At 37.5% G+C, this 144,179-nt stretch overlaps 3 protein-coding genes across 48 annotated transcripts; 2 read left to right on the forward strand and 1 right to left on the reverse strand.

Moving 5' to 3' along the window:
* The first annotated feature begins 12,600 nt into the window (after window positions 1-12,600).
* Window positions 12,601-20,403, forward strand: caprin1a (cell cycle associated protein 1a). 5 transcript variants are annotated; one of them, XM_078945214.1, is made up of 18 exons: window positions 13,637-13,651; window positions 13,739-13,805; window positions 14,906-15,040; window positions 15,164-15,226; window positions 15,349-15,435; window positions 15,660-15,901; window positions 15,997-16,079; window positions 16,752-16,910; window positions 17,005-17,057; window positions 17,146-17,229; window positions 17,335-17,496; window positions 17,782-17,890; window positions 17,961-18,022; window positions 18,216-18,347; window positions 18,636-18,795; window positions 19,324-19,512; window positions 19,604-19,713; window positions 19,797-20,403. In XM_078945214.1, the coding sequence occupies exons 3-18, from the start codon at window positions 14,906-14,908 to the stop codon at window positions 19,881-19,883; spliced, it is 1,917 nt and encodes a 638-aa protein (XP_078801340.1). In that variant the 5' UTR covers window positions 13,637-13,651; window positions 13,739-13,805; the 3' UTR covers window positions 19,884-20,403. The 5 variants fall into 5 exon arrangements, with proteins under 5 accessions (XP_011487811.1, XP_011487814.1, XP_020569380.1 ...); XM_011489509.4 differs by lacking the exons at window positions 13,637-13,651; window positions 13,739-13,805 and adding an exon at window positions 12,601-12,833; XM_020713721.3 differs by having other exon boundaries at window positions 12,947-13,805.
* Window positions 20,404-20,704: 301 nt separating this feature from the next.
* nucb2a (nucleobindin 2a) lies at window positions 20,705-78,772 on the reverse strand. Of its 2 annotated transcripts, XM_078945217.1 has the most exons (14): window positions 78,766-78,772; window positions 28,821-28,841; window positions 28,338-28,484; window positions 27,150-27,257; window positions 26,865-26,997; window positions 26,615-26,718; window positions 25,568-25,753; window positions 25,310-25,400; window positions 25,158-25,216; window positions 24,988-25,080; window positions 23,908-23,997; window positions 23,640-23,810; window positions 22,531-22,591; window positions 20,705-22,436 (listed from the first exon to the last, which is right to left on the reverse strand). In XM_078945217.1, exons 1-14 carry the CDS (start codon window positions 78,766-78,768, stop codon window positions 22,216-22,218), a joined length of 1,488 nt encoding a protein of 495 aa, XP_078801343.1. In that variant the 5' UTR covers window positions 78,769-78,772; the 3' UTR covers window positions 20,705-22,215. The 2 variants fall into 2 exon arrangements, with proteins under 2 accessions (XP_078801343.1, XP_004067067.1); XM_004067019.4 differs by lacking the exon at window positions 78,766-78,772 and having other exon boundaries at window positions 28,821-29,011.
* Window positions 34,221-100,920, forward strand: plekha7b (pleckstrin homology domain containing, family A member 7b). 41 transcript variants are annotated; one of them, XM_078945174.1, is made up of 29 exons: window positions 34,225-34,398; window positions 34,534-34,610; window positions 34,722-34,779; window positions 61,740-61,823; window positions 65,841-65,952; window positions 66,724-66,828; window positions 67,273-67,345; window positions 67,735-67,835; window positions 70,945-71,123; window positions 73,444-73,872; window positions 74,117-74,657; window positions 76,553-76,636; window positions 76,988-77,122; window positions 77,907-77,960; window positions 80,738-80,806; window positions 81,881-82,006; window positions 83,127-83,276; window positions 83,880-83,981; window positions 85,202-85,313; window positions 85,948-86,138; window positions 86,915-87,106; window positions 87,204-87,321; window positions 87,441-87,532; window positions 89,763-89,978; window positions 93,763-93,990; window positions 96,671-96,804; window positions 96,885-97,033; window positions 98,855-98,998; window positions 100,281-100,920. In XM_078945174.1, the coding sequence occupies exons 1-28, from the start codon at window positions 34,316-34,318 to the stop codon at window positions 98,983-98,985; spliced, it is 4,125 nt and encodes a 1,374-aa protein (XP_078801300.1). In that variant the 5' UTR covers window positions 34,225-34,315; the 3' UTR covers window positions 98,986-98,998; window positions 100,281-100,920. The 41 variants fall into 41 exon arrangements, with proteins under 41 accessions (XP_078801301.1, XP_078801303.1, XP_078801305.1 ...); XM_023953433.2 differs by having other exon boundaries at window positions 34,227-34,398; window positions 81,881-81,961; XM_078945175.1 differs by lacking the exon at window positions 100,281-100,920 and having other exon boundaries at window positions 34,221-34,398; window positions 85,969-86,138; window positions 98,855-99,130.
* Window positions 100,921-144,179: the final 43,259 nt, after the last annotated feature.

Raw genomic sequence — 144,179 nt, forward strand, 5'->3', positions numbered from 1 at the left:
TTCAGTATCTTGAGTTCCTGCTGTTTAAACTAAAATCTTTCAAAAGTTAAGCATTCATCTGTCATTTCACTGCTCTGTTTTATGTCTAACATTCCTTAAGTGTTATCTGACTGGAAAAATGCTTCACGGCAACAATAAATCACCAACTAATTACATTTTACAAAAATATCTCAAAACCCAGCTACTGTGCACTGTTTTTGTTTTCTTCAATTAAAGCAGAAAATCACATTTTTACTAATGCATCAATTACCCTGTGCCTGATAAAGGGGTTGATCATTATCATCAGCCAAAAACCATGGGATGTTTGTACTGCTGATGTGGTGGAGAGCCACTTTCTCTGAGGTATTTCAGGTTGTTGAGGAGTCGTTCCAGCAACAAAGCGCTCTTCATGCGGCGGCAGAGAGGACCAAGTGATTCTAATTAAAGCTGCGTGTGTTGTTTACTGAGGCTGGGGTCATGTAAGCCGAAGCACAAAGGAGTCTCATCTTAGACGTATGTGAGTGAGGAACATGAGTTCACTGTGACCTGAGACGGATCGGATAAACACCACCTGCCAGCTTGTTTGGCTTTGGTGCCATCCTGACACTTTTGTAGTTTTTATTTTGCTTGATTTTTTTTGTTTTGTTTTGTTTTAACCTCACCCCTTAGCAGATAAAGTTACTGACGATAGACCCATCTAAATTTTACGTTATTAAATAGTGAACCAGAATCAATTTAGATGAAGTTTGTGGATTCAAATTGAACACATGAAGGACAAAGCATGACAAATCAATTTGTTTCAGCAGAAAAACTGTCTTTGCTAATTGACACAGAGGAAGACCAGTGTGAGAGGGCAGAGGAAGGAAAGGATAAATGAGGAAGCTGATCTGCCTGAGGGTAATACCACAAGAATGGAACACACTGATTTTCAGACAGAATCTTGTGATGCAAACATTTTATCCTGATTCTTTTGACACTGTGAATGTTTTTGATGGTATTGGGGTTTTCTTTTTTTAAAGTAAGATAAGGGATTGTTTGTGAAGTGACACTATCTAAACTGTTATCATATAAAATTGGAGACCTTTTTATATATGATTTAGTGAGAAAAAAAATTTATGGCAAGAAAGGCTTCATAAGAAAAAAAAATAATTTTTAGGAAAAAGACATTTTTTGTGAGATTACTTTATTATATTTTTTAATTATCCATAAATGCACTTTGTAGGTGATTTTTAATATATATTTTTTCAAGTAATATGTTTATCTTTCCAAAAACATGAAAATTAACTATAAACATAATTTTATATGTATATATATATATATATATATATATATATATATATATATATATATATATATATATATATATATATATATATACATATATATATATCCAGACTCAAAACCTATCTGTTTAAGCTTGCATTTCCGGAACACAGTTTCTCATTTTCTGTCAGCTGATTTTACTAATGAATCCAATTTATTTATTGTTTTTAACTTGTGATTTTATTGTGTTTTACCTCTAACTTTGTACAGTGACCTTGGGTGTTTTGAAAGGCGCTTTTAAATAAAATGTATTATATATTTATATATATATATATATATATATAAAAAAAACACGTGCATATGTTTATATATATACAGTATATATATCCAGAGATATATAAAAAGATTTGTTCATCCTGGTAATCATATTAATACCCTTTCAATTTAAAAAACATGATCTCTCGATAATTCCAAGGATTGTGACTGACGATGTAATTAAAGTCCTTGACATTCCAATGTTAAACATCTATCCTTTTTAAAAAATATATAATTTCAAAGTGCTTTCAACACAAAATGTTTCAAAAACTTTAAGACCTTTTTTAAAAAAGTAATTTGAACACAGATATTTCTAACAAAAACACACTGATGCCAATTTTAGGTAACAACATTTTTAGTTTAACGTATTTTTAAAAACGAAATTAACAACTGATTTAGAAACATAAAATCCAAGAAATGTAAAAGTTACAATAATTGATCAGGATGTTACTCTTTGAGACAAGGAAGTGCACAGACTCTTTGTGTATTCATGCATTCATGGACAGTGGACATGCATTCAACTTAAACATATCTGTATATTCAAAAATAAAAACTTTGTCACCACTTTGTGCAAAAACATCCCCAATTTTTTTTTAGCTTCTCTTTTGTTGCTTATTCAATTGGAGCCATTCACTCAATCAAAATCACATGTATGAACAAGGACACGGACTATTCAAAGACTGAGCGTAAAAAAAAGGAAAAGAAAAATGTTTCTTTCAGAAGAAAGCAATGGATTGTGCCACTAAGCTGTATGCTGTTGTACATATAAATTTCTTCTTTGACATATCTATTTTCCTCCACAGGAAACCACATGACCTCTAATACAGCCACAAACTAAGTGAGTGAGGTAAACTTTGTGATGCAGTTTCGCTTCAGGGAACTCATGCCTGCAATAGAACAAGTGAAGGAAGGAAATAAGGTTTGGCATGTTGACTCAAGACTTAAATCCCAAGAGCCCTAAATGGACAGCTATTAAACTTTATTTTTTCTTTTTGCTCATAAGAAAAGCAGTAAGAATACTGTTGGGATAAATCAGACTAATGCAAAAATGATGCTTCTTTATAGTGGAGGTGCTTGAGTTACACCTGTCAAGAAAGCAGAGAGATACAGTTCCCATGATGTCTCATCATTTATAAGGTTGTTCTATTAAATGTAAATGAAAGTAAAGCATATGAAATCTTTAGACAAAAATTCACGACATAAGAGAACAGATTATCTGAGCTTTGTGTCTCCATTTTTTTTTGAGTACTCTTCATTTTTGACTCTTTTGACTGTGGATTGCAAAGCGCCTGTTTCCCTCAACGTGCAGGCTACCAAGAAGAGCGTATCAAAGGCAAGGAATGGGCTTTTGAGTCAGGGCCTTACGATTGTGTTACATATTGGTTCCAGGTGAGGCAGCTTTGGGAAGTTCAGCCTGAGGAAAATTACCTCTCCATGCAGCACTCGTGAGAGGCACGGAGGTTCCACGGTTGGCATGGCGCTCCGGAATTTCAATACCACTCACGTTTGGTGGGATTTTGGAGGGATAAATGCAGGGCCTCAAAAATTTTGTTGTGGTTGATTGCAGCTACATTAAAAGCTAAACTTTGACAAAAAAAAAACAGAGGGTGTGCAGAGTGTCTGAATGTTTCTGCAAAGTACAGGGAATATCTTGAAGGCCCCACAGCCAACAGACAGTAATTGCCAAAGTTCAAACATCCCTTTGATTCACTCACAAGATAAGCCATGGATTTATTTTTCAAAACAGACATTTTCCAGCTCCACTTTGTAGTCGCCATGATTTTGAAAGTGAGCGGGTCATGTTCTTCTTCTTCACACATGCTGTTAAGACAGGAAACTATCTCAAGGACTCCTGGCAGACATGAAGCATGCACATTTCAGCATGAAAGGCCTCATGGTGGCATTTAGCTGTATCCAAGTATTGCATTTTTCCCATATATTAATAGTCTTGCAGGCCAAGGTGGACTTGTTGTCTTATTTAGAGTTATCAGTCAAGATCTGATTCACAGACCACTCCGCTTCACTCACTTTATTATAACAATTGGCAAGGCCTCTTGTCACATGACCTGTATTGAAGTCACAATCAAATGGTAGATGAATGATGTTCGATCAAACAAACAAGCAAAAGGGACAAAAACTTGTGACCCAATCAAACACATTTATTCAAATTTTAAAAGTTAAAATGTTAAAAACTGTTTTAAATTTCTGTTTTTTCCTAAATCTGCTTGCATTGCTGGTATGCTGGAGTCATTCTGTGCACTGCTGCCTCATCATACATTAATGCTCAAAATCTCAACTTTAGTCTCTCTTAAAAGAGTTGCCTGCCCAAAAGTGTCCACCCTGGACAGATCCCAGCCTATCACAGGGCTGAATAGGATCCTTGCCGCTTAATATGGAATAATAAGAATAAACAGGAGATTTGACATCTAACTATAAACCTTGACTTTAACCTCAACTACCCATTTGAAATGCTCATCACATTCAGTCTTTTACAGCCAGACTCTAGATAGTCTCACGTTTTTATCTACCGTATATTACTTTTTAATTCATTTTCTATCACTAAGTAACTGAGGTTGTGTGTAAACATGAAGAATTGTTAGTTTCCATGTGGCCCTGTGATAACTGGATGTTTCTTTCTTTGCCAATGAAAACTGTATCAACTCTAACCATCCTGTAGACCTGAACATGTCAGAGTAACTTCCTGTATAAAAAATCTGCAGAAGTTTTAATGTAGATAAGAATAAAGATGCATCAATCCAAAATTCTATATCAGTTTTAGACCGATGCTGGGAGAAATGGCTGGATTGAGAAGACTGGATAGCCAAATCTATTGCCTCAGTCCGTCTGAACTAATGTTGCTTCAACAAGTTTTAAAAGTGAAAGACACTTGAGCTCAACCTCCAAAATTATTGATGAAAAAAGATTGGCTGAAATGCTAATCTTCCTTAAGAGGAACCTCCCTTTAACCCTTTCACACGAATTTGCAACATAGGATTTAATCCATGATTACACTTATTTTAGGATTACTTTGAGAAAAAAAAACTAAACAATATTTTTAAATTTAATCACGAATAAATTCAGGCATACTTAAAGGATATTTTTAGCTTGAACATGTGGGATTTTTTTTGGTCAAAATCTGCAATTCAGGCAATTGAATCATTTTGCAGACATTTTTATTTTTCCTGTTAGATAAGTGAAATGATGGTAATGGTACAATCTTGGTTATCAGATATTAAAGATGAATATGTCTGTGTTGAAACGAAACTAAACTATCTTAACTTTAGAGAATGATTCAAGTTTATCATCAAGTTAGGAAACAACATAAAGGAGTCAAAAAGCAGTTGTAAGGCCTAATTTGTCTGTTGCAATATAAAAATATATATGGAAAAATAAGCTTTTATTGGCGTGCAAATCAAATATAAAACGACCTGTTGTTCTGTTATTTGTTTTACAGGGAAATTGTTGAGAAAATACATCAACAAGATTACATTTTGTTACTTGTTAGTCCTAACCCAAGCATCAACTTTCGGATTGTGTTGTGCTTTGAAGCTTTCCTTAAGATTCATAGTCATCCTGAATTTAAGTCGTGGCTTGACTATAAAAAAAATTGGAAATTGAAAATGTTGTTTCTTGAAGCATTTTCAAATGATATTTACTCATAGATGTTTGTCTGTTTTAATTACATCAATCTTCAAATTCGACATCATTCCTTTTATCCAGCTTGTTACATATTCTATCTCACCTCAACCCAAATTGGGAGATCTGTCTTTATTTGTCCAATCTAGAGAAGCTTCAAAATAAGCTAAGGAGTGTTATGCAGAAGTTTACTGAAGAACTTATTCTGTCAGACCAGGTCTGAACTAGTCTATGCGTGGAAACAACAGTTATGCGTCGTTGAGCTGTGCACTGGTGGGCCAGGCTAGAGCGTTCTGCATCACTCACCTGTCTTGCCAAATAAACAGCCACAAGGAAACATATGCACGTGTTTTAAATGGAGTAAAATAGTATGTCCCATTTTGCACGTGTTTTGGATTAGTTCTAGCTTTTTTGTGACTTTTTAAAGAACTTTTTAAAAGGTCAGCATAATAAATGTAGTCATATAAAGATTATTTTGTCTCTAAAATTATAAAAGTATAAAAGCATTTTTTAAACCTTTTTTCTTTCTATTCTAATATTTTACTGTGTAGAGTCCCATGGCAATTCCATTGTTGTTGTTGTTTTCTGAGACTAAAAAAAAGTTTCTGCTCTCACAGATCACTAATCCCTACAACAAAAATGATCCTCCACATGGACCACAACCAGTCATCAGAGGCCACGTAGAGTAAACACCATGTTATTCCACTGTTGTTTGGAAGGATTGTGAGAAGATTTGTTCCTTAATTAAAAGAAAACAGAAATGATGTTCCCATGACGGACATGGTGAGCCAAATTGAGAGTGGCGGCATTGTCTGCTTGAATTTCGCACTTCTGGTCCCACAGTAACCCCACGTTTCAAATGCACTCTGTCTTCCAACATTGACTCACCCTTTCCGAAGAACCTGATCCAGCCTGGAGGCCTGTGCGCTGATGTCCTGTTGAGAATTTGTTGATTTCTCTAATGACTCTCATAGCTCTCATAGCCTTGTTTGTTTTGTTGAATAAGCTGCAAGCACCAGAGATAGTCGTGTGGAACAAATGTGCATTTAAGGCCACAAAAATTAAATGGTGATTTAAACTTTACAAACAATGAATAAACTAAAAATGAGATGAGTCAGTTTTACCAAATAGATAATTTCTTTGTACTTAATTGATAACAATTGTTTAGGATAACCTTTAAATACACTCAAAGTGATTGCTGTGTGTACCTGGATACATTTTGATTTGCAATGTTTATTTTTAGAAGCAGTGATTGACATTAACTTGTATTATAAAAAGACTAAATCTTTCTTCCTCTTTCGGCTTCTCCCATCAGGGGTCGCCACAGCGAACGAGTCGCATGGTAGATATACTATAAAAAGACTAAATACAAAAACAAAAAAATCTTTATGTCTGAATTTATTTCAAATCATGTAAAAAAATGTTCTTCAGTTTTTCCTTTTCATTCAAGGTGATGCTAAATCAAGCAGAGTCCTGGATCAAATATTGTGTCGCAAATGAATGACAAACGGCGTGAAGGGGTCAAGAAAAAAATGGACACAGAATCACCCGTTTGTAGGACAAAATAAATAGAGCCTCAGTTTTAGTTGAGAACCAGTACCATACCTAAACCTGTGATGGTGTTTGGTGTGTTTTGAAGTTGGAAGGAAATTATTGATGGATGGAAGAAAACGCACGTTTCTGTTTTGGTAAATCCTGAAAGTTTGAAATACCCAACATGAAAGATGAATCGAACATAAACGTCTCATCTTTTTTATTCAATACAAGCATCAGTAATGTCTCTTTTTTTGTCCCAGGCAAGAAGCAGGATTTCAATTTAAAAAGGTTCTGGCTAAAAGCTATAACTATGATAAACAATTGTTTACCTATTACCACCCCCTGCTAGTATTATGCTGGCTGGACAAAAGAGTAATTGTTCAAAAAGTTATTTTCTAATACCTGACACGTTGCCTATAAATCTCATGTGTATATCTCTTTATGGAAAAATCACTTTTTTGTTTAAAAGAATGTTTTCCTTCACCGTGTGTCTAGAGGAAGAAAAGCAGTAAAAAAAAACAAGTAAGAAATTCTGATTGAAAAATAATTTAAAAAAAGATGAAACAGATTATTTCAAATTTGCAAATATGTTTAATTACAATGTTTAATGATATGCATAAGATTGCATCAGATAGAGGTAGTTTTTGTGTGTGAGAAAATAGTGAACACTTCTAAATAAAAAAAGTTGTGTGGGCAAAAATCTGACTTTTTCTTTTGGTTTTACAGTATTCCAAAATACAAGACAGTATTTTCATTTGATTAAATTTGATTTGATTTATTTCAAGTGTTGTAGTCAAAGCAATAAAGAATTTACCCATATTTATCAAATTCATTACAGAAAATGCAAATTCTTTGAATTAAATTTAAAAAAGACTTGTTTTTTCTAAGGCCACAACCTTACTGCACAGGTTGCAATAATGACAACACTCTAACTTTCGTTTCTGTTAAAAAATTAAATTCTCCATGTTATTTTCCCCCTTGGCCTAATAAAGTTAAAAAATAAGTTAAAAAAAATAACAATCTGTTTCTAAATCACTAAACAAAATCTGAGCTTTGTAGTTAGGTATTTTCCAATTTCAGACTTTAGGATATTAATTTCTTCTCATGGCAGCCCATTGTACTTCATCTGCTCCAAAAGGGATGGAACTTCAGTTTGCCTGCATTATTTGTTTAAAATTACACTTTCAACTTGTTTCGCCCAGGCTCAAATTAATTTAATAGCCAAGAAGAGGGGTGAGGAGCCAAGCTCAATTTTCTGTGGCCTGTTTTGCTGTTTCTAATGTAACAGGAGGGTGCTTCACAATGAATGCACAGTCACAGCACCGGCACAGAGCTTGATCTGCACTCTAACTACATAATGACATGCTGCTTCTTAGATGTCAGTCACATACTGTCTCCATCTTTAAACTGGTTTTCATCCACTTCAATCATCTCCATCTGTGTATCACTTTCTCAGAATAATTTATGTTTGTCTTGTTTGTTAATCCTTATTAAATGTCATGTTGTAAAAAATACTTTTTCAAAATGTATCTGAAAAGACGTCATCCAATTTCAGAGATAATGAATTCTAGGATCTAAAATACATTGCTTGCAACAAAAAAACATGCATTGAACTATTTTATAAATTGTTATTATAACAAGGATGCAAAATCTTATGAACATTTACAGGCAATCAACTTAGAGACCTTTAAGTGCCTTTCTATTAATTAAAAGATGTTCAGTAAATGTTCTAAATACAAACAATAGCAATAAATGTTCATGTTTATTTTAGATTATGGTAAATAAAAATTTACCAAAAATAAATATGTAATAAATACAAGGCATGCTCTATTGCAACAGCCTCTTTTTATGCTTGCTTAGTGATGTGAGTGTGTTTGTGTTGTCGTCTGGCGTTGCTGCTTTCACTGTACATACCCACATACCATGACATGCCAGGTGTATAATTTCAAAAGGCTGTCCTTACTAAAAGCTCTTCAAGCTCAATCTAGAGTCTGACCAAAGATCATCTGCAGAGCACCCAAAACGTCACCCCTTCATCAACCTCACGATGCCCACTCAGCCACCAGCACCAGATATGATGGACACAGAGTTACACAACGCCGCACACACCACTCCAAAGGCAATAAGACAGCAAGAAAAGGGTGGGAATGACAAACATATAACTTCATCTCATTCCCATCACTTGAAATAGCAATCAGAGCTGATCTAATTAAGTCGGTCTGTATAATTGAGCTCTGTAGGGAAATACTGACAGGGTCCAGATACTCCTTCCTTCTATGTGCACCAGAAGCGCTGGGCTTTCATGACAGAGACTTTTGTGGAGGATGTAAACCAGACGTCAACCGCCTGTGTGTCCTGAAGTTGCATGCTTATCGGAAACAATCATGCATTTATGAAAGCTCGGCGCACCCACTCGAAACAGTCATGCATTTGTCATTGTCCAGGTCTGCAACTGTTTGTTTAAGCACAAACTTGGCACATGAAGCGCGGGTATTGCATTTCTTATTTGGGCACTGTATTTCCAAATGAGTCAGAGAGGCCTTTTCTGCACAGATTCTCCTCAGCTCACTGCTTTAACAACTATTCACTGATCTATTCTTTTAAGCAAAAAAATTAACAAGACTTGGATCATCAGATAATTTTTTTTATGATTGCAAAATGAAATACCTCCGCAACTTAAAAAAAGCCCTTTTTTGTGACAATTCACAGTCAAGCTGCACCATAGCATGTTTTAAGTTTGACCATCTTAAATGAAACATGACTATTGTTTTGAATTTTTGCAAAGGATAGATTTCACCCAAGGTAAGAATAGGAGTCCAAGGTCCTCCAGAATTCAGAAACAAACAGAGCTACGGGTTTCTTTGGCATACAGTTGATATATTATTAGCCAAAAACGAAACCAAAATAGTCCTTCATGTAGCCTTTTTAGTAACAAAATGAAGTATTTCCGTTTTAGTCATCACAGTCATAATTTATTTGATTTTATTTTGTTGAGGATAAAAACATGAGGACTATTTTGACACTGCCAAGCTTATACACTGATGGAAATGTGCCGAGATGTGGTGTTCAGCTCGTTTCTATCTGTCCATTCATTTTCTATACCCACTCATCCCTGTTCAGGGTCGCAGGATTGCTGACGCCAACCCAGCGACTGAAGGGCAAAGGCGGGGTACACCCTGACCAGGGGTCTGCAACCTGAGGTTCCAGAGCCACACGTGGCTCTTTTACCCCTCCATAGTGGCTCTATGGCTGAATACAAATAAAATTATAGTAATTCGTAAAAGTGGGGGTTACTTCGTTAGCTTTTATTTAATTTATATTTGTTCTGTGGTTCTGAGGTGCACAAAGAAGTAGATAACTCTATGCTCATTGTTGCACCAATTCACAAACATCGTTTGGTGAAGGCGGGCTGATGGTGAGGGTGATATGTATAATGAAAAAATTAGGGTTTGTTGTCATTGCTCTCAAAACAGAGAAATATGAAAATGAGATTCCTCTCACCCAGTGTCCCAATGTCTCCACAGTTCGGGACCAAATTGTCTTCAAGGTGACAACTCTCACAAAGTTGGGCTTACCAGAGACAACCTCCAGATTAGGGAGCAGAGTGGATGGAAGGGTCTTTTTGAACACTTTTGTCAACAGCTTGCGCATGCTCTTCAAGCCAGAGGGACAAACATGATGAGAAAAATAATTATTTCTTCCTGACGATAATTAAATCTAGGGTTTTATGACACTAATTTTATGTTCACGTTAAACCCAAAAAACAGTGTATGTATGCATACTATCAGTATGGGTACTTGGTGACATGCATTCAGAAAAGCAAAAAGCAAAGCAAGTTTGAGATTTGGCGTGAAGATATCAGACAGTGACAGGTGAAAACCACAGACCTTGTCTCTGGAGCTGAGAGATGTTTTCTGCTGACTGAGTGCCAGAGAAAGCCACAGTGGATGTGTGCCTGGATCCATCCTAACAGTAAATTATCAGGAGACTTCTGCTTTCGTCCAGCTTCCTTTACATGTTTTTGAAAGACAAACCAGACAATGCTGGCAAAGCAAAAGGTTTGAAGACTCCCAGCAGATTTATACTTTGAAGTACGCACACCACCAAACTGATCTTGTCTTATAAAAGGAACCGCTGGATAATTTTTAAGGATGAATCAGACTGAAACTGACTCCTAAAGGACTGCATTGTAAACAAGAGTGTCTTTGAAACTGGGAAGTTGATGAGTTGTATTTGCATGAGAGTGAATAAAAATCATAGTGATAATCAGAGCCGTTAAGTCAAGATGAGCACTGTGTGTCTTCAACACATGTGGATCATGAATTATTAATGCTGTCTGTACAACTAAAGACAAGCAGAGCGGAGAGAAATCTTTCATCTTTCAAGTCTTGAGACACCCATGAGCCTGAGGTTATCTGTCCTTGTGTTTTTGGAAAATCTGAGACAGAAAAGTGCACATTTTGAATTAGAAGACACGTAGAAATCAGTCTTTTTCACTTTTCCGTTTCTTTTTGTTGTTGTTTTTTGCTGGGGGTGGGAGAGGTGGCTCGTCTGGACAGGACTACAAGTTGTGCAGGGCCAAAGTGTTTGTGGGTCTCTGAAGGTTTTTCAGCCAAAAAATCATCTGCACATACTTAATCCAGTCAGATGTGCAGCAGGAGAGGAGTACTGAAGGATATTTGGATGTGGATCAGCAGCCCACATCAGAGAGAGCTGCGCAGGTTAGGGGACGGACAAGAATCATATAGAAAGCATGGAGTCCTGACAGTATTAAACAAATTAAGTCCTGAATTTTTATTTTTAACTAAATAAATTAACAACAGGCTTTGGAAAAAGTTAACTGAACTGACTTGGCTAACTTCTGACACATTTTAATACCTAACAATTTAGCTGTAAATAGTGTTTTAACAACAATGTTATGGTATACTGTTCTGAAGCATGCACTTAAAATTATGTCTGTTTTATTGTATTAAATCTCATTTCAAATATTTTTATTCTGATATTTCTGCTCCTACACATTAGCCCATATCTATTGCTTTTCTTCTTATTGCAAGAAATAATTTTGTAAAATCTTTATGAATGCAGAGAAGACTAGGTTCCAGTGGTTGAGACACACGCACCATCTACTGGTTATTTAGGGAAAGTACATCTAAACCCAAATGTAAAATCTGAGCCTGTTTTCCTGTTAGGCTTTGTAGATCCAGAAACTTAAAACATTTTGAGTTGTGATATGTCTTGTCCTACAGATACATGTTTGTTCATTTGTTGCTGTGGCCTTAATGTAGTTTTTTTTCCTTGCATTATATGATGGCATTTTTAAAGTGCAAAAAGGATTCCGATAGTCTGATCGTTTTTGTTGTGTGGTTTTTTTTTTCCAAATACAATGGCTGTGTAAAGTCAAATAATTAATTTCTTCTTTATCTAATAAATTCTATATTATTAATGGCCAGAATAAACCAATTTTTTTATCACACCAAATTCCTCTTCTAATTTCTACAAAACAGTTGCCACCATCGAATATGGAATTCTAGTTTACCAGTTACTTTAATGGAAAAACAAGTATATATAACAAAAAACTCGTTTTACATTGTATTTATGGGGCAGTAACATTGGAAGTTAGGGGATTGAAGAAACAAGTAATGTGTATGGAATGATTTGGCAACAATTATTTAATAAATCATCTGACTGTACTGCGATTATGTATTTTTTTGCTTTTTTCCCCCAAAAACATTTGACACGAAAAGAATTACGTCCGATCTGTTTTAGATCACAAACTTCATGTGAAAACATAAAAAACAAAAAGGAAAACAAGGGTTTGAAGCTTTTAAATTATTCCTGAAATGACCTGCAGGTGGCAGCACTCAGGCATAGGTGCTTCTGCACTGCCACAATTTTTTTTCCCATCGAGAAAGAGATTAGCACAATCTCCTTTTAACTGTAATGTGTTAGCTGAGCAACAGCTAGGCAAACGTTGGCCGGTTTGAGCCTGAGCATCCTCCTAGAAAAGCACCACTTATAGTAAAAGATACTAAGTGTTCTGAGCACTGCAGAGCTAACGTGAACCCTAACAGAGAAGAATCTCTTTGAAGACAAAGAGTATAAAGGTATGTCATGCTTGCAACAACAGCCGAAAAATCGTTTGATTTGAATTTGAGTAAAAACTCTTTTGTCATTTGAAAAGAGAGGCGACTGCACAAAAACGAGTTGTCGTCCTGTCCCACTCCCAGCCGTTATTTTGCGTCGTTAAAATCTTGGCGTCCCCGAGCTGCAAAAATAATCCGTTATTTGTTAGATTTTTCTTGTGTTATATATTTCTTACTGAACATCCGGTGAACTTGGGGTATTCTGCGCTTGTCGCTGGAGACATGCTATCAGCTAACAATGGGGCATGAAGATTAGGAGCACGGCGCTAAGAATAAACTGATTTGGTTTAACTAGTTAATGTTACAATTCACTAGTCAATTGCTAACTTATTTAGGGGGTTAACACACAGTCTTGGCAATTATCGGCAAGGTTAGCCGGTTGTTGAACGAGCTAGGCGAAGGATTTCAACTTTGTACAAAAGGCCAACATTTTAATTTAGTTTTACGGTCAGTTTTACTGTGATTTTTTTTTAAATGTATTTCCAAATAAACAAGTAGAAACTCGAGGGTTTTATTTGTAAATATCTAGCTGCTTTTTGCTCCAACAGACGTGTAGGTAGGTAGCCGATGTGGAAACGTTAGTTTTCGGCCTGGTGATGTGCTGGCTTTGCTTTTTGTCGGAGCTTTGCTATCCTTTTGTTAAGAACAGACTTGAAGTTGAAAGGCTTCGCCGTTTGTGTTAACGGTTACCACGAACTCTTCACAAAACGATGAGGAAACTTCCAGATCAGTCATGTTATGGATTCACTTTGGACGGTAGCAGTCCACCAGAAGATGTAGTGAGTTGCAGCATTTAGTATCAACAGAGAGGGATGACGAATCTGTAAATAGGTTTGAGTTCAGAGAGAAAATGTAATATTTCACAGATTTGTGTTTGCGATAGACGTTATTGCTTCAGAAATCAATAATGAGGAGGCAGCACTGCTAAAGAAGGTAATTTGTTTAAAATCTTACACCGCTTAGCTTAAATGATCTGTTTGCAAATGTTAAATGGTAGAGAAACTGCCTTTATATATGAGATGAGTGCAGTTAAGTTGCAGAACATCAATGAGTAAAAAATGCAAGTTTTCATTTGCTAAATAACACGCAGGTCCAAATGTCCTGATGCTAGTTTAAGAAAAAGATTGTTATTTCATTGTGTAATTTGTGGGGCTGTAATGATTCATTTGAACGAAGATTCATGTCATAATTTGTGGTTGATGATACAGTTCATAGTCGATTTTGGTTCATTTTTAACGCTCCGATTCACTGACATAAAATCCATTCAGAACTTCTTTAGCCAAAACTTCAAGAGATAAATATCTTGAGATGATTACATCAAGAGATAAATTCACATTTTAGTTTCATAAAGTTGTGGTTTTTCCACATCAAAATAATACAAACAGAACATTATTATTAGAACATGATACCACATTGTTTGGTCACATGCCTGTCCACACATTGGACTGGATTGACGTTGTTTTTTTTTTTTTTTTTGCTCCCATCACGTGTTCCAAGGCCTGCCCTCTCCTGCATCTGGCCAAGTGGTCCGCTGTAAAAGCAGTCCTTTTTATGTAAAATAAACCTACAGTGCCTCAATCCTAAAGCTATTTCCCAAGATTGAAACAGTCAATTAATTGAATTTTGAAACGATTATGTAATGGTATAGTCAATTCTATTAACAACTTTCCCCACAGATTGATCTGGGTGGATCATAGGAAAAGAAATCGATTCATCCATTAAGTTGATTAATTATTGCACCCCCTACTAATTGGTTGAAAATGTTCATGTTACAAAAACTCTTACATGGTACCAACATTCAAGCTAAATTGTGGACCCACATTTAGAGATGATTTGCTATGTGTACCAGTTGTGTGCAGTTTATAAAGATGAGAGGTTTAATCTTAAGGATGTGGGTGCACTTTGTTGTATTCACTAGTGGAGTTGGCGTCTTAGGCCTCTGCTGGGAACCAAATTTGTTGGTTGGCTTTTTCATTGACTCGGGCACCACACTGTCCATTACCTAATGTGTCTAATGCATTTTCCCTTCTAAGATGCCTTCAGTAACAGTTGGCAACAATGCTGCCCAGTCTGCTGTTCTGGACCTGGGAGGTGGAAATAACTCGGAGGCTATGAAGCAAATTCTGACCATTGTTGACAAGAAGGTCCGCAACATGGAAAAGAAAAAGGTGAGCTTTCTTTTTAATGTACTATTTTTGGGGATGTTTAGATTCTGTTAAGTCTAAGTTAAAATATGAAAGTCTGCTTCTATTGTATTTCTTTCTAAATGTGTTTTTGTGGTTGTTTTACAGTCCAAACTGGATGACTATCAGGCAAAAAAGAACAAGGGAGAAAGACTGAATCAGGATCAGCTCGTGAGAAAATGATTCTTTTGTGATTAGCTCTATTTGCCACAAAGTTATTCTAGGAATTGTTGCAGTGATCTGTGTCAACGAGTTTTTGGTTTTGCTTCAAATGTTGTAATCCGTTCCTTCAGGAGGCCTTGTCGAAGTATCAAGAGATCTCCAACAACCTTGACTTTGCTCGAGAACTGCAGAAGAGCTTCTTGAGTTTGGGTCAAGAGGTGAGTGAAATCAGTGCTGTCAAGCATGTGAACAAGGCTTTTCTTATTTATTTTTTTGCAGAGGGTTTACTAGTTTTGTTTAAAGTAACAACAGATACAACACTTCAATATTTTTTTTAATGGATTCAGAAAAGCAAATGCAAACCTTGTTTTATTTTATTTTACATTGGTATTAACTGATTAAAGTCGTGAAAATGATTGAAGATTTTTGTCTGAATCTTTAGGTCCAAAAAGCTGTAAAGAAATCTGCGCGTCGTGAGCAGTTGCAGCGGGATGAGTTGGAGCAGCGGCGGTTGAAAACGGTGTTGGAAATCCAGTATTTGTTGGACCAGTTGGGGGACGATGCTGTGAGACAGGATCTCAAAAAACCAGACACCTCTGGATCTGCTCTGCTCACTGACGCAGACCTCACTTCACTCGATGAGTTTTACAAATTGGTTGGACCCGAAAGAAACTATGATGTCAGGTAAATTTTTTTGTTCTTCCTTTCTATTGCTCAGAAAGAGTTTTTTAATTTAAAAAAGAGCAACATCATATCCTGTTTTTAATTGTCATTTTCAGGTTGACAGAGCAGTATGAAGAGGCTATGCTACATCTGTGGGATTTGCTTGAGGGCAAAGATAAGGCTGTGGCCGGAACTACATGTTAGTGTTTTTGTCAAATTATACCTCATTTACTGTGGTCATGTGACAAAAACATACATTTTTAAACACACTTGTAAATTGCACTAAAGATAAAAAAAAATTTCAGACTTTTGAAAAGATGTTACTATGAAGTTCAACTCTTATTTGCATATCATTATATTTTTATCTTTTGTAAGCGTTCTCAGTGCTCTTTTCTCTGTGATTATGCTGTTTTTAGGCAAAATCAAAGTCATTTATTGGGTCATAGTTTCTGCAGAGCAGCAGTAGTTTATTAGAAAATCACCTCTGAGTTGTGGGCGGGACGGTTGGCGCAGAGCAAAGCCCCGTTGTTGCCAATAGCTCGGAGCAGGGAGCTTGTGGTCCGCTCGATGTATTTTCTACATAAAAAAAAGCTCATTATTTTTCATCTGCTTCTGATTCACAATTTAAAACAATTTAAATATGTCCACTATCTTCAGAAAAAGACCACAAGTACATGTCAAAAACACGATTTTCATCAGAGAGGGTCTTTAATTATTCAATGTCACTGAGAGTACTGGTAACTTTATTGTTAGGCTAGGTACTAGCTACTAAAGAAGCTCATGTTTATTAGTAAAGTGGTTCTCTCATGCTGATTGGAGAGCTGCAGCAATGTCTCACAACGTCTTTTTTGCTCATTTTTTCTCACTTTAGATAAATCGTTGAAGGACATTCTGGACAAAGTGTTGTCGAGTGGCTACTTTGATAGAGCCCAAACTCATCAGAATGGGGCGTGTGGTGAGGAAGAGACACCAGAGGAGCAGACTGAAGTGGCTGACTCTGCAGCGGTGGGGGAGCAGCCTTTGCAACCTGGTATGCAACAGTGCAGTGACGGATAGAGAGAGAATTATTTGACATGGAAAGAAAATCAGCTTCAAATGAGGTATTTTTTTTCCCTTCATTCTAGAAGGAGTAACAAGCGAAAGCTACGCAGAACCAGTTCAAGTGGAAACCACAGAGGTGATCATTTATCACATATCTTCTGCACAGTGACAAACTCGGTAATTTGCTGATCACATCTTTATCTTCCTCTTTTTTTTGGTCTTAGTTTGTTAATAGACAGTTCATTCCAGAAACTACATACACCAGCACAGAGAAAGACCAAGTGGGGGAGTGGACCGTGGAGGCTCAGGTCAATTCACTAGTACATCACTACAGTCTTTAGCGCTTTCAAACACATTCCTCGTCACTTGCATTTCAGCCTTTTCTAAAGTATGTCTTTGGATGCGTTCAGCAGATGGTGAACTCCCTCCAGCATCAGCCCCCCGCACAGCTGGCTGCGGAGCCAACAGCTGCTGTGAACCAAGGCCCGCCCTCTCCTGCATCTGACCAAGTGGTCAGAAAGCAGGCGGTGCAAGACCTCATGGCCCAGATGCAAGGGACATATAATTTCATGCAAGTGAGGAGGTTCTGCATGTGCTGTTACAGTTTTCTCTTAGCAAAAAAAAAAAAAAATCAGAGCAAGGGTGGAAAAACAACAAGGTTATTCAGTAAAAAAAATAAATGTCTAGATCTAGCTATACTTTTCAATCTGTTTTCAGAAAGGTCATTAAAAGCCAAACCACATCAAATGCGGTTTGAGAAAATATGAATATCTGCAAATATTCTGATTTTTAAGCTCTTGGTTGACACATTCTTCTAAGTCCAATTCCATGATGCACCCCCACATGTTTGGTTTTGACAGGACTCCATGTTGGAATTTGACGGCCAGGCTTTGGACCCGGCCATTGTGTCGGCTCAGCCGATGAAGCTCGTGCAGACAGTTGATCTGCAGCAGTTGAGCGGCCCTTTGAGTAAGGGATTTGTTCTCGATCTGGTGATGACTGTCAGAATGTGTCCTATAAATGTATTCTATTTTTTCAGTCCGTTCAGAGTCGAGACTTTCTCAAACAAGTACCGTGTCTGGACCACGGGAGTCCTCACCGGTAAGTGGAGGATAAGGGCTTGTTTGTCTTGAATCTCCCCCAAGTGAAAACAGAACAAAATGTCAAACCCTAGTTATGCATAGACTAAATTTACTCAATTCTTGTCTTTCGGTGAGATGCCGACCTACCTGCTTGACGTCCTAACTTAGCTTTGCTCATTACCTTCCGAATTCCCTCTTTCCCCCCTACCCAGGCCTCTTTGTCTCTTCCATCTGAACCGTCTCCTGCCTCATGTTCCCTGTCTCCTGCCTTCCCACCTGTCTCCAAACCCACCCTCACCGGAGGCACCAATGTCAATGCAGCACCTTTTCAATCAGTGCAAGCGGTAGGCTTTGAGTCCACGAGCGAGTTTTAATCATTTTAATTTGAAGCTGTTTGACTTGAGGCTTGTGCAAGCTAAGGTTAATTAGGTGTTAGTCAAGTCGGTAGAATTTTTTGAAGGTCAGTTTTTGTGTCTCGGTCACCAAAACCAGGGTTTTCAGTGCTTAACTACGTTAGCTGAAAATGCTACTTTCCCAGATTTCCCCAACTTTTCTTTTCTTTTTACTACATTGAACATGATATTGTTTGACACAGAGCCCAGTGCCCTTATGCTATTCTCTCCCTGTTTTAGGTCTTTAATATGAATGCACCAGTCCCTCCAGCCTCTGAAGGAGTGGAAGACCCTCTGAAGCAGTCCAGCCAGTTTGCTGGTGGCTATCGAGCGGGCTTTCACAGCCAGACGGAGAACGCTTCAGAGCAGCCGGATTTACCAAAGGAAAGGCTACAGTCAGGTCAGTGTTCACTTAAAAACCACATGCATTATTGTCCCATGAAAGCTACAGTGGCTGCAAATTGATGGGGAGGAGTTGCTGGGTTTTGGCTCTCTAAATTTAACCACTGACCTATTTTCCCCACAATTAACCTGTCAAACCAGGATTTAGTCATTTTTATTAAACATTTTTTAGGCAACCATATTTGTTTAATGTCATGCAAGTTTTTATACTGTTGTCTGTAATTCTAGTGCACATTTGACCAAGCATGAATGAATGAATTGAGGCATTAATATCTCTGCAATAGATTTTAGACTCTATTCAACAATTTTCCATAACTAGAACCAAGACATAATATTATGTTTATATTTTAAAGCCAGGATAAAGTAGGAAATATTTAGTGTTTGGACTTTGCCCATAAGTGGCCGGGATAGGCTCCGGCAGCCCTGTGACCCGGAAAAGGATAAACGGAAGAAGATGAATGAATGACTTACCTGGATAAATATGGACCAGAAGGTCACAGACTTCTTTCCTGCCCTCTGCCTTCAGTTGTCGGTGGATTCTCACCCCAGGACCAAGTCATATCCTCACAGGGAGGCCATGAAGACTCCTCTGCAGGTGGAGGCTTTGGCCAGTCTAGCCAGTCTTTTTACAACAGCAGAGCTGCACCCAGAGGTGGACCCAGGAATGCCCGAGGCATGATGAATGGATTTCGGGGCTCCTCAAATGCTTTTAAAGGTACAAGCGTCACTTTACATCAGAACCTGTGGTCACGCTGGCCCGTTCTGAGCTGAAGATGAAGCTTTAATTCATGTCCTCTGTCCATCAGGGGGATTTGAAGGCTATCGTCCTCCTTTCTCAAACACTCCTCCCAGCAGCAGTTATGGCCCAGCCCAGTTTAACACAAATCGGGACTATTCCAGTAGCAGCTACCAGCGGGTAAAACTCTGCGCACCGTAATTACACCACATATACAGCGTTTTATAGGACGCCTAATTGTCTGAAATTGTTCATTTTTAAAGGAGGGATATCAACAAGGCTACAAACGGGGAGTGACCCAAGGACCTCGGGGGGTGTCTCGAGGCAATACCCAAGCGATGCGCTCCTAAAGATTTCCACAGAGACCGCCAAGTTGCGCCACGTTAAGCATTCAGGATTTTTCGAATGTGTTTGCCCCTCCTACCTTTTTTTCTGTTTTGTTTTTTAAACCAAACTGTTTATTTCCAGTCGACAAACTTTCTTGTTCCCCCTCCACAGTTGGCCTATCAGTCAGCCTGCTTCTGTCTGTCTAGCTCCTCTACATGTTCTAACACAAAAGTGCTGAAGTTCCCCCACATGTAAGATTCTCAGCAAGTACGTGTGATGTAAAACTACAAGTAGATATTCCTGTAAACTTGAAAGATGTCATTAATTTATTTTTTTGTACAAAATAAATGCAAAAAAATACCCTGCCACTGTTAATCTGATCCCATGAGAATGGTTTGCTCCCAGCCTGTGCTATCAGACACTTGGGGTTTTTCATTTCCACAAAGGCATTTTAGGTTTTTTTGACTCATTTATCTGTTTTGTCATCACCTATTTGTACATTGTCATTGGTTGAGACTGTTTCAATAAAGTTGTATCCTAAAATTCTGTGTAAATATATTGCCTTCACTTTTTACTTATCATTTCAATGAACTTTGGCAGAGAAGTTGCCATTTTTTTATTTTTTATAAATGAATGACAAGTTAACTGCATAGAGATGCTACCTTGAACTGTCCTTTCAACCTCATTAAGATTTTGGTGAAAAGGTTACAATTTAGCTTACCAATGTGGAAAATAACAGGATTAGAGTTCCATATCCTATTTACATTTACAGTAAAGGAGTTTTTCAAACGCTACAACTGTATGCTGTCAATTTCAAATTGGTTTGCAAATAAGAGGCGACATAAAAGGTAAAAGATTTTTATTGTCTTGAACTTGAGTGTAAAGTTGTGAAATGACTTAGCCAGCAGTTAACAAAAATTGAGCTGTAATTTCTGTACAAATGAAAAGGCTGTGCTGTTCAGAAACGGCTCGTAAACAAAAAACATGACGGCAAAGAGAAAAAAAAGTGTTTTGTAAAAAGCAATACAGACCGTAGTACCATTGGTTCTATTTAAAAAAATGTCTCCACAAATTAAGAGATCTTGTAGTAACTGGGAAATGAGCCACAAACACCCGTTTCTCATGATTGCAACAAGAACAAGCATGCAACTTGGACAGCATAACAAGCAGCCAGCGATCTGGAGGGAAAACAGCTTTTTGTTCCTCCAGACTCTTGAGAACAACATACAACCGCAAAACATGGATCTGGTCTGGATGCATCAACAAAAACAGTTTATACCAAAGGACACACCAGCTAACTATCTGAACACCTTAAAATTTTACATACATTGAACAAATTGAAGATTGGAGACATTTATCAAACCATAAATAAATATGGTACATATACATTTGTGTACAAATGCCTAAATTTCAAATGCATTCTTTCTGACATCCATCCATAACTCAAGTGACAAAGTGTTTGCTTTCATTTATTTCCAGCACAGTTTACACATTAAATTTGGTGGAATTGGCAGTTACTGAGACCTGTTTCTACAAAGCTTTGATTCACTTTTTATACTCGATCACTCAAAGAAAAATGCTGCCATGCACTTTACAACTAAGGAGGTATTTTTAAAATGCTTCTATACTGTTTGAAAGTGGTTGGAAAAAAGAATTCGGACTCCACATAAACCATTGTGAGTAAACATTTGACCAAGTGTGCAGAAAAAAAAAACAATCAGCCTTAATCAAATAGGTTTCATTCAAAACCTACATAAAATTTGAAAATGCTAAATATCCCCATAGTGCACAGTTTGCTCTTTTAAACCTTTATTACAATAGAAAATGTTCAAAATGTACCTCATAATGTCTTGAGTGTATTACTGCATCATAAAACATTTTCCACCATAATGTTCGTATTTACTTTTTCAAAAGACTTTTAGGAAAAAACTTATATCAGACAATAAAAGTAAGGCTAGTATAAAAATTGACTTTTTGTTTTTTAGCTTTTACAGCTCAACAGTCTTTCAGATTAAAACGCTATTCTTGTTTTTGTCTTACAGCCAGTTTTATTGACACTCATTAATGGTTAAACTTTGCTGACATTTCTTTCAAACTTTCTATTCTGGTTTTAGGATACATGCTTAAAATCTTTTAACCTTAAATTGTAAGGCCCTTTTGTAATCCAAGGATTAGCGGTAATGAGGAGAAAAGCTTCCTTATGTGCCTCACTTTTTCATGTCAAGTGTATTGAACTCTCTAACATGGAGCATGCTGGGTAGTCTTCACTGCTTAAGAGGCCCATGCTCAGTGGGAGTGTTTCACTTTTACCAGTTAAGGTGCCACTAAGGTTTTGGTGAGTTTTTCGCAGTAGTTTTAAGGCTGGTGAGGATGTTCTTGTCCGACTTCTGGTTGAACTGCTGGTATTTCCTGATGAGTCTGCTGGGGGATGTTCTGTTGATGTTCCTCATGTTGTACGAGGTGTTCTTGGGGTGAAGCTGGAGGCAGCTGGTCTTGATGTCCTGGAAGCTGAGCCTCTTGTTCAACATGCAACTGGTTGTCAGCGGCTTGCACGTGTGAGATATCATTTCCTTCAACTGTAACAAGGAGTCCATTTTGAGTTATCAAGACATTCAGTGCTTTAAAACAGCTGACAAAAAGGACACACCAAACTGTGAAGTAACTACTCACCGTGCACCTCCGGCAGACCGTCTACCTTCTGCGACTTGAGACGTTCCATATGCTCAACAGCCTGCAACCAGTGAAACTTTCATACATTTGGAAAGAGCTCATTGTATTCAAATAAACCAGAATCACTAGATGCATGAAAAAAATTACATTTTTAAGAAGATATTCCAAAAATGTAAACATTTTTAATTAAACTAAGCTCTTAATTGGTCATTCATTGTCCCATATTTTAGCCTTTCACATTTGCTCAGCTAACATGAGTACTTACACACATGAAATACAACAAATTCTATTTTTTATCACATCTGGTTTCAACAGGTAAAGACCCACTCCAATGAAAATTGTGTTTTTGGTGTTTTTAACATGTTCTTGGAGCAATTTTCTGATGATAAGGGACATATATTAAGAAAATTAAGATTAAAACTGCGTTTCTGAGTATTTCTTTATTGTGACTCAGGAGCAGCAGTAAAAATTGAAAAAGCTTAGAATTGTTACGTACAAACAACAATTGGCAGACTACAAGCTCCCTGCTCCGCTCCACTGATGCATTCACTTGCAGACAAATACTGTAGATCCATTTACGTCTTTGCCTTGTTTAAACTGGCATTTGACTCAAAACTGTATGGCTGGATAGCTCCAATATACCGTAACTTGCAAATGCTGTTGCTCCGTAATGTTAGCTTGGGGTTGGGAGGGGTCGTAAGCTAGCGGGAGAGAGTGTAAACAATGGGATGATGGGAAATGTGCACAGGCTTACTTCCACACCAACAGACCAGCCCACAACTCAGAGGCACATTTTTAATGAACTACTGCCGCTCTGCAGAAACTATATCCCACAAAACGACAGTTTATTATTTTTTTATTATGCCTAAAAACGACATAATCGTAATTAACACACACCATTGGGAACACTTTTACAAAAGGTCAAATGATGATTGGAGAACTTCAACATGTGAAGTCATTTTATTTTAAAACGTCTTTTAAAAGGCTTTTGTTCAGGATGTTTTCCTACTCTCTTTGATTTATATTCTGCCAGCTCCATTTGTCCCAACTAATATATTATTCATCTGCTGTAACAGAGCTTTTTCCTGCTGCACTGTAGCACTCCTTACCTGCTGAAGTTCTATTTTTTGTGCATTGAGCTGTTCCTGCTGTCTCTCCAGCTCAGTTCTCTGCTTCTGAAGGTCAACAGCCCTCTGATTGAGGTCCTGCTCTTGCTGAGCGAGATGCTCTTCAAATTCCCTCATCTCTGCATCTGTGTAAGCCTGATTTTGCTCCAGAGTCTTGGGAACAAAGTAATTTGAGCATCAGTGACCACTAGAATCATAAGAGAACATCTTTAGGATTTAGGGTTTGAGAGCCTTTTATATGGTTTCTCACCTCCCAGCTATCTGGCTCCAGGAATTCCTTTTTCTTTGTAGCAACAAGGAACTCATCCATAGAAACCAACCTGTCTTTATTAGTATCGACCTGCAACAAAAGAAAAACAGCACGGTTGTTAATATATCAAGATCCTCAAGTATCACTAATACTCGAGTATTCTACATAAAACAAGCACAATGACTGTGCGTGGATGTCAAAAATCCAGACCTGTGTATGGTCTGGATTATACAGACAGATACATGTAGAAAATATTTTTACTTTTTGTTTTTCCACATTTTCTACATATAATTATTTTTTAGATATACACTTGCAACACTGATTTTCAGCATTTTACGTTGGGAAATGCTGATTTTTCTAATTTTTATCCTTTCATTTTGTCCGCTTCCTTTCTTTCCGTCTCACATGTTACATTGATGTGCAGTACCATGACAACCCTTCCACATCTCAAAAACTGCTTTTTCATTCTTCTTTCCAGCCTGAAAACACTAGGAAGATGACAAGAACATTTTTTTCCAGTAAACAGCAGATTTTTCTGTAAAGTGACTCTCTTTAAAATATTTTGATTTGAAATGGTTAATTCCAAGCAATCAAAGCAAGAATCATGCACAAAACAGTCCAATCAGCATTCATACATTCGAACAAAGACGTATCAAACTTAGGATAATTAGACATTAAATCAAAGATTGCTTGAAAGGGAGTGGAAGGAAGCGAACTTATATAATCCCACCCCTGTTTTACCGGAACCATTTTTATTACATGATTTATCATTTATCAAATATACAACTACAAGTGTTGTAAATGAAAAAGAAAACTTAAAAGGTTAAAATCCAAGAATGTTTATTCTAAAACACTGAAGCTCTAACAGGTGACTGGCTACTAAGCATCTGTGCCATCACTTTCTCTTTTTTAGTTACATTGTCATTACTGATTTGATTTATTTGTTTGATGTTATGTAAAAGGCGAAAAATTAAAGAATAACGTTGGTTTCAATTACAATTTACATGTTTAACACCTCTGACCTAAAAAAAAACATTCAACAGGATGACAGCTGTGAAAATGTGTCCTGACTACTTGTACCTCATTCATAACATGCTCTCTCATTCGTAGCCGCTCTTCCTCCATTTCCACCATGTCATCCTCTTCATTGGTGGGATCATAAATCTTCTCCAGCTAAAAATCACAGAAAATATCAGCCAGCGCAAAGTCATCCAACATGCTCTAACAGATTTCTGAGACTGTGGCTTTACCTCTTTGGTGAACAACGCTTCCAGCTCCTGTTCATCAAAGAAACCATCTCCATTTGTATCTGAGTTTTAAAGAAGTGCTTCATTAATGAAAAATACCACTCCCCAAATTATGCAGGGCTAAATGAAAACCAAGAGACCGCTGAAGAATTTACCATGAAGATTGAAGAAGGTTTTTGGATCAAAATCTTCTGGGTCCAAACCATCTGCCTCCTCCCACACTTCCTTAAGTTGATTCTCACTACCCTGCAGCAAGAAATGATGCGTTCATTTGAGTTCATATTAAAGTAAGAGTTATTAGAGTTAATAAAATTAAAAAAAAAACATGTCTGTAAAAGGTTAATAAACGGAAAATGCAATAAGTCTTGCATTGGTGCAGAAAACAAACTATAAACAGTCTCTGAATCACTTACAGGATGGTTCACTTTGGGGTGATCAGCATGTTTCTTCCTCATCTCCTCATAGTGTTCCTCCTCTTTCTTCCGCTCTTCGTCATTGAGAGTTTTCAGATGTTCCCGTCTGTCATGCTCTTTCATCATCTCATATCTCTTAAACTCCTCGTGTCTTTCCTTGTCATAGTTCTCCAGATCCTTTGTGGCCTAGACGCAGGTTCAAATAATTGCAGGGGTGAACACGTGATTAGATGAAGTAACTAAACCGCAAAAGCCAGCATGTGTTACAATTTTTGTCTCTTCAACACTTCACCACAACTAACTTATTGTTTACTGCTGTTTCAAACAGTATTTACTGACATTTAGGTATGATTTGTGTTGAACCTGTGTTCCAAGTCTTACTTTGTGATTAAAACAACAACAACTTATAAACAATCAACAAAGAAAACGAAATGAAACAGAATTAGGACTGGGAGACTTTAGAAGATTGGACCTAGACAAAGAACAAGGATTTTGGATTGATTTATTGATGCCAAATAATAAGTTAGTGACCAGACTTTAAATTTCATGAGCAAAAAAGTATTTGTCTATGAGACAAAAATAAAATGTCTTTTGCCTAATCCATTAAAATGTGAAGAGATGTTGGGCTAGACTGAAAAGTTTAGAAACCAAGACAGGCATTTTAAGAAAAAAAAATAGTGTTTATCATACTAATTCTATGACAGACATAAAAAAAGCTGAAGAAAGATTTAGCTAACATGGGGTCATTAATAAACCTGCTCAATGACAATGCACTACCTGATTTACAAAAGAAGATCATTTTTATTAGCAACTTTATGCTTTTTAAAACCATTTTTGCTTGTAGTGCAGAAATAAAAGTCTGGGCCAATTGGGAAAATTCCAACTTCCTTTGCTCAATTTTGGCTTTGGTAGTTCTTAGCTCCATGTTGCCTTTAGTATGAGATGCTCAGTGTGTAAGTGGAAAGATTTTTCAATTTGTGTCGCAGGAACAGCTGTAACACTTCATATTAAATCCATACTGTGAAGGAAGTAACAATAAGGCTTTACCGATTTAATTAGCCGATCCAGGTCTTCCACCTCAAACGTATGTGGATTCATGTGGTTTAGATATTCAAACTGCTTCAGAAGAGCCTGGTGGTCCACTGCTATGTCTTCTCAAACAGAACATGTTGGCAGAGTTAAAAAAAAGTAAAATTAGAAAATATTTCCTAAACCACGATTTAAACAATTTTATTTGTAGTGGACTGTGCCGCAATTTACAGAAAAAAAAACAAACACTTGAAGCAGCAAAGCCTACCGTTCCCGCCCTCTATGTCTTGCTTGGCTTTAATCAGGGTGCGCAGGCGGTTGACCTCTTGCCTTTTCAACTCGTCTAGTTTTGTTCTCACATGGTGGCTGACAAAATCAAGTTCTTTAGCCAGCTTACCCTGCTACAATACAAACAAATGATGGAAAAGTTGTGTTTTAATTGGCTGGTGAGGTGAGCTTGAGCAAAAAAAGAATGAATTAATCATAGCAAAAATCTATGAAAAGTTGCTTCATTGTATGTCACTAATGTTCAAAAATTAAACAACAATCTTACCTTGATGTCTTCCATGTCTGTATTGTGGAGCTTTTCTCGAAAATGCTGATCTTTCTCAAGAAAATCAATAACCTCTCTGAGGTAGCGATCATAGTGGAGTCCAGTATCCTATAAAAATAACCCATTAAAAATGTTTGGATGCATTATTACAATCCTCGGTTTAAAACCAAATGTATGCAACACCATTAAACCAAATTGTGGTGACTCGTTGCATCCCTACTACATACCAGTACGTGTATGTAGAAATGTTTTTTGCTAAATTTAAGGAGTTATTTTTTATCATTTTATTACTTTACACCAGGTTTAGTGTAAGCCTCTGAAAGGTTCTTTGTCCTTGTTACTAAGCAAGTAACAATAACCAAATGTTCGCCTCTTATGTTATTTTTTTAGGATAAATGACTCATTTCGGGTCCAGAAATGAGACAGTTGTATGTGTGTATTTGAAAAATGAATACCATGTAGAACTGTTGTACCAACAAATTGCATGAATTTGTGCAGTAGTTAATGAATTCTTACATTTTGATAAAAAAAATAAAAAAAAATCCCTATGCAATGTGACTGCCTGAAATAAATAAGCAGCAATAGCCTGCATACTGTGTTAAATAACTGAAACTTATCCTGTGGAAAGCATTTTGAGATCATCTCCTAAAAAAATGTAGGCATTGACTAACGCATTGAATAATATAAAGATAAAATATGAGTACTTTTTACAGAGACAACCTAGATGAATGTACACTTTCTTTTGCATTCTTTTATGCAGTTGCAGTATTTTCACAACCTGCTTCACTATACATTTGTGCCTAAACTGTAGCAAAGACACAAACATCTCCAAAACAACACTGAGACACTAGCAGTTCCTTATCAGTGTGGTGTGCGGCTGTGTGAGCTCCATGTCAGCTCTTAATCTATTTCATGTGGTAATAACAAACCTGTGGCTGTCATGTGGTAACAAACCAGTTCATGTGTAAACTTTAAAGAGATCATGGACAAAAAAGGCATTGCCGGCACTAGTTATGACAATCTAAACGAAAAAGCCATGACATTTTAAAAGGACATGGTATTTGTGGGGGAATTCTTTACATTTTCATACTGGTTGTCAAAAGAAAATAAAAAACATTTATAAAAAACTGACAACTTTTCTCTTATATCTGGTGAGATCTCAGGTTGTTGGCCATGACATTTTCTTACCACATTCGCTGGCGGTTCTTCTGGTTGTTGCTCTGGCTCTTTGACTTTCGTCTTGTCGATGCTGATCGGAACTGCATCTAAACACGACTGCAGCATGATCAGCAGGAGAGCGCAGCTGCTGAGAAGAGCTCGACTCCAGCACATCATCTGCACGTGAACACAAATCCAAAACAGTCGCTTAAGAGCGAAGGTCAGCGTAAATAAAATTAGCGAGGTGCTCGGCTGCCCTGAATGTGTCGTCTAGACAGCTCTCCAACCCTATCATGAGGTGCTACCTATTAATAACCAGCGTAGGGTTTTGAGGCTAGCCTTAGCTGAACCACTGACAGTCAGAACTGGCTAAATAAGTTACAAGAAATTAAGGAACGAAGTAAACGTGTAACGGTAACACAGACATTGGGATACAAACCCGTTATCTTACTCTAAACACTACATAAAGTCCTTCGCTAAGGTTAAACGTTGTTGTGTTGTTTGAATACTCACTTTTACGTGATTTCTAAAGCCCATTTGCCGGATTTCCTCCCTTTGCTCTCAGCTGGGGCTGCTAGGTCGTAATTCAGCATGTAAGGCAGAACGCGAGTCACCGCCGACCTAATTGGCCAGCACAACGGTAATAGCACGTTAGGTTGCAGTGTACAGTACGTGGCGAGATGACGTAAGAGAGGTGGGCGGGACTTTGAGAAAGAACAGGAAAATAAGGGAACACGTATGCAAAAAATAAACATGAACTATTTTAATAACTTATCTGTTGATAAAAGTGTTTTTAAAATTGTAATTTAATAATAGTTGCACTAATGTTTCAACAGCTTCTTTCAGTTAAAAACTACACGATGAAAGGATGAAATTCGTTAACACCCTTTAAAGTGCTGATTTTATTTAGCATTTTAAATAAAAAAAAATTGTAAGAAAATCTTAAATTATTTTAGATAAAAATGCATTCTTTACATTTACAGAAAATACAAATTAAAGTTTTCAGGTTAACATTTTTAAATATTTTGAAATGTAAACCCAAACATGGCAATATTTTCTGTCTAATTGCTAGTTGCGCTGGTTTTTATGATGTTTAAAAAAATCCTGAATATTAAAAGTTCTATAAAAAGCCTTTCTAAACCTGCTAAATTCTGTTGAGGTCACAGGGTTGCTGGAGCCTATCCCACCTGTTGTGCAAAGGCTGTAGACACCCTGGGTGGGCAGTCTGTCGCAGGGCCCTAGTCACATTCCACCACTGAGTTATTAAGAAATAAAAAAAAAAAGTAATTTAAGAAATGATATTCAATTTACCATCTTTAACACTATAGTTTGTGTTTTTTATATCATTAAAAGTCTATTTGTATCCTAAAAAAGACATTTTTTAAATATGTAAATCAAGAAAGAGGAGCTTGATTTTTAATAGTTAATTATTTATGAATAGATAAGTTGTTACATAATATTTAATAAGAAGTCTGTAGTGTTCTGACTATTTCTGACAAATTCATTTAGGCTGTAAAAAGCGTATGACAAAATTATTTCAAAAGAATCTCAAATCTTTTTTGAAAGCAGAAGGTGTTGTAAAAATTAGTAGGGATAACGGATTTACAAAAATATGCCTCACCTTTAGATGAAATACAACTGTTCACATTTTTAACAACCTAAAAGATCATATGGCCTTTGTGTGGACATGTGAAAAGCATGTTCTCAATGAAAAGCTCTAGTGGTAAAAACTCCACCTATGTACAGTAGAGATCTCCTTCAGCTTTTATTTGAGTGTTTGAAGGCACCACTCTGAATAATGTTCCTAGATCCATCTCCACCCAGTGGAGCTTAGTTGAATGAAGATGAAATGATCGTACACATCTTGATGCCTTCATTACTGTAAAGTCAAATAATGAAAATTGAGAGGTTGGTCTGATGGGGCTACCTCTTCTTTATTTTCTTTTTTTTTTTTTTAACATAAGGAAGATGATTCACTAAACATGTTTGTGATTTCTATAATGTATGTATATTGTCACAAAAATGCTCTAATTTTTTTTTTGGATTGTAGTTATCTCTAAAATACAATCTAAAACACTTTCTGGATCTTTTCTGAATGGTCCTCTGATCTAAATCATTTGTCCTCTCCAGTAGGGGTCAGCATTGTAATCTGTTGGTTTGGTAAAAAAAAAGACTTTCGTCCATCCATCCTGTCAGTTTAGAATTGTCCTTTAGAAAATAATCTGTTTACAAGTGCAGCTTTGTAAAAATATTTTAATGAATAACTAATTAAAATCAGCTATAAAACAGCATTCTTGTTTATACCCATTGATACTGATACAATTATTTAATTAAGTAACTAACATAACTTTAATAATGGTGTAATTTAACTTTGTTCAAAAGAAAACAGAAAAGTTTTGATTTATCTTGAAATAACCATAAATATTATGTTGACGGGAACAACACAACACCGATATTTTTTCATTATTTTTTAATTTTCTTGTCATTGCAACTATAAAATTTGTAATAAAAATGCAAGAATTAAAAACGAAAATTAAAAATTACATGTTATATATTCACAAATCCTGGCAGGTACAGGCAGACAATAAATCCAGCTTCTCCCTGGATAAGTGAGCTGATCACTAAATATAACATTCCTGCCCTGTAGATGTCGTTGCCATATAGTTCATTGAGCTTAGAGGCAATTAATCACTGTCCTAGAATCATAACGACGTTGGGAAGTAAATGAAAAGCTTCAGCGAATAGAGACAATCAGCAGTTCTGTTTCCATTAACGTCCATTCATGTGTTGATTAAATGGACTTCATATTAAAATATTATTTTCACTTTGAACTGAAAATACATGCTCTTTTAGTTCCAAGTCTAGTGACCAATTTTTAGTGCATATTTGATATTGTTGGCATTATGAGATACTTTAAAGGCAAGTATCTCTGAAACAATAGCATCGATTTCCTATATGAGGTTCTGCCAGGTAGATTAGGATCCAAATAAACTGAGGATCAAGACAAACTCAGAATAATTTAATCCTTACTTCATTTTCTACTCAGCACCTTTCGTGAGGTGTGATTCAGCGGGAGGAGGCTCTCAGAGGAGAAGACAATAACACTGAGTCACCTTGCTGCATTGTGAGCCTCTGGCAGCCAGGAGGAAGGATTCAGCATCCACTGCAGAGCTGCAGTGGCTGGTGTAGCAACTGCAACTGTGTCTATCTGTGTGAGCAGATTAGTATGTATGTATAAATGGATGCTCATATAGTCCAGATGATGATAAATCATACCAAGGACAAACACCATCACTTGACTGCAGCACTGAAATGATTACTCTGCAGTATGGAGAGTGCTTTTGCCCTTCATGTATCAGACATGTTGAGGATGGACATATTTAGAGTACTGATGTGGATCAATTCAAATGAGCTAAATTTAACATAAATGACACAGATTTTCATTAAATAACTTAGCATGCCTTTACACTGGGAGAGCCACACCTGAATGAGCTACTGAAACCCTTTTCTGCAGAGTGTGCTTCTTAAATTGATTCCTATAACTTCACTCTTTAGGGCAGGCATAAATTCAAACACATATTTCACCGATAACCTTTGAAGCTCATTATAATGCATGAGAAAGCTTACACAACTTAGCCCAAGAGCCTAAACTGTAAAACACTGATTTGACAGAGACATTTTCATCAAGTATTTTAATTTAAAAAAAAGTAAAATCTAGAGTTTGCTTTTTGGCAACAGGCAGATATTAGCCATCATTGATGTGCAAGTTACTTCCAACTGTTATACATGAAATACAACTTGTTAATGTTATTCAAAAGCTACTTTTGCTACTAGCTACTATCTACTATAATTTGTTACTGTCTGAGAATTGTAATACTTACTACTTTCAAGTTGATCTTTCTATGAGACCTGCAATAGCAAAATATAGGCTTTTTAGCAAGACATAGATGAAATAAAAGTCTGGGGTTATGAAGCCTAAAAGGAAATTGGGCTCATTAAGTCTAAATGAATTTAAAAAAAAAAAAACTTAGAATGTCTACAAAAGAAAAAAAAAGAAGGAAAAAGGATTTTTATGACATTTTTGTGTTCATGCCACATGGTCATGCTGGTTTAGAGAATTTCATTTTGTGCATTTAGTCTGTTGTTATATCCTCTTGACTTCCAGCAATATAACTTTGCATTCTCTACAGTAGAGGACAAAATTATTTGAGAACATTTCTAAACCTGAATATTTCCCGACCACTTAGTACTTCTGAATTAAAACATTTTGGTACATACAGAGGAAATTTGGGGCTTTTCAATGATAGCAAATGTGAAGGAATGTGTCTCTGGGAACTGGAGTTTTGGGCGGATTTAAAAAAAATAGACAAGTTGTTAAACAAATAGCCTAACATGTGATACTTTGTCCCATCAAAATTAATCTAATAACTTGCTTTTAGTTACTCCCATCAGTGGTCCTAATCCTCATTCACTGCATTATCGTGTTGCCAGAATGGATGAGGGTTGGAGGACCCAGCTTGAGGGGAGAGAAGCTACCTGCCAGACTTAAAGACCTGAACTATTAAAAAAAAACTGAACAAAAGTAACACATGTTAAACAAAATCTGTGACAAAATTATCTTACTGACAAATGAAAATCCAAAGACGATGGATTGAGAGGCAACCAGGTGAAACTGAAAGGTGTTTCAGTGGTATTTCACTGGAATCTGGTGGGACAGAAAACTTGAACACAAAACATAACATGATTACACATAGAAAATAAACAAGGAAGACAAATAAATAAACAATCTTTACATTCAAGTTTTGACCTTAATTATATAAATGAAAGCATTCAGCTTCTTAGATAAATGGTAAATAATTATTTGATTTCACTAATAACCTGACTCTGAATGCTTTCTCTTTTATTGTATTTTTTTCTTTTTGAAATAGTAGCTTTGACTTGATGCCAGCCAATAATTTTAAAGTCCGTCTTAAAAAAAGACAAAAGAACAATAATCATTAGACAGACTATTTATAAAAAATAGAGCCAAGAACCATATATTTTTACCCTCTAACGTTTTAATGATAAGCTCTGATAGCCTGACTGAATTCTTAGGCTACTGGTTCATGTTTCTTAATTTGCACAAACTAAAGTGTGGTGTTTTTTTGTTTTTTTTGTTTCAGTCAAATCTCATATTCAATCATACGTTCTCATACACAGTTTTTGTTACTACTTCCTCATAACTTGATCACTTGTTGCTCAAAAAATAGATAAAGAATATTTGATTTTTTTGATCAGATTGGCCTAATGAAGTGTAACCCTGTTGCTTTCTTTTAATGCCCAGCAAATAATCCTGTCTTAACAATTATGGGACTCTATCTTAACAACCTGGCCTGAAAGGAAATATATAAAATGCATGGAGGCATTTTTTTAAACTTCTATTCAATGTTCATTGTTTGTTTGATAATGCTGATAACGTTTTAATTGATATATATAAATGAAGATGGACAAACAATGACGATATAAATGTAACAAACTCATCACTGGTGAAAAGTCAAGCCAACCTTACTGTTATCAACTTTTCAGGTTTTTATTTTTAATTTTTATCACAGTTCCTTATCCTATGCTTCATGGCCATTTTTTGAAGGGTTGGAAATCTGTCTGAGCCAAATCTTTTCTCCTCAGACATTGTGTTGATAAAACATGTCTATTTGTGTGAATTGTTGACAATAATCCCTAAATATTTGTCAAATGAACATCCTCTTTTGAGTTCAGATTGCACACAAGTCAAATTATTTTGAAACGGTTGAATCCGGTGCTCCTCTCTGGAGTGGATGAAAGAATCATTTTTATTTCAAGTCTTTTGTTCCGATTGTTATTCTTTGGCATTCTTCCCCTTTAACACCCACGTTGCCCGTGAGGTGGCATTATTATCCGGGCTCCCTAGAAAAAGTCTGCGGAGTGTGGAGCCTGGAGGAGGCGCGGGGAGGAGGAGGAGGGGGGACTGGAGTCGTCAGAGACTAGGGATCATGGCGGCACCTCTCGGACGGGACACCCTACCTGACCACTGGTCGTACGGAGTTTGCAGAGATGGACGGGTTTTCTTTACAAAGTGAGCGGTGTTCAATCTTTTGGCGCCACTTTTTGAGGCATTACCGCCGCGCGGCGGGTGTCTGGGTTTCTTTTCTTTTGCCTTTGGTTTGATATTGTTTTATTGCCGTTCAGTAACAGGTGTCTTTTCTTGCAGCGATACATCTCGTAGCACTACTTGGCTTCATCCCCGCACTGGTGAGCCCGTGAACTCCGGACACATGATACGTTCAGGTACCCGACAAAACTACCGCGGTTTTCAGGGTGTCCGGAGGAGGGGGGACGTTGCTGCTGCAGTGTGGGGTTCGTGTTTGTAATAATGGCTCGTTCTTGTTCGTGTTACAGACTTGCCCAGAGGATGGGAAGAGGGTTTCACGGAGGAAGGAGCCAGCTACTTCATCAAGTGAGTGTCCGAAATGGCTCTGTGTTTGGGGCTTCTTTACACTTTGGTATCTTCTGTGTTCGGTTTTATACCAATAAATGTTTTTTTTTAAATAACCCCTTCGGAGTTTAGAGCAGCGGGACAGAGAAATGCGACGTTCAGGGACCCCCACAGGAAAAAGTGAAACCAATGGTCCGCCTTTGCAGTGTGAATGGAGAGTGCCTTGCAGGACAGGAGGGAAGTTATTAAAATTCCCCTCACATCCACCATGCAGGACCTCTACTCTCTCTGTCAGATAGGTGTGCAGCCCAAGTGTGCAGCTTGTGTGGCAGTGAACTGGAAGGCTGTAAAGGTTGCAGCCAGGAGAGGGATGTGTCCATTTGATGACAGAGATGAATGGCGTGATTTCTTTATTGAAGCAGGGAGGACATCATTTTCAAAGTCATGGCTGTGGAGTTTTTGTTTGGGGAAATTTGTGCATCCCTCCTTCTTTTAGAATGAAAGGATTGTTAAAAGAAACTAACAAAATTGACACCATCTGCCGAAACACTCCAGAAAGATTCATGCTCTTGATGTTATCCGATTATAGGCATTTCCACTCTTAATGACCTGGACATTTGCTGACGTGTCAATCATGCAATACGACCTCATGCTGTCAGAATTCAGGGTAAATAAATAGTGGAGAACGGTGATATCCCGAATAGCGATGCAATAGATCTGGATCATTATTAGCTGCAATGTCACCCACAAAGCTTGTTTAAGGTCCATGTCCAGTCATGCCCCTTTTAGTTTGCCCAATTTGCTCCAGACAGAGGGCTTGTATGGTGAGTTTTATGCCCACATAGCTGTAGGCTTTCTGCAGTTGATCGCTACAAATAGGGAGGCATTTTCTTTGTGGTGCTCCGCAGAGTGTCGCTGTGAAATAACAACATGTATTTATTGTGGCAATGCTGGCTTCATAAAATGAAAAAAGAAAGACAAAAATGCTGTTTAAATCAAAACATGTCAGTGTCAAAAGATGAATGTTTGTTTGCTGATCTGCAGAATAAAGAGAATCTTTGTTTTTTCTCAGGAAACAGAAGGATAGAACAATGCAAGTGTGAGGTTTGGTGATATATGGCATCCTAAATGTCAAGTCTTTGAGACAGATCGCCTACTTGATGCCCATTTGGCTTTTTACAATGATTCCTTTCTTTTTTCTTTGTTTTTGTGACAAGCACCAGGGAAACACACTGATCTCTTGTGCTCAGTTGCTTCCTCCAATCACTGCTTGACATCTTGCCGGGTTTCTTTGCCACGTGAAAAGGCAGTACAATTGGTTCTGGCGTGGTGGGTAGATCCGCTTTTGCTTTGTTCTGAGTGTGCTTCCTCTGGACCAGCAGCTTGTCCTCCCGGGTCAATCCTGCAACCTGCCTGACATAGGATAACCACAAACAGTCAGGTGCAGATAACTGATGGTGGATGGTTCGTGCCACTTTCTTATTGTTGAACGCTTCATCACTGTTAGTCTACTTGATTTGTTGCCGACTAAGACAGCCCCAGGTGCCTCTTTCCGTTGAGGAGCTGTAGAAATGTGTAAATCAGGTAACACAAAATCAAGGGTTAATATTGATTTTAACTCAATAATTATTTAAGGTAAAAATCTTTACCTACAATATGAATTTTTAAAAAAAGAAACACATTTGAACTAGAATCTTAACATATTATTTGACTGTTTTGTGACCTTTTCCATAAATCTCCCAAATGACTCAGATTATTGTGTAGAAAAATAGTCTTAAGTAGTTGTTGCAGATGTCTTTATGCCCCACTTAATTGCCTTTCTATTCTGTGTGCAGGAAATAGTGCTGAGTGCATAACCCTGGTGAATTCAATATGTTTCTCTTAAAAAAACAATAGTTAGTTTGACACATTAGAGGTTAAGAAAGCCACCTGTGCTAGAACATTTGAACAACTTTGGTACAAGATGGTAACATGTTTATATTAATGCCAAAATGATCTTAGTTTTTAACCCTTTTACATCAGAACTTTAGCGTCCGGGTTTACATTTTTTTTAGACAGCTGTAACTCTTCAAACGTTAACGTAATTCCTGCAGATTCTTAAGTAGAGAAAAGCAGACTTGCACTTATATGTAACACTGTACAGTAGTAAAGTGTTTATGCAATTGATGTAAATCAGCTGATTCTGTTGCAGAGAAAAGCAACTTTTGTGCATCATGCAAACATTTACTAGAGTGATGTGTTGCATATCAGTGCAAAGCTAATATCTTTTTTAGATGTCACTGGCGACATTCGTGGCGTTAAAGGGTTAGATATTACCTTGAAAAGAAAGGAAAAATGTTGACAAAAGTCACCAAACATTTCCCCTTGAAACTCAACTTTCTTTTGTTTTTTCAAAAATTGGAAATGGACAGATCAAAAAAAAGGGCACCATTTTAGACACACTTCTGCAAACACGCTATACAACAGTTCTACTGACTTATTTGGATTAAGAAGGGATGGTGGGAAAATTCAAGAGAAGCTGGTTGCAGACAACATGGCAATATAATATGCGGAAAATACTCCTTTTTTTTTTTTAATCCAAAACACTAATTTAACTGGTGACCCTAAGAGTTGTGTTTTTTTTTCCAGCTTTAAGCGTTAAAAGTTAACACCGGTGCTGTCTCTGTCAAAGCCTGCTTTACTCTGACCGTAACTCCTTATGCGATCAACATGAATCAGCTGATAGGCAGAGAAAAGCGGCTTTACGCTGGTAAGCAACAATTAAAAGTGGCTTTTCCCCGATGTCCATATAAAGTGTTACATACCATCACAATGCCACTTTTTTTCCGCGACAGAATACGCTGATTCAGTTTGATCTCTTTAAGGGTTGAAAAGTTACGGTCTTGGGATGACATTTTTGTTTAATAAAACATCTGAAATAAAAAAAGTCAATAAGTTGCAACATCTTCTTGTATGGAAGCAGTCTTGTTACTCTTTCCAGAAAGGGAAAAAAGGCACAGAAGAAAAACTGACCGTAGTCCTCTGGGTGTCATGCAATAAATCCTTCTACCTTCTTACCGCACCATGCTGAGTGATAAAACATTTTCAAATGTTTTCATGATTTATTTTTCTCCACAAATACAATATTAGTTGTCTATTTATTGGTATTTGTTTTCTGTACTCTTAGCCTTTATGCCACTTACTGTTTTTAGTTCACTTTTTTCATCCACCAGATTGTCTGCACACCAGAGTTCACCTGCAAGCAAATCAAGACCCTTGTCTTCAGGCAGACTAAAGTTTTTTTGTTTGGTTCCAGTGAGCTTTCTTATCAGCGGAATAAAGCTATCCGAGGAAACGGAAAAAAACCAAACCAAACAAAATAGTGTAAATTCACTCTTTAAGGTGTAACACTTGGAAAAAAAATATTTTTGAAATCTATAAATCATTCAGAAATGTACAAAAAAGAAGAGTGTGAAGAACAGTTTAAACAGTGCTTAGAGTTTAAATAATTGGAACTTTCTGTAAAAGTTTTTTTTTTTTTTTTAGACAGATCTGATAGTCAAAACAAAGCTACCAGTTTGTGTAAAAAAAACTTGGGTCTGCTTCTCTGAGCTATCCCGGAGGTACACAGCAACAAACTGAAACACTGAAGCCCACGTGGTGCTACCTTGACAACAGTTGGTAGATCTATTGGTGTGTTGATGGTGGAATTTAGCTGAGCTGAAGCACAAAGGAAGTATTGTTAAGTCACCGCAGCAGGGGGAAAAAGAAAACTAGGTTCTACCCTGTTGTAGGTCAGCCTGCTGCTTGCAGACCAGAACTTATCAGGTTAATGCTTTCCAAGAATCTTTCCCATAAATATAGGTGCATTATCAAAAAACAAATTATTTCCAAAATTGAAACAGGTGCCGGAAAATCCAATTTAGTTTTTATAAATTAAGAGACTCTGAGTACGAACTAGGAGGCTTAGCTGTAGGAAATAGAGGATGTGTTGCCATGTTTGGCAGCAGATTGAAATAGTGTCTGTCTTAGTTCTGGCAGTTCTCCAAAGAGGTGACCCAGTTGGAGAATCATCTTCTGAAAACCTCACATTTCAATCCCTCTAGATAAGAGTACAGGTGAAAGATGACGGGGCTTGTTGGTTAGTTTGGTCTGTGCATCACCTTAGACATGCTTAGATTAATTTGAGTAAGCAAAAAAGTAAAAAAAATGAACTTTTTATGACTAATATTATGTTTTTGTAAAGTTTATTAAATTACTTAAAGTCTGATTCTCAAGCTAAAGTAGAAAGAGATAAAACTTCTTCATGTTTTAATTGTGCATCTGAGGGTTAGACCCAATAAGGTGTGTTTTTTAGAAATAAATAAAAAGTATTGTTTCAATTAAAGATTTGGCAACATGCAGGATTTGTTTAAGTGTATTATACACCACATTATTCACTTTCAAAGTCAAAAAATGACTCCAGTGGTACAATGGTGTCTTGTTGAGTACACAGTTTGCATTGTTGAGTGGACTTACAATTCCATGAATGGTCCAGAAAGAAGTGTTTGATACCCACACTAATACTTGCACAACAAAAACGGCTTACTCAGCTTTTATCCCTATTTTATGTACCCATTAGAAGCAAGTGCTTTGTCATTATTTTACTGTTTCTCGAGTCTATGTAATGACTTTTTTTTTACCTCCTTTTGTCCCATTGCTTATTATGTATTCAGGTTGTACTTGCAGTTTTCAAATAGCTGACTGTTTTGACCTGGACGGCTTGACTTAGCAATGAGATGTTTTGGGAGTTTTCAAGTAGGGCCTTTTAATGTAGAATAAAAAAATAAAAAAAGGAGAAGTATCCCTCCAGGCTAGTTACCCTAAAGGCTGTCTTAATGAAGCTTTTCCTTTCTGCAAACACATCAGTTTCATACCTCACTGCAGAGGTCAGAAAATGTTTGTCAAATGTGATGTCGGAAACTAGCTTCAAGTATCAAAATGGAAATGATGTCTTTAATCCAAATATATAAAATATATTTGTATTTAATCAATATTTAAATTATAGTTTTATTTATATTTGACATATGGTTATAATTCTGACCGATGCTCAAGAAGCAAAACAAACCAAGAAAAATGTACATGCTTAGCCATAAAATTGCATTTTGAAAAAGAATTTTCTGAATTTCAAAAAGGTCCTGTATCTTTCTGCAGGGCCATTCAAAGAACATGTTTCTTTTTCTTGTTTTAACCGCAGCAGGTTTGAAAGTTTTCGCTTGACAGACATTGCTTTAAAGTGTTCTCCCAAATGGTTCTCCTTGCCTTTTGTGATGAGGCAGGAAACCAGGCTCAGAGTGATTTATTATTTATTTATTTATTTATTTCAAGAAGGAACGGAACAGCAGAAACTCTCGAGTGGCGAAAACCTTTCACCCCTTCAGAAATGAACGCAGCTCAGATTAATGATGATGACTTGCAGGGCTCCAAATGTCACACTGGTGTAGCAGAACAGCCATGAGTGAAGCTCTCCAGTGCCTGGGTAGCTTGGTGTGGATGTGCAGGTTTTTATCTCTGCTTCACTGTTGAAATATTGCTATTTAGTATATTTATATATTAATATCATTTTAAATCTACAAACTGCATTGACTTAATAGTTACATTTAGAATGCATCTGATGTGGTCAATGAGAGACATCCGGCAGGATTTTCTGCATACTTGTGCAGTTTGAAATTAAATGATTGTGAAATCCCATAAATATTACTAAACAAAAAAAGCCAACACAATAGAACTACGGTTATAATATGAATATTAATAATGAAATGAAGACTATCTGCCACATGCAAAAGCACAAGAGAAAAAAAGAAAATTTGTTAACATTTTTTTCTTTTTGCATAAAACAAGTCAAAGAACAAAAAAAATTCCACATGGATGATCTGTTCCTATTTAAGCACTTGTGGAGAAAATGCCACAATGAAATATTTTCTATTGCAGGAAACTGCAATAGACTACATCAGGAGAAAGAGGGCAGTTTAGGTCATTGTGGCAGTTGCTTTTAACTATGGAAGGAAAGTTCGGCACAGAAAATGGGTCTCTATTTAATTTTCTCTTGACTTTATCAACATTTCTTGTCTAAAATTTGCTTATTGGTACAATTTGGTTATATGGTAAAGTCACAATTGTATTTGATGAGGGAAAGGTCACGATCAGTGTTTCCTCACAGAACTATTGTTACATCTGTACAGTCCTTATTCGCTGGTTACCTTGGAGACCTATTAACAACCGTGTTCCTAGATTGGTTTGGCTTGTTCCTGGGCAATCATGAAAGCGTGCCAGACAGAGCAGTGCAGAGTGAAGGTGTCTGAAGAGGTGTCATGTCTGCTGTTTCAGGTTTAAGGGGTCCTTTTCATTTCATGGCTCTAGCTATTCTTTAAAACATTGTAAATCATTTTCTTTCATTCTGCATTTAATGCTGAATATAAACTTTGTGTTAGACATATTTAATATAATATATCTATAAACTCCTTTTAGTGCATGTGCTAATGTTAACATGAATATTTAGATAGCAATAGTTTGTTATTTGAGTATGTAGGTGTCATGGCATAGTTTAGTGCCATGACACAACTTAGTCGAGGGAAAAAGAACATTTCTGAAAAAAATAAATAAAGCCTAATCTAAAAACAAACACCTAACAATTATTACGAACCAAGATTCTACTAAAAGACGATAGTAGAGCAAAACAAAATGGATATACAGAAGAGCTGGCAATAAGCACAGTTGGAAGTAACTCATTACAAAAATAATACATTGCAATAACGTATTGCTTTTTACATGAACAAAGTGTTGAAAATGATTACAATCTATTTCTATAATAATATTTTACCTGTTACATGTTCAGTTACTTACATATTAAAACAGACTAACAGCCCAGATTATAATTGTTCAAAGCTCTAAGATATTGCGATGTTAAAAAAAAAAAATTCCTTTAAATCTTAAAATAGTGAGCCAAATTTCTGGTCAGCCTTTTATATAGCCAAATATTAGCATTGAAATTTTTCCTAATTAGTGTTTAAAACAGAGCCAAAGCCTTTCCTGTTGTTGTAGGTTAGTTCTTTAGTTTAAAAAAATGTGTCTGTTTTCCCTTTGTTCATTGTAGATGGTCTTTATTTTCATTTGAAAGGACTAAACTGATTGAAGCGCAACAGTTGGTCTTCCAGCTTTTGTGCAGGGCTTTTATGTGGCCAAACAAAAACAATATTAGCAGTGAGTTTTACTGACTAAAAAAAAAAATCATATGACAGTTCCGATTTTTGTACTGCTTCTACCACATCTGTAGGGAGACATGTCAATGTGGGATGACCAGCAGAAATCAGTATCTGACTTGCAGACGTGAAATATCTGTCTTATCTTTAGCAAATAAATATTTTACTAACCTTCTGAGTCAAGTTTATATTTCTTCTTTGTGCATTGTGTTATTTGTTACCACTGAGCATACAGTATCTCACAGTATGCAGCTTTTTTCTTTTCTGCAGTGACAGCCCTCACAGTTAGACGATAACATTTAGCTGATTCTTTCTGATTCCGATACATCCGCCAGCTTCTTGTTTTTGTTTTCCCATCCAAAATAGGGCTGAAATATTTTGCATTTCTACAAAGGGAAACACAGGAGAGGTTAATACTGAGGTGGTTTTGACTGATGATCTAATTATACTGTCCTTGTTTACTGATTGACTTGAGAGTGATGACTTCCATGTGGAGAAAGTGTCATCCACATAGGAAGGAAATAATTCAATAAACATGCTCCTTACTGTGTGCTGTAATAGCCTAAACAGATGAGCCAGAGGACGGTTTCTATCCAGTCCAAATGATTTTAAATCACAAACAAAGTCATGAAGCACAAAAGGCCAGGCCACATCACAAAATGAGTAAAGGCAGAAAAATGTTCTTGTTCCAGAAGAAGGTCAAACACTTAAATATAAACAGAATGTAACCAGAAACTTGATAAGGCAGACACACAAAAAGAGGAAAAACAAACTGGAACCAGGGTGAAGAGAAACAGAGACAAATATGGAGGTTTTGAAGCAGACAAGGCCTGTTTTTATTGATTGTGGTGTGGAAAGAAAGAAAAACCAAAAAAAAAGAAAAAAAGAGAAAGAAGTTAAAAAATAGTAACTTTGGTGTTTGAGTTTACTCTGCGCCTTCAACAGTTCTGCCCACAACGCAGAGGCACATTTTTAATGAACTACTGCCGCTCTGCAGAAACAGTCCTAGAAAAGGATACAGTTTTTTTTTTTTTTTTTTTTACATTTTTGGCTAAAAATGGCATTATTATTATTAAAAGACCACTGGGAACACTTTAAAAATAGATGAAAAGATGATTTGAGTGGGAATTTAATGGGACCTGACAAAGCAGAAATCCTAACTGTCCACAAAGACATACAAACTGTCCAACTGAAGATGACATTTTGTTCAGAAGGTTGTATTAATACCTTGAATGCAGTTTTGAACATAGCTATTTCTAAACTGGTTTTAGAAAAGTAATAAATGTACAGCTGATATTGAAAAGAGTTTTTTAAATGTGTTTATTCTTGTTAAAGTCTCAAGCTTTTTTTTAACTTTAACTTTTATTCCTTCATACATGTCAAGCAGTTAGAACTCTCACTTGAGCCCAGAGCAATTCATAAAAAGAACTGCATCATCAATATTGTGTCCAGCATGACTTATGATGCCACTCGCAGTAATTAAACAGTTTAACCATAACAGTTTTGCTGTGCTGTCTCTAGGCCTTCAAAGAGGTTTGTTTGTTGAATCCCAAACACAGGGAGAAAAAACAAAGAGTAGCTTTTGTGTCTGATACAGTGGACATTTGTGCTGCAGAACAGAAGGAAAGCTTTTTATTAGGAAATGTTGAACTCAGGAACCTGCTTTGACTGATTATATACAGTTGCGGGCCCAATTTGCTCTTTGCACAGTGATCCACATTGTCAAGAGTAAGTCCTTTACTGGCCGAGGGCTTCATCAGGTTAGGAAGTCAGAGGTGGAGCTGCAGGAGTCTGAGCAGGAGGGTGGCAGAGGGGAAGCAATGGGGTCCTGCTGCTCCTGTTCTCTGCCTTTTGGCCCGAGGATGGACTTGGATGATCGCAGCACAGAGGTGGCTGTGGAGCCGCAGCTTAAAGAAGGGCAGAAGGAAGAAAGCCAGATTGAGACAAGGTAACCAACAGATTATTATTTTGGTTTGGATTGTAGTGATGGTCAGGGGACAATACTCAGTTGGCATGCAGAGATAGCTTCACATATAAATCCTACTTAATGGTCAATAGTTTAAGCAGTGAATTTTTATTCAGTTTGAAATTTTTCTGCTGCCCTTGAGATGGGAGTAAAGCGTCTAGGCTTCCTCTGACTGAATTTAAATGACAGTTCTTTCTGCTGCATTCTGTCAGTGTGGGTGAGCGTTGACTGCGGAACAAAGTGGGTCCCACTTTAATCTCATCTCACTAAACAAACATAACTACATGTGATTAATTTGCTGCTACATAGGTAAAAATTAACCAAATGAAGACCATCAGAAAGCCTTTTCTTTCTCTAATTTTTTTTTCCAGCAAAGCATCATGTTTGATTCAAAATTCACTTTAACAAAAACATGTTTTCATTAGTTCATGTCTGTCTTTCAATCAACAACTTGTATTGCCAACCTGGATCTTACCTTTCACAGTGTTAAATATGTCTGTGTTAGACCGGTGACTTTAGTTATACCATTACTTTTATCCAAACCTACTAAAAAAAATAACTAAAAAAAAACAACAACCACAGAAGGCTAAATATAATATTTAAAAAAATGTATTTTTGTGTCAATAGTTTCACAGATGTTTATCAAATCTGTTATGCTTGCTTACTGGTTTCTTTCAGCATGATCAAATTATTGTTTTTTCATGTTTAAGTTTTTAAGTGTTTACTTTTTCCAAGATAAATAATCTAGTAAGTGGTGATAAACATTGGTGAGCTGTGGAGAAAATCTTGTTAACTGCACATTAACAGAGAAAAAAAGGTTGCTTCAGTGTTGGGTGTGCTCATGAAGTCTATGAAGGCTTATTTGTCAAAGAGAAATATTACATTATGTGCACAATGTGATGAAACACCCAGCAAACCCTCTGCACATTGTAACAATTTTGAAGGCCTCTTATCGACCAACATTCTCTTCTGCAGACGAGAATCTCTACCTGCAGTCCATAGAGACATGTAACCCTAATGCGACAATTTAAATGTCTCTATCAGGGATTACAGTCATTTGGAATTAATCTTCTCAAAAATGTTTTGGTCTTTAAAAAATGCAAGCTATCAGATAAACATCAGTCTAACTAAATGCTTTTATTAATGAAATAGTTCCAGAGGTGTAAAGCTGGTGCAGCCATGGGGAAGAGACCACTCATTTTGCTTAAAGCCACAGAGCCACTTAACACATTTTTGAAGCCTAATACAAGTGACTGCGTAAAGATTGATGAACCATTTGGTGACATCTCTAAATAGGTTTGTTAAGGACACAGGGGTGCTAGAGCTTTTGATTGCAACAGTGTGCATGAATAAAGTACTGTATAGCTATCAATCCATTTAATTCTTTTTGTTTTGTTTTGTTTTTTAAAGTGTAAATAACTGCAATGTTCTAACACTATGTTTGGCTTATTGCACATGACATTCAAACAATAAATTACGCTAAATAGACCTTTTTAGCAAAGGTTTTGTAGAGGAGAGCCATTTAATCCTTATTATTTATTCATTTAGGGCTGAAACTGCAACACAAGTGGTTTCAATAAGCTTTTGTTCAGCAGTGGATCGTATCCATAGGTTCAGGCAAAAATTGTTCTTCCTGTTGATGCTTCATTGAATACTGCCTCCCTTATAAATAGAGTATTGAGTTTAAATAAGATTAATGAAAACTGGTTTCAGACTGCTGCAAGTGAGAGCACATGAGGTGGTCAAGGCAATTTCACTCTGCAGCATTTATTGAGCACATTGATCGCAAACTATGTTATCGCTAGTAAAACTATCCCGTTAAATTGGCTGTTGAAGCAGAAAACACACAAGCCTCGTCTTATTTTTGTTATTCTAATTCTTGAAAACTGTTTAAAAAACTATGATTACATCTCCCATTTTGCCTTTTGCATATACTGTCAAAATAATTAAAACAAAAGCTCATTTATATATATATTTTTTTCAACAAGTGGTCCTAATAATGGGATTATTATTATTTGTGTTCTGTCTTTGATACAGTTCTTTAGAGCATGTAGGGATATGCACAGAGGTGTTGTCGTGTTTTTCTTTCTGTAGCCACTAGATACCGCTATCTGACTATGCTAAGGGAGATCACATAATTGTTTATTTTGCTCTACAAACTTGTAAGAATTTTTTTTCCCCCTAAAAAAGTCTGTTACCAAAATATTTTTACCGTTCTGATAGATTTTAATCTTAAATGTGAGAACACCCGGGACCAGTTTTGCAGGGGGGGTGTACCCCACACTTGGAGACTCGCCTGTTTGACTGATTTCTGTTTGGCGAGCTGTATTGATTGAGAGGCCTCATGTCGAGTCTGAGAGCGTGCCCTCATGGCTTGCACCTAAAGGATAGTTGTTAATAAATCAAGGTGTGTGAAGTGCAAGAAGGATCACTTTGGCTGTTGACTCAGTTGACCTACACCTCACTCGTCCAGCTCTCTGCTCTTATCTGTAGTCTGTCTTTTGGAATATTGAGCTGAGCCTGCAGCAGCCACTCAGTCCTGCTCGCCGTCCGTCATTCGTCTGTTCCAGTGACTGGGGTGGGATCTGATAAAGTTGACTCAGGACAAGGCAGAGGGCTCTGGTTGCAGTCAGATACCAAGGTCAGCGCTTTGTTGGACATCATGGTGAGGGGATAACTAATCATCTGTAATTGTCAGAAGGAGCTGGTCCCTGCCTCTTTCCTCTGTCATCAGCCTGTGCGTAGGAACTGAAGAGGTGAGTGTTATCATCTTATCCCTCTAAAAGCAGAAGGGGAGAGCTTTTCTCTATGTGATCAGGAATGGAGAGGGAGGGCTGAAACAGCAGATATAATATAATCTGACTCTCCTCTCTGTGTCCTTTCCTGAACATCTAAAAGGCACTTCCATATGCAAAACCTGACATGGACTCTTCCAGTCAATGCTTAATTATCAGGGAGGATTTTAACATTTAAAAGGTGGATTTACTTTTTTCCAGCGGGTGAGTAGCAACCATTATGTTTCTATTAGCAATTAAGTTAAATGGTTATTTTTCAGGCAGGTTCAGTCTTAGCTTATAAATATTGTATTTTTGTCAATGCTTTAAGTTAATCTGTCTTTTTGATGTACACTTTACTATAAACATTATTTATTTGGATATTTTAGAAGCCTATTTTTCTCAATGCATACGGACCTGGATGCTTTCTTTGTGACTATCCATATTAATAAATCATTAAAAATTTATTGTTGGAGTATTGGTGTTTTTCATGACTTATTTAAATATTTTTGAAATAAAAGTGATCAAATGTAACATTTTCTGCATCTAGGCTCTCTTCCTCTTGTAAACAAAATTGGGTATAAATGAAAAAAAAAAACTTTTTATAGAAAACGATGTCATTATCTGGAAATAATAATAATAATTTTTTTATGTCCAAACACAGTCTTATTGAATGAATTTAAGTTTTTGTTAATAACAGTTTTAAATAAAGTATTTAGATTATAGGGTGACCAATATCCTTTCCTAAAATCAACATAATGACACACACCAAAGTCATGACATCAATGAAAGTGTGTATTTCTGTGGTTTTGTGAAGTTTTCTCTATAGAGAGAGAGCCCCCTGCTGGTGTTCTTCTGGTTTTTCCTCAGAATTGCTTCGGATACGTTTTTTACTTTTTACTGAGAGTGGATGAGTTCAGAACAGCATGTAGGTGAAGAGGTAGAGCGGTCAACCTCTGATTAGAATATTGCAGGTTTGATTCCCGGTTTGCCTGCCCATGTGTCGAAGTGTCCTTGGGCAAGACGCCAAATCCCACATTCCTTCTGGTGGTTAGAGGTTGGTGCCAGTGTTTGGCAGCCGAGCTGCTATCAGTGTGTGACTGTAAAGTTTACGCCGTTTGGCATTTAGTTTTTTTGCTGCACATCCATACATTTATGAACAGGATCTGCCTGCAGAACATGTACTTTTATTGAAGTTGTGAGGGACACCTTCAATGTTGGGATACTTTCCATTACTTGATAGACTTTCTTGCTGAAATCCAGTTCTCTCTTATATTTTATCTCTACCTGCAGCTGTAGTAAATTCTGATTAATATACTCTGTTGTTCTCACACCAGGAACATCTGTAGGATTAGTAACATTGTAAACCATAAGTATTTTTTCAGTGACTTTTATTTAAATTGTGAATTTTTTAAAGAAATTAGCTTTTGGAAGAAGAACTTGCAAGAATCTCCCATTCAAGGGCCATTCATACTCCCCCTTTTCCAGAAAAGTAGCTCCAAACCATGATGATTACACCTCCATGTTTCACAATTAATATGGTGACATTGGGATGTAACTCAACACTCTCTCTTTTACTCACAAGTGGCATTTATGCCATTTAATTCTTTTTGACTCATCTGACTAAATGAAATTGTCCCAGTGCTCTTCTGGATCATCCAGATGGTTTCATGAAAGCATGAAACGTGACCTGAATATTAGTTGAAATACAGCTTTTTCTATTTGTAGAAGAACAGGATAACAGTATAAAAACATTGTTTACAAAAGAGTATAATCAAGTTTTAGCAATAATTTCAACACTAAATGACATTAAAAGAGTAACAACATGATGAAACAGTAGATGTTTTCCAGTTTTAAACATACTTTAAAAAAAAGTTTTCCTTCAAAACCATTCAATATGATTAACGTTTCGATCTTTTTTGTATTTATATTTTTATTTGTTAAAAACTTTGATCTAACTTTATGCCACAGATTTATCTTCCAAAGCCAGTTTTCTTGTGCTGCAGATTCTCTGTCCAGTTATTTCATATAAATGTTAACATTAGGTGGAAACTGAAAATTATGTTATACTAACAAGAAATTAAAGAGCTGTACTGCGGACAGATGAGACGAGGCAGCAGAGGAGAAAACTCTGAGAAGGAGGTCATCTGCAGTTGGATGCACTGGCTGCATATGTGTGGGTGAAAGTATTGTCAGTTTAATCTATAATTCACAAGACCCTAAAACTTGGTGCAGAAGACATTTTTCACCTTTACCATAACCCCCTATATAAACTGATAGGAGACATTTGTCTCTTTTGCTGTGGTGTTATAGCTTTGTCTTTACTTCCATTTGTCATGCTTCCAGATTTCTTTTCAACTCACATTATTCATCTTTATCTCCTGTTTGGAAGGATTTGCTGTTAAAGTTGTTTAAAGTGCAGTTTTTTTAGTTTATCTCGTAGAAAACAATTTTTGGAAAAAATAAACAAATGCAGCCTGCAAGATATTGCTAGTCACATTTCTCCTTTAAGCTTTTAAATGACCTTCTGTCATATTATTAAAATATTCTGTTGTTAAAGAGTTTATATGGCATTGTTCATGCATTTTCGTGGCTGTGACTCCTCATTTCTGTCTGTTTTTTGGCTAAACTTTCCTTACTGTAATTCCTTCTCTTTCCTTCCTTTCCTCCTCCTTATCCTCCCCTTCTCTGCTGTGTATTTCCCGCATGACTGCAGAGGGAATGGAGCAGGGATAGTGTTCAGTACCGGGAAATGCTCAGACAGCAAAGCTCTGCTGGGGGATGCATACATTAGAAGAGGAGAGGTGAGGAGAAAGAGCACCACTGCAGGGAAAAGAATGAGCGAGATTTGATTGTTTAAATGGCTTATAGTGAGAGCCTTTAGCCTGTAGTTTTACGTGATATCTATGGCTTTGAACATGATTTACTGGTGGGACTGAGCGACTTTAATAGTATAGATCACAAGCAAGCATGGTCTCTAGGACAGAGGGCAGTTTAGTGATTGCATATATTTTTAGCTCTATTTAAGCAGCTGAACACAAGAGGCGCTGGAAAGAGGATGTTTTGAATGAATTGACGCCACAGTGCACGTCAGCAGCAGCGCACATTAAAACGGGCAGCACCTGGATGAGCACAGCGCTGGAAACCAAGGACCCGGAGTGAACATGTTTGGACAGCAAGGACAGTCAAGCTCACACGGCCCTCGCAAGAGGCAGCCGGGGAATGGGGTGTCTCACAGGTGTGTAGGATTGCGTGTCTAAAACGTATTTGTGATGCTACGTCACACCTCAGGAGGTGCATCTGCTTGAGCTGCAGCTGTAGGAGATGAATTGCAATTGAGATTTGCATGCTATTAAGTTTTGGTACAAAGCCCATGTGCAGGAAGGAGAATTGAAGCAGATGTCATAGATCATGTTTACATGCTTGTCTATAAAAGCCTCCTGAAGCCTTTAGAGAGTGCACATAATAATGTATACAGAGGAAAGGGTCTTTCAAGGAGTGACGGGAGTTTTTATCATTCGAGGTCACTGACTGTTGTGCTGATGGCAGCGAAGCTGTGATCTCTGATGCAGATTATGATAAACATGGTTAATGTGGGATGTCTCTATGGCTAGAATGTAGTAGTATGTAAATGCAGTTCCTTCTTACACTTTTGAATTGGAATTATTTACATAGGGTTCCTTGCCACAGTTCTTAGCTATTAATAAAGTAAACACACAAACTTGCAAAGGCACGCAGCATGTATTATAGACACTCACGTTGGCTTCTGCTACTTATTACACTTGTTCCTGCATTGGTGAACTGTACAAAATCATATTTTTGCTGACTATGTTGTTTGCTCTGTTGACTTTAAACTAAGCAGCTATGCAGTGTAGCTGCAGTGCAGGAGGTAAAACTGTTATCAGTTTATCAGAAAGTGTTTGTGTTGATTCTTAAGTCTTCGATTTAAATGCTAAAGTGTTTGTAGGCAAGATGTTTGATGGTATATTACTTTGTTCTTCACTTGTAAACTAATACGTATAAACGTAACAACTGTTTTGCCAAAAGTCCTTACAAATTAAAAGAACTTTTAAGTTTTATTAAGTGATAATGAACAGTGTTTTTCTCTTTAATTCATTTTGATCAACCCAAAACACGAGGATTCAAATGAAACAGGCAGTCCCAAATCTTTACTCACTTTTTCAGAGTTTGCATTTGAGTTGTGGCAATAAAGATTTTGAACCCATTCATCATTCCTGCATGTTACCCCATAGGTCGGCTGTTGTACTCTAAGTTTCAGAGTCAGAGGGCTTTAAATACCAGACTGCAGGACTTCACTGGTGATCAGCAAATACCACGAGACGGGCTGGACCTGCTGTGAATCAATACTGTTTTCACATCAGTATATATGGCTACATTTATAACATAGCTCATGCCCAACTGACATCAATGGACCTCTTGTGGATTTTGTGATGTCTTTTGTGCTTTGGTGCTTCTAATGGATTTCGCAATGGTCATTTTAAACTTGGCGTGGCTTTGATCAGGCAGGTGAACGTCTGATTTATTGGTTTAATCATTTCCCTAGCCCTAAAAATAGCTCAGTTGCTCATATCATTCTCCCAGCTTCACTCTATTGTCAAATAGAACAGAAAACCAAAAGCTTTAATATGTGGTTTATTTGATAGAATGATTAAAGGTTTTGACTCAAACTGAGATTTAGATTAAATAAACATAAAAAACTGATCATAAAACATATAAGATTTAATTATTTGAATAGATAGTTCATGTGTCTTAGATTGAATTCCCGTGGATTTGATTCAGCTCAGCCTCCACGAGTGGGATAAAACTTCCCTTTAGGGGAGGGTTCTGGTAAAATTTCAAACACCCATTCCAAATTGGATTACAATAGCTGTCCACCAGATGTGATCCCCTCTGTTTTTGTCTGATGCCTGATTTCATAAGCTTGCTAAGTCTCTTCAAGCCTTCCCCACTTGGAAGAAACTAAAAATAACCCTGAAATTTAGTCATCATCCACAGTATATGCCAATTGGAACCCAATGTAATGTCTGTAACTCATCAGTTTAGCTGACTTGTAAAACTTATATTACTATTGTAAATATAATAGTTTATTTATTTTAGATCATTTGAATTAAATATAATTTTTGATGAGTTAATATTTGAATAAGGGGTTCATGCTGGACTAAAAAAAAACATTTATAAAGTAACACAACAGGACAGTTGGAGGCTGACTCCACCCACAGCCCAGATTTGAAAAATGCAAAATGGGGCTAGGGGAGGCGGGCTGAGTGAGGAAGCTGTGGTTTGGATCTTTGATTGATAGGTTAGCTTGACGTAACTAGAGGATCCTTTTATCAATGTCTCGACGAAAGTAAGAAAAATATCATAGTGGTTTAAGAGGCCTGAGCGGCTGTCTCCTCATCCCACAGTGGCTCTGTCTGTCTGCGGGCCAGCCAGCCGCCCATGGGCCAGTTTAGCAAGCTCCATCCCTCTTGCATCTGGGGGTAAGCTCTGCCTCTCTCGGTAGCTAACCGGCCCTCTGGAGCGTTCAAAGATGGGCTTCTATACTGTAGTTGTGGAGCATGATGATGTGAAACTTCGTGGGACTATCACAAAATTTAACTTTACTACCACACTTCAACCACCAGGGGAAGCACGCAGACAGTTTTAGGCTATCAATTATGTGACTAAAAAAATTTATTTTAAATTGTCATAAATTTGGCAAGGCCCAACAGTCAGCTCTTTTAAAGACCCATTTCTGCCGGTAAACAGTCAGGAGATGTTGCTTTACTGTTTAGTTACCCTTTAAAGTACAAGATTGAAAGCCTCTAAGATCTGATTGTGTGTTTTTCATGCACAAAAGTCATCTTCATTGCCATATTACATCATAAAACAGGACAGTGACACTAAACCATGTTTGCGTTTAGGTGTGCACTATGGGATTTTTGCGCATCCGTGGCTTTTGTGTAATGCTGGAATGTTTTTCATTGCCACAGAACATTGCAGTCATAGAATTACACGTGTCATAACCCCCTGTGTCACTGTAATGTAACGCTCCAATGGAAATGTGTCCAGGGGCTTGTTATACTCTGCTTTCTGTGTGTGCTCATACTGTAATGGGATGTGCAACCACTTCCCAGTCAGACCTAAACACAGATAGCTCCCAGCACACGTACACGCAGTCTGCATATCTGTAAAGGCAGAAACGTTAGTAAAGAGGTAAGTGTTTTTCCGACTTGATAAGAGGTCAGAGATGTCTTTGTTAGCTTCTGCTGATAAAGGGCTGTGGATATGCTGCACACTGAGGCAAACACAGTCACTTGGACCAGGCTGCTGCAGTGAAATGTGTGCTCTTGCTATAAAAGTTGGAATACCCTCAGGGCCTCGATTCTCTGCAGCAAAATTTACCGGACTAATCATTCTTATTACCTACGGTAGACCAAGTTGCATCTTCTTTTGGGTCAGTGTAGCACTACAATTGAACAAAATTCACCACAAAAGTAATCAGGAGTAAGAAAACTTACCGTAGTTTAATGTCCATTGTTTTGAATCAAAATAACATAGGATGTACTATCTTTTGAATTGGCAATATTATAAAGTCACATGCATCAAAGCAGTGTAGGCAGTAATGAGTTGGGTGGAGGCTATTTATATATTAGTGTCTCTGACATTTTAGTTGGAAAAGAAAAATCAAGGTATGTTTTGACACCTTAAGCATTATGTGAATCCCTCTGTTAGAGGATGAAGTGCCTGCTTATCTGCCTCTTTGCTTTAGAATTAAAGCACCGGGTAACAACAGTGGATTCAGGCAGTGTATAGGAATAACAGAGATTACTCTGGTTTGGATCACATAATCCCTAAGAACACAATGAAACTAAGCTGCAGATGTCCCGTTTGTTTTTTTTTATTTGACATCAGAATAGGTGCATGGTAAAGGCATGGCATTACAGGGGAGGTTTACTATTAAATGTTCTGGTTATTTACTATTTACTACTAAGAGAAGCTTTTTTTATGAAATGTAAAATACAGGGAATCCAAGCAAACATGTTTTTGACCATTAAGGTTAAAGAGATGCTATTTATTTTACCTTTGTTAAAAATAAAAAAGCCTGCTCAGCAGGCTGTGAGACCAGCAAAATCTGAAATATTCAGAATTTGGCTTTAAAAATTTGTATTATCACATCAAAAAATAATACAAAAAACATATAATTAAACGCTAAATGTTATGGAAACCACTAACAAGTCGCACAAGAACATTTTACAATAGACTATACCTAATGATGATATTCTCTGTCTTATCCAACAAAGCATTTTCTTCTTCATGTTGTTCTGGTCCATCGACTGCATTTTTAGATTATTGGGGATGTTTGATTTATTTTTGATGTTTATGGGATTACAGAGTTTAGGGATCAGAAGGATAATCTCTATGTGAACATATGCAATTTGTATTTCTATGTGCTCAGGAGGAATGTGCATGTAGAAAGACAGATTGTCTTAATTTAGCTGCATCTGACAGATTAATGCCACACATCCATCACAGAGCAGTGTGAACCTTAAGGAGCAGGCAGGTCCTTGGTACTTGAACACAAACCACTCCTACCCACCCAAAACAATAAAGGCTGCTGCAATCAGCACTCACAGCATGCAGCAAGCTGTATTCAGATACAGCAAAATTATGGGTCTTCTTTACTAAAACTGATTTAATATATTTACATCAATTTGCTACTTAATGTTTACTTGCTAATTGAACCTCTCAAGATAAAAAAACTCAACTTTTTACCCCGCTACTTCCAGTCATTGAGTTATGCAACTAAAACAGACTGAAATAAATACATTTAAATGCTTTTACTTTTGTTTTTACTTTTATATTCTTCTAATGTCAAGTTAGATCTAATATTGGTCTGTAAAGGCTTAACATTCATCTGCAGCTGTGATATTTATTGGATAATAAGAGCACTTTTAAAAAATTACGTAGTATAAAATGTGGTTGTGTTTGCATCACTTTTCTCAAAAACCAGACCAGCACACTCATCGAACCCTGTTTCAAAAATCAACTAATTATTTTAAAGGCATAACATTTTATTGTTTTTTTTTATAGTAATATAGTTTTTGCATATTTAATTATAAATTTATTGATGGTATAAAATAGCAAATGTATTACAGTAATTCCTTAAAGATTATTAAATATTCCTTCATAAGGTCCTGAAAATTATTGATTTTATGATTATTAATGAAGCCTCAAAATCAACTGTTTTTGTACAATTGTGTTAGAATATAGACACTTTACTGCTGATGCCGGAAGTCTGTGAGGCTGTCAGGACAAATTAAAAGAAAATGATCCCAGGTCAGGTAAAAGGAAGCATTTGCTGATGAAGAACATCTAGATTGACTCAAGCCTCTGAAAGCGCATAAAGACTGAACAAAGAAAGTATGTTGGCAGTTGTGGGTCAGGTCCTAGAACTGGCATAGCTTTTTCATTTGTGGTGAGCATGAAAAGTATATTTTTCCCAAAAAAGTTAACAATCTTAGTTCTCATTTGACTTTAAGAGGCATGTTAGTACAGATTTGCCATTCCCTCCTTTCTGACATCTGAATCCCTCTTTAAAAAGGTTTATTCATGTTAGGAGATACATTAGAAGTAACTAATCTAAATTCACAAACAATAAAAATAAAATCATTTACTACAGCATTACATGCAAGTTTTTGTTAGTGTACAACAATGGTTTGTTTTTATTTATTTTTATTTATAAGTTTTTGCAATATTTTTATTAGCAATGCTCTATGTTAAAACTATAGTGAATCACAAAATACTGCAAACAGATGGACAGCAGGTGTGTGACACATTGGTTTGGTTTGAAGCCAGTTTTTAGTGCAATGATTGATGCAACCTTGGCCTGATGTAACTGGCTTGATTTAAAGTCCTCAAACAATGACTTTTGGTGAAACAATGAAAAAGGTTGGACAACAAATCTAACCTCTTGCACTCTCCTCAAACGCTGTATATAGCACATCAAGTGATACAAACACTAGAATTCATCATGTTTTTGATAGTAAAATGGGCATTTGAAATATCTTATAGTTATATGAATTTTGCCAATATAAGATACATTTACATCCCTAAATTTTCTGGTTAAATTTACTGCATCAAATGTAAAACTATTGATCAAAAAAAGTACCGCAAAACTAACTAAAATACCGCTCATTCTGTCCTCCATTTTTGCCTGCTTCCTTGTTCTAAAGCAGATACGTTTTGGTAAAAGACATGATTTCGTTTTTTGGTTTCATTAGCTACAGGCTCCATTCTCCTCCTACTTGTAAACAACACCCCTAAGTTGTTGAAACCCTCTCAAAAGCATTTCCAACTTGAAAAATAACAGTCTTTGAATATGAATCACTACCTGTGATCCAGATGTTTCCCCTGCTTGTAAAGATATCTTTAATGTGTTTTAGTGGGATGTTGAGGACAGTTTCCTCTAGGAATGCAAGGGTTCTTTTTAAAATCTTGACGGTTTTGTTTCAGTTTGATACATGATTTGTGTGTTACAAAAATAAAAAATTTAGACTTTTTTTCTTTTTTAAGTTACTAATAAGCAAATAACAATGATGAAAACATTTCTGTTGGCTTATACTAAGTGTAATGGGATAAATCAATACATGCTAAATCCTTCCTAAATCAAGCAACATTTTTTGACACTTTCAACACAAACATTGGTTAGGTCTTCGAATTGTGACATCCCCAGTTTCCACGAGAAAAAAACCCCTGTATGAAGTCATGACTTACTGACCTGGGAATTATTGTAGTATCTTCTTGTTTTTGGTTAATTGGCACATTATTATTGAGCGTTCACCTTATTGCATTTCTATTAATTGCCACATCCATTATAATTTTAGATTTTTTCTCTCTCGCTATGATTCATACTGGCTTCAGCCTTTTCCTGCCAAATTCTTGTAGAAACTCTCAGTAGGAGTGTTTGACTTTACAGTCAATGTTTTTTTTTCTTTAGTTTTCTTTTTGACTGAGTATTTTGTGTGTGTTTTGAGTATACAAAGCACTTGCATTTTATTCCTTCACACACAACCACTGTTGTAGAACAACTTACTCTTTATTCGCTTACATTTTTGTCATTTAGTTAGACAAAAGAGACACATTACAAGATATTTTGATATGATCAGTGATTATTGGTTGCATTGCCGTCCTACTGATCTTAAATTCGGCCTCTTATTACTAGTATGAGTCTTTAGAATTTAGAATTATTTATGGTTAGTTGAAGAAATTCAGCGCTGTTATAAGAACTCTAAATAATCATTATAAAAAAATACTTAGTTTGGTTTGTCGAGTCGTGCAGTTTAGGATTGTGTAAATTTTGGATGAGTATTTGTAAAGTTTTGTCATATTGGGTCAACTCTCAACAAATCTTTTAATTTTTTTTAATTTTTGGCAAATAAAAACAAGAAGAGTTTATTGCAGGCCATACGGTGGCACAGTGGTTAGTGCTATTGCCTCACAATAAGAAAGCTCTAGTTTGAATTCTGGATGGGATTTTCTGTGTAAAGTTTGCATGTACTCCTTGTGCATGCCTGAGTTTTCTCTGGACAATCCGGCTTTTTCCCACAGTCCAAAAACATGCTTCATAGCATGTTCTTTAAATTGCCCCTAGGGGTGTGTCCCTGCAACAGACTGGTGACCTGTTCAGTGTGTATCCTGCGTTTGCCCAACAGTAGGTTACAGTAGCCCTGTGACGCTGAAAGAGATTCAGTGGGTAATGAAGATGGATGTAAGGATAGACGTATGGGTTTTTGGAGCATTTTCACCTGGAATTAGGTCTCCTAGATATACATCTGTCAGTCATTCACTTAACCACTAAGCTTGTAATTACATAACTGGCTAATATAGAATAGCTAATGATCCTTTTTTAATTCAAATCAGTTACAAATGATTATTTAACCCTTGTGCTATCTTAGATGACCCCACCCTTACATTGACGTGTTCTCCCTACCATGACAAAGGTGGATAAAGGTGGAAAGATTTCATGTAATCCATGGACACCAGTGAGGTTCACAAATCATTGAAGAAAAAAGGTTCAGAGCACTGTCTAGTGGGTCTAGATGACCCAACTCCCAACGTTAAAGTACCTAGGATAGCACAAGGGTTAAATGTATAGCCTCTGGATGGCTCAGTTGGCTGCATGTAGGATTGGTTCATGAGAAACTTGGGTTCATTTCCCAGGGGCTGCGATGAGCTTCATCCAGTGTGGGACCTTAGGCAAGACCCTTGATGATAATGCCTCACTATAAGGTCATAAAGGGCGCCCAAGTCTCCCTGTGCCAGTCCCTGTGCCAGTCCCCAGCTTAGACAAAATATATGGTTGTGTCAGGAAAGGCATTCAGCGTAAAAATCTCTGCCAAGCCACCTGTGCAGATCAGTGAACGTTGATACTCTGTGGTGAGTCCTGAAGGAATATGCCAAAAGGTAAACAACAAATCCAAATGTGTGATGCCTAAAGTCATCTTTCTGCTATTCTTTCAAGATATTTGACAAACACATCAGTGTAAATTGAAATGTATTCATGTGTAATATTTTTTTTTTAATGTCCCTTGAGCATCAACTGGGTCTAAAAGACATTTCCTACTGAAACGTACTGAGTCCCAGCTGTGTGTGTTGAATGTTAGGGCTTTTGTCTTACTGGATACTATATAATGTATGCGGTTACTTCTTGTCTGCCCTAGCAGTTTGAAGATGTTTGCACTCATTACTACTTGACATGATAGATCTACCATGATACAACAATATGTCATACATAGAAGCGCCTTTGTGTTGCCTGGATAGGTTATGCCATGCACTCATTTGTTACCGTTTTAACGTGATTCAGTTTGTGGCGCATTCACTGAAGCTCTCTGTAGTTTGTGTGTGTTTGCAGCCCCTCCATTCACCTTCATCTGATTCTCCAAATTCCTCTGAGGCATTTTATTAATCTGCCGACGTCTCCATAATATTAATGGTGCTTTTATTGCTGCTCATTGAATTTGGTGTGAATATTAAGTCAACACACCAGCTTGTATTAACGATGGATTGTTTGTACGATTGCAGAACACACACTTCAAAAGTGAGGTCAAACACAGGCTTGCATGTAATACCGGGATATTATTCACTCACTCTTTGAGTTATTGCTGCAAGAGGTACAACTCCTGCATAGACTTTCTCAAGTTTACAGGCACCCCTACCCAACGGTGTTCAAATTTAACCTTTTACTAAAATGTACCTTGAAATTATAATTGACTGATTGTGACCAAAGATTTTAAATAACTTGACAGTTACTAGTCATTGTTGCACAAATAAATCTTTTGTTGTTGTTGTTGTAATGATTTAGATGGCAGAAGTTCTGGACTGTATTTTCCTACTGGTGGCAGCTGCATAACTTACTGTACGTACTCCTGAAAGATAAGATATTGAGCTATTTCTGAGAGAAAAAACAGGGAGAGGTGCAGAAATGTAGAGAAAAAAGAAGGATCATCCGATAAGCCTCTGAAACACGATCAGATAACAGTGAGATGGGTGAGCTGATCAGTTCTCACAAGCCGTAGAAAATAGAGATTAAGAGCTCCCCCCTCAGGCTGCATCCTGGTGACTCCACACGGCTGTGTGAGGAGAGCAGCTGCTACCAAACACCCTCTCTGCACACTTTTACCTGCTGCATTATGCTCAGGAGGATTTCTGTGGGTGCACCTTTACAGTGATTCCATCAGAGCATTCATGATGATTCACAGGCTCACGACAGGTGAGACTTCTTTGCATATTGAGAGGAGACTCTGTGCTCGTAATGTGAGGTTCTCTTTTTATGGACATCTTATCTCTGTCGATTTTAGAACTTTACAGAGGTTGGTGAGATCCCTGATTCACGGAAGATGCTTTTGAGCTGATTGAGTATGGAAATCAGTTTGTGTGCTTCTATAGATTTGATGTTTAGCCTGCAGAGTTTTGCCTCTCCTGTCTCTCTGCCAGGACACTGGCTTGTGTTGGACAGGGATTACCCTGAGTCACTTTCTGGACTCTGAAAAATGAGTTTGGTATGCCAGATCTGAGTGTTAGACCCTCTCTGCACACGATGCAATCTGCCATGATGTTGGCTTTGTGGTGGAATATAAATCACACTGTCAGACTTTTATTCTTCTATAACAAGTCTACTTTTAATGAACTTTGAAAAAAAAAAAGAAGGAACAATTTGTGTCTGCAAGGTTTTATCTTAGGTCAAACAGTGCTCCTGTTTTTTGTTTTGTTTTAGTACTTACTGTTATTTTTCTTGTTAATGTTGAAGTTAAAAGTTGAGTGAGATTTCTTGTGTGCATAAAGAGATGCCAGCCATTCTTTAGCTACCTTATCTCGCTTGAAACTGACCTATTTATTTGAACTCTAACATTCTGTAACAAGTTAGCTCAGCAGCAAGATGGTGCGCTAAAATAAAATGTCTTTAACTTTGGGATTTACTGGTTTTTCTACATTTCTACTTATACATATGCATTTATACTGACTTACTTAAATGTACCTAAATATACTTAAAAAATGTCTCTGGCTTCACTATAAACAGCTTTTTTAGTCAAACCTCAAGTAGTTGTTATAGGAATCTTGATCTCTGAGTTTTGTTCTATTATCTCTAATAACATCACATATATTTGAAAGTAACAGACCTTGTTTCAAATTTCTTTTGCTGATTTTTTTCTACGAAAAGGTGTGCCTTCCCCTGCACAGTCACCAGCTTTAACCGGAGGAGGCTCTCTGCAAATAAAAAGAGCTACTGTACTGCAGTCCCTGTGGATAAAAGTGGCTAAGCTTCAAATTCCATGACAAATAGTTCAGAAATAATGCGGCAAAAACAAAAGCCTCAAAGAATCCAGATTTCTAATTAACAAGGGTGCTGTGTATTATCTGTGTCCAATGCAGCTCAGCACGTTTCTGGTCTGGATGTGCACGACAAAGCTTTTTAAACTGAAAAATTTGCATAATATACATAAAAAGGGGCTTTTGTCTGTTGATGTCTCGTTTTCTGAGTGAGCAATATTGAAAAAATCTTCTATGAACTTTGCTGAAATGCCAGCTCATAACTCTTTCCATACTGCTGAGTTTAATTTGCCTCAGTTTGCTGCATGGTGATGCAGTAAGGAACGCCTCCTGTATGTGTTTCACTGCATCTTTATGGAAATGAAATCCAGCAGCTGTCCTTTAGAAATTCTCTATATAGCATGTCCCTTAATACATTTATTTTACCAAATCAATCTTAAATAAAAGATGAAGTTTATGTCCCTTTGTACATATTTTCTTTTATGTATTATAAAGTGCATTAAAATTGCAATCCGCCTGATTTTGAATGAAACTCTTTCACAGAGGTGTTACAGACATTTAACCATGGATAACATTTCCCTAATTTTCTTTTCATGGTCCATTCCTGTCTATTTTTAACGTACAATTTGAAAAATAATTAAACAAAACACCATAAAAAAAGAGCAAAATCTCCATGTTTGTTAAATAATAAGATTTTAAACTACTTTGGAGAATGAATCCTGACTGAATGAGTCCATACAAAGGCTTCCTCAGAGCTCCAGCCTGGTGGTTACTGCAGTGTTGTTGATTTCACTGCATAACACTGGGTTTTGTCAACATTTCACCGGACGTCTGCAGTTAAATCATAACTGTTTGAATCCTCCCGACAGCCTTATCTGTAGATACTGTTTCTTATTCTGTCACGTGACAGTAACATATGTTTATGCTCTAGTTAAAGCGATATATGGCGCCATATAGCTAAAATCGATAAAGCCCAGTGAGCTGTGTGAGGGAGATTGCTGAGCTCCATTCTTTGAGCTGCTATAAGCTGCAGCACCACTGTAGATTCTTGCTGTCGACTGACGCACCACTATGGGTTTTTAAAAATTGTGTAATCTGTTTGTTTCAATTTTTAGACAAGAAATAAAGAGCATAAAACAACTAGAATTGAAACGTGGTTGCTTTTTGTTTCTATTTTTTTCTTCTGTGTTGCAGCCACAACCTGAGAACCACATCATTTCGACACCCAGTGACCGGACAGATTTCACCAGAAAACACCGAATATACCTTACATGACAGGTGAGCTGGACAACATCTGTAAATACATAAAACAATGTACAATTTCACTAGAAATATGCCATTTACCTTTTTTTTTGAATTTTTGTTATTAGTGATTGTAAATAAAAATAAACTTTGCGTGTGGTATTGGTAAATTTATATGAACTCATTTTATTACAGCACTAGATTTCTGTCCCGCGAGATTAATGAACATTTTATACCAAAATAGTCGATGAGCACAGCTAGAAAAAGTTTTAATCCCTTCAGGGTTTATAAATCTGACTTTATGCACATATGCAAATAATTAATTTATTAAAATTATAAATAGCTGAATACACACTGTTTGACAACATTATGATATAGTAAAATTTCATGATATATTTACTTTCATTCAAATGTATTTTTGGAGTTTTAGAAGCCATTTTAAAAACATTATCTAATATAATTTTGAATAACATTCTAAAAAAAAATATTAATGCGGTTGATTTGTGATACACCTGTGAAAATTCCACATAAAGACCAAAAGTTTTCTCACTTTTTCCACGTTTATTCAAGTATGACCTATTTTCATCAGTGCAATATGCGCATATAGTATGTAGTGGTTGTGTGACACGGCTTTTAAATAGAAGAAGGCTTAAAAAAATTGTAATTTGATTTCAAATTGATATTTGCCATGAAAATCAATATCAATTCATTCATTTTAGGAGTTGATTTTCTTTTAAAGAATTGCTGGTAAATTCTGGTCCTTTCAGGCAATAAACAGCTTTCAGTTCATTTTTAATGGGCAAATTCATAATTTTACGAATGAAATTTTTACCTTTTTTCTGTTTACATCCCTAGGTATGTAAAGTGTTTTACATAACACATATACATTTGTTTTAAACTACATTTTGAAAAATGAATACATTTATTTAAGACTCATATTGCAAAATGAATCAAATTGTAAAGTTGTCAATATGAATTAAATTGATTCTGTTTCTTGGCAGTGGTACCCAACACTAAAAAGGTCACCTTCTGTTTTTTTTCATTTATTTTTCAGATATACAACTCATTTTCTGATATAAATGATGTCCTTTGGTGTGCAGTGTTGTCATGTGATGCTGTTGAAATGAATAAAGCTGACCACCAAGAGAATGGGATATGAGAGCAGTTCACTTGTTTGGAGGAAGGGAGTTTTTTAATCCTAACCCTAATCATTAATTTTTTGAAAAATGTAAGCTGCTGACTGGAATATGTGTGATCAGCCTTTATTTTACCAATAATGTAGAACTCTACTTTATTATTAATTAGCTCTTTTCATGCACATGCATGTCCTAAAGGATGAAAAAGTGTCAAACACTGTATCCTTTCAATTCCATCAAAATATGATAAGTAGGAAGACACAGACTCTTCCTTCCACCTTTAGGTGACGTGAAATATTGCCTTGCCCGTCCACATGCTACCATAAATTTCCAGGGGGAACTGTTCCAATGACAGTGGTTATAAACATTATGAAAGCTGCACATAAAACTTCAGCATCCCCTTGATGCTACAGACACATCCTATAAAATACTGGCCATTTTCCAAGTTGAGTGTAAGGTGACTATGAAGTTTTTGTGGTGACTCTTTTACCTTCCCCTAAATTTGTATGTTTTTTTTAAAGAACATTATTTTATGAATTTAAATGATGTTCTCTTGAAAAACTGACTTTAATCATAATCGCAAGCAATACACCTCTGCTTGTCAATTAAACATTTAGATTTTCCTTCCTAACAGGTCAATGGTGATGACAAATAATCCATTCTTATTGATTTATGTCTGGGTCATTCTTACAACAGCCCCCTCTGCTGTTACAGCATGCAGTCAGTGCCAGACATGCCTGCTGTTGTGATAGTGGCACTGCTGTAATGCATTGTTTGAACACTGCAGCATCTGTGCTGCAATGAGCGTTTGGGGAGACAACCCACTTGCAGAAAAGCTCAGGAGGCATCTGGTTGATAAACTCCTCATTTAACACTTGAATTGAATAAAAACTTAAGGGATACAGAGAAGGTTCTGCATTCTTCACCAACCATTTGAATGCATGTGCAACACAATGAGCAGTTGTAACATAAGCAAAAACATCAAAAACATAGACACAGACATAAACCTATCTATAACAATCAAGTTTGTGTTTACCAGCTAATGACTACTTTAGAAATGGATATGCAAAGATCTGCATGAAGTCTCAGTAAAATTCTTAAATCTAAACAAGCTTCTTTAATTATATTTTTGGTGTCTTTGGTTCCTGTTGTCTTGTAGTCATGCGTTTTCTTATAGTAAATCAGAGGAAAGACGCAGGAGCTTGTAGAGGAAAGCATTCCCACACCTCCTTCAGTAATTGTCTTGAGCCAACAAGCTGCAATATCGACTGGAAATTGGTGGTTTCACATTAGAACTACAAGCACTGCATTGCTTTAAATTCACTGTATATGTGTTGTTTCAGTTTGTATTGGCTGGAAGCTCAGGGAGCATAATCTCAGTCACTGTACAAACTAACTGTTATGCTGCATCATGTCAAAAAAATCCTTGTTTTGAGAAACTCTCAAAAAGAAAGAATAGTTGAAATCTTTTCAATACTATGCTGGGATGGAGTTAATCTAAATTGAATTCATTATATTTTGTAATTTCACGTGTTTGCATGAATGTTGCAAGACCAGCAATAGCCACAGAAATTTAGAGGATACTAAGCTCCATGCAAAATTAATTCCAACTATTAGAAATAGTCATCAGAAGCCAGACTACACAGCATCACGGTCTGAGCTGATATTCTGGTGTCACTGTTTAGCTGTCTAGCCGCTGAAAGTACTAGAAAAAGAAAAGGTTGCTAATCGGACTAATCCTATTAATGCAATTTGTATAATTTCACTTATCTGTTGAAAAAACATTTTTTTTTGTGTAGCAAGGAGCTGGAAAGTTCCAGGACACAAGTTGTTATAGTTGCATTGTAATTTGCTGAAAACGTAGACTATGAGTGGTGTCAAATTATCCTTTTGAGTAATCGCATCCACAAATTTGGAAAACTGTGTCATAGCTGTACCTGAAATGTAAAATTTGTCCCTATTTTCTTGTTGTTGCTAAAACTTGGAACAAATATTCATGTGTAGGAGAATAGCAGGTCCATTAACTTCATGCTGTAGGCTCATTAACTTAAATAAAATGCATTTGAGTAATGATCCAACACGACGAACATGTGCTGTATCAGCAATGTAAGCAAATGGACAGATCCTAATGTGCTCTGGAGATGTTAGAGGACAAACACAGGATAGGTAGGTTATTAACTACATGGAACAGTAACAGAGAGGGACATCGTTCCCATCTTTGTTAACTTAAAGTCTTTAAAGTGTGAAGTTTCATTAGAATTATATCTATGTTATCTAGCTGCAGTCTAAGATTAGCTTGGACTTCCTCCAAGATAACACAAGGGTCATTGCACTACTTTACTATCTATTTTTATACCTACCTATCCCTGTATTCAAATGCTTTGCCTATATGTGATGCTTGTTAGTCTACAGGATAAGAACAGCTATCAGACGTTTCACAGCTTTTACTAGAAATCATCTTTAGTGCGAAGATCATTTATGCCATCTTGTCAGCGATAAAGTTTTATCCTTGTTTCATTTGTTTGTTTTGGAGAATTAACATCTTATTCCGTCCGTTGGTCTGTTGTTCGGAGTTGTTATGGAGTTCTGCTTGGGTTTACTTAATGTATCTGTGTGTATTTTTCGGTTTTTCCATGTGAATGAAATGCTCATATTGTGGTTTCAGAAACAATAGTTTGACTGTTATATTTTTCCACTTTCATCATATCCACTGTTACACTATTGGCTGTGACAGGGCCTGTGTTGGGATCAGGAAGTAGTCACATCCTTTCTATCTGGAAACTCAGCAGAGGGCTGGGCTCTGTTTCACAACATGTCACTGCAGGACATGTTTGCACTCGGAATGTGACATGACAAAGCAGCTTCTAGGGGATTCTCACACCAGCTCTGCTTTTTTGAACTTCTTACCCAAATGCAGTATCAAGACCCGTATGTCCAAGTCAGCAGGCAGTCAGAGATCTCACAGCATGGTCACACAGTCCTCCAAGGCTGTGAGCTTAGCAGCTGTGGAAGCACCCTCAGGGTCAAAGGTGAGTGCATCTTCTCTGGATGGAAAAAAATCATTAATAGGTGCCAAATACATGTATCTGTTTGCTTGTTTTTTCTCAAGCTTTGGCAAATGAGAAAAATAGATACTTAATGTGGGTTGACAAACACTGTAATGGGCAGAGCAAAGAAAAACAGGCAAAAAAAAAACAAAAACTGTTATTTGTTACCCGAAACAAGATCCATTAAAAATTCAAGTTTGTACAATATGGATATCGGCATTGATGGATTAAACTGTCCTGTTTCACTTATTTTTTTACTGTTTTAAATGCATTTATTGTCTGCTATCATCTTTAAAGTGGGTGTTTGTATTTAAAAACAACACAATATTTGTAGCTCCTAAATATCTTCTGGTTAGTTCAGACCAACTACATTTCATAGGTGGTGGTCAGGCTGAAACAGTTCTTTACGGTAAAAAAAAAAAACTGTACTTGATGTAAAATAAGACTGCTTTAAGGGGTTTCTGTACGCACACAGATCACCAGAAAGTTTTTTAGTCCTTTTATATGTTTTATTGTTTTAAATGACTCAGGTAAATTATATTTTTTTAGAATTCAGGGTTTGTGATTTTTTTTTATTCAACCAACAATGGTTTGTCATTTTGTTCTGTGGAGCCCAGTGCTTTTGGGATTACTCAATCCCCCCAGTTAGTAACAGTAGTAACAGTTAGAAAAAGCAAAGTAAATTGTTCTGCAGTCACACTAAAGCCACCGCAGAAATCAAATTAAGCGTGTAGTTGTCTCAACCCCCTGCAGAGCTCCAGAGGGATCGCAAAAATACACAGTTTTGGGAAGAGGGATCACGCTATTAAGAGAAACCCCAACATCCCTGTGGTGGTGAGAGGCTGGCTCTACAAACAGGTGAGCTGAGCTGGCACAGGTACTCAAACACCTGTCGTGTTGAAGACTGAGCTAACACATCAAACGCGTATCAAATCAGTCTCAGTGTTCATCTCTCTGTGTAGTTACGTTTTTTTTTTTTTACTGTGATGACATACAGTACCTAAAGTTTGGACAGACCTTCTCATTGAATGGGAAAGTGTGTCCAAACTTTTGGTCTACTAGAACGTTTGTAACTAAAGACTCAGATGGAAAAACAGGCAAAATCCTCTTACACACACAACATTGCTGTGCACAAGCAAAAGCTAAGGCTTCTACAAAAAATACAAATTAATGTTATAAGCATTTGCACATACTCCTCTATCTCAAACTAATACGCAAGAAAGCCTGAAATTACAATTAGATGTGTTTCGGTGAGGAAGAGTTGTTTAGCACTAAGTATTGCATTTCCCCTTTCTCCTCCAGGACAGCTCTGGAATGCGACTGTGGAAACGGAAGTGGTTTGTTTTGTCAGACTACTGCTTGTTTTACTACAAAGGTGAGTCTATAAAAAGTGGACTTGGTCAAAGTTTAACAGACAGTCGTGAAATGAGTCTCAGTCCGTCAGCAATCTCCTCCCTTGTCATTTTGATTAATGAACGCCCGGGATTAGATGCGTGACATCTCCTTCTCTCCCTGGCTTTCACTCCCCCTCACTTCTTCTACCTTATTAACTCAAGTTTTTTTTATCAGAGAATATAATTTCTGCTTGCGTTCCTCTTAGCATCTACCTCCTATTCCTCATTAATCATCCAGAAGAATACAGTAGATAAATTACAATGTGCTCACAGTGCTACATCTGCTCACCTCTCAGCTGTTTGCTGATCTACTGTTGTGGATTCATATAAAGATAATCTGCACATGTGCCTGTGTGTTCTTGCTTTTTAGACAGCCGAGAAGAGACGGTGCTTGGCAGCATCCCTCTTCCCAGTTATGTCATTTCGCCAGTTGAGCTTGATGACCACATAAACCGCAAATATGCCTTCAAGGTAACACTGAAGTGGCACCATTGCAGAAAAAGGCCACCATGTGGCTTGGAGAAATGTGTCTTCTGTAAATGATGCTTGTCACATATTTTTGTTTGCCCCCTGGACGGTCGCCTGCATTTCCATTTTCCCCATAGAATTTTTTCTTTTTATTCAGCAGATGAAAGAACGAAACGCCTGTAGAAAACTAATGGAAAAGTTAGCTGTGGTTTTTATTGATTGCTTTTCTAAATAAGTGCAATCATTTTTGTTTAAAAAAAATTAACTACATTTTATCAGCATAAAACACAAATTCGCAGTTAGTTTTAGATATATTTGAACGAGGAAATAAAATATAAATTTTAAAATTATGAATCACTCATTTTTTTAAAAATATGTACATGGGAAATTTATTGATGAAAAACTGCAGGAACCTTACTTTCACAGCAATTTAAACTGCAGTGTTTTTGTTTTATGATATACCTTTAAGTAATGCAAAATACCCTAGGCATGCATCAAAGTACTGTATGTCTTTTTCCTAAATTCTGCCCAAGGAGAGCAGAGGCATTCATGTTCCACACAGGAGAACAGCATCTAACACTTCTTTTGCAGAAGCAGGGGGATTCTAGGAAGAACAACAGAACCTGAATGTTTGATGCACAGCTGATGCTTTGGAGGATTTCTGTTGCAAACCTTTGTTCTTGGGTTTTTTTTCTTTGATCCCGAGTGCAAACATGTGAGATACAAGAAGAGTGCAGCAGTGAGGAATTTGAGTGTGTGTGCTGGTGTGATGTGAATCTACTGCTTTGAAGATCATGGGAGATACAATGGAATTTGTATGATAATGATGCCACTTAAAAGATTAATCACACATAAGCCTGTTCACCGTCATCGTCCTCCCTGCTAGTTCCAGAGAGTCAGTGTAAGGTTAGGAGTGTTAATGAACATCGGCTTTGCTCTGCCACCCTTTTATTCAAAGACTTCCCAACCCTCACTTAACTCTCAAGGAACCAGTGTTCGTTTAAAATATAATGCAGTCATTATGTGGATCTGTTGAGGAAGCATGACAGCTGTTTTGGATTGGATTTTAATACAGTCAAAACAGAGATTAAGTAACAGTTCAGAGAGGGAAGCTTGCTCTGGCAGTAATGAAGGGTATTTCAGATCCATGCTTTATATTTTGCTTTCTCAGTGGAAATGCTGCCGGTGCTACCCCATTCTGGTGCCATTTCTGTTTTTGTGTTCGAACGGCTACTGATCAGCTGTGACTTGTGTTCTCTTATTTTTGCTCATCTCACTGTGTTTCTCTCATTCCCTGTTGGTCAATTGCCTTCCATTGTGACCTGGTGTGTTTGCGTGGGCGGAGTGAGTACTGTTCTCTGCGGGCGGCCGTCCAGAGTCACACAGACTTCCTGTCTTGCATGAATAGGTATTTAATTTCCCTTTAGCCTCATGGGTAGATCATCATTTTCTCCTCATTGTGGTTTATGTCTTGCTAGCTGCTGTTGAATGCACATTTTGACATGTGCATTTGAGTCTTACCTTGAACAAGCATGCCTGTCATCTTTGAGAAATGCCAGAGCACAAGAACAGATAAATGTGTGTTGTATATAAAAAATGATCTTGTCTTAAATATTTAGATTTGTTGATTTGATTTGTTTTTTTGGCATTGGATGTTCGTGAAATAAACCTTGAGACTTTCCATTTGTCAGAAAGAAAGTTTTGCTTTCTTTCCACATTCTTTGCACTAACCGCTGTTCCTGAAGTTTAACTCTGCAAGAGTCTATACCTATCTTATGTCCATTATTTGATGAAATTGTGAAAAAAAAATCACATAGAAGGTTTAGAAACCAATTTGCAAAATCTACAAAGACAAATTGGCAAAGCGTGATTTTGAAGTTGAGTGGCTCTGGTATTTGTTCTCTCATACTGCTTCCCATTTGTTTTTCCATCATCATATGGGTGCTTAGGTTGGGGTGAAGGTCGGGTTCCATTTTTTTCAGTACTTTTGTCAATTTAGGCCTTCGGGGTTGCTGTCCTGCTTCTTTTCTAAACCACGCCGTCATTGCAGCTTCACTTTGGTGAAAATACCTGATCCAGGTAATTGTCTGCCGGTAAGACAGGGTTATCTGGAAAATAAACATGACAGTGACCCTTGAGGCCTATAGGTTTGGACACCCCTGCTCTAATGTATGTAAATAAGCTGCAGATTTGCAATTTATTCTAATCTGTTTTGATCATTTAAAGCAGGTCTTATTTGTCCCTCATCATTAAAGGATAGATAGAAAACATGTGATCTCAGTCAATTCATGTTTTTAAGAATGCTTGAATCATATTTTCTTACAGTATGTAAGTCAGGATTGTGCCTTTGTAACAAAACTATGTTTTGCTTAACTTCATTCACCATGCCCTTATTTTAAAAATCTAACAGTAAGAATTTTATAATAATCATTTATTGGGAAATACTTAAAAAATGTAGCCTGAATGAATATTTTTTTTTCTATCGGCTTTTTTATGATGCCTATTTTTTTAGAGGAGTTCAATACAACTTATTGTTATGAAGCTTTAATCCAAGAAGGTTGTGTGAATGAGAAAAAGATACATTTTCATAAAAAGGAAAGCTATATTTGAGTCGGATTAAAAGATATAAATGATTATCCCTAGAAAATATTGCTAAAACCTTCCAACTGATCTCATACATCTTTTTAACCCAATGAAGTTGGAAGGACTTGGTGGCACTACTGTCTATTTAATTACATCGATGCAGAAATAATACTGCACAATAAAATGAATAAAGATAATAAAGAATATCAGGACAAAGATTTAGGAAATGTGGTTGTGTGATCTTTGACCGAAGTGGTTAAAAAATGTTTGTAACTGTATTTTCTTTGCTTCTGAAAGTCTCTTTTTTTCACCGCTTTCTTGAGAGTCTGAAGGAAATATATAACCAGCGTTTTGTGCTTTTTGCTTTCTCAGAATCAACAAACTTTGCCCCCGCCTTTATTTCTTTTTTAGTAATAGGACAGCTATCAGTGATGAAGAAAGTTTTTAATTGCTATCATCCTTTGCAGCTTGACTAAAAATCTCCCACGTCTGTCCTCAATCTCTGTCTTAATCTCTCCCTCTGCGATAGGCGAGCCATACTGGAATGCGCTCCTACATTTACAATAAGAACTCTGTGATTGGCTCGCAGGCAGAACACTGTGGGATGCGGACATATTTCTTCAGTGCGGACACGCAGGAGGACATGAATGGTTGGATAAGGGCCATGAACCAGGCTGCACTGATGCAGCAGAGTCACACTGTAAAGAGGTTTGTCTCACTCTGCAGAGCACAGTTTCCAATTGGTCGATCTTCCATTAGGACCAAAATAAATAGGTATAAAGCATAGCAGAACATAGCATAGCATAGCAAAACTATTGAATAGTTTTAATGATCTCACGTAAAACTCATCAAGAAAAAACCTTTAATATTGTGATTCAAAGCAAAATCATTCTGGATTTATGTATTTGAACAGTCTTGTGCTGTAGCTTCAGCTGTTCTTCCTAGTTCTGGCACACCAATGTCTTCATTTTGTGTGTATTTAAGTTTGTATACATGCTGCGTCTTGGTTTATGATATTTTTGATTGGGTGTTACATTCAGCTGCTGGTGGAGAATTTGGAAGTTATCAGAAGATGCAAAAACAACTGGAAAACTAGATTTTCCAAATATTCAGAATCGTTTACAGGAAAAAAGATAGTAATCTCCTCTGGGATTGCAGTAGTCTTGGTCAATGCTCTGAAAACTAATAAAGCCCATGAAGTAATAAGCTGCATATACTTCATAAATAACATTTTCTATGCAACGATGCCACCTAGAGGTTTTTATAGTTGTGTTTATTATTTTTCTTTTTATTTATTTATTGGAGCTTTTTGCCAAATTGTATTTTTTTTCTAGTGTTATAATTTATTCTCCTTAAATTAAACCTTACCTGGAGGTGAGTCCAAATTCTAAATAATGATCTTTGTCCACTCTTCAAGGATCCATTGTTCTAACATATCTTATTTGTATTGTTTTCAAGCACACACAGTACATTTGAGCTCATTTTATTAACTCTCAAAGAAGATATCTCATATTTAAGCGGGACATTCTAGTGCAGGGGTGGCGAACAAGTTTGACACTAAGAGACGAATTTTTTCACTGTGAGAGTCAAAGAGCCACACCACACACTGACCTGCCAAGACGTACACACAAACACGCAATTAAAGCTGTAATATTTTCCATAAAACACTCCTCTCCCTACAACAGTACAGCAAGTTTTGTACTTGTGTTTATTTCAAGGAAAGTGTGCACCCTCAATACACACATCAAATACAGCTTAGCCAGAGTTAACACAGCGACTACCCTGGAAGTCAGATACCCCTTCCACACACACAGGCACCTCTTTCTCATCTCATACACACACATTCTCTCTCTCTCTATCTCACTCTGAATAACTGAATATTTCACCATTCATCATTTAACTGGTAATTCTTTGTATCTCAACATTCATCTTTCAATGACCCTTACACCAACAAATACACAAACATCTGGACATAGCATCCTTCTGGTGTCTAAGGGATTCATATTCACAATGAACACATTAAATACATTACATTTCAGTTGTGTGCAACTTGAATTATTTTTTACCTTCATTAGAATATCCTGCTTTTATATGTTTTTTTTAATTTAAAATTGAATGACTGACTTTTTGCATCAAAAGTCTTGAAGGCGGGGCTAACCCCCAGCCCAGTTGTAGCCTCTCTGATCGGTTCCTTTACGTGAGTGTCAGTCAGAACGGACCGATGCCTTGATTTTACGTGTTTCAAGGTAATAAACAGGGACTCACAGACATATATTGAGGAGACCATTGACAGCAGCTTGAGAACAGCTCTTTTACACACGGGGATTTCTCTGTTCTCCAAAACGTAACAAAGAGATTTCAGCTCAATCATCTCTGGTTCTCTCGCTGCCTCATCAGTGACAAGCAAGGATCTCAGGCAGTCAGTCTGTGCATTAAAGGATCAATGAGAAAAGTGATCTGCGGTCGTTTCCGTCCAGTTGCGCAAGCAGCGTCACGTTCTGCGCTTTATTCATTTGGAGTGCAGCTTTCTGCTGTGAGCTACGCAAAGAAGGAAAGTGGAATGATGGCCGTTTTGAATGTGCACTTTGTTTGAAAAGCTTCAAGTTGTTCATAAAGGAGACAATTCAATTTGTGTCAGATCAGGAAGAGTTTTTAATTTTCCCCTGGATCCGTTTTGTTCTTTTCTGCCATGAACTATTTTACTGCTTCAAACAGCTCATAATAACAATAAACATCGCGATTTGCTGTTCAGTAAAAAAGTACGAATCTTCCCGTTTTTCCAGAAACATCCTGTGTTTATCTTTATACTCTGAATTAAGCCATTTTGAAAGTCACAGTTATTCTATTATTTTAGTAATTTATATTTGTATATGTTAAGATTATTGAACTGTCACTTTAGCTTTGTGTAATTGCTAAAACATGAAGTCTTCAATTTACACAAATCGTGTCACTTTAGAAAGAAATCATAAGGTCATATCAGTTTTGTCTTCACAGCTTTACCACATCAAACCTTGTCTTTTTTTTGCAGAGAGTTGGAAAGGCCAGAGAAGACTGCACAGCAAGCAGTCCCACAGACAAACCACATTCACATCACCCAGAACTCCTCTCAGTCAGAGAAACTTCTCAGAACAGACAGGCAGGAAGCTCAGGATAAAGGTATCCGGCTGGCTTATGAGGACGAGGCGAGGTACAGGCTGGAGATCCAGGGAAAACCCAGTCAGTCTGCCCCACAAGAAAGAGCAGAAAGACAGTCTCCTGACTCCATCAATGGTGTCACTCAGAAGAACACAAAGCCAGCCGTGATCCAAGTGGCTCTTCCACCGGAGCAGAACGGAAATGTTGTCTTTCAGAGAGGTTTTGTTTCAAGGACAGATACTGGAAAGCAAGTTCAGAGGAAAAATGCGCTGGCTCAGGTGGAACAGTGGGTCAAAGTTCACAAAGGGGAGGCGCCAAAGAGGTCAGTCCTTTTGAGTCAACCGTCATTTTTTGATTTCTGTAGAATGAATAAAGATGATCTCATCTTGTGGCTTTGTCTCCCTCTGGTGGAAAAAGAACTGCTCATGCTTCATCTGTTTAGAAATGAGTTATGATTTAATACGATTGACTTTAATTAACATAAGCACATTTAATATGATACTCTGAATATAGCTAATGTTTAGTATATATAAAATGAAAGATTTTTCTGTGATTTTGTGCATCAGTACCCCCTCTGCTGAGTACAACCTCCCACGGCGGACGCCTCCATTAAAACCCAAATCCAGCACAGTGGAAACCACCTACCAGTCATTGCCAAAGTCCCATCGTCTTCCATCAGGCAGTAGCTCTCCTCCACTAACATCTAACCTTCCCAGTGACTATAAGTACGCCCATGACCGGCTCAGTCACTTTCGAATGTCTTCCGATGATCGAATGGCCACAAAGGAGGGGATGGTGTGGCAGCTGTACGAGTGGCAGCAGCGGCAGCAGTTTCGGCATGGCAGCCCCACCGCTCCTATTTACACCGGGCCAAACTTCACCGACTCCTCGTCTTTCAGAGTCACTGTAGAGATGCCGCGCTCCATCTCTGTCCCTCCATCACCGTGTGAAGTGCCACCATCGGTGCCCTCCTCATTCAAGCCCCTCTCTCCTCGAAGGCCGCACACTCCTTCAGACAGACGCACAATTAGACCCCTGGATGACATGTGCCCCGGCGATAGCACAAGATCAAGCTCCCCTGGCCATTTTTGCACACATCTCTTCCAGGTAGGACACCCATTCAATGAAGTATAGCTGCCAGCTTTTGCTTTGCCTGACATCAAATGATTGCAATAACACAAATAGAATTTTAAAATATTAACACAAATATGATTTTGCATATAATTAAAAAAACTAATTGCAGTAGTGCACCACTAACATTTGTGTAAATAAAAATGTGTGTGAACGTTTGTCCTAACTAGCCAATCACTTTGGCCTCTTTCCCATATTTGTAGAAGCACAACATGGTAAAATGTGTGCAGCTTATCTTCCATAGGTTGTTCCAAGCAATAATCATTCAAATTGGATTCGCAAGTGTGTAAAGATAACCTGAGAAAATCGCAGTGAAACAATTTTGATTGGTAGTTACAGCATTCTCAATAAAAGGAATCAAAGACAACACCAGTGTTCCCAGACTAGTAATACAGACTATCCCAGCTGTGATGCTTGTTTAGAGTATCAAATGGACAGCTTGGAAACTGTTGGTTTCATGATTTGTTCATTGGGGCTTTAACAGAGTACACAAACAAGGAGGAAACACCAGCCTGTTATTGGCACTGGACTGCTGTAAATTTGATGAATGTGTTTAGTTAAATGACAAAACTCTCATTCTCACGGTTGCTTTGAAAAGTGGATGCGAGGTGTCTGGGATGTCAATATGTGAGCTCACACCATGGGAAGATTAGCACGAAGAGCCTGAGAAGGCTCCGACCTTTCAGCACACACACTTTGATGCTCGTGTGAATCATTTGCACATTCACACAGTCCACACCCAGGCCTACTCCACAGGTGGTGTGAGTGTGCTTGAGCGAAAACATGCATCCTCAGCCTTTCCCCAAACCCAGTGTAGTGTGTACACACGCTCACACAGAACAGCAACCGCCACAGAAGCCGGAGCTAGAGGACGTCCCGCTATCCACACCCTGTGCTGTCTCCCCTCCACACCCTCCACATGTGAACAGATAACCCACCAAACCATCACCACAGTCGCCGGCGCACACAAGTCTCACAACCGAGCCCATGGCCTCGCACAAGCATAAAAAAAAGTCAAGACACTAATTACAACCACTGAATGGAGTGATGCACAATTACAGAAAACTCTTGAAAGGAAGTTGTCCTTTCAACAAAGGCAGCCACAGAGCATGTGCAAGCAGGCCGTATTTGTGGGAACTCCTTCTTTCGGTCTGGTCTTGGCTCTATTGCGCCCAGCTTCTCCAAAGCTGATGGTGCTCTTTGGCTGGAGTGCGCCTACGTTATAGCAATATGTATGCCTCCATGGAATATCATTAGGAAGTATGTTTTATTAGTGGCTAATCCAGTTTGCCCAGGGCTTCTTAGCAGCCTATAAACATCTTTACAGTATCTCAGACATCAGCAGCGGACTCTTTCTTCTGATCTCGCATTTAAATAAAAAACCTTTTATACAGCAAAAAAATGTGGCATGGGAATCTCAAAGGAGCGGCTTACAGTGCTTCTATTGCTGGTAGCAAACAAATGTTATTTTAAGAAAGCAGGTTTCGTTTAATTTATGGGTTGCTAATTAAATCTCTTGTTGTTTGTGTCCTTTTAAGGTTTTGAAGTGGGCCTGGCTTTTTGCTAATTCTGTGTGTTAAGCAAAAATGTCACATTTTCCAAGCCCTGTAGCAACTAAAACTCTTGGCACACCTTGTTTCAAATAGGAGTTTAGAGTTGGGAAAGGGAGAAAAGATGGATTAAAAAGAAAAATAATCTGCTGTGTAGTCAGATTTGTTTGGATACTTGGAGGCAATGTGATAACTTTACATTGGTGTGATAGAGTGATGGTTTCTGTACTTTTAACACCATTGAAGATAACTTAGTGAACTAGGCATTCTGTTTGATTTTAAAGATCTAAATACAAGAAGATGTGTTGCATTTCTCCACAGACTTCCCAAATTCAGAGAAGGTCTGTGCCAGCCATGGGATACATCACACACACTGTCAGTGCTCCCAGCTTGCACGGCAAAACGGTATGAATTTTGTGTTATTTGAAAAAAAATAGCTAAATGAGTTGAGGTTTTTGTGTAGAAAAGTAGGAAGTCTTTGAAAAAGCACAGTCATTTGCAGCTCAACACTGAAAGCATAGCTGAAGGGTTTTTACTAAATAAAAGTGTTTACATGATTCTAACCTAAGCTAAGTCTTTGTTCAATCTAGCATATTTTATATTTTAATAGCAGTTATAGCAGGAACAGCAGTATGCAGGCCTTTGTGCCACTTGGCTCTCTCAGCTACTGTTTTGTCCAAATGTTATCAAATATTTTCTCTCATCCCTCTGTGCTTTCGCTGGCCTCTGCCCCCTTTAACCCGGGCTTGGCTGCAGCCAGAGGAGCTGACTCTGCTCCTCATTCAACTTCAGAGGCACCAGGCCAAGCTGGCTGGTGTACATAGCCCCAGCAATGCATTTGCACACCTGCAGCACCACCAGCACACCGGCCTACTGGGCCACAGCATGCAGGTCAGGGACCCTCATTCAAGCCTCATGCAGCAAAGTGCATCATGGTCCCTTTCTAAGCCCAACTGTTCCTGCGCAATCACTTCCCTGTCATCTCAACCATCCAAACTATTTCTACGTGGTTGTATGTATTTATTCGAACATTTTGGCATGGGCTGCACTCTGTTTTCACTACCTTCACAACTATGACTTCCTGACAAGTCCCACTTCTCTAAAGGAGAATGCCATCAGAGCTTTGTGTGGTGTGTATTTTGTAACTTGCCATGTTTAAAGCATGTTGTTTGTCAAATGTGCTTGCAATTTCGACTCCTCTTTCTCTCTGTCAGATGTATGAATTACAAAAAAAACCCAGCACATTTGTTTTTCTGCACCAATAAATGGTTTAGTTTTGGGGTCATCATTGTGAAGCAGCTGCAGGTCTCTGTCCTTCCAGCCTGTGAGGAAAGTACACTGTTGCCACACAAGCAGAGCACTGTAAAGTTGCCTTGGTGCTCAGCAATGATAACTCCTCCCATTTCCTCGCCATTTCTAGTCATTCTCTGGCCACCCTCCATGCTCATTGTAAATTAGAATCACTCCGTTTTACCACGTCATGGTCAAAACGTGTATTCGAAAAATGTTTTATGTCAAATATGAGAAGTTAAACCAGTTTTAATAATTAAATATTTGCTCCTATAACTTCAGTAGAAAAAATGGAAACAAATGAACATTTTTGGAGTCATCTCACCGCCCATTATACGTTACAGCTTCATTTCAATTGATTTATCTCTCCACTACTTATTCAAAGGCTGATGATACTTACATACAACTGAAGAAGGACCTGGAATATCTAGATCTGAAGGTGGGCTTCAACAAATAAAATGCCACTTTGTCATTTTCATCCTCTTCATCTCCCCACTCAATGCTACGATCCTTTTCTCCCTCTGCTGCTTCCAGCATCCTCCCACCTGTGTCCTCTTATTCTGTCTTTTTACTTCTTTAATTTCTGCCCCAGTTTATGCCTTTGGACATGCTCATTTTGTACATTTTCCATTTGAGAATAAAAAACTGTCTTTGCATCAATACTGGGACACATCCAACATGCACACATCCAGTATTGATTGGAACAACATCATTGACTCATTTGTTAATAGATGGGATATAAGTCTAGTCAAAAATTAGCTAAGTATGTGGGCCCCATGTACCTGCCGTCTTCTGAGAGATGCAGTCTGCTCCAAGTGTCATTTGTCTGAAAGAAAAACTAGACTGTATTTAAATTTGAGCAAAACATTTCAAATTATTGTTTTTTTTAAATCTTTTTTATTATCAAAACCATAACACTTATATTTTTCCAGTTTAAAGCTGATACAAATTTTTGAGTAGATGGTTCTTTTAGTTTACATTGTCTTGACAAACTCAACTTGAATTTCATTGTAATGTGGGATCTATGCAAAAGCTTTTCAAATGGAATGTGATGCATATCAGGGAATGTCACTGGATTTTCCTCATCCCTTTGTCAGATCATCTGCTATGACATACCCCAACATTTTATTTTATTTTAGATTTTCATTTGAGATGAACTCACACAGGCCCTCACGGTAAATAACCTCCTTGCATGTGAAGAAGCATTCTGTTTGCATCTAAAGTCTGTTGGTCATTACTTTGCTCATGATTTGCCGGCTAGAGCATTAGAGATAGCCCGAAGACTCTGTGCTGCTCTTGAAGATTTCTGTGGCAAAACAGTTTTTGGTATTTTCAAGGTTTTTTTTTTTTTTACCTGGAAGTCAAAACTTTCCAAAACCAGTTTGAATAAATGAACCAATTCACACAAAGCTGTGGTACAAAATGAAAAGATCATTTTCCATATTAGGGCCTCTACTTTCATGATGGTCTCTTGTTTAAGATAAAAAAAATTAATCTCTGTGATTTTTAAAAAGAATTATGAAAATGTAATACAATGTCAAAATTTACAACACAAATGCTTTTTTGTTAAGTAAAATATCCCTTGAATAACGAAAATATTATACTTGACAAGTGAAATGAAACAAGTGCAAATAGGATATTTCTTTTAAAAGTCTTCATGTATCGCCATTGAGGTATGTTTTCTACCCTAGTACAATTTCAACTGTAGAGTATATTGTATTTGGCAGATTGGTAGGTGTTATGAGAGCCTTGGACAGAAGTGTTGGGACAAATTACTACTAGAAACTTTCATGAGATTGCATCGCAATGCATGAACCTTCACACTTAAGATGGCCATCTCTTTGGAGCGGTAACTGCTTTCACTTGTCTTGGAAGGCGTATATATTTTTGCTCATTATCATTCTAGAGTTTTCAGAAAGTTAAGCATTCAGAATTTGAAGTTTGATTTTAAAAAATACAGGTTCAGGTTTTCCATTACCAGGTTCCCAATAGGTTTATCTGAAATAGTTTCAGAGTTCTGATAAAACATTTAGTTACATCTTTATGGAGGTCGCCTTGTGCACGTGCAGAAAAAAAAGAAACTGAACATTATCCAAAATGTTTTGCAATATTGGTGAAACATTGAAACTTTTTTTACTTTGAAAATCAAGGGGCCTGCCATCTTGTTTGAGCACAAAGCTTTACAGGTGCCTCTACCAATATGAGTCCATTTGGGTTTGCAATTTCGGTTTGCTGTCTGATTTAACGGAATATTTAACGACATAGCTGCTATTTCCAATGATTCTCCTATACTATTACCAACATTGTGCCATGCATTATCCATCACAAATGAAATGTCCTCATTCTCCATATTTGGCTTTCTGCCATGATGACATCCTTAAAGTGTTTGTCTGATTAAATCAAATTGATTCAATGAATAAAAGTTGTGTCCCAATACTTCTGTCGCCCTCCAAACATTTTTTTTTAAATCAACAATAAATAGGTTGAATGGAATCTAGTAAGCTTCGCTTAGAGAGGATTAAAATACATATGCAACATAAACTAAGCATTGAATATAAACAATATTAAAGGAAAACAAAGCTAAAATTTAGGACTGTTTTAATCTAATCAAAATAATTAAATTTTAAAAGTTTTTTTAATGTAAAAATCTTATTAATTTGGATTATATATAGTAGAGAGGTTGTGTCATTGATGCACAGTAGATCCTTAAAGTGCAGTATAGAATACTTTATTCATTACTTGTTCATTTCAAACTAAATCTGCTACAGCAAAAGCCTCTTTTTAAAAATGTATGTTCTGAATCATACCGCCTTTTGGTGTTTCTAAAGCTTTATGAAATGAAAGGCTCTAGGAATACGCATGTTTATGGGTATGTTTGCATATGGTCAGCCTTTCACGCAAACTTTATCACAGATAAATATTCATTCTCAGCATATTTTTCACTCCCTTTATATTGTATGTGGTTGTGCAAGTAAGTCTTGAAAGAGCAGCTCAGAGGGTTTTTTTATGATTTTCTACAACACAAAGATGCTGAAAACACTGCTTCAGCATAAATTTGTGTCACATTGAATTGTTTTATCTTCTTCCAAATTTTGATTTGGCTTATTTGAGTTGCAAGTAAAAAGTGTCTTCTGTTGAACCAAACCGCCTGGTGAAATGCGCTAAAGCATGCGACTGAATGTCTCTTAATTGTTATTTTTTGTGACTGGATTTTAGGTCACAGGACATGAGAGTTTAAAAAAAGACAGATCGAGACCTGTGAAAATAGCGGAAAGTGAAGCTGACGTGAGTAAATCTCAGAGTTCTCGAGATATACAAAATGAACAGCCTTTCTTTTTGTCAGATCTCCATTTCCGATCGCTGACAATCCCCTCAGAGAGAGCTGAATTTATTCCGACTTTGCTGTGTGTTTTCGGGCCGTTTTTCTGTCTGTGTGTTCTTAAGTTGTGGTAAACAGGGGCTGCATAGGGAATGGAACGTATGTGCGTTGCAACACTGTGGGGACACCCATCCACTCAGCACAGTGCCGGCCTGAGAGTATCGACCACCACTTTTATTTTCCTCCCTGCAATTTAAAGAGAAAAATACATGTAATGGGAGTTTTAGATGTAGAGCTGTTAAATTTTTCAGTTTGATTTTCCTGATCCTGCTCTTCTCAGCCTTTGTTTTTCGCTAAATAGAGGTAAATAATATGGATGTCCTGGCGTTTCATCATTAGCATTGTTCCACTTTAACAATTTATAAGAAATTTCAAGTAATTTTGTTGAAACGATGAATATTTCATGCAATTAAAAACAACAATATGTGGCAGCAAAATAAAAACAGCTTAATAATTAATTGAACAGAATGATAAATGGATCTGAGAAAAAAAAACAGTGTGAAAAAGACTGTCAACTAGGCAGTCTTATGTTGTTTTCATAAACACATAACCCATTTCTGGGAAAACAAATCCGTCAGCCTCAGTAAACATGGCTTTCTCCAAGAGTAAAAATATGTATTTTTGATTATGATCATTCATAATGGCGATTACGGGTGAAACACGCTCCAAATCCAGACACCAGTGAGCCTTTTGATATTTCTCAATGAGAAATGAGAATTCTTCTGGGCTTTTCCCAAAGATAAGCCTTATTGACAGACAATGAATACTACAGTATACAATCAATTCGTCTATCTGCCATTGAACGAAGACTGAGAATGGAGCGGTTGTGTTGTAAACAAGTGCTGTATATATTATTCTGACTGCTGTTTCATCTCTTTCTACTCTGCTGTTTATGTCTTTGCCAGTTTAGGTCAAATACTTTTCATTCTCTGCTTTTCTTCATTTTTTGTTGTTATTTTTCAAATTTGTTTCTCCTCTAGGTGAAATTAAGTCGACTTTGTGAACAAGACAAGATTCTGCAGGAGCTAGAAGCCAGGATTTGCACTTTGAAGGAGGACAAGGTCTTTTGTCCTATATTACAAAAGTTGCCTATTTTTAATTTTTTGGTACTGTGAGTTTAAAACAGTTTTCTCTGATGTCTTTGTTTGATAAAATATGTGAAATGAGCCTGATTCAATTTAGCTTGTTTCAAGTGTGTATACTGTTTTAAGTGTTTTCATTTTAGGTGATTTTTATGTACAGCTAGCAAAGATCTGAAATTCACAGTTTACTAGTTACTCCTACAGTGTAAGAGTAAGCTAATTCGGGCCTTGCTATTCACTGTTAAATTTAGAACAATAACTAGCACGAAGCACAAAACTTATTTCATATTTATGATCTCAATTAAATTTGCATTTAAAGTACCACTCCAATCATCTTTTGATATATTGTTAAAACGTTCCCAGTGCCCTTTTAATTATAATTTCCGGTATGCTGTTTTTAAGCAAAATGAAAAAAACCCTGTCTTGTTTTCTAGGACATAGTTTCTGCAGAGCGGCTGTAGTTCAAAAATGCGCCTCTTGTTGTGGGCGTGAGGAGTATGCATGCTCTCATGTCCCATCATTGACTTTGTTTACACGCCTTTGTTGCATTTGTTTACACGAGCAATATTGAGCCAGATGCCATGTCGGAGAAGGAAAACTAAGACGTACATGTCTATTTGTCTGCAATAGGATGCATCCGAAAGGAGCAAGCAGGAAGCTTGTGACCTGCCTTTTGAAATTTGTACAAAACAACAACAAGCTCTTTTTAGTTGCATTTTTTTCTGCTCCTGATTGCCCATGATTTGAAGAAATACTAAAAAATCAAGTTTTAATCTTGATTTTCTTTACATGTGTCTTCCATCATGACAAGGAGGCTAGAACACTAGGCTATAAACACCCAACAAAGAAGAAAATTCATTGGAGTGGGTCTTTAAATGTATAATAGTGGAATTTATTAAAGTTGTTCATCTGGATTTACTTTTAGCTGCTGTAAACTCTGGTGGCTGCTAATGATACTACATGTAGTGGGTGTGAATTATGTCAGATATGCCCTTAATAGCCCTTAGATAATGAATTTTCCTCCATGATTAAATTATTTAACCTGTTAACTTGTATACAAAAACCAAAAATAATCAGGCTGGAGGGAGACTTCTCTCTACTTTCTTGTTATTAGAGACATCCTCCACTGTTTTATGCTACCTAGGACAAGTTGGAGACAGTGCTGGATGTTTCCCATCAACAAATGGAGGAGTACAGAGATCAGCCCTCTCATGCTGAGAAAATTGCCTATCAGCAAAAACTGCTACAAGAAGATGTGGTCCACATCAGGGCTGAAATATCTCAAGTCTCCACAGTAAGACCCACTTGACTGATTAAACTTAAAATATGCAATGCCCTCCTCCTCCAACAGTGTTATGGTGTTTGCCTCTCTGCTGAATGCTTGTTTTCCAGCGAGCTAGAAACAAGATACGAGCTCACTTCTGTTTTTAGCTGTTCCTTTTCTGGTGGTTTCGAGAGCTGGTACAAAATGATTCAATATGAGTGAGTGGGGGACGGACCTGCGCAGACAGAGAAAATAATTAGTGTGCTTCATTGCTTGATATTCAAAATATGTACTGTTTGAATAGGAAGTAATGATTTACCAAACTGTTCATACCAATCAACATGATTTGGCATCTTAGCGCTGCGTTAATTTAAATTAAACTGTTTCTCTAGACAATTTCTGTGTGTATTTAAGTATATGAATTAATACTGACTCACTTTTGGAGAACTGACCAAGCAGGAAAGCCTAAGAAAATTAAAGCAACTGAAGGCCCCTTCTCCTAACTTTTGATTTGTCACAGTTTTAGGTGCACATCTTTACCGTACTCTGTGTTTCTCGACTACTGAAACAAAGCACAAATTCATGAGAAACTGTGACTACGGTACTCCACAGATGTTGCATTCTGTTTTATAGGAGATGGAGAACGCATGGAACGAGTACAGCAGACTGGAGAGGGATGTTGACTGGCTGAGGTCTGGCCTGCAGGGACAGCTGAACCGCATTGATCTCACCCAGGTCTGCACCTTTGATTTGAATTTGATTTGAAATGGTTTATTTCAAGCAATCAAATAAGAATAATACACAAAAAAAACAATACAATCATCAGTTATACATTCATACAATGACGAATCAAACTTAGGATTATTAGACATTAATAAATTAATAAATTAACATTAACATTAATAAATATTGCTTGAAATGTAGTGGAAGGAAGCGAACTTATATAATCCCACCCCTGTTCTACTGTAACCATTTTATTACATGATTTATCAATATCCGGTTCATAACTTTTATCAGACAGAATTGAATCCTGAAATATCAATAAAGCACATGACAAAGATGAATTACATAAATTATTTTGTAAAAAATAACTTTTAGAAATCAACATGGCAAATGCAGATCAGTTATCCAAAATATATGCAGATTATGTTACTTAGAAAAGTCATTTATATGATTAAAAAAATAATACTATATCAGTAAAATACACATAACACTTTTTCAGATATTTTCATAGAAAAATTTGATCAAGTATCTAAAGTTAAAAATATGTGCAAAATCATGTTACATTAGGAAAAAAATCATTCTTCGAACCTTCGTGATGCAACTCACACAAGCACTCATTCACTTTTAGGCTTTACATGGCTGAGAGCTTAAAAAGATTTCAGAATACAGCTGTGTTTTAATTTGACAAGAGAATTAAAGTCGCCCCATCACATTTAATTGAAAGTTCTGTATTTGTCAAAGAAGCTTATTTACTGTAATTCTACGGTCACACTGGCTCACAAATGCTGACAGTTTTTAAGTCAGTTTTCAGGCTCTATGTACAAAACGTGTGTCAGTGGTTAAACCAATTGAACTTTGACCAATTTGGGACTTAGATGTGGTAGTGACGCAAGGGTAGCACCCTTTTCAAAGCTCGGAAGTGCCAACCAGTTAAAAATTTAACAAGATTGAAATGAAGAAATGAATAATTGTGGTTTGTGGCTGAATTATATGACATCAAGTCTTTCATGTACCGGAATAGAGCTGTGAAAAAAAGCGAGGTTTGCACCGCTTCAACATTTCGTACCAAGCCTTTTTCAATTGCAGGTACATGTGTTTGTATTGGGTAGCAGTTGTCCAGTGTGAACGCCGTAAGCGCAGCTTAAGAAAAGTGCAAACCTTGGAATGTGAGTAGTGAAAGTGTGCTGTATGTAAAGAGAATCTGATGGGTGTTTATGTTTATCCCTGAACAGCAAGAAAAAGCCCAGATCAAGAAGGAGCTGCGAAGGATTGAGGATGTTATCGCTGGCCTCAGCACCAATAAAGCCAACTATAAAGTCACCATCTCCTCTGTTACCAACCCAGGTCTGGAGGCCCCACATTTACAAAATGTATTATTGTGTTGGAATAAAGCATGATATTAATTGCTTTAGCTTTTATTCTTAAATAATTTAATCGGTTAGTTCAAAAGGGGCCCAAGTCCAAGAGGTTTATTTTTTCCATGAAATGATTTTAATTGCATTGCTTAAAGGGAGGCTACACCAAATGATTAATACTTTACCCAGATTTAGCACCAGTTCATAGCTTACAAATGCTATAATATGAAGCACCTCACTGTTATAATTTCAGAGGACTAGCAAACTAAAGTCTCTGGACTTGGGCCCTTCTTGAATTAAACTGGGGTGCTGCCATATTGGATAACTAGTGCTGCCATCTATGGGATAAAGCTAAACCCATGCAAAAGAGGCCCAAGTCCAGACATTTTTGCACTTAATGCATTTTAAATGTCAAGCATAGTCAATACATTACAACGGACTTGGGACCATTTTGCACATAATCAGATAGCTTTTCCCTTGAAGACCATAGAACAAATAATATCTCTATTTTGAAAAATTGTGTACTTGGTCCTCTTTCAACTAATCGATTAAATTACTTGCATAGTTAAAAAAAGCAACATCTCTGCAGTATTTGTGTATATATGTACGATTTTCATCCCCAGAGAGGAAATTTGTGCCTTCAGTGTCAGTGCCTTCAGTTTCTTCACTGTCTGGAAGCCCATCTGCTATAGAGATGAGATTGTCCCAGCAGGAGCAGCAGCAGACCCCAAGCATTCACAGCAACACCCTTTCTTGTAATCTCAGCCAGCAACCATTACAGCACTCTGCAACCACCTCCAGTGGGTTTAAATGGGTGAGTGACTTTCCGACAGATGTTTCTGCACATTCAGACCTAGCTCCAGACTAAAAAAAACTCACCAGTCTTGATTTTTTTTAGAAATACAAAAAAAAATGCAAAAGACATGATAAGTTTAGAAAATGTTGTTATTTTTACAAATACATGTAAAAATGCTACAAAACATATTTTCTTAAAAAAGATTATCATTGTGCTTTTGATCTGTAAACATTAACTTTTTGTCATCAAACTTTTATTAAGGTTACATAAAAATTTGGGGCCACAACAGTGAGACAGGGTATTTGTAAGAGTAAAAAACTTATTTATATATATTAGGGGTAAATAACTAACAAAAAATATCTTTTTTTGTTTTACCAGTTCAATTTTGACTACTAAAAGTTGTTACTTTCCTTACTGTAAACCAAAGTAGCAATACTTGTTAAAGGAATACTGTTTGATGAAGCTGAAAAAATAGCTATAACAGATGCAATAAACACCAATGTTGAAGCAAAAACAAGTGGACTGCAGTTACCTTTAAAAGACTTAAAAAAATCAATTGAATTGTGTTTTCCAAAGTTTACATTAACTGGACTGATGATCTCTGACAACACCAATGGGATTCTGCACTGCAAAAACAGAATCTTAAGAAAGGAAAATAACCCTTGTTTCAAGAAAAAAAAATATTTTCTGTCTTGCAAAAACGGTCTTTAAACCATCTGTCTGCCATCCATGTTAAGTGACCTTTGAGGACTCACACTAGGACATTTACAAGTAGGACACTATTTTGTATGCAGAGTGAGGAAGATGTACCTCCTAGACCTCCTCTACCTCAGCTCTATAGTCCTGAAGAGCATCCTCCTGCTGTGCCACCGTTGCCTAGGGAGACCACAGTCATCAGACACACGTCTGTACGCGGCCTCAAACGACAGTCAGATGAACGGAAAAGGGACAGAGAGATTGGACAGTACACAAACGGGGACAGTAAGGTGAATCTAGCAGACATTCACTTTTGATGTTTTTGCTACCTTTTATGCCCAGATAAGAAGGGTTTTCTCATGTGAAATGTCTGTGTTTTTTCCCCAGGTGGAACTCAGGCCTTTCTTAAGTGATCCGGAGCTCATGGGAGCTGGTGATGGCTCCAGCCACATAAGTGTTGCACTACCTAGGCACGATGGAGGTTACCAGACATTACCCAGTAGAGGTAGAACAATTGAGAGACAGGCCAATATACTGATAGTGTTTGTAATCAATTATGAATATTGCACCAATGGCCGTATAGTTAAGAGCAGGGTTTAATAATTGTTGACCCCCCCTCCTTAGGATCGGCTGGCTCCTCACTACGAATGAATCATTCTTCAAGTATCTCCTCTTATGTGACTCTCCGGAGATCAGCCTCAGCAGCTGCAATGAAGGTGAGGCACAGAATTGCATAAAAAGAATTATAAAGTCTTGTACTGCAAATCCTTAGTATGTCTCTCCATGTCTTCAATTCTACAGAGAAATGTATGAATTTAGGAGAAATCTTTTGACGCTTGTTGCAGATGTAAAACATTCTGGCGCTTTTAAGTTAACAAAATGGTGCTGGGGAACTCAGAAAGGTCGGTTGTAGGATAAATGCAATGTTATGTCTTTTCCTTAGAACCTTTTTTCACAATGAGCGGTTATGCGAGGAGAAGCATCAGATATGTGGAATTTAGGGAAATGAAGGAAGCAGAAACATTTGTTTGTTTGTTTCAATCAAAAAGGCAATTGAGTTCTTTACATTTAAATTCTTTGACTGCTTTTGTGATTCTGATGTAAAAAATTGAACACTGAAATCTAAAATTTAAAACAACTCATTTTAGTATGAATTTTCAAAGAACTATTTTAAAATGTTACACATAAAAGTTTCCCTTTTCAAATATAGTTTAAACAATTAGCTCCTTTATAGATGGGATTGCCAACATAAATGATGGCTAGGGATAGGATAATAGGTTGCAGCTCCTTTGCATTATAATTTTTCACAATACTGTGCCTTGACCTACTTTTAACTAAAAATAAAACTTTAAAGAGATCGACACTCTCAAAAACTGGCTGTAGAACAAAATGACTTCAAATTAAAAGTAGCTGCTATTTCTCACTATGCTCACGTTTTGTGCTCTTTTACATTGTGCTCACCTCAAAAGACAGATTTAACATACAATAAAGATTTGCTTGTGTGTCTTGATAAGTGAAAATATAAAGGCTTATCAACCAAGTAGAAACCAGAGCCCTTTCAAATGAAAGCTTAACTTGAAATGTAAATGAGGAATGTGTGTGTCTCATTTTGTCAAGCATGCCAACATATGTTCCTTTAGATGTAAGGACTTTTTACTGTGGTATTAAAGAAGCAGCCACTTAGATTGCCCAGCTGGTTCCCAGCCAGTGGAGCTGCTTTGCATTGCCTCCTTGGGGTCTTCATTTATAAAGGATGCTATGCAAAAAAAAGTTGGAGAAAAGAAGCTGAAATGCACATTCACAATTTTTTAACACAAACATCAGTGTTTACAAAAGAAAAAAGATGTGATAAGAGAAGCTTTTTTTTCTGTGTTTATTTTCCCTCTTCTGTCAACTTTACATGAAGCTCTGCAGGGTTTTCCACAGGTAAATCAGTCACGTTGAATAGAAAAAAAAAATACCCAACAAACGTGTAAATTTTCAAAGTATATGCCTTATATAAGGAGGTGTGGGAATAAATTTCTGTATTGATCGTTTACTATTTACACCGCTGTGTGAGGTTCTGAATACTGCAAAATACAAGCGATAAAGGTCTCTTAAAAAAACAGTTTTCACAATTAACAGAAGAGAGACAACTGAATTTTTGCTGAATTTGGAGGCACGGATGAGATGCAAGCATGTAACTGCCACCCCTCGCAGAGAAAAGATGCAGAAGATGCACCTCCAATCACATCCTAAACAAAAACAGTGTCTCCCTCTGTGTTCCATTAGTGCCAACAACAGTCTGGTAACAATCCATAAAGGGTCATGTCAGCTGTGATAGTTTTTATACTCTGCATGCTTCTCTTTTAACATTTTACCTTACATTTAGTTTTCTTTTTGCTGTAAACACTGTGCACAAGTCTCATGTAGTCTATTTGTTTACGTTCCTCCTTTGTGAGACACGCTTCACCTTTTCTGACTGCAAAGCTGACTTTCTGCTCTACTGACCTGATAACATTTTCAGTTTTCTATTTGGGCAGCTTGGCTACTTTACATGTTTGTATATTATTTTCCATTCAAATTGACATTTTTGCATGTAAGATTGAGCTATATTTTCTCCTATACACATATTTTCTAAAAAAACGTTTAGCTCCAGGCAGTTTGTCCATGAACATTTTTGTTCAAGAGCTTAAATCTTAAAAACAATAATTAATATAATTGTTTTGATATCATCTGTAATACAAAATAATATACCAATGTTCCTTTGCATATAAAAATGTGCACGTTGTCTCTCTTTGTAGCATCAGCTTTAAAGGCTTATTTTGGGTGTGTCTGTTTTCAAAATGTCAGCTTAAGGATACTTTCAGCTGGTTATTAGGTCTGCTTGTTTACTTTCTTTATTTTTTGCTGTCATCTGCACCTTTTGCTCTTCTTCTTAACTTTATTTCCTTCTACTCCTCTCAGGAGAAACCAAAAAGTGCCTTGGAGCGTCTGTACTCTGGGGATGTAGTGCAGCAGCAGAGGGGGAAGATGAGCGCCGATGAACAACTGGAAAGAATGAAGAGACACCAGAAGGCCCTCGTCCGCCAGCGGAAACGCACTCTGAGTCATGGAGACCGGCATGCATCTTCATCACCGCGCGCCTCTTCCTCACGCCCACTTTCAGCCGACTTGGGATCAGTATGTTACTAAAGCGCTGATACATGTCACTCTTGCATGCATGCAGTGAACTGGGCGGTGATCCACACTAGTAATGCATGCTTTCCTACTCTGTTATGTTACACTGATATTTTTAAGCTAAAAGGAAGCCATAATATGAGTGCAGTCTGGTAATTCACTGTGCAGCTATAACTTTTCTTTTTGCATGTTGTTTTCAGTCATTTATAAATAAAATTTTACTGCAGACATTTTTACTCAAATAGCACGATTAGTTTAAGTAGACTCAGTGACATGTGTCTGTATGTCAAATAATCAATACGTTCAGTAATTTTTATTCTAAAACGTAATCCACAAAGTTAACAAGACATGAGTTACATGTTTGCTTGTCTTTCTGTAGCAAAACATTACAAAACTGAAACTTTCTGGAAACAAAAGTGCAAAGGTTTCTTTTTTACAAGCATGTACAGTTCTTTCAGATCTGTTATCTGAAAGCAGAAATAATACTATAACATACAAAGTAGGCTACTTCAGATACAGGTTTTTGTAGCAATTCCCACAAACATTCAAATAATTCTGAGTAGTACACATTCTAACTGTCACGGTGAGGTGGCTCGAGAGCCGGTTGGACCCAGATGCAGAGGCAGGAGGCAAGGATCAGGGCTAGTGGGTTTTAATGCACAAAAAGAACAAACAAAAAGCGCTGCAGAGCAGGATGACAAAAACCAAACGAAAACTCACTGTGGCGTGGCGAGGGACAAGGACCGAGGAACAGGGCATGACATGGCATGAACACCAGAACAGGAATACTAATGGACCAACACAGGAGGAAGGCAGAGACAAGACTTAAATACAGACAGGGCAGACAAGACACAGGTGGACACGATCAGGGCTGATGGGGACCAAAGGAAGTAAAACTCAAGAAAACAGACAAGACAGGAGACTTTCAAAATAAAACAGGAAACAGAAACAAGACAGAACAAGGACCAAAAACAAGACAAGTTCAAATCATGACACTAACATCCCTTTATCCATTTCATTTTAAAATCTGTTTACATTTTTTATATAAGAAAAGTATCATCAACTTTTTTGTTAACTCATTTATTATATTTGTGCTGTCTGATCGCTGCTGTTGCAGTCTCTGCGCTCTACATCTGTTTGTAGGTGTGTTTGTGTGTTTATTTGTGTGCGCGAATGTCAGAAAAATATATAAGAATAACTGATAATCCCCAATAATAATAAAAAAGTAAAGTAATTTAATAAACCTTACAAAACTTACCAAAACCAATTTACATTCCATTAACAATTCTTCCTAAAAGCTCACATATCTCAACCTCACAATATAATAAACATTTTACAATAAGGGTTCAAATTGTGCATTTACGTATATCTTGAGATTGTGCAAGATTCTTAATGAGGTACTTTAGTGTATTCACAGCATGTGTTCGAGTCCTGTTGTTTTTCTGGATATACTGGCTTACTTTCTGTGAGAAAACCTGCATGTATATGGTAACTCACTTTGCTCCATAGTAATTGGCATTTAACCAAATGTTCAGATTTTAAATGTTTTTATTTAAGTTTACACAATTAAAAATTTGAAAAAAAAAGAAAGTAAAAAAGCTCGAAGTGGAAAACAGACAACCATCCAAAATCCTGTCAAATGTAGGTCACTGTTATATTCTACCTCATTTTATTTCAAGTCTGGTTGGTTGTGTAACCCTTGTGCTATCCTAGGCACTTTAACGTTGGGAGTTGGGTCATCTAGACCCACTAGACAGTGCGCTGAACCTTTTTTCTTCAATGATTTGTGAACCTTACTGGTGTCCATGGATTACATGAAATCTTTCCACCTTTATCCACCTTTGTCATGGTAGGGAGGACACGTCAATGCAAGGGTGGGGTCATCTAAGATAGCACAAGGGTTAAAAAAGTGTCCTTGTCTGACTGAGGGAACAAACAGGCAGGATTAACAGTCAGCATGAATGAAGCAGAAATGAACAGAAAGAAAGACCACCAATCATTCTGATGTTTTTTTTTTTTTTACTTTACTGTGCATCTTTTGTTTTGTCATGGTCCCTCAAAAAAAGAATCTTAATGTTCTAGAAATTACCCATTTGACAAACTGCAAACTTCTGGGGGGAAGAAAAGCTAGTTATACATCTTTAAGGCAAGTTAAAGCTGATCTACACTCATCAACCACTTTGTAAGGTACACATTGCTAACACCGGGTTGGACCCCCTTTTGCCTTCAAAACTAGCTTAATCCTTGGTGGCATAGATTCAACTAGGTAGTGGAAACATCAGAGAGTTTGGTCCATATTGACATGAGAGCACCACGCAGTTATGATTATAAATGGATGGACATGGTTAGCATCAATACTCAGGTAGTCATGCTCGTTAGTACTAAGAGGTCCAAAGTGTGCAAAGAAAATATCCCTATATATCTATAATATAAACTGCTGATACAAGGCAGAATGGATCCATGCCTTCATGTTTTGAGGCCAAATTTTGACCCTACCATCCGAATGTTGCAGCAGAAATGGAAACTCTTCAGACTAGGCAATGTTTTTCCAGTCTTCTATTGTACAGAAGGTGAGTCTGTGCGAATTGTAGCCTCAGTTTCCTGTTCTTAGCTCACAGGAGAACCACAAGGTGTGGCCTTTTCCTGCTGTAGCCCATTTGCCTGAAGGTTGGACGTGTTGTGTGTTCAGAAATGCTCCTCTGCAGACCTCGGTTGTAACAAGTGGTTATTTGAGTTACTGTTGCCTTTTTATCAGTCTGAACCAGTCTTGCCATTCTCCTCTGACCTCTGGCTTCAACAGGGCATTTCTGCCTTGTTGAAGATCGTTTCTCTTTTTCTTACCATTCTCTGTAAACCCCAGAGATGGTTGTGGGTGAAAATCCCAGGAGATCAGCAGTTTCTGAAATACTCAGACCAGCCCGTCTACCACCAACAGCCATGTCATGTTCAAAGTCACTTCATTCCCTTTTCTTCTCCATTCTGATGCTTGGTTTGAACTATGTTTGTATAGAAATGCTGCCATGTGATTGGCTGATTAGAAATTTGGGTTAATGAGCAGTTGGACAAGTGTGCCTCATAAAGTGGATAGTGATTGTAAAGTGTATAAATCGAGCAACATCTGAGAATTACTTATGTTTTGTTTGTAATTTGCGCCTTTAGATCAACGTGTCTCTGTTCCAATTTCTTTTTTCCTCTGTTACTTCAGAGGATAATATGTGGTGGTTGATGATGAGACAGCACTTGCTTTTGTTTCGTAAATTTTTTTTTGGAGCAAAGCATTATTTTTAAACCAACCGGGAGGTAAATGGCTTCCATTTTACATCAAAGCATAGCTTTGATTGTTTGCTTCAGTTTGAATGCTAAGTGGAAGGTTGTCTCTATTAACAATGTAAACGATGGGGGAAAAAATAAATGGTATTTTCCAAAGAAATCTTATTGCCATGTTTTTTTTCTCATTGTCTTTCATGAATGTAGAGTGTGTTTTCATATTTTTGTCGATACATCTGGAGCTGTCCACTTCAGTGTTTTTGGAGCTGCCTAACTGACAGATCTAAATATTCCATTTAGAAACTTAAATCCATATTTTAACATATTTAACTCTGCTTTTTTTCACATATGCATGCACACTTCTTTTTGCTAAATACTGATAAATCTGTTCAGAGCTAGATTTCCGTACAGTGCGCTTTGCATGAGTCACATGATGCATTTCAGTTTGGCCTGATGGATATCATGGCAGCACCCTGTGGTTTGTTTGACTCTCTGTGTCTTTCCTGTGTACACTGTCCAGTGGAAGAGAGAGCAGGAGTTTGACCTGCAGTTGCTTGAGCGAGCCGTTCAAGGGGAGGAAGCTCAGATTGTTAGGAGTGTCCAGGGAGCGGAGAAACCTCCTGAACACAAAGAGAGACAGCGCTCGCACTCTGATGAATGGCTGACTTTCCGCTTCTTCACCACCACACCTCCCACCCAGGAGGCTGACTTAGAGCCACTGGACTACGAGCTGGATCTCAGTAAAGAGGTAACTATATGTTTTCTAGACACACAATGTCTGGAATCGGATTTGCTTGTGCTCAGATTTAAAGCCAACAAGCCAACACTTGTGCTGTCTTTCCTGTGGGAAGAAGCTGTAGATTTTAAACGCACACATACACTTGTTGAACAAGTTTTACTTCACTCTGAAATCACACGGTGTACAGATTAGAACTTTTAACCTCAATGCCATGAGGCAACAGAATTAACACACCACGAAAAAAATGTGCACTTGATACTTGAAGATTGTAACAGCTCCGAAGACAGGCTAAAATGATTTGTAGGAGTTTGTTAAACTGTTCTATTTGCAAACTCAGTTTATAAAAAAGGTGAAGGAAACTAAGCATTCTGGAGAAGGCCTCCATTCTGAAGGGCAGCACAGAAGAAGAGAACAGGTTGCAGTGAAGAAATATTTTGATCACCATTGAAGGAAAATTTCAGTATAAGCAGTGGTGATCTGACCTGCATTGTGTCACTTAAAGGGCTGCAAGGTCAAGGCAGCTGACTGCTAAAGTTCACTGGTGACAGTTTGTTCATGGTGAAGTCACCTCTGCAGAGAAGTTCTGAGGCTGATCAGCATAAACAAACACAATTTCACTTCCTCTTTGTGCAACACCAGACTCCTAAAGGTGTCTCCTCCTCATAAGCACTCTTTTTCTCAGACTCATTTTTTATTAAAAAAAAAACACATTATGAACGTAAAAATCGGAATCCTCTTCTTAATCTTTTACCTTTTTCAAACCATATTATAAAAACGGAAAAATCTCACCAGGGTAGGTCAGAGGTGCAGACAGGGACTGGCAGGTGACAGAATCTGGTAAAAGGCAGGAGGCAGCAGTAGAACTGAACAGCCTGGCTGATTTCCAGCTGAGCAGGTGTGGAATTGGGGTCAAAATGATGATACAAATCCAAAACTTAAAAAAAAAGTTTATTTAGTAATAAAGAAAGTTACAGGGAAAGGATATCTTTTGTAGGATCTGCCTGTAGTTATTCTATTTTATCCTATAGGTAACAAATTCACACATTTTAGGTGCAGTAAGACAATAAATTGGTGAAAAAAAATGTGACTTTTATTTTACTCTATTTGGATCTATGATGTCACAGAATCCTGCAAATCTGATCCTCTCACCAATGTCTTTTTTTTTTACATTATTTTTTGCATTTGTTATCCCTAAATATACAACTTAAACAATTCAAATCACTTGTGAATACAATTTGTTCCATAAAAACGAAACAATTTAAAAACTTTAAAAAGTTTCTGTTCAGCTTCCATAGAAGTTGCACAGCCACATATCCTACCCCGATGAGCTCACATAAAGAACTGACCAGATTTAAAAGGTACATTTAAAAACAGCCAAGCAGTGTCAAATTCATAGTCATATAGAAAATCACAATTCGAAGGAAGAAGTGAAACTCTGGATTCTGGTTTTGGACATCACAGACAGGATTTTTTTTAAAACTTTTTTTACAGAATGTGAACATGAATTTTTGTGTTGCTAAAACTAAAGCAGAACACTGACTTTTGAATCAGCACTTGTTACATGGTAAACAGAGAGCAGATATTGGTGAGCTCCATAATTTTAAAGTTTCAGAGAGCTGCTTCCACTAAGGTACAGCTCTTGAAATGACTTTTATTTAAATGCTAATCTCTGTTTGTGCATGGTCTCATTAAGACAGTGCTTCCCAAATAGTGCAAGGGAGGGGCGCGCACTAGTAGCGGTTTTAGGCACAGGTAATACGGGAAATTGCCTGGAGCGCAAATTTAACGGGACGCGGTGGTGACAGCGGCTCAGTGCTTGGAAAAACTATTATCTGTTATATGACAGAGTTCAGCCTAAAACTGTGAACTGCTGTCCCTCCAGCTGCGCTCCTGTCTCCTGTCACACGCGACTGTGTGTGTGAAGGAACGAAGAGGAGTAGTGGGCTCAGGCTGCCAGGTGGAACGAGCAGCCTCTATTGCGCAACACCAGGATCATCACGTGCCTTTAGATTACTCAGCTCATGCTTATAATGTCATTCTTTATTAACTATTGTAGACATTTTAATGACGTGTCTTTGTTTTCCATAAATGTATTCTTTGTCTGCCTGTCGTTTAGTTGGTGTCAGTATTTGACATAAAGACAGTAGGTAATGCAGGAAAACTGCTGCACTTTATGAGATCATAAATAAACAATCGATCATTTATAAAAAATCTGCACAATGTTTTTTTTTTAACCTATTTCTTCAGACTAAAAATGTTAAATATATTGGTGCTGCAGTGTTGATGTTTCAGAGCAATTCACATTTAATATTATTTATTGATTGAATTATTTTTCTCAGCATCAAATAGTTCAGTCGGTCAAAATGTTTGTAGTTTAAATAAGGACTGACAGATTTTTTTTATTTCAGGCACTTTAAACTTCTTTTCTGTTTTAGACTATAGCAGGGTTTATGTGGCAAAATAAAGTTAATATTTATTGAAAGTGGATTTATATTGATATTTTTCTTATGTTAATGTTAAAAGATGCAATTTTAGGTATACTTACATAATTTTTATAGATACTAATCTATATATTGTCACCGCGCGAGTGTGTGTGGGGGGGGACATTTTATTTTTCCTAGGGGTGTCTTGCAAAAAATAATTGAGAACCACTGCATTAAGAGCCTGACTAAACCCACTTGTTTTCCAGTTGTCCAAGCCTCAGAAGGTTTTGATTCCAGAGCGTTACGTGGATTCAGAGCCTGAGGAGCCACTCAGTCCTCAGGAAGTGGAAGAGCGCCATAAAAAGGTTGAGCGTATTAAAAGCATACTGGCAAAGTCAAGGTATCTAATTTGTCCTCATTTACAGCTCAAATATTTGTTCATAAGTGTTCATGTTTGGGTTTTTTGTACTCATTTGACAGCATGCAGAACATAGCTCCAGCAGTGTCTGCGGACAAACCTGAGGAGGAGCCGGTGACCCTGGATTCAGCTCTGGAGGAGCAGGAGAGGCTCATCACCATGTCCTATGCTCTCGCCTCTGAAGCCTCACTGAAGAGCAAACTAGTTGCAGGTCAGTTTTATAGATGATTTAAAACCACTGTGCCTTTTTGATTATTTTGGATTCATGAGCTGATGATGTGTACCTTCCTAAAACAATTACAAAATTCAATGGTTTGTCTTTCAAATGAGGAGGAAATGTGCTAAACTGATGGCTTTGTGGGGAAATTAGCTTGTAAAAAAGATTTAAGGGGGTAAAATATTCAAGAATGCCCTATTGATAAAAAGACGTAAGGTGTGGAGTCAGGGAGTAAGGCCGCTCATTTCCTAATAACCGAACATTAATTCTTATTACAGGTTCAGATAGTCTCTAATTGCAATCCATGTAGAATCTTTCAGACGGGGGAGGAATCACTTGATGGGGCCATTTTGTGGGCTGATCAATGGCAAATCAACCAAGTCAAACTCAAACTCTGCATCTGAGCACTGCTACGGCGGCTTTGAACGCCGCTCTGAACCAGCATAAAAGACACTGCTCTCACATCTCCTCTCTTTCATACTTTACAGCAGAGAGGCGAGTTAATTTTCACTCTAGCTGCTGCAGATTGTCAGTCTGTCTGCTCACACACACACACACACATTTGCAGAGACACACATATATGTGTCACATGCCCTAACACTCAAGCTGTCAGCGTGTGTGGAAGCTTAATATGCACAGTGAAGTAAAGTCAACAATTATAACATTATTTCCAGCGTAGAAAAGTGCCAAAGAATATAACTGGTGGCATCTTGTCACTGCAGACAGAAGCAATGAGTTCCTCTCCCTTTGGTGTTTAAGTGAGGTCTGCTGGTGTGCTTTCAAACCCATGAATTAAAAGAAAAGTCTATTTATGCATGAGTGACTTCAGAGACCACAGCTGCCATGGAAGCAAGAGGATTCAACATTGCACTTACATGCACTCTGTTTCACAATGGTGTTTTTTGGATTGTTGAATTGATATTCCCAACATAAGTTGACTGTTTTGCTTTAAGGTTAATGAAACAAACTGCTGTGCCAGAAATGTATGCACAAAAAATGTGTACTTTCTCTTTTTTCTTTGTTTTAGCTGTAGCCATGTTGATATGAAGAAAAAGAAAAAAAGGGCCTCTGTGGACTGTTTACATCGATATTCAATCACCTGATGTAGTGGGAGGTGTTAACTGCACGCCTATTACCAAACGTATAGTCTTTCTTTTTTTTATCAAAATATTGAAATTCATTTGCTGTCTTAATTAAACTACTGCATCCTAATTGCAGGAATCCTAACATCCCAAAATGTTATGGCACATGTACTGATTGATATATGTGATGGTTCATCAAGTTAGAACTTAAAAATTGCTTATATGCTCCTTTATACCTGCTTGAATGTTAATTTCTAAACAGCTAAGTTCCAATGAAATGTGTGTCATGTTATTTGCATAAATTAGATTGCATTAGTTAAATGGTCCACATTTTAAGATTTCTTGGGGGGTTAAATAGGTATTTTGGGACTGTTTATTTGCAGTTTTATTAAAATGCACAAAAATTCTAATTTTATGTTTGCTGTGATAGGAAGAAAATAAGCCTTAATCATCTGTCAATATTTACCTTATTTCTCTGATATGTTTTAAAAATGTAAACATCTTGTGACAAAAAATGCAAATAAATGTAAATATGGAATAAACAAAATCCTTTTTCTGGTGCAAAAATAACACTTAAACAATAAATATTGAGTGGACACAGACAAATCACTTGCACTGTTGATCCTTTTCCCCCCTCCAAAGGTCTCATCAAGCAGCTGTAGCCTTCGACTTTCTGACTAACACGACTAACAGCCCGTGTTTATTTGCTTTCTCTTTTGTCCTCTCCTTGTAGTTCCACCTCAGGTTAACTTGCCCACCCCTCCTCCCCCGCCCCCTCCTCCACCTCCTCCTCCTCCTCTTCCTCCTGTTTCTGTGGCACCTCCTTCTCCTCTAAACAACGGAATTCACTACACGTTTGTGTGACGGGAAAGTCAAAGTAAGACCTATAGTTGCATGTTTCCTTGTGCTCTCTACCCACCGGGATGGCCTACAATATTGGCGTGGCTGGAAAACAAACAACAACCTGAGCTTCAGGAAATCTTAGCCTCCACTCCCTTCATCATCACAATACACATTCGTCTGAAGTTTGCCTCAGGTTTAATTGTGTGCAAATTGCTGTCTTTTTTTCTGTACAACTGCCAAAATATTTATGCGTTGTTGAGATAAGAAAGGTCTCAGAAGACTACGACTGTTTGGAGCATTGTGTGTAATTAACAAAAAAGACACCTTCTGATTTAGCACCTCAACAGTTCTATAATCAGAACAGCTGCTTCCCTCTGTGCCAATTAGCTCCACATCTGTAGCACGGTTAAGTCAGAGGAAGAAAGATGCAATGAATTCATCACTTTTCTTGCTGTAATTACAGAAAGTATGCTTTTCTAATTTGATAATCTCATTTTAAGATTTAAAAAATGACTTATCCTGTATGTACTTTATTACAAAAAGAACATTTATTCTTCTTGTGTATTAAAGCTTTCTGATGGTGAGGGAACATGTTTTATGATCGGTTTGTCATAAGATTGTGTTTCATGTCACCAATAATGTAAAATATTATTTTTTATTGAATAGGAACTAAAGACACAGATTTTGTTTTTTTTAATATGAGTATTAAATATCATTACTTTTCCATGACTACTTATCATAACTTAAATCTCGTAGACCTATTTTAAACTATAAAAGATTATTTACAATTTATCTGCTTTGTGTTTTTTTTTTTTTTTATAAATACCAGCTTGACACCAGAAATGTAATTTTGTGCTCATCATCTGTTGTCTGTTTGACTACAGTTTGATGGAAAATTTTGATTTTCCAAAGACAGATGTAGACATAGTCAGGACTCACTTGAAACCAAGTATTTTAGGGGACTTGTCTAGCCAGTTTATCTTTGAAAAGTGCAGAAAATCACTGCACTGCTCTTTGGTTGTCCTTTAAACAGAGAGGATTTGGGGAGTTTTTCCTGCTTTTACTATTGGTAGAATAGGTGAAAGTTATGGTTCATTCAGTAAAATGCTATTTTGCATCTTTGTAATTTACCTGTTACTTTTGTTTTTGCATGCAAAAAGAAAACATATTTTTTAAAATAAATTGAAAGGCAGGAGTGTTGACCAGTGTTGACTTTTAAACATACAAACATGATCTCATGCATTTAATTTTGTTGTGTGCGCTTTCTCTTTCCTATTCTTACTTTTTCGTTGTTGTCTTTTTTATCGTCTCTCTAGCTCAAGCTAGTTCCGGACACTGAGGTGCAAGTCCAACATATTGGGAAACCATTGGATCATCTGAAACCAGGGAATTCAGTTGACTGGGACATCTCTATATTCAGCAATAAATAAGTGGTAGTCAATATTTAATTTAAGGCTAACAAAGAAATGATCTTACGTGATGTGTTTCTAACTCCTGAAAGCTTTGTCTTCCTGGGAAAAACAAGCAGCGGGACTGAAAGCACCTATTTCTGGAAAAGCTATGCTAAGATAATAAAGACTCTTTTAAAAGTTTTTTTTTCCACTGAGAAGTTTCGGGCAGCATCATGTTTTCCTAAAATGACTCAACTGTTTTTTGTTATTGTGACTTTTCAACTGGAATTGTTGTTATTCTCCAGGTACAGAATGTAAAAAACAAGAGTAACTAAATGCATCATGAAAATTATTTTTTTCTTTACTTAGATTCTATCAGTCACCCAGATCTCTTGTTTATATACTGAACCTGGAGCACTGCCTGTATCATTTAGGCTTGCCAAAATGAATTTTATTTTTGGGTATATCTGGATGAAATTACACTTCATGATATTTTTATGTAACTAGGAGAGATGGGGAAAATGGCATTTGTAAATGTGAATATTAAAGATGTTGAAAACATGAAGGTTATTGTGTAACTTCAGTATTTTGAAAAGTAGGTGCAGAAGTCATGCAAACATCAAAATATGGCAATTCAAACATTGAATTATAACATTGTTCTAGAAAAAATAATGATTTTTTGTTTAAGTACTAGTTTTATGCTTTAAGATGAGCGTTGTCGGTTTTGTCTGAGCACATGTAAACTATATTTGGTCTAGTTTGAATTATAGGAACAGACAGATTTGAATCAGTTACAGTTACAAACAAAGCCTGGCATTATCAATGCCAAAATAGAGATTCACACTAATCTGAGCCAAAATTCAAAGTCACTTGTGTTCAAAATAATGCCCAGTTATTCCTACAAAGCATATCCAAGGACATAATCTCCTGACTATGTTTTTTTGTTTGCCAAAGAAATATACATTCTTTACCAGAAAGTCATGAATCATTGTTTGATATGGCAACATGCTTTTTAAATATATATTACCTCTCACAATTTAGGATTTGTAGCTCTTGAAAAAAAATCTAGATTTTGAAAAAATTCTGTCAAAACATGCAAATATTAACCAAAAGAGAGAACTCAAACCCATAAACCCTATGAAGACGATAGGTTGTTGATGACTTTCATAAACTTCCCATCATGTTTACCAGAGGACATTCAAATTGTACACATTTTAAAAATGCTGTAATGGTCAAGGCTGTTTTAATACAGTAGTTGTTAATCTTATCACAGACAAAAGAAAGTTGAAATTCTTCTATGGAATCAAAACGATCCTCTAAATCAAAAGCAAATGCTTCATCTTTACTTGTGCTCAAATTTAAGGTCCCACAGCAATCACCTTTTGATTTATAGTAAAAGTGTTCACAGTGGTCTTTTAATTACAATGATGCTGTTTATTAGACAAAATCCAAAGATCTGTGTCATTTTTTAGGACATAATTTCTGCAGAGGGGTAAGAGTTCATCAGAAATGTGCCTCTGAGTTGGTGGTGAGTAAGCCTGCGATGATATCCCATTAACCCTTTAATTATGCTCTCTCCCACTAGCTTACTGCCCCTCACAACCCCAACCTAACATTAGCGGTGCTACAAAAATGGTGAGCAATATTGGCACTATCCAGCCGAACAGTTTTAAGCCAAATTCCAGATCAGGCAAGAATAACAGATATACATGGATCCATTTGTGTGCAAGTGGATGCATTAGAATGGAGCGGAGCGGGGAGCATGTGGCTCGCTGATAGTAGTTTGTACCTAACAACTGCAAGCTTTTTCAAACATAATTTTATTCATCTGATGTTTCTCCTGATTTACCACAATTTTAATAAAAAAATACTCAGAAATTTAATTTTAATCTTAATTTTATTTAAATATGTCCTCCATCATCAGAAAAATGCCACAAGAACATGTTAAAAACAGTGACTTCATAGGTGTGGGTCTTTAAAGTACATTGTCACTTCATATTTTATTCCACTGTCTGAAAAACTTCACACAGTAAGTTTTCTTGTTATAATTTGCAAAATAAATGATTTTCTCATTTTTGCAATTTTGTATTTTAAATTTCAAAAGAAAACTTTGGAGACCAGACTTATATAAACCTGTGCTAAAGACAGCAGAAACACAAAACATTTTTATTCACCTTAAGATGAGGTTAAGGAATGATGTAAAATGATCTGTAAATGAATCAACAGTCAAGTGTTTCCCTTTGTGGGATGTTGAGACACTTTTGTATTCTTCTTTTTTAAAATAGTGATGTCAATATTAACGTGTTGACTTTTGTATTTAAATCTAATGCTTTTTTTTTTTATTACATCTAGTAAAATCACGTACAAAGCAAAAATACAAACTGAGCACTCTTTATAGTTCCAACATTCTCTTTGAACTTTCTCAAGGATTCCTCGACCTAATATAAACTTCATTCCATTATTTGACAAGTTTACCAAACTAGTCCCCTCAAAAGAGGTGAACTTCCAATAAAAAAGAGAGCCTTCCTGAAATGTTTCTTAAGTTCAAAGCTTTCTCCATCTCAAAAGGGCATTTTTAATTCCGTGTATTTTTTTTTACCACGAAGGTGGATGCTAATAACTCTGGATTTTGAAGTACAGAATTCATATCTTTAAATCATGAACTTGGTCTCCGTTGCAATTGTAAAAGAAACCTCGGAGAAATACATGTATTGAACTGTGGCTTCAAAAAGAAATAACACAAAGAGCATGCTCCTTGAAAGAAGAATCACATGTGCTGCTAATACCAAATAAAGCAGCTATATAAAATGATAAATATTCATAGTAGTGTATGTATCTCCCTGCATCGCAACCTTAAAACCTTGTGCTATCCTAACACTTTAACATTGGGAGTTGGGTCATCTAGACCCACTAGACAGTGCGTTGAACCTTTTTTCTTCAATGATTTGTGATCTTCACTGGTGTCCATGGATTACATGAAATCTTTCCACCTTTATCCACCTTTGTCATGGTAGGGAGAACACGTCAATATAAGGGTGGGGTCATCTGGACCCTATAGGATAGCACAAGGGTTGAATGTGTTGTGCTCTTTTGCTTTGAACCTTTTTGGGATACAGCCCTCCTCTGGCTGACATCTATATCTTTAAGTGGAGTGTAATTGCTTTGCCCATCTGCACTACAGTGTGCTTTAAAAAAAAATCCACCTGACAGTTACAGTTTACCAACCCCAGGCTTCCTGCTTCAATCTAATTGTGAGATAAATAAAGTATCAATTATTATTATTATTATTATTATAACCCCACATATTTTTGCTTGTCCAAGCGACTAGAAGAAAATTCCCTTCCCACTTTTGCAATGAAATAGGATGTTTTCCCCTCCTCCCGCAAAGAAGAAAAGGAAAAAAGAATCATCCAAGAACTCCCACTGAGGATTGTGGCATTTCCATGTATTGACGTTTGGCTGGAGGTTTATGTACATTTGTTATTCCATGCCCTGGACTTCAAAGAGAATGAAAGAGGGCCTATTATGCTAATAGGGTCCTGTTCTGTTAAACGCAATCAAGGCCTCTCACATTAATCCTTTTCCTAAATACTTACCAAATTCAAAAATGCTTTTTAGAGGAGGAGAGAGTGGGCCTCAGTGTCATGATGCTTAAGAGCGGTTTTTGAACGTGTAAATTAAAGTTGATAAGTAGCAGCACATGTAAATAAAATTTCTCCTTTGGAGCATCAGGATTAAAAACAAAAAGCCAGACATCAAATTTTATAGAACACTTTAAGTGACAGTGATTAGAATACAGCTCTATGTTTTTGTGTTTTTACTCAGGAGAGAACCACTTGTTCTTAGATCTGGGTTCGTCTTCAGTTCAGTCAAATGCATTTTTCTTTTTGCATCAGTGTCTCTTGGACAATAGAGACAACCAACTCAGCAATGTTTCCAAGTTGTACCTTCATCACATAAACATTATTGTTACCTTATATGTTTGAGGACTACACCTCAATGGAAACATGGTTGGCGCCTTATTTACACGCTATGGGAATCTCACATTTTACTCCAATTGTAACACAAAGAAATCCAATTATGAACTCAAAAAAGTAGTTTAAATGCTGTTTTATCATTTTCATATTCCACATACAGTACATTTTTGAATAAAAAATGTAGTTTGTTGAATTATGTATTGCTTAGGAATCCCTGAATGTTCTTCTTATGGTCTTATAAAAGAATGAAATGAGGGTTTCAGTCATGGGATATCCTGTCTGTGTGCAGAAACTGGAAAAAATGCAGTTTATTATGAAGCTTCAAGATATAGAGTCATCAAAACTATTCATATCTAAATAGAGACAAAGCAAATGTTAAGTAGTAGAAGAAAACAAATATTCCTTCAACAAAATAAATGTTAAAAAATAAAAATTGGCCTAACGCCCCTGGGCCTTTACTTTATTTAACCAGCTCTACCTACAAACAGCAAACCACATTAACAGGAATGTATTCAATTGAGTGGCGTAAGAAGTTGGTTGGTGCATCATGTTCAGTTAGGCAACACATTTACTCACAAGAAAAAAAAAACACTTTATAAGGTACCGGTATTTTACAAAGTTAAAGTATATTCTTATAAACACTTGTGAAAACAGCATTGATGAAAGAGAATCAGGATGTGCACAGTCATATTTCACTGGTCAATGTTACTTCACGTTGGTGCATAGGTGTACATTGCCATGTATGCTGGAACAAGCTGTGGGGTGATATCTGCGATAAATAGAACATGCACGTTGCCCTGGATCCTGTCTAAACTCTGATGAATTCCAGAGTCACGAGTAAGAGATTTGGGTCAACTAATGAGTACAGAGCATCTCACACAGCCATGACAATTGGGAGAGGACATTTGCATGTATGCAAATGCTGTTGAAGATAATTTGGCATTATGCAGTTTTGTGAGACTTAAGTTTGTTTGTTTTTGTTTTTACAGCTGTAACTTGCTGCTGGGGATTATGAACTCAGTTAGAACCCATCAGGTCAAACTAAAGCTTCTCACAGTATCTGCCTATTCTAAATTAAGGGTGGAAACATAAACATAACTCAGTACTTTCTGGTAGTAATTGGAGGTCATGCTGAGGTGTGTATCTGCTCAGGTGAGGGCAAGTTTCACCATTAGCAGGTTCCCAGTGCATCACAGACATTGTTTGTCCTTGGTTAATAAAAAAATAAAGGACAATAAAACCTCTGTAAAACAAATTCTGAGATATCCTCTCCAACCATCGCATGCCGGTTCTCTCTGTTACATTTACATAAAATATACTAAGATTTTGCCTGAATTCTGCTGAAACCTGAGTTAGTATAGCACAAATGACTTCCAGCAGAGACTGAAAATGTAGTCACAACAATGATGTCACTCACAAATTTAAAGTTACTTTAACTAACACTGCTGGTTTAGTTTAAATCTAAACTTTTACTAAATCACACCTTTAATGTTTGTGAATCCTCAGTCAGATAAATATTGTTTTATCAAGCATGAGTCAGCAGGCCTTCAAAACCTGCCTTGACAACACAATAACTAAAAGACCCCCCCCCCCCCCACCACCACCACACACAGACACCCCCGCAGTCTCACTCCCTGACTTAATGGTCTTCTCTAATTAACCACGCAGAACAGGAGAAGAACACATGTTAATTTAATGTAACAAAAATGTTGATTTTCATGCACTCTGCTTTTCAAATATTTATGAATTTGAAGATGCATCAAAGACTCACAGGGTATGGAAATGTGTCTGCCTTACCCCCCAACAAGTTGGACTGTCTTTTGCTCTTCACGCAAGCTTTCATGCATCTGAGCTCCAAACAGGAAGACATTCATCTGTGTATAACAAAAGCCAGTTTATCCCTTGTGCTATCTTTGATGACCCCACCCTTACAGTTACATGTTCTCCCTACCATGACAAAGGTGGATAAAGGTGAAGAGGATTTCATGTAATCCATGGACACCAGTGAAGATCACAAATCATTGATGAACAAAGATTCAGCGCACTGGGGTCTAGATGATCCAACTCCCAATGTTAAAGTGCCTAGGATAGCACAAGGATTAAGCTGTTTGGGAAACTATGTGACACTGAATGTACTCCTGCTTAGGTGCCCAATCATGTGTCACTGCTGTTAATTGTCAAAACAGGCAAGTTTGACTGTATTGACAATTATGGACCTATAGCATTAGTCAGTGTCCTATCAAAGGTTTTGGAAATAATTTTATCTCTGATTTATCTGCTGTATGGTTTTAAAACTCAACATAGGACAGACATTTTTGCATTTTTACGTTAAAAGAAATTGTTAATAAATACAGACAAGATAATTATGTGTTTTATTGACGCATTTAAAGCCTTTGACAGGGTAAATTACACCAAACCTTTTACGAAAATGAAAAATCAGGACTTGCCATGGTGTATCATAAGACTACTAGCCTTCTGGTATGCCCATCAGAAAATGATGGTTAGGTGGGGATCAGTGGTCACTTCTCCATTTAGTATGACCAATGTGGTAAGACAAAGAGGTATTTTATCCCCACTTCTTTTTAACTTGTACGTAGATGACCGTCAAAGGATCTGGATGCATGTAGAACTGGTTGCATGGTTGGTGGTTTTCTAGTAAATCATCTTATGTATGCAGATGATTTTGTTTTTTTTTTTCCCCAGCAGCTCTGGATTGCAACAACTTTGAAATGTCTGTTCTGAATTTGGATTTAAGAATTGATATTTTATACAATACCAGTAAAAGTGCTGTGGTAATTTGTCATACAAAGGATGATGTTACAATGAATTTTACTTCTTTTAAACTTTCTGATTCTGACCTTGAGTCTGTCTCAAAGAAATGTATCTTAGACATATCATCAATGATAATGATGTATTTTATATGCAGTTTTTATTCATGTCCTGACAATCTTAAAATTCTTCTATTCAAAACTTACTGTCCCATTGTAGACTTCCCACATGTGGACCAACTACAGGGCATCCAGCATGAGGAAGCTGCAGGTTGCCTATAATGATGCCCTGAAGATTTTATTACAACAGCCACGCTGCTGCAGCGCAAGCAGTTTGTCTGTTGGTGCAAGAGTTAATACTCTCCAAGCTTTGTTGAGACATTTTATGTATGGTTGTACTTATTCTCTTGAGGCTTCAAATAGCAAAATCATTTTAACTCTAACAAAAGTAAGGTACAGCACTTTTAGATACCAGTCCCCTATTTGGGGGACTGGTATCCCCCAAATAGGGGACTGGTATGGTCGCCTTTTTTTTAAACTTTTTAGCTTTTTAATCGGCAATATGTTGGAATAATGTATATAGGTTATCTCATATTTGCTTATTTTATGCATCACCTAGCTATATATATATATATATATATATAGGTGATTTAATCATGTTTGCAGAAGTGTCTGTGTGTGTCCAACACAATAGTTTTAGTCTTGTTTTTTTTACGTTTAAGATACTTGGTAATTTTATGTCACTGTTTTTATACTTGTACAATCGTGAATGCCTTTATTTTTATTTTTAAGTCTTTTATTTGTTTTGTGTTTCTTGCTGCAAATGGACCTTGAGTCTATAATAATAATAAACTTCTTCTCTTTAACTCCTGCTTAGTTGCCCAATCATGTGTCACTGCTGTAAAAATGTGAAGTAAGCAGTTGATTTATGAACCACGTCATTGTATCTTTTATTTTCTGGAATCTTCAAAGCTTTTTATGTGTTAAAAGTTGGTGCCATGAGTGACAGTTTACAAAACACGCCTAAGTTAACAAATTCACGCTAAACAGTAAAATGTATCATTTTCACACGCGCAACTTTTCCCCTCTTTACATGATGCAGGACGCGTCCTTGTCCTCCCTTCAGTGTCCAAAAGGTGGCGCATGAGGAGCGTGCAATGCGCGTTGGAGTCCGAGTGGTAAAAGAAAAATCCACTCTTTAGTGTCTGCACTCAGGGCAGGCATCATTTATGAATCATCATGTATGGATCAGAAAAAAACACGGGTATATAATGGGATTATTTTCAACATGCCACGTGGTTAAATTACCAAGTTTCTTTAAAAATGGAATTCTTGTGTCATAGCACACAAAAGTTGGTATTGATAAACTTCTTTCCTTCCTTTCTTTCTTAAAATTGACACACTGTGCGAAAAGTGTGTTCTTTTTCTTAGAAGGTAGAGATGCGCGCTGTAACGCGCGCCAAAGTGAAGGTCACCGCGCTGGTGTTGACTTGTGTGTGTTCTCCTTCACCTGGACAGAAAGTGGTAGAACTCGAAGCGCACCTCAGTACGAGTCGTTGTGTTCCACTTCTCTTTCTCTCTCGGCCCATCTCCAGTTCTTTGTCACTCCCCCCCTCTTCTCTCCCTCTCGCTCTTTATCTTCTTCTCCTCCCTCTTTCAGCTTTATTGCACTCTGCCGTTAACAATCAGAATTTCCTCCTGCTGTTTCCTCTCTTTGTAAGTAACTTTTTTTTCCATTTTTACATGAGTGTGTCTTTGCTTAGCTTTAAAAAATTATGAAGCTGCAAATTTATCCATAATAACTTTTCATTATATAAGTTGAGTCAACTCTTTTTTTCTTTTTCTACTGAATTATGCGGTTCTGGTTAAATTTTTTCAGTTTCATTCGGGCCTCCTAATCATCCTACTTGTCGGATAACCTAAAACACATGTTCAGTCAGTACAGTGGATAAATGCTGCGGTGTCAAAGCGGATCTTGTGCGTAAAAGTGATGCAACCTGTGTGCTTTATGCATTACATTTTATTTTGTAGTCAACGATGAAAACTTTTCTTTATAAAAATCAGTGTAAAATACCTACATAGTTTCATATATTTTACTAAAATTAGCAGAATTTATATTAAGAGTTTGTCTTTAATACATTTTTAAAGAAATTGTGCCTTCTTAAAATTGAGCCCAAACAAATTTCAAAATTCTTCAATTCCTTTTCATCTTGTATTGACAATATTTACACTTCTTTTAAATTCAGCTGTGTAAATTTTGAGGTAATATTTTAGGATACTTTTAAAAATAAAAATGATTGTCCTCCTCCTAAAATTTTAGATTTTTTTATGATAGCCTTGTAGGTGTCAGGGGATAAATAAAAGAAAATTTGGAGACCACATGATGATAAAATATTGCATTTATTTATGAGTGACATAAAAACCTGCAAAATGACACTTTTAAACGGTAATTCAAAAAAAGGAATTAAAAGGAAGTCTGGAAGATGTTTATTCATGCAAATAAACAGTTTTCGTCTCTTGTCAGGTCTAAAGTCCTCTGTCTGATCTCTGAAGGTTTTGCTCACCTGCGCGCGAAAATTCATTAGCTGTCCGCCTGTCTCCTCTTCAAAGAATGTGATTCCTAAATGTTTTCTGTCAAGTTGGAGAGGTGCGCTCTTAGAATAATAATAATAAAAAAAGAATAAAAATAATGTTGCTACAAGGAGAGTGCAGCTTCTCCTGGAGGAAAGGTTGCCCTTAACTTTGCATTTCCTGCGTCGCTTGATGCGTATTCGGGATTTTACGCACTCAAAGCGGGCAGAAACAATTATCCAGCCGGTCTCCACTTTTATGTCACATCTCTCTACCTCCCTCTCTTGCTCTCTCTCTCTCTCTCTTGCATCTTCTCTTGTCTGGGGGAGGAGGAGGATGAGGAGGAGGGGAGGAGGAGGAGAGGGGAGTCCTGCCTCTTTGCCTTCCTCAGATCAATGCCCTGGCCACTCACTTTCTGATGTTGCACGACGGGAAATGCTTTGAATACTTGCGACATGGCTGCGCGCATTGATTGCCGAGATTGACAGCCGCTCCACTCCTATAGTCTCCTCTTATCTGAGAGAAGAACATATAGAGCAGACAGGCGAACAACAAAAGATACTTGTAGTTTTTGGACAACTGAACTTCACGGAGAGTCTACGGGATCCCCCTCATACATGGCCCCGAGTGAGCCGAGTCAAGTTTTCGCTCAACAGATAGCTCAGTGATCCTTTTCACTTTTAGTTTTTGGATTTTTTTCCCATTTTTGTGAAGTTTTACTTAAGTTTAGAGTTGTTTTCGCACAGGGTGGGGGGAGAGGACGGATTCTTCACGACTCACATCATCAAGGTAAACCAGACTTTCTTTTGCTTTACTTTCCAGCGCGCAACGCTGTGCGCTCATTCCCACCTTTCAGAGATGACTCCTCCAAGTTAAAGCGTCCAGAGCGTCCTGCGCACACAAAATGGAATTTAAAAAGTACTTCGGCGTCAAATCCAACCACTTTTGTGAGGAGGGGGAAACTTTAACTGCGACTGTGATGCGCCGCTTTCATCAAAACAAGCCGAGCACATCATGCAGGACGACAGAGGCGCGTTAGAGGCGCTGAAAGCGAGGGGTTCCCGGTTCACACGCACAAACACAAAGAAGAAAAACAAAACAACAACTTACAGTTCTTTATTACGATCAACATGCACCTTCACCACAGCCAAACGTCAACCTCAAACACATTTTCACGTTTTTTTTACTACTTTTTTCCCCCGTTTCCAGCAGCGCTTCGCCGCGCCAGCATACGCTCTCAGCGCAGGGGCAGCTGCGTTAAACCAAAAACATTTTCACTAACCACACACGTTTGTAGCCTCTTATACAACCACCACATGGTCAAAGTTTCAAATCGCTTCTGTCTTTATGTGTTTCATAACTTTATTTATTCTGCTGTCGGTAGTTTCACTTCTGTCCACAAAGCGGTACCAACCATCATTGACAACGGCGTGCCCCCCTCTGACAGGCTTTCTGCCCCTCTGCGTAGGGCAAGTTCATTTGACACCTTTGAGTCTTTATCGCGCGCTTTAACTGCGTCTATCACATACTATACGGATATGTTGTCTTTAATTTTACTTTATCACTTACTTTTTTAAAGATAAAGTCACACTTTCATCCAGGCGCGCAGCTTGAGAATTTGCTCTTCCTCAACTTTTCACGGGGTCGAGGGAATTGACCTCTTAAGAATGCGTAAGCCATAAATTAAGTTCAACAATCGCAGGACTTGTCCATTTAAAGTAGACGGAGTCGATTTTCTTTTTCCATTTAAGCCGAAAACTTTTCGGCTTCAGCCCGTGCGCTCCAGGACCAAAGTTCTCTCTGTTAAACTTAGTTAAAGCGCGCGTGTTTTCCATAATTATTGCTGTTATTACAATCCAAAATAATCCCAATATGCTCTTCGCTTTCAACAGCGTGCATCAAACTAATGTTCAAATATAGCCCACAATTATTTTTAGATTAAAAAAACAAAACAAAACGTGATATTTATATTTTTTAATAAGAAAAAAAAACATTGCTCTTACATTTGTATGTTTTTCCATATGGAGGTTAACCTAATTGCAGACAGTTTTTTATACTTAACACTCTTTTCATTTTTACATTGGAACGAAATACAAAAATATGAGAAGCGCGGAGACAGTCTCTCTTCATTATAGGATGTTTCTCCAAATTAGACTCACTTAAGTGTACATTAGTGAGCTTTAACAACGCTATAATATAAACCTATTATGTAATTACAGGTAAAATCCAATTAATTAAAAAAAATCGGACTGATATACAGGTTATTGTCAAGCACATATGGCAGTTTCACGTTCTATTCTAATTTTTCCAAACTTTTTTGTTTTAATTATGACGCGTAAAATGTCTGCTTTCCGTGCGCAAAAGTCTGTTCCTAAAAGTTCTCCTGCCTCCTGCAGGGCAGTCCGTGAGTGTTATTGCGAGTCTCTCCATAAGGTTAGACGGTCCTGACGACCAAATGCGAGTCTAAATGGCACATTTATAATTAGACTGCTCATTCAGCACATTGTCCTGATTGCTTACAGGGACACCCGTCTCTCCCTGTCTCAGCCTGTGCTGCCCAGCGTGTGGCTCCCCCAAAAGAGCGAGGGAGGGAAGGGGGAACAGCGGCAGAAGTGATCAGCCTCTTCGTGCAAACTCAGCCTGGCAGTTGCTGAAAATGTAGAGTTGTGCAGAAGCTGCTTCTCTACTAAAGCTCACTTTGTGAAAAGCCTGCTTGAATTAACCAGATTAGGCATTTGCACAACTCTTTATAATTCATAAAAAACAAATAATAATAATAATAAAACTTCAGAACAAATAATAAATAAAATGTACATATAGTGCTGTTCTGCATAGCCATTTATGTTTTTTTCATGTGTTTCAGTAATTTGTTTTCGGAAATCATTATTTTATTTTTAGTTTTGCGAGACTAAAGCAGCCTTTCTCAGCAGGACTCCTAAGAAAAAATGATGCATTCAAACATATTTAGGACTTGTATTTTGGCGTAAAGCCCATGGTTCTCTTGTCTAAACACACCCTGCACTCTGTTCAGGTCCAATGTGTCACAAATCAGATGACCAACTGTGCTGCTGACCCTCACCTTGCTGCTGCCACACAAAACCCCTGCCACCAGCTTTTTTTTTTTTTTTGGTGTTTGCTTTTCTTTTGAAAGGAAAAAAAAGATTCCAATTAGTTGATCTTTAAATTTGTCAGGCGAAACAACTCAGTGTGGATTTTTGTCATAGCTGTCTTCGTCATTTAAAGCATTTTAGACATTTAAAAAGGCAGAAAAGGATACAAAGAAAATAACACGTAGAAAGAAAAAAAAATCCCTCACATTTTCCTCAGGATCATCAGTGTTTGATTCTTTTTAAAAGTAAATGCCTGCTCTCTCAGTTTGACATGCGGTGACTCCAGTTGTGATCCAGAAGTGTTAATCACTGCTCAGGAACAATCATGTATTTATTATAAGCCATGCTGCGATGAAAGTGCAGTCGTGTGGAGGTTTTTTTGGATGGCCTTGCTCTTCCGCTGACAATTTCACCTAAACTGAAGTCCGTAGTGAAGCTAAATCTGGAATTAAAACACAATCTTAATGGGCTTGTTTTTCTCACAAAAAAGGAATTAAAGATAATTTTTTAATTGATCTTTTGCATTAGTAATGGGCTGTCGGATGCAGTAAAGACGGTGATGCAAAGTAAAATATTCTAAAAGATAATTTTATAAGTTTTAATTAGGCTTCACAGAACATTTCTTTTTTTTGGTTTGTTTTTTGTATCTTAGGACTGAAAAAATGATATTGGTTGAATATCTGCAGTGCTCGCGCGTCAAAACAGAGTTCTTCTGCTTTTCAGTGTGTGCACTAATGTGAGACTTTTAAGCTCTTAGATGTTTTGCAGGAACGTCTCTGTTCTTGACAAAGCCAGAAACAATCCATAACTTTGAAAATAATGATGATATTAATAAAAAAACCAGTCGCCTGCCTCATTCATTTGCCCCTAATAAAGACAGTAGTACCAAGATTTGATCCAAACTGTGGAGGAGAGAAGACAGATTTCTGCTTCCCAGCTACGCGGTCCAGCAGGGGATGTAGGGAGGGAGAGCCTAAGCAGCGTATAAAGGAGGGGATCAGCTGAAGGGTGCACGATTACCAGTCCCCCTTCTCTTTGTGTTGGTTGTGACCGGGACCTGGTGATAAACAAGATGAGAAGAGGTAAACAACAGCAGGCCCGGCAAAGGTAGAGGAAGAGAGCAGCAGCAGAAGGCTGGCGGACCGCAAGAGATAATAAATGTGGCAGCACATGTTGTGACATCTGTCTTTCTAAGTGCTATCTAATTTGCGGCAGAGTATTTCAACAATGATCAAAATTATTAGTAGATGTCATGTCATATTTGTGTCTGAGTGTGCTTGTGGGGGATTTCTAGAAGTTTTTGACAACTTACTAACACATCATTAATGAACATCACTAAATTCATTTCCAGCTGTAACTGAGTTTACTTTTTTGAGGTGGGGGAGATGCAGATAGATGATGGGTCAGCTGTGGTAGTGAGGACACATAAAGTGGAGACAGAGGGCTATGAAAGCGCAGAGCTAGTCCAATAGATGGGAGATGGAGCAGATCCACCAGCTGTCTTCTGAAGCATTTTGAATATTGCTCAGCTTCTGCTGCTCATTTGCTACTAACTACTCAGATACTTTGCTATTGTGCATAAATTTCTTCTCCTTTGGATGCATATTCTTTAAATGTGAATAATTGACCTTGATTACACGTTGCAGCATTTCATTTTTTTCTTGTGTGATTATTATTATTAATTTTAAATCAGAAACACACATGATCAGATAAATGGTGTGTGAACTTAAAACCAATGGGGCACGGGGTTTAAAAAAATGTTTTTATTAGATTTTCATCCTCTCTGGTTGCACCACGTGAAAAGAACTGCTAAGACTTTAACTAATGGATTATAGATGAAAAAACAAAATAAATGTATCATCACAGGATTTTCATAATTGCACAAGTAACCTAAGTGGCCCATTTTGATCTGTATCATTCACCCTCTTACTGAATCTGTTTTTCTGAAAATAATTGGACATTTTCTTTCAGTCCATAGCATAGTTGTGCATAATTAACACTGACTTCAAAAATGCAACAGTCTCAGCTATGGTAAGTAGCCTCTAGTTTTTTTTTATTTATTTTTTTATCACATATTAGTATGTAGAATTAATTGGGAGGGAGTTGGTGGCCGCATGTCGCTGACACAGGTCTGGAACTGTAATCAGGTGGAGGAATTAGTGGGGCTCATTGTTTTTATGAATCAGATGAAGATTTGTACAGTGGCTGTGTGAAGATGGTTGCCTTCATTTCCATATCAAAGAGACACACAGTGTAGCCGGGCAGTAATTAAAATGTGTTGGATTTTGTAGTCCTTGCACACACCCACACACCCACACACACACACGCGTGCACGCACGCATGCACTCACGCACGCACGCACGCACACACACACACACACCGTCGCACCCACACCCACAAACACACACACACACGCACACATACACACACCAACCACAGACTCATGCACATGCACGCACGTACCCACACTAACACGCACTAACACACATTTACTCTCTCTGTTTCTCATGCACGTGCGAGGAGTATCGACTCAGGCTGAGGACTGTCAGGTCGTGTAGAAATAGTGCAGCAAAATTTAAACAAACACTTTTTGTCCTTCTTCAGAAATTTAGACACTTATCTTAAAGCAATTAGTTAAAAATAAAATGCAAAATAAACAATCTTGCAATTTTTTGAGGCACACATTTTGTTTACTATGGTTTGAGTCATCCATTAATTATTTTTAATATTTGATTTAGCACCCGCTCTCATTAACATCAGTCACATTAAATTTTCCTTTTATGTTGGTCCCAGAGAAAAAAAAAGAAAAATCGTATTTATTTGTCCACGCAGGTTTAATCTTTTCACAGACATACAAATGGACTGTAAAAGTGTGTAGGTGTGACTGACCTTGCTTGTAGAATGCCAGGACATTTTCAAAAAAGAGATAGAGAGAGAGAGAGAGGGGGGGGGGGGTGCTGTGATCTTTTGCCCCGACTGATTTCTGTCCTGCTAGAATTGGAGACGCTCTGTAGACTTGAGATTGTGTCTTGCGAGTGAACAAGGGAAAAGAGATTAGTGTAATGTGGGCTTTTGCGCTGCTCACACACAAAAGCCGCACAACCTTTACTTGTGATCCCCTTCATTGTGTTTGGATCAGGCCATCCCATGGGCGAGCCAGAGCCTAGGAGGACGAATTAAAGGATCCCTTGGACATATAATTTGAGCCAACATGGGCAGCTGTGACACTTAGAAATGTGAAGGAATGCCATTGAAACTTTTTTTTCAACATGGAAGCAAGCGCACACCCAGCAAACGCATCATATCATGTTTGTATGTTATATTTTCATGAGCAATCTATATTTTGAAAAAAAATTTTTTCAAATACCAGCCTTTGAGAAACTGCGATACCTCATGTGAGCCACGCCGTGATGAAAGTGCAGGCATGTGGAGGTTTTGTATGGCCTTGCTCTTCTGCTGTTCTGTGAAACACACAAGCAGTATTCTCCAGCAAAGCTGAATTTGTTATTACACACAATTTCAATCTTAATAAGTTTGTTTCGCTCTCAGAAAATGAATAAAAGAAAAGTTTTTATTGATCTTCTTGTATAAATCATCAAATACGTGCCTTGTAGTCCTTAAAATCACTAGGTATTTTGGCTTTTTATGGCTGGTTTATGTGGTTCGTTGAAGCTGGACAACTATTATTTTATTTGATGATGGTTAACTGCCAGCTTGACATCTGGCAGCTCGATCTCACACATGTAAAATTAGCATCATAGTTGTTACCTGATAATGGCAATCTGGCTTCATAAGTGCACAGTTTAGCTTCAGGAGTGAGCGCACGTTTGGTTCGATGCATTTGTTTATATTAGCAACTTTTAATTTCATGTACTGTAGTCAAAGTACTTTCTTCTTAAAGGGTAATAAAGTATTTAATCTAGTTTAAAAAAAACAACTATTTTGTTAAATGATACAGAAATGTGGGTTAAATTATGGTTGTTTTAATGAAAACAGCATTTAATTTCCATTTTAGATATGCAAAATTATCCCTAACATTTGGAAAGTTCATAACATGACTGGAGATTAGTTTCTCCAGAGAAAAGCTTTGTGTGTTTTTTTTTATCTGTCTTTATAAACTAGCACCTCTCAGCTACTAGTGTCATAAAGCACCTATAATGACACCTAAATGTGTCATATATGAAAAATAAAATAGCCTATAAAAACTAGATTTGAATTTCTCGAGTCTTTTCCTGTGGAAAATTCAAATAATGCCATTAATAAATCAGTGAGGAATGAAAGAGATGGTAAGGCTTTTGAGGATAAGTTCTCATAAATTTAATGGCAATTTCTCTTCTGGTTTTGGTCTTTTGTTACTTATTTCGTGTCTTTATTTGGGTGTCGTTGTGAGGCTTTGCTCTTAATGTACATTAAGAGAACATGGCTTCAACCACAAACCCACAACCTCAAGACTTCTCCTTTTTTGTTCTCTCTTAGACACAGACACACATTCACTAAAGTCAGGTGGTGTTTAGGCAGTATTGTGAAAAAGAAAAAAAAAGAGCTAAGGTTTCAGTACTGTTAGCCAACAAATGAAAGTCAGAAAAGATACAACTTTTCTTAGTACAGAACTTCTTTTGTTTTACAGAGAAACAAATATAAAAAAATAGCATTTCTTTTCTTTTTGGGGGGTTATTGTTTAAGATCTGCATCATGAAACTTGTTTGAGAGTCTACAGCTCATGTAGAATTTTAGTTCTGCTCTTCCCCCATGAAAGTCTGCTCCTTTTTTTAATGTTTGAACTAATAAGAACTCATAGAGCTTACTGATGAATGCTGCAAATCATCTTGAGTTGCTCTTCAAGAGACTTTGGACATGGCAGCCCTTTTTTAAGTAAAGCTGGTTATGGCAGCTAAAACAAAAAAAAGCAGATTTTAAAAAATGAAAAAAGTGGCCTAAAATGAAAGGGAAAGTCTGTGGTTTGTGCTTATGATGTAATTCTCCCATGAGCCTCATTGACAATTTAAGGGGACAGCCACTTTGGGACATGCCGAATGCAATTTACACACCCGTGGTGACACTGCCAGGGGTTATGGATGTAGAACATCTAGAAGAAAGCTTGCCTCAAAGGTTGTGACTGACAGGCTGGTGAAGACACAAGGACATGGGACGAGTCCTCTCGTCAGAGGAAAAAAGAATACCTTTCTCTATCATCTAGACTGGATTAATAACATATGTTGTCATGGTGTGTTTAGGTTTTGGATTAAGTTGATTAAGTACCATAATGAAGTCCATCTTGAAGAACTGTTTGTGAAAGTGTTATAAATCCATTTTTATGTTTTTTTAATCCTGTCTAATAGTTTATTTTAGCTCTAAAATATTATTTTATTCTGTTGCTGTGTCTTGACGATAACATTTTAGCATTTTACACTTTGGAAAACACATTTCAGATTCAAAAACAGGTGAGTTAATTAATTACAACACGTAACATGTTTTTCTACGCCGTGCCTCAAATTTTTTTTTTGACAACTAAAACCTTTTCTTACACATCCTAAAGAGGCACAATTTAATACTCAACAATTTTGGAGCTTGTTTGATTGTGCACATTTCTAGAGAATTCCTCAAAATCACTTGGAGTTTTTAGTGTAAAAATGTCAAAAGCTGTCAACATTGAAACCCTTTATTTGATGATGGGATTGTGGTATATTTTGAATGCAGATATTCTTTGTGAAATTAATTCTGATGAGGTTCAGATTGATGATCAGGTTTACAGACTTTACAGATGAGAACAGATTTGCATCTGTTTAGACTGAAGATGACTCATACATCTTCTGAGACAAAAGTGCTAACAATGGGTTTCAGTTTTAGACAAACTAATACATTCACTAAAAGGTGACTTAAATTGACGCTTAACTACCCACAAAACTTCCTGAACTCTAACTTGAAGCTCAGAGTCACAGATTGAAATCACACATTATTTTAGCCTTATTGCACAGCATTGCTATAGCTGTGTTTTCATTTAAGCAACAGAAGAAGGGGTTTGTGTGAGTACTCATGGGGAGGTACAACGTTCCTCCTCATTCTTAGCAAAGCTGAATTTATTGGTCACCATCTGGAGGGTGGAGCAGCATCGGTTATAGCCAGGCCAAAGAAAGGCTTCTAATTAACCAGTCATCATTTTCAAGTTGTGGTCAGTAATGATTGTCCCCCAACACTGGTCTACAACATGAGCGTGGAATCACTGAAGCTTTCCATGAAGCTGGGCAGAATTAAAATAGAAGAAACTGGAGAAAAAGTGCTGCTGAGAAACGTCTTTCCTCTCTTGGCAGAACAAAAAGCACAAGGCCTTGTGCCATATCCACTCAGGTTTAAACAATTATCCAACATCAGAGAAACCAGCAGCTCTGGTACAACCATCGTGCTTTGCCTGCTGTACTTCAGACCTGGGCTTAGGACACGGCCAAGTGTCACATGTAAGCAGAGCTTTCGATAATTTCAATTAGCGTAAGAGGGTGTGCCTGCAGTATCTTTAAGGCTGCTGCTGGAGGAGCTTTCTTTGAGGTTGACAGCCCCTTAATATAGTATTTTATGGTTTGATGTGTGAGTGACATAGAGGCGCTCCAAGAGGATGGCAAAATGGTTTATTAGGACCTAATTAGAGCTCTGTGATTAAAGGGGAAGTGACTGTGATTATGAGACCTGCAGATGATGTGGAAACATGGATGAATATTCAGGGAAGAAAGCTTCAGTATGCTGCAGTCCGTGAGTGTCTTTGTGTGTCTGTGTCTTCGGAGAATATTTGAGTGCCCATGCTGCCTTGGATCAGCCGTGTTATGATATCAGCTTAACTACTGATCTCAGCAGAGAAGCTTTATAGCTTAACGGGCACAACTGTACCCCCCAATCTGACTGCGAAGATACTCAAAACCCATAAGCATCTCATTTATTCTAAATATTTTTGAAAAAACAATGAAGAGGATTTTTTTAAATGTCTCAGTCTAGCATATAAGAGTGGATTTTTACAGCCAATTTAACATAAAACCAGGAGGACTGTTCTGCACGGCCTGGAAGATTACAGGACTCACAAGGAATCACACATTCTTATGAACTTCAGAGTACTGTGTGTGCTGTTTAATCACACAGATAAATGGTATTGATATTAATATTATTAGTAGTTTCCATCAACAAAAAGATGAGCATTGGATTTATTTCTATATTTTCTTTCTCAGACCCACAACTTTTCCAGATCTTTGATAGCTTCTGCCATTATAAATCATGTATGCGAGTGTTCAGAGGGCAGCAGATTGTCAGCGGGGCCTTACGATTTTACAATTTCACAACTGACTTCTTCCTTAAAATGACACTGGCTTACCTGCCTATTACTCCCTTTGATTTCCACAGTCCATGCTTCTGTGCTCTAAGAGGTATTCATAATAAGCTTAAACTCCACTGGCTTCATTGCCAAAGGCTGCTTATCTCTGGACCATTCAAGAAAAAGAGGGGTAATATTTTTTCCAATTTCAACATTTTACTGTTAGACCACACTCTTTCCAAAACCACATTTTGGGGGCTGTTGTGGAGACCATGCATGGAAACACATGGACATACATGCACATATTACACACTGGAGCGCATGCGGCCCACACAGATGCACAGAACATTCTGTGCTCCTTTTTTTCAGAATGTTATTGTAGCTTTTGATTATTGAAATCGTACCAATGGATTTTTAATGGATGGAAGTCCCATAATTCAGCAAATCTATGTCTGTTATTATATTTTATTAAGTATACGCATTAGTTCACATTTCTAAAGAACATGCAAAGCAGTCGGCAGGAGTATTTGGCTCAAGCCAACTGAAGTCTAGAATGTTAAGAAATGAAAAAAAAAAGCTTTGACAGTCCTCATGCCTTTCAAGACATAGCTTGTAATTTTAACTATTAACCTCTTCATTTTTTCTGTTCACTGCAATGTTTTAAGAATACTTAGCCCGTACATGCATTATAAAGTCATTTTAAATGTAGATGGGCCTCAGTTTTTCTTGATTTCACTTACAAAGTAAGATTTCAAACCCCTGTAATCACAAAATTCTTTTTCATTCCTTGAGGACAGCTCTTTCTGTAAAGACACCTGGAATTGCGGGGCCTAAATCTAAAAACAGTGCACAGAAGCAAAGGCATGTAAAGTTCATGACAATCAGAATTAAAACGTTCAATATGTTTGTAGAATTTGTCCTTTAAACAGTCTCCAATTCTGTGTAAGAATCCTAACTTTAGCTTTCAGTGCGTTCTGCTTTTTGCCTACAGTTTCTCAGTTTTACCATTGCCTGTGCCATGGTGCAATAAGCTCACAGGGCATGATGGGAAAATAATAACCACTTGACAATGTTTTTCTTGCCCCCTCCCTCCACGAAATCTGAAACACATCCAGAAATGTGGAATATATGCTACTTCTGGTGATGTCACTTGTTATTGCTGGATATGCACGCCAGTAAATTTCGAGGCATTTTCCACAATCTGCTGCAGAGTTGCCTTTATGTCACAAAAGGCACATTGTAACTTTTTGGGTATAAAGCTCTCCCTCATTTTCTTGTTCTGAGCCCTGCTTGGCCACCTTCTGTTCTTTCAGTCCAGACTGCAGCTCTACGTTATATTCATTTCCTTTTATTGTGTTGCAATCAATAAACAATAGACCAATAGGGGAGCTTACATAATGGGAAAAATCATGCATTAGAAGCATGAAGGCTAAAGACCCCAAATGTTTTTTGTGAAAAAAAAAAAAAAAGGTTTCTCCCTGTAACTTAATTATGTGCATAATTGATGTAGGTTAATTTTATAAAATGAAGTTTGCATGTATATTTAAAAACAAAAGAGGCTGCTGCACTGTGCAACAATATTTTAACATAACTGACAGTATTTGCTTTAAAAGAAAGGACTTCAACGTTGGCCTTTTACAAAGCAGTATAAACTTGAAAATCTTCCTGATTTTCTCTAATTTAATTTGCCACTAACATATGCTAGCAGGAACCCTGTACCTTGTTTGAATTGCTGTATTTATTGCCTGGCTGTAGAGGTAATTTGACCTTTTATTTCAAAGACCCTTTTTAATCCAGGAAAGGAGTGTTAAACTCAATTAGACCAGTGATCAGTGGCTCAAACACTACATTTGTTTCCTATGAGGAGCTAAGCTAAGTAGAGCTTTGCTCTCAGCGACTTGTCTCTGACATCTGCCCCTTCCAGCATTACATACACGGAGGGGGAGGGGGGGGCAGAGGTGAATTTGGAGGAGAATGAAATTGACTGGTGAGGAGACACAAGTCAGATAGGGAAAACAGAGAATATGAAAAGAAAAGAACAAACCAAAACGTCATTAACAATAAAACTGCCAAAAAGAGAACAGATTCTTTTTCATTTTTCTTTATCTAATTGCTGGCTAGGCTGTTCATTTGAAAAATAAATTTAGCAGATATTAAAAAAAACGTATGTTTTAGGGGAGATGGAGCATAAACTCAGCTTGTGGATTTACACTCTGACTTTTTGTATTTACAGCTTTCAGGCGACATGCTCCTTTTGTTTGGAACTACTAGTTTTGAACAAAAGAATAAACATTAATAGTCACCAAAAAGCGGTTTCAGCTAAAGTTTTAAAGCTTTACATTTTTGATCTGTGTTAAAACACTTTTACATTGAGCTGTCAATGCCTTTTTAGTCTGAACAATGCAGCTCATGAAGGATTTTACTGGGATTTCCTACATGTCAATACTCCAGCTTGTCTGCCTTCCCTGCCAGCTAAAACATTGTTTTCAAATATGCCTCGCCTTCCCTCAAAATGAGGGAAGTGCTAAATAATTTGTGGACTCCAATGCCTTGTTGTAACCTGTTCATTTATGGATCAGTTGTTTCCTTTCTGGTTTAATTCACCATGTGATTGATTTTCAGTGCAGTACCGGTGGAAAATATCCACACTGAACCATGCTTGAATTGAGGCATCATTTGAATACAGATGCTTATGGCTTTGGCCTTGTCAGATGCTGGAGACAATTGCAAGTTGATTATGTTGTTTCTGACAGAAGTTGCAAGTTGTTTGTACAAGGCATATTTGCATTTAAATGCTTATTGTAGACATCTAAACAGCATAAAGACTGATTGTAAATGCCAGCTGATGCCGTACTCTGGAGTAAAGAAAAAAGTATTTCAATAAGAAAAACTGGGAGGGAAATGAGGAAATGATTTTCAAACAGTGGTGCTGGAATCAGTAAAATGAAAACGGTGATGTGCTTATTGTATTTTTTTGTTTGCATAATCACATATAAACCTATATTTGAAACCTATTGGAAGTTAGCTGTATTTATTTTAACTGCTGAAAAACAGTTTCTAGTCATGTCCCCATAGTGTTTGGTTATTGCTGCAGGTCGTTGGAGTTTCCACCTGTAACAATGGATCACAACACATTTGTAAAGAGTTGGTAACATCTCAGACTATGGAATGGGTTTGGTTGATGGTAAAGCATCATTTGATCACCTTGTGTTTGCAGGCAGTCAGAAACTCGTCACTGTATCCTTATCAGTGGGATGTTTGCATGCATGCAGGCTTCGCACCAAATGTAAGTGCATCTATATGTGTGTGTGTTCGCTCGGTACCCTAAGCAGAGTGACGCCCCTGCTGATTCTGCTCCTCCAGCTCTTTGTCCTGCAGCACTCAGTGTGTCTGCCTCCTCAGGAGACTGGCAGGCTTCTCTAGTGTGGCTCCACAAAGGCCCAGCCTCCTTTGAGGTGTTAAAAACTTCCATTTATGCATTTCCCTGGACAAAAAAAACCCGAGCCCATTTGAGTCCAGTAGCAACACAGGCAGACATTGTGGCCACGCTTCTCTAGCACTCATTTCACAGATTCTAAAACCAGTATGTGGTGAACAGGATTTGAGGGGCTAAAGTGCCCCACGAGGGCCAGGCGATAAGAGGGGAGAAACGCCACCACGCAGTAAACTAGAAGATGGGTCCGGGAAAATAAACACATTACCTGGGAGAGAAGGGAAAGACTTGTTTCCATACCCCTGCCCCCCAACATGCACACAAAGACCCACACTGGATGAAAAAAGACAGAAAGGCAAAAGGAAAAGAAAATATGAGAGAATATCTTGGAAGTTAAGGATGCAGTTAAGGACTTTTACGGCATGTTAAAATGCATTTTGTCCTCTGTCTTAAGTCTTACAGTGAAGAATTTGTTAGATAAAAAAATTTAAACTGATAGGTTGCCTGTTAGGAAAGCTGAAATCCGTCCAGTGTGGCAGAGAGCATCCTTGTCTTTTCTGTCCCTTCACCCTGCCTCAATCTAGTTGCTCAGTAAATAGACTTTTATTCATGTTATATGATGCAGAAAAAATGGCAGATAATGTATTTGCCAAGCGGTGCATAAAAGTCTTGTTCGGCCACAGCTCTGTATCTGTATCAGGCTTGTAAAAGAAAACAGAAAAAGAAATAAAAGCTTGTTGCTTAAAAGAGCAGCGCGCTTTTGCCATTTTACTCTGCGTTGTCACTTTCAACAAAGATACTTTAACTAGAGTGACACCCCCACAGCCATTCTTGACACTGTGGTGTGAGACATTTTGTGATGGATTTTAGTGTCAGGGCAGGGAAGCTCGAAACAGGAAAAAAGGAGTTGGGCAGAAACAGAAGGGGAAAGAAAAAAGAGAGATTTGTAAGGTTGTGACAGTTAACGGTGCACTGGAGCAAGAAACGGCTGTTTGCATCTGACTGACCACATTTCTAACAGCAAATAACTCAATGATACGGTGGATCTCTCGTAGACATACAGCTTGTCTTTTTCTGGTGGCACACCTCTGGACTTTTTTTTGCTGTACCTCTGCTGTGTGAATCAGATACGTCTGTGCCAGAATGCTACACTCCTCACCTTTCCGCCCCTTAGGCCCCAACTCCCTCAAACCCATTCCTCTGATTTCCCTATTTCCCATTAGGCCACCCTTATAGCATCATCCCATTGCATTCCAAACTCCCTGTTGCAGCCCCCTGCCTGCCTGACTATGTGGCTGCTGCTCCTGCAGAGATAACCACACTGCGTCCAGGTAGAGAGCAGCCTTCTGATGGCATAGATTACCTGTATTGTCAAAATAACTAACTCTGCAAAATTCCCACTTTCATGTGTTTGGACGCAGAGTGAGTATTTGGAATGAAGGTCTGGGAGGATATGGTCCTTATTTTATTTTATTTTTTTAACATGCTGCAGATCTGGACAAATTCCAAACAAGAGCTTAAGTACAACTTTTTGCTTGCTCATGTATATCCACACGAAACTGGTTTGCCCGTATGTAGTCTGATGGAGACACCCACACCGCATAAGGAAATGTGAAAGCAACTTTGGACGAGTTCAACTTCGATTCAACCCAAGTTCTTATAACACAGCACCTGAATTGTGTCAGATCAGTCGGCGATTGATCTCTTAAGTTTTGCGTGCAGTTGTGTCGATGTTGCGTATTCATGCTAAGCCGCTGTCGCATGACATTAATAGAACACAGCCTTCTTTTATGCACAGGGAAAATCTAATCAAGCACCGGCCGCACTTTACATAAACATGTTTGGAATTTGAAGGTTGATGTAAAAGAGAATCTTTGTGAGCCACGGCAGTTAAACTTTCCTGTAAAAGATGATGAATGTGGAATTCACTGCCACTGTAAGATTTCAAACCAGAATTGCATTTTTTTTCCAGACATACTACCGATCAAAAACCTTTGACGATGAGAGAATTTGAGTTAGAATTTTATAACATAAAACATTGTTGGAATTTTAGCATATCTAAGCGCGAATTGCAGTTTTCAGCTCACCGGAGCTTGGGTAGAATTTGCAGTTTTTGCAATTTCCAGTTTGTGAGTTTGCAAGGGCATGAACAAATGTGAAGTCTGTGCAGCCGCAGCAGAAGAAAAGAGTACTCTTTGACAAAAATGCCACAGGTGTCTGTGAGCTCTCTGTTTCTGCTTCTTTGATGTCAGCTACACCAGTCTGCTTGGATTTTGATACCTGAGAGCCAGACTTCTGCTCGGGTGTTGTGTTCACTCTGCCTCTTTGCAGCTCCCTTTTTTAAACACATCGGTTTGCAATTGGGGTTGACTGGAACTATAGGCACTCCTGCTGGTATTTAAGAATGATTAATTATCAGTGAATCTGTTTAATGCTTGATTTAGGTGATGCCAACAGAAAAGTGCTCCTTTCTGCAGCAAACACATGCTCTCACTGCACCACAGGGACTCCTACATTTTCCCCTTTCTAATATCATGTGGCTTTGCTCTTCTTTTGCAATTAAAATTTCTTTTATTTTCCCTTCTCATATTAAAAATTTACTTCAACAATCAGTGAATAAAGAATACATGCCCTGATGCTTTAGTCTCCTCATTGTCCTCAATTAACATCAAATTATAAATTCAAAGCATTCTTAATAAAAATGGTCTCTGCAATTATAAGAGCTCTCACTTATTTAAACAAAGCCTCCATCGAATTACTTTTCATCTTGTTTGAGGTTTTAGCAGCAGGAAGGGACTGTCGATGTCGTCTGAATGGCTGCTAATGTTAAGTTAATCATGTGTATGTGTGAATACAAGAGTGGGTGGCTGCCGTTGGAGCACAGTACATAGAAAACAGTGGAATAGTGTTAAGAGGCAAAAGTAGACTTTTTACAGTTTGATGTCATATTTGTTCTTTCTTCTATTCAAGTTCATCTAAATTTTGATGAACTGTGAAGTGTCTGTTATATGATTTGCCAAAAAACGTAAGTAAGTGGTCCAAAAAAGCAAAGAAAGCTGTAGGATGACAATGTATTTAGAGGTAGCAGCATCACTGCCATGTTGAGCAGATTCCCTTTTAGCTGGGGTCAGCAGAGTTCCCTCACACCTATTGTCACTTCCAGCCTCAAGGCTGCCACTTTCAGATGTGTCTGACTCTGTCAGCCAACCAGCCTCCCACGCTGCGGACTGTGCTTTGCTGTAGCAACAATGTGTCTATATATTTATTTAGTCTCGGGGTGCTGGCTTGTTGGCCCCAGCAATAAAAAACTGAGGTTCTGCAGTGCAAATTAGTGACAGATCAGATAAGTGTGACCTTAAAAAACCCTTAGCCTTGTTTAATTGCCAGTGCTAAGGCGGACTAATTGCATAAATCAGCTGGTAATGAGATCTTGGCTTATTGTGAAAAACATGATAATGGTGGAAAATGATCATGAATGAGCTTGAAGCCTTTGTCGCCTTTCCAGCTCTGTGGTCTGATCCGTAAATTAGTTTCTCTCTATTGTCTTTATTTGAGGTTAATTTTCACCTTAAAGGAAAGGCAGTATCACCACGATTAAAGAAATCGCTTTCATGTGCTCTAATTCAGTGTACAGTAACAGCAAAGTTAAGCACTTACTGTGCTTTAAGTCTCAAAATAAGATGATACATCTATTGGAGATAAATTAGCAATGCCAAAGGTAAAATAAACTTAGATGGCATATGTTCCATAAAATATTTGACATTAAAAAAAAAACTCAAGCATTGATTTACTTTTTTTTTTCTTGAATGATAATTGCAACTTTATTCTGTGATGAAACCCCTTCATTTTTGTGCTCTCAAAAAATGTTGCACTGTCACTTCATTTCAACAGGGAGACTAAAAAACAAGCAGAACACAGTCTCTGAATAAATCATTAGCATGAGCTGTTTGATGACAGTCAGCAGAATCAAATAAAAAGACTATATGAGAGCATGAGAATATGAGAGTATATGAAATAGTTTATAAGGAAAATCTGCTGGCAGCAAAGCAGATTAATGAGGTAGCCGAATATATTTTCAAAATTGTGTTGAACAAATGTCCGTCAATGACGGCTGAACTAGAAAAGCTGTTTTGGCTCAGTTGTGGAGACTCTGACCCTCAAGAATCAATATGATCTAGTTTCTTCTTACCCTGTCTCTGATGTTGGCAAATATAGTTAAAAAGATGGTCAATGAGTTCTTTGTGTAAACCTGTTCCCATTTCAATCCAAATTTAAGCATATCTGCATCTACCTAACATGTTTTTAAATGTAACAAAAAAATCGGAATATACATATACTATACACATATATGTATAAATAACACTCCTCTTATGTCTGTATTGATCTTCCAGGTTATTTTCATGACTTCAAAACCATCCAGTCTGTGATCACTGGGAGCTGGGGATAGAGTCTTTCAGTTTTTGTAAGTATCACTTTGCCTTTTCAGCTGTCTTTGTCTTGCTGCATGCCTCCTTCACCCCTGCTGTCTTTCACCCACACTGAACACCTGCATTAAATGAGGTGGACAATTAGATAGGCACACAGGGTATGCACAATTAAATGGTTGCAGCACAAAGTTCTTGGGCCTACACACTAAAGTCTTAAAAAGTTTATTCTTGCGAATATCACTTTTGATCGTGATTATGTTTCTCTGTCTTATTTTTTTCTATTTCCATAAAAAATATTTTACAGATGCTTAAAATGATCAAAGTGCAACAAAACTTTGAGTTAGACATCAATGTGTTTCATTTTTATCGTCTTGGTTTTAAAGAAAAACATTTTTCTGTACCTATACAAACCATTAGATCAATGTTTAAACCAGATCAAAGTAATTTTTTACAAAAAGTCATTCATAAAGGGTTTCATGGAAATTTCCAAAGTAAAATTCCAAAACTCAAGTGTTCGGTATTAAGCCTCAAACCAGAGCTGTCTACTGTATTTTTCTTTTTTCTGCAGTAATATTATTTTAGTACTCTTAGAGCAGATTCAGCCTCTGCCAGATTTCTAATAAAATTGCATTGATGATATTAAACAAATGAAAGTGAGAAATTTGATATTATTCTGTTCTAAATGTCACCACTGAGTTTCACGAATGTGACTGGAAAGCCCTTCAATAACAACTGTGAAATGTCTCTCTGCATTAAAGTTCATGGCCATTTACCATTGTTTGATCATGCCGTTTCATATTACACGGCGTTGTCTGCTCAGATGAATGTGCACCCGTCTATCAGCGACCTGCCGCTGCTGCAACCTGTTAGGATTTCAAACTAACGCAGCTCCGTTATCAGCCAGATCAGAACCTCAAAATTGTTGGACTTAGTTAAAAGTCTCATATTAAATTCAATTGTTGGATAAAAAAATGTAACAGAAAGGTATTATCTAAAATTATACATTGTCCTTTTATAATAAACTTAAACATATTTGACACATTATTGATAATGCCAACAGTCTAGCCTTTGATATGTACTGCATTTGCTCTGGTGTCAAAAGTGACTCATTTATGTTGAATATAAAATTCAGAAGCACGTTTATAGTGTTAATCTGCAAATACCTAAAAAGACAGGACTCAAATAATGTCCAGTGGTGCAGAAAAAAAACCCTGAAAAAGTCTCCAAAAGTATATCATATTTTGAATACACTGGCTTGAAGTTTGACTGAAAAAGTCTAAAACGTTGTGGCTTTTGGTTTATGGGCGTTGCTATGTTATTAACAACTTGTCAGTGTTTATTAGAATTAAACATAGCATGAAGTCGTGCCGTGTCGGGTGTGCTTCTTTCCTGCTTACATTTAGTGGATCATGCGATTGAGAATATTTTGATCTGTGGGTTTAATTAATCTCAGAATGTGACGGGAAGTAATTGGGTTTTTGTAGCTTATACAGCTCGCTTAATTACATTCATGCAATTTCATTTGGAAACACCTGAGAGTCTGTAAGACCATCTGAATAGATGCACTCTCTGTTAATGTGCCATTTATCTAATAAGCCACAGCCACACAGTCTCGTAGCTTTTTAGCCCAGTATTGATGGCTCCACTGGAGGGATGCTGGGAGTCATTTTGTCAGAAATTAAATAAACAGCACTTCATCGTGAAATGAAAATAAATTACCTTTGAATGGCTTCTCTCCATCTATTATTTACCAAACGAGCCTCTTCAGCCCACTGACCCTCCACTGATTGTGGTCAATCTGCTGAACAGTGACTGCTTGACAACGGCTGCTTAACAAAGATTCTAATTTCATCAGATCCAATCATTTCAGGGTGAAATTACGACATCTAATTGTTTCATCTAAATACCTGAATGTTGGATTGTGTTGTGCCCAGATGAAAGGCCCCAAATTTGAGAAAATACTATTGTTTTTGTTATTAGGAGTATAAAAAATAATTGATTTGGCTGCTGTACAACTTCTCATGACTGACTTCCCTTTTCATGTGGGACAGAGTTTTACTCAGTTGCTGCTCCTGCCAAAAAACTAAACCCAAGAACAAGCTATTAATGTTCTTGGTCCTGCAGCTGTTGAAAGTAATGCAAAGTGAAAAGTCTGGTAAGATGAATTACTATGAGCTTTTCCCCAAAAAAGCCACAAATCGTCTCCAACTGATAATGCACCACGACGCCGGAGTGTGAAATCTGTGTTGCGTTGAAAGTAGCCAGTTAATTGATTTGCAAATTATTTAAAGTTTGTGGCACCCAGGGGAGAGCTAGGCTCTAATGACAGCCCATTTCAGAAGAGCTGAAAAACTCTTCCTGGCCAAAGCTGTATTACATTGTAACCATAAACTGACAAGTGTATTCTGAGCCTAGAGATAGAGAACTATTGTGTGTCCAACACAACTAGGTGAACAGACCACAAGGATTTTGCGATATGTTTAATTTCCTCACTTCAATCCAACACAGGAAAGCCAAAAAGGAAAAAAACAGCAAACATTTGTAAAAACAAGCAATTTTTGTAAAGTCAATGTATTTTGTATTTTTAGAGAAGAATATCACATATCTATCAGCCACACTAGTATGTTTGCTCAGTACATTTTTATTCTATTCCTATTAATCAAGGCTCTGTTGCCACTGAGATGAATTACATAAAAATAAAAAATAAAATAAAAATTATCAAAGACCTTTGACATCAGCATTTTGGTAAGCAGCCAATCAAATTTAAATCCTGTGTTTTTTTAATGTCAGTAAATCTATTTAAAAAGAAGTATTTTGACAGAAAGGCAAAAATAAGCAAAGGGTTTTTTCATGTTGTGGAAGACATGCTCACCATTACAGTTTATAAACACAAAAGTAATGCCACTGAAGTGTATTAGTTGGGACATCTTCAGGTTGCAGGTTTATTTAAGGCTTGATTTACAACAAGAACCCTTATGTTAATTGTGGTGCTCCTCTGATGCGTGAAGGAATGAGGTGTTATCAAGCGGATGGACGTAAATGCAGAACAGGATCGTCTTAAAACAACACAGTATGTTTTCCATTGCCTTAGTTGAAGTTCTTGTGTCTCTGTATTAGTATCAAGAAGCCTCTAATCTCGACCCATTAGCAACTGCTGTCATTCAGACACACGGTGTCGGCCCAATTTAAATAAAATGAAATGAAGATAGTTGTTTCTGCTCCCTTGGCTTCACTCATTGCCATAAACATATGCTCTGTGCCCCGCTTCCTTCCATCTTATTTATGACTTTAATTTGTTGTGTGGGCTGCACAAGAAATCAAATTTAATCCAATCCTCCCAGGGATGCTGTCATATAATAACATGGTAATTTCTGTGTATCCTTTTGAAAAATGAGGAAATTAATTCTTCCTGACATGTTCTAATTATTCCAGTGTGAACGGTGGATGGGCTACCCTGCTTCCCCCACAACCCCCCTCATGTGTCAGTTGCCGACGGGTGGCGAGGTGCTAATGCTGACCAGCAACGCGTTTAATTTGAAACATGAGCAGACACCTTTCAACACACCTTCCTAATGTTGGAGTGGCTCACACAAATTAATTCACTACTCATCTGGCAACTCTGATTGAGATGTGTCTTTCTGCACAGGAGTGTGTGCTTGTGTTTGCATGAGTAAAGGTGTGTGGAGAGGTTCATGGGACATTGTTGCTATTAATAAAAGCAACATTTAGTGTTCGTGTGTATCCTCAAGTGTATAGGCATAAGTAGCAGTGTAGAATGATGTATGGATGGATCAGGTATCCCAATTCTTCTGGGGTTTTTCCGATGGTGTGATGCTTTAAGTTAGACTAAAAATGATTTTTTTTCCTAATTTTCTTTTTCCACAATCAGCAGTACATTTTCACACATTGCACTAGACTGATGAAACCACAGAGATTATTATTTAATCAGACTGTCAACAGGCAGTCTGTAAAGTTAATTTGAAGTCCCATAGTTGTCACACACCTAGGTGTGTTCTTGACACATCCCTTGGGGGAGCGGTGAGCTGCAGACACAGCTGCATTTGGGAACCATTTGGTGCTTTAACTACCCCCAATCCAACCCCTTAAGGCTGAGTGTCAAGCAGGAAGATGAAGGGTCTCAGTTTTAGAGTTTTTGGTACGACTCAGCTGAACTCACAACCATCCAGTCTCAAGGCAGACGCTCTACCACAAGGCCACTGAGCTGGTTCATTTAATTCATCACATGAACTTTTGTAGACACTAATCTCGAAAGAAGGGTCCCGTCTTTTTACTGATATGAAGTATTGTTTGGTCGAACAAGCATTGAAGGGCTGCTTATTTATAAAGTTTAACGTTTTTGTCAAAATGTGAGCTAAACAACGTTTGCGGAACGGCACACTCAGCCGACTCAGGAGAAAATAAACAAAACGATCAGAATTTCTCAAATTGAGTCAGAACTGCAGAACTGCAACTGATTTGGTATTTGTCATTGGTTTGGTAAAAAAAAACAAAAAACAGAGGGCTCACAGTCATGGCGTCACGATCGAGAAGAGAGCATGGCTTTGTTAGTAGTGGGTGGGTCACCCTGTGACTCAGAAGGTTGAGGCGTCAACATGCCTGTCTTGCCCGTGGGGATTAAAGTATGCCCCCACCCCCCACACCCTGCAGGGTTAATCACTGCCATTTTGGATCCATGCAGAGGAAGCACATACACTCTGCATCACTGTGGAACAACTGAGACACCAGTCATCAGTTAGGCTGCGGCAGCTCCGTAGAAAGATGCACTTCACAGGTTTGCTTTCACTCAGTGGTAACATTTTCAGAGCCAAAGTTTTTGAAAAATGTTTTGAGTCCCTGCTTTATCCAGACTTACTTTCCATATATTCCTCTTTAAATATGGCTAATTTTCCCATCAACTTTTATTTCATGAATATACTAATTAACCTGGGATCTAGTAACTTGTGCGATCTGTGTAGCTAACCTTTGTGTCTCACTAAGGACGGTGCACTTCGTGAGCTTGTTAATGACTAAGGACTGATAGTGTCGTCCTGTGCCAAGACCCACATGGCTGCTGGCGGTGCATTAAATCAGCAGTCAATTTAACTGGAAGTTGGAAATCTGGGCTGGGTTAAGGGGATGTTCTGAGGCCGTGTTCATATCTAGCTTGTTGTCCATATGGTACTGCTTTAATAGAGCACATTTGTTACAGATGGTGGGAGACTTGGTAAAACAGAGGCAGCTTTTGGCAGCAGCTCATTTCTTGACAGGGCTACCGCTCTGCTCAGACTGGTCCAGGCCAACTTAGTGATGTCTACGCGCACGTTTTCATTCTCATTAAAAAGCCTGGCCTTGAATTGTGGTCAAGCCTTAATTCACAATTTACCGGTATGTTTTTTCGTTTTTTTTTTCTGTGTGGGTGTGTGTGTTGGGTTTTCAGCAAGGAAAAGAAGACAGTGTTTTTTCGACATATTCTTTAAACGCATCTTTTGTTTTTTCCGTCCACGATGAGGTTGAAGACAGCCGGTAAAGTTAAGGAACCTCAAACAAACGGAGTAAAACAACGACAACTGGAAAAGTATTAGCTATCTGTTTTTCTTTCTTTCATGCAAACTTGTTAAAAAGTCACAATTGACCTACTTCTCAATGTAAAATCACAATTCTTCCCCTATTCTGTCTCTTATTAAGGGATTTAATACAGTTAATAAACCCAATGCATAGTACATGTTTCTAAACTCAAATGATTTCGGGCTAGCCCTTTATTGTTTTGGTTTGTGTGTGTCTTCCGTCAAGTATGTGTGCTTTTTGCACTCAGAGAAGTGAGGAGACACGCTTGATCTGCTCTGCACTGTTTGACGGTTGTTTTCTCACGTTGTCACTGGCTTGGTGTGCTGTGGCATGGTGATGGTATTATGTGCGCTGAGCCCAACATAGTGGAGAAAAGAGCAGAGCTGCAGTACCCCTGGCTATGCCACTCACGCCTCCCTAGACACCTCACTGTGAGAAAAGTCTCGGCTGAGCCCTCTGGGCCTCGTGGTTCCCTGCCTTGCTAAGTGCTGGCCAGACTGAAAGGCACAGTGTCCTTGGGCCCGGCTCATTCTTTCCATTCTCTCAGAGGTTTTGTCTTTTAAGCCAAGAGTGCAAAGGGGAGAAAATGCCAAATTACAGCCATGTCACTAAAAGTTAGGGTGGTTAACATCCAAGATTAATTTTTTGCAGCTGAATTTTGTGTTTTGAAATGATAACGAAGAGGCAACTTTAAAGGCGATGTTCAGAAAAGTATTTTTTTTTTCTATGAATGGTCTTAAAGTGCATACTTTTTACAGTAGAACTTTTAATGTGCTGACTTTATTGTAATACAAACTCAAAGGTCGTAAAATTGAATAAAAGAATGCTGGCCAAAGAAAATCTTGAGGTCAATAGCTCTAAATGAATTTTTCAAGCCCCCAAAGAAATGTTTAGAAAGCTGAAAATCTCTTCATTCTCTGTGAAATATTTACATTTTACCACGGATAAAATTTCCACCTACTAATCTACCACTGAAAACCAAGTTCCTGCAAGACCTAATCAATTTTCAGCCAGTTTGAAGATAATAAAAATGCATATTACACAGACCAGTAACACAGCCCAAAGGAAACCTCTTGTGAGCCATTTTCAGCAATGTGTCTCCAGTATTTTTGTGGGTGAGCCTTTTGAAGGGCCAACGCAAGTGGTGACATCATGACCACATCCCTTTGCCTCATTGGTGCTGCGGATCCCAGCCTGAGGTCCCTTGCGGCCGAACGTGCAGGAGCCACAGCAGTTTCGTCACACATGGGCTGCAGCTGGACCACCGCTAGCTACTCTGTATGGGCTGGCTCTGTGGTTACTCCGCTGGATGTACATGCAGAAAGTGGTGGAAACAGGCCGTATAGAGATCAGCAGGCAGATGCAAACATATCATCAGGCTCTCAGTTCAAACCAATGTTGTATGCAAATCCTCTCCCTCTGTAGAAAAAATAGTGTAATTAATGATGTATTCATGAAAGAAAGGATCTAGTCATATCTCTGCTTTAATTAAAGATATTAGACCTTATACAGGAGAAAAATGCATGATCTATGTGTTCTTTCATCCCCCCTCCTTGCTGTTATTCTTGATTATTTCTCATTTCATAGTGAAAATGGTTCTCTGTGATTTCTCCTGCCAGAACCCCACGCGCTGACATGGAGGGCTTTCTTCGTAGCAGCTTTTTACTGAGGTTAGTTTCATTTCCTTGTTGCCATTTAGGATCACAAACCCGGCATGGATGGTGGTGGGCTCACCGGGACGAAGCACTCTGTTAGCCATGGAGCCCCCCCCCCCCCCCCCCCCCCCCCCCCCCCCCATATGTGCATGCACATGTTTGTGTGTGCGCGCATGTGTGTGTATATTTGAACACTGTCAAACAAAAAAACTCCTTGACTGTTAATGCATTTACCCTGGCTGTGTTTTGCGACTGTCTTCCTGTAGTATATGATACAGTGGAATGCTGAAATACGTTGGAAACATCAACTTAAAGAACCAACTAACATATCAGCATAAAGTTATATGTATACGCATAGAAATTTGACATTTCTGGAAGCAATTGGCATAGACATTCTTTTTGCAAACATATTTCCAAAATATTGCTTTAACCTTTGTGCTATCTTAGATGACCCCACCCTTACATCGACGTGTTCTCCCTACCATGACAAAGGTGGATGAAGGTGGAAAGGTTTCATGTAATCCATGGACACCAGTGAAGATCACAAAAAAATTAAAGAAAAAAGGTTCAGCGCACTGTCTAGTGTATCTAGATGACCCAACTCCCAATGTTAAAGTGCCTAGGATAGCACAAGGGCTAACTCAACTGAAGGTTAACAGGAACAGTAAAAAATAAAAGAAAACAGCAAAACATTATACGTTTTTGTTAAACCGCAGTAGTCTTAAAGAATGGCTCTTTCAAATTAGCTAAAAATACACAAAATAGTTGTTTAAAGAATGTAATAGTAAACTGAGATTTTATTTAATTGTTCTTGCAGACTGAGTGACACAAAAATCCTGGTTTTGTGAAAAGTTCTAATATTTGATTTGTGACTATGCATATTTCCAGTAGACCGGCTGGATGTACAAGTGTAGAGTACAGAACTTGTTCATCTGCTTTTTTTAGATTGCATTTCCATTTTCTCTCTATTTTTACAGTTTTTAACGACGTGCAGGTCATGCCCTCCATGTCTTTGTACTCCACGCTCTTGTCTAACCACTCTCCTCAGCTGTCCTCCCTTAACCATCCTAATCAGGGATGTTGAGCAAATTGTTAGCCTATCAGTCTCATGATGCCCAGTTGTTTCCTGTTGCTTGTTTGTGTTTAACCCAAACGAAAGATTTACTTTTTTTTGTCTTTACCCTTCCTGCGATTCTAATTAAAAATTTGTGCTGTCATTACACACAGAGGAAATAAATAAGCATGCTTATTTACCATTGGCTTCTTTCCTAGTCAGCCACCTTCTATGGGCTGCAGTGTTGCTCCCTAATTAGGGTTGGCTCATTAAAAGCCACAGCAGCAGCATCTGCCTTTCAAAGCTGCTGTCAGACAAACTTTACTAAAGCTAATGAATCCTCTTTGATTTCTTTTTCAAAAGGTCACTTATTTGATTAAATTAACAGCATTTTTTCTCCAGAACTGTTGGGCGCATTTTAAAAAGAAAGGACAATTTGGTACCATTACCTTTGGTATTTAAAACATCCTTTGATAATTCAATAAAAACATCTTTCACCTATTTTATAGATGAGTGATTAGGCATGCAGTCGTAAGAAAAAATGGTTATTTGTGGGATTTTTGCAAAAAGCCTTCTGATTTTTTTCATAATGTTGACAACAATATAAACAATTTTCTGTTTTTTTTAATACTTTTCATTGCATGGCACCAATGTATCAGGTATGGTATATGTGCTGCAGTCTGACAATTAAAGCGCTGAAAATGTGCTGCTATTTCTCATTTTCTTTTCTTCTGTTTCTTCTGTGTTTAACTTTTTCAACGGTCAAAACCACCTCAGTGAATAACAATGTGTTCCAAAAATGAAACACCCCCTGTATGTTGAATCCTGTAGGAATGAGCGTGAAATTGCAATGAGGCTGGTTTGAGATTGGCCCAAATAGAAATGTTAGTATACTGAGCAAACAAAAATTACCTTTAACCTCATTGTTTCCCAACATTGTTCTCCCACAGCTGTGACAAACACTGATTATTCTAAGTGAACACTGCAAATCTGCATCCTTCTGTCAGTGTCTTTTTTTTAATTAAAGGCAGCAGCAGAAAGATGTCACTCAGGCTAAGGCCTTGACAATCAAGGCAAGATTAAAAGGAGGCTTTGCTTCGGGGTTAGTCCATTTACTTTGATAGAACTTGTGTCCTGGAGTGGGCAGGGGGCTGTGTGGTGGGTAAAAATGCAGAAAAAGGATTGAAGTGAAAAAACATCCCGCTTAGATATTTTTCTGCAAGAATCCCACTGGTTTGTGGCAAAGAGAGAGAGATTTACAGTTGACCAATCAGGGCTTGAACGGTAGACATGCAGGTTTGTTGTTAACTCCTCAAGTCCAACTTCATATCTGAGCGGCATACCAGATGGGTCTTTCGGTAATGGAATGAGTCATGAGTTTGGTTTTGAGACAGGCTTGAAGCGAGGTAAAGTTTCTGCAGGGGTATTCACTTTCATTTTTAACCAACCACTGCTTCTTAATGATGGCACCTGATATCAAGCATTCGTGTGCAAAAAATACATAATAAATGAAGAATGCACATCTAAACTTTTTATTTATCTCAAAGCTCAAAGGCTTTGTTTTATCTGGTGACAAAAGTGTGTTAGGAATTCTCATTATTTCTCAAAGATGCAGCTGCAGTTATGCCTTTGTTTTTATACAGTATGCTGAGTACTTGGTGCCTTTAATAGACAATCGTACTTGTAAGGATTCTTTTTGTCGAGAAGATGTGTTTTCTCTTTACATAAATTTTTCATTTGTTTAGGAAAAAAAACATTTAACTGGTTTTTGTTTGTGTAGTCATAGCAACTGGGAAAATGAGAGGGCGATGGAGAAAAGGGAAGGAACTGAATGCAGACTGAACAGAGAGAAGGAGAGATAAGCACTGAAAAAAGAAAGATGTTCAGGCTCAACTTACTCCCAGTGAGCAGGACCTCCCCTTACATTTCTGCCATTATTTGATGTAATGAAAGGAGAAAGTGTGCAACATTGAGATTGTTAATTAATTTAGTCTAACAAGATGAAGATAAATGAAACCCACTGAAGGTTGACTACACTAAGGGCCCCACTTAGCATTCCTTCTGCCCTCAAGCCCCGTTTCTCTTTGCTCCTTTACAATGGAGCAGAAGCTAATAACTTCAGCTCTGTTTCTACAAGACCACAGAGTTTCCAACCTACAGGTTTAGATGTTAGATTTTCTCCCTCCTGTTAATCACTGTTTGTTCTTTCCATTTTCAAAATGACTCAACTTCTCTTTAATCATGCAAATTTTTACACATTCTTTTTTCTAAATTGTCTAGTCATGTCAGACAAACATGCATTTAACAGGAACTAGACATTTTCTTTCAAATGTTTTTTTTTTTGACTCCAAAATCCTTTTTGTGACTCTTATGAAATTGTGACTTAAAAAAAAATCTACCCTCTTACCCTGCATCCAGTCCAGCTCCAGTCCAAGCATTATGTCATTTCTGCTGACACAGGGTCAGAGGCGGTCCTGGTTAGTCTGACACCCTGGGTGACACACTGGACGTCACTTTCTAGCCCCGCCCTCAATAACTCAAAGCCTGCATACATACAAACACAAAAACAAAATGTCATTTATTTTACTTTATTACTTTACTTATATTATCATATCAGTAAAATATACTTGTGTAGTTGAATTCACAATTAAGATCTAGTATGTAAGCTAGTCTTAACATGCATCAGTTTGTATTTTCTTTTTGAAGGCTGGTTCTGGTAAAACTTGCCACATTTTTCTGGTTTTTTTCTTGAGCTGAATACAACCCTGACATCAATTATAAATGAAAAAATCCACAACCTTGAATAGACTTTTCCGTCTGTCTAAGCCCCTCCTCCGCCTCTCTACTGTCCTCTACCTGTTATGCAGAGAGCACAAAATACTGTCATTACAGCAGCAAGGTGACATGATAGTGGGGCGCCCTAGCGCAAATTTCATTAACTTTACGCCGAAGTGGTCGCCTCTAGTCTAGGAAAACTACGGTGGATAAAAAACTGGCAACTTTTTTTTTGGGGGGGGGGGCCCGTATACGATTGTGACCGCCCAGGTCGTCCATAGGAAAAACCGCCACTGCACGGGGTCACAAAGTGTGTGGTAGAGCATCATATTGGTCATTTAACACAGTGGAGGATAGGAGCATGATCACAGAGGTCCAGAACCACCCCATCCTTTATGATACTGCATATCCTTTTTATAAGGATAACGACAAAAGGGACAGAGCCTGGGCTGCAGCTATTCGTAGGGAATGTGAGTTATCTACCGTAGCTGGACCGCTCCGACTGGATACACTGTGAGCCCAGGGTTAGACTCCTTGCTTCCATTGCATCAATGGGGTTTCCCTAATATGACCTCGGGGTTGTTTGAGAGGCAAAACAGACAAAAAACAGCAAAGATATTTTTCCACAGAGCCAGAAAGCATCCTTCATCCACAAGCAAATCAGTCATTTATCGAGCTCCATGCTTGGAAGACACTTTGTGCAGGATGTTGAAGGCAGCACAGACCAATCATTATGACACCCATTCTTTGCTCCCCTGGATCTCAAGTCACCCACAATGGGTTGTTGATTGTATGGAAAACACCAGAACAATTATGCCCTCTGTTTTGCTGGCAGAGCAGCTTTTTAAAGTGCAATCCTCTATAATGGCCTCATTATTGTTATTCTTGGAGCAGGCCTCAGGAGGAAGAAGTGGTTGCTTGCAGTACGTCATTATTTCGTAAATTTTCGATTAGCTCATCACGCTGTCTCCTGGCAAACAGAATCATAGCTAATTAAAAGTGAGTGAGCTTTTTTGCGTGTGACTTAAAAGGTAGCACTCGATATACTGCTAATATGAAAGAAATGGCCAAAAAAAGGAGGATTAGAGCTGTTACCCTGGTAACCCAAACTTCCATCTGTGAAGGAACAATGAACTTGTGTTCCTTCGCCACCTATGCTTAAAAAACAGAAAGCAGGGAAGTGAGAGAACTGAAAGGACAAGACCCTTTTTAACAACAAAGTGGAATTCAGGTCTAATAGGCTCTTTGGTGCGAGCTGTTAGGCGAGACCACTGGGGGATAGAAGACCACAGAGGTCAATGTGCAAGACTGTTTCATCAATGTGTTTGCTTAGAAACAAACAAAAAAAAAAAAAAAACTAACAGTTTTCTGAGAGCTGCAAAGAACTAAAAATTAAGGATGACTGAATCTACCAATAGATTGTTAGTATTAAAAAAACACATAAAGCCAAACAACTTACATTTTAACATGCTTAACCACATAAGTGGATGAATTCATCTTTTGTTTAATCTAAAACATAGATCAGTCTAAATGGCACAAAATAAGTTAATAAAAAGTAAAAAAATCATTCAATGCCATGGCAACACATACAAAAACCCACAACACATACAAAAATTCCTCATAATACGAGGCAAAACCCCGTTCACCAAAACTGTAACGCAAGCTTAATATTCTTTCCAATGGGAAATTAAATTGCATGTCTTATATAGAGTATTTTTTATTTGAACAATATGATCCTGGGCCTATTTGAACAGAGCTCCCAGTAAAAAAAGAACACGGCAGGACCAGAATGATCCATGACTACAGATTAAGTGTCTGTGTTTCTCTTTGGGTTTTATGTCCCTTATTACAGCTGCAGTTCGTCTGCTCACATTAATCTAATTTATGGCCAAGGCCAGCATAACAGCAGTACAGGTTAATGAATTTGGCATTACTAATTAAATGTTATCGAGGGATAACTATGAATCCTGTGGTTGGGATAGACATCTAAAAGGGGGGACAAAGGATGTGACAGAGGACTTTTCAGCACTTTGTTCTTGTGTCTTTGTGGGCCTTATACTCACAACAAGTGAAGCAGCAGTCACAATGAAGGTGAAGGCAGCACAGTACTTGAGGTGAGACAGAGGACAGCGTTGTTTCAGTCCAATGACCTAACTTGAGTAAAAGAGCAAACGAAGAGCTAAAGTGATTTGTCGCGTTCTTCTGTTCAGCATTGCCGTGTGGGATGACCTTTTTCACACAACAGTTGCTAACCAATTACTTGAGTCACTTAGTTCATCACTCCATTTTCTGTACCTTCTTCTTCTTCTTAATGAGATAATTAAGTTAGGTCTCTAGTATGACACATTGGACAAACAACAAGTCTATCGCAGGACCATATATAGACAAACAACCACTTATTCCAAATCCTGTTATCAATTTAGAACTGCAATCAACCTGTCTCACCTAATTGTTGAACCAGAAGGGAGTCCAGTTAACTCATGCATAGGAAGGACATTCCAAACAGAAGGGATAAAACACAGGTTTACTTCTGGAAAATACTTTTTTTTTTTTGGAAAGAAAATGCAAAGTGTAAATATAAAGTAAGCATTAGAACCTCTCTTGTGAATTAATTTGCTAATACCAGACACTTACTGATGTGTTTCTGAAGCTTCCCACCATAGATCTGTGCTAAACATGGATGTTATTTTTGTTGCAACTGAAACGTAGAAAATTGGAGCAATCCAGCCGAACAGCTTTGAGCTAGATGTCAGTTCGGACGAGGAAAAACAGGCGTACATGGAATTAGTCATCTACAAGTGGATGCATCAGAGAAGAGTAGAGCAGGGAGCTTGTGTCTTGCCATAGTGGCTTCAATGTTACACCTACAAGCTTTTTTCAAGAGCAATTTTTGTGTGCTCCTGATTCATAATGATTTGAATAAAGAAATACTCAATGCAAATTTATGCAATTGTAATTTTCTTATATATGTCCTCCATAATCAGAAAAATCCCACAAGAACATGTTAAAAACACCAAAAACACATTTTTCAGTGGAGAGGATCTTTAACTTTTCAGCAACTCTAAAAATAATTGCGCAAACGAAGCAGAAAAATATCATATCATACTTATCTAAGTATCTACTTAAAGCAGACACTTATGTTTATCGAACAAAAATACATCTTGTCTAATTTCATGGTTCAAAGGTGTTTGGGTGCGGACATTAAATTAGTTTGACCTTACTTTGATTATCCAATTGTTTCAAGAAAATTAGGATAGAAAAAGTACAAGTTGTGCTTAAAACAAACACGTTCTTCACATTTTTTGTGCAACTCTAGATACCTCAATATAAATATTAAATTGTTTCTTTGACAAGTCTGTCACAATAAAAATGTAAAAGTGTTCAAATCTACACAAAATATGAATAAAAATGAAAAATGAAATAAGGGGAAAGTGTAACAACCAGTTAAGTAAAATAAAAATAAAAGAAAAGAAGCAGCAATCCTTATCTTAAGGCTGACAAAATAGGAATATCTGGCAAAACACATAACACTACAAGCCAGCAAACTAAGTAAACATGCAGGTTTGCTAAGTAATTATTAACTAATCTGAGTTATTCTGTTTGTCAATTTCAGAGGGGAGTTTACTGCAAGTAAAAAGATAAAGTCAACCACTTTAAAAGAATGAATAAAACCCCAAAAAGAAGTCAGCAATAAATTATAAGAATAATACATACCATAATGAAAGCCTGTTTGATTTAAATGATTTAGACATCATTTATGGGTTAATTAAATATCCCAGTCATCCAAAAGTGTGATTTTAAGATCAACAAGTTTAATTTTATGGATAGCTCACTGCGACATTTTTGACACTTGCTTTAATAGTAGCACACATAATTTCTCCCTTTTTTATGCATATTGTTATCAGCTTGTTTAGATTTAATTTTTCTGCCACTCTTCTTCTTGCTGTATTACACTCTCAGCAAAGCCATACACTTGTCTGTCTGACATGTTCTCCCCGAGAGATAAGCCTTTCAATTTAGATTTCAATTATCATGTTAGTTTTGTGATTAGACTTTCGTCCTTCAGGAATCAGACCTCTCTGCTCCTCTCTATTCCACTTCCCGTGCAATCACAACCCATCTGATGAATTGCGCATATAATTACACAAGTTATTGAATATGCAGATCACTCCTGACTCTTGGTCTGCAGTTTATAATACTTCAAATCTAACTTTAAACTTGTCAAACAAGAAGTCTGATAAAGACTGACTGAAAATGAAAAATAGCCAATATACAATATTAGTTTGAGAAAACAAAAGGCTGAAAAAACTGTTGCTTTTTAATGTAAGTCTTGGCTGCTGTGCAAGGAGTTGGGTACAATACACGAGTGATCACAACACCATAGGTTTTTAAGAATCAACCAAAATAAAATATTTCCATATGTTGCAGTATGTTGCTCCCAAAGATTCACTCGCCATCCCATGATGCAACTCCTTTGAGATTCTCAAGAAAAGGGAGTGAAGCACTTAACAGGCACACCCACAGGAGGGGCATGTGGGAAATGTTGAAACTTTTGCATTTAGAGTGGGTTCTTAAACTTCCCTTGTAGACAGAGATACAATCTGGTTTGTTTTTCAGATTACTCTGCCTAAGCGATTTTGTATTATAGACTCAACCAGCTTAAGTTTGACACACAATTGTGAATACAAGGAAGAGGGAGAAACTAGGTCCTATATTTTTAGTTTGTTCTGTAGTGACGTAACTTCCATTTATAGCTCGGATGCCTTTGCTGGGGGCTGCCCTGCTGACACAAGAGAGGATCGTTTATGGACCTTACTGAAGTTATAAAGTTTTCACTACATCTTTTACACTAAGGACTGTGTTTGACACGAAATCCAATATTTTTATATTTATTGAAAATGTATTGGAGAATGCTGTCTCCCTGTTCTCTTTCATGAGGTTTGAATACTTCACAGTCTCATTTTTATAAGCTAGACAGGATTCCACGTGTTAAACCAGCTTCTGCCTTTACAGGTCAAAAACCATCTTCAGCCATGTAAAATGTGATTAAAGAGGGCTTTAAAGATATTACTAGCTTTCTAGCTTGTGTGTTTTATGTAATTATATTATAACAAATGAATACCTTAGTGGTCTTCAGAGCAAAAAGGTAAATTATTTACTGATTGGGATGAGGAAATTTCACCGCCCTGTTGTGAAAA

This window comes from Oryzias latipes, chromosome 3 (genome assembly GCF_053564925.1).
Source record: "Oryzias latipes strain Hd-rR chromosome 3, Olatipes_Hd-rR_3.1".
Classification (NCBI taxonomy): Eukaryota; Metazoa; Chordata; class Actinopteri; order Beloniformes; family Adrianichthyidae; genus Oryzias; species Oryzias latipes.

Excerpts from the sequence above, each read along its gene's own strand:
- caprin1a (XM_011489509.4), top strand. The coding sequence starts at position 14,906 with ATGCCTTCAGTAACAGTTGGCAACAATGCTGCCCAGTCTGCTGTTCTG. Across the intron at positions 15,902-15,996 it reads GAAAGAAACTATGATGTCAG|GTTGACAGAGCAGTATGAAG; the intron begins GTAAATTTTTTT and ends TGTCATTTTCAG. Across the intron at positions 18,796-19,323 it reads AAAGGAAAGGCTACAGTCAG|TTGTCGGTGGATTCTCACCC; the intron begins GTCAGTGTTCAC and ends CTCTGCCTTCAG.
- plekha7b (XM_078945174.1), top strand. The coding sequence starts at position 34,316 with ATGGCGGCACCTCTCGGACGGGACACCCTACCTGACCACTGGTCGTAC. Across the intron at positions 34,399-34,533 it reads GGACGGGTTTTCTTTACAAA|CGATACATCTCGTAGCACTA; the intron begins GTGAGCGGTGTT and ends CTTTTCTTGCAG. Across the intron at positions 71,124-73,443 it reads CAGAGTCACACTGTAAAGAG|AGAGTTGGAAAGGCCAGAGA; the intron begins GTTTGTCTCACT and ends TTTTTTTTGCAG.
- nucb2a (XM_078945217.1), bottom strand. Across the intron at positions 26,719-26,864 it reads AGACATAGAGGGCGGGAACG|ACATAGCAGTGGACCACCAG; the intron begins GTAGGCTTTGCT and ends CTGTTTGAGAAG. Across the intron at positions 22,592-23,639 it reads AAAAAATAGAACTTCAGCAG|GCTGTTGAGCATATGGAACG; the intron begins GTAAGGAGTGCT and ends CACTGGTTGCAG.